At 36.0% G+C, this 102,240-nt stretch overlaps 10 protein-coding genes across 19 annotated transcripts; 3 read left to right on the forward strand and 7 right to left on the reverse strand.

Annotated features, from left to right (window-relative positions):
* Positions 1-15,722: 15,722 nt before the first annotated feature.
* On the reverse strand, positions 15,723-16,247 carry LOC136805840 (uncharacterized). Its single transcript, XM_067062406.1, has one exon. The coding sequence runs from the start codon at positions 16,245-16,247 to the stop codon at positions 15,723-15,725; it is 525 nt and encodes a 174-aa protein (XP_066918507.1).
* A 3,446-nt stretch (positions 16,248-19,693) lies between these two features.
* LOC136805841 (uncharacterized) lies at positions 19,694-21,519 on the reverse strand. The gene is made up of 2 exons (XM_067062407.1): positions 20,345-21,519; positions 19,694-20,026 (listed from the first exon to the last, which is right to left on the reverse strand). The coding sequence occupies exons 1-2, from the start codon at positions 21,517-21,519 to the stop codon at positions 19,774-19,776; spliced, it is 1,428 nt and encodes a 475-aa protein (XP_066918508.1). The 3' UTR covers positions 19,694-19,773.
* Positions 21,520-31,970: 10,451 nt separating this feature from the next.
* LOC136805800 (salivary glue protein Sgs-3-like) lies at positions 31,971-35,435 on the forward strand. The gene is made up of 4 exons (XM_067062360.1): positions 31,971-32,416; positions 33,735-34,036; positions 34,306-34,363; positions 34,641-35,435. The coding sequence occupies exons 1-4, from the start codon at positions 32,020-32,022 to the stop codon at positions 34,889-34,891; spliced, it is 1,008 nt and encodes a 335-aa protein (XP_066918461.1). The 5' UTR covers positions 31,971-32,019; the 3' UTR covers positions 34,892-35,435.
* Positions 35,436-37,174: 1,739 nt separating this feature from the next.
* On the forward strand, positions 37,175-39,787 carry LOC136805809 (bcl-2-like protein 1). The gene is made up of 2 exons (XM_067062370.1): positions 37,175-37,994; positions 39,585-39,787. The coding sequence occupies exons 1-2, from the start codon at positions 37,524-37,526 to the stop codon at positions 39,702-39,704; spliced, it is 591 nt and encodes a 196-aa protein (XP_066918471.1). The 5' UTR covers positions 37,175-37,523; the 3' UTR covers positions 39,705-39,787.
* A 3,199-nt stretch (positions 39,788-42,986) lies between these two features.
* LOC136805806 (uncharacterized) lies at positions 42,987-45,585 on the forward strand. The gene is made up of 5 exons (XM_067062367.1): positions 42,987-43,251; positions 43,645-43,749; positions 44,079-44,210; positions 44,963-45,097; positions 45,402-45,585. Exons 1-5 carry the CDS (start codon positions 43,029-43,031, stop codon positions 45,500-45,502), a joined length of 696 nt encoding a protein of 231 aa, XP_066918468.1. The 5' UTR covers positions 42,987-43,028; the 3' UTR covers positions 45,503-45,585.
* Positions 45,586-47,662: 2,077 nt separating this feature from the next.
* Positions 47,663-51,592, reverse strand: LOC136805807 (acyl-protein thioesterase 2-like). Its single transcript, XM_067062368.1, has 10 exons — positions 51,494-51,592; positions 51,066-51,097; positions 50,865-50,930; positions 50,311-50,358; positions 50,024-50,094; positions 49,733-49,792; positions 49,245-49,360; positions 48,704-48,749; positions 48,202-48,323; positions 47,663-48,031 (listed from the first exon to the last, which is right to left on the reverse strand). The coding sequence occupies exons 1-10, from the start codon at positions 51,560-51,562 to the stop codon at positions 47,981-47,983; spliced, it is 681 nt and encodes a 226-aa protein (XP_066918469.1). The 5' UTR covers positions 51,563-51,592; the 3' UTR covers positions 47,663-47,980.
* Positions 51,593-58,533: 6,941 nt separating this feature from the next.
* On the reverse strand, positions 58,534-60,992 carry LOC136805842 (matrilin-4-like). Its single transcript, XM_067062408.1, has 5 exons — positions 60,935-60,992; positions 60,356-60,745; positions 59,628-59,834; positions 59,303-59,401; positions 58,534-58,934 (listed from the first exon to the last, which is right to left on the reverse strand). Exons 1-5 carry the CDS (start codon positions 60,990-60,992, stop codon positions 58,645-58,647), a joined length of 1,044 nt encoding a protein of 347 aa, XP_066918509.1. The 3' UTR covers positions 58,534-58,644.
* Positions 60,993-62,373: 1,381 nt separating this feature from the next.
* On the reverse strand, positions 62,374-65,067 carry LOC136805819 (all trans-polyprenyl-diphosphate synthase PDSS2-like). Its single transcript, XM_067062377.1, has 3 exons — positions 64,621-65,067; positions 63,978-64,300; positions 62,374-62,764 (listed from the first exon to the last, which is right to left on the reverse strand). Exons 1-3 carry the CDS (start codon positions 65,039-65,041, stop codon positions 62,396-62,398), a joined length of 1,113 nt encoding a protein of 370 aa, XP_066918478.1. The 5' UTR covers positions 65,042-65,067; the 3' UTR covers positions 62,374-62,395.
* A 1,327-nt stretch (positions 65,068-66,394) lies between these two features.
* Positions 66,395-90,759, reverse strand: LOC136805821 (ADP-ribosyl cyclase/cyclic ADP-ribose hydrolase-like). Of its 10 annotated transcripts, none has more exons than XM_067062384.1 (10): positions 90,661-90,751; positions 73,840-73,900; positions 71,949-71,995; positions 71,146-71,550; positions 70,898-71,015; positions 70,607-70,689; positions 70,329-70,412; positions 69,620-69,709; positions 68,724-68,825; positions 67,718-68,355 (listed from the first exon to the last, which is right to left on the reverse strand). In XM_067062384.1, the coding sequence occupies exons 4-10, from the start codon at positions 71,523-71,525 to the stop codon at positions 68,136-68,138; spliced, it is 1,077 nt and encodes a 358-aa protein (XP_066918485.1). In that variant the 5' UTR covers positions 71,526-71,550; positions 71,949-71,995; positions 73,840-73,900; positions 90,661-90,751; the 3' UTR covers positions 67,718-68,135. The 10 variants fall into 10 exon arrangements, with proteins under 10 accessions (XP_066918488.1, XP_066918489.1, XP_066918482.1 ...); XM_067062385.1 differs by lacking the exon at positions 90,661-90,751 and adding an exon at positions 73,989-74,107; XM_067062381.1 differs by lacking the exons at positions 71,146-71,550; positions 71,949-71,995; positions 73,840-73,900 and adding exons at positions 76,508-76,898; positions 79,125-79,169 and having other exon boundaries at positions 67,706-68,355; positions 90,661-90,759.
* On the reverse strand, positions 74,205-76,373 carry LOC136805822 (ADP-ribosyl cyclase/cyclic ADP-ribose hydrolase-like). The gene is made up of 6 exons (XM_067062389.1): positions 76,260-76,373; positions 76,053-76,135; positions 75,711-75,794; positions 75,345-75,434; positions 75,036-75,158; positions 74,205-74,838 (listed from the first exon to the last, which is right to left on the reverse strand). The coding sequence occupies exons 1-6, from the start codon at positions 76,290-76,292 to the stop codon at positions 74,637-74,639; spliced, it is 615 nt and encodes a 204-aa protein (XP_066918490.1). The 5' UTR covers positions 76,293-76,373; the 3' UTR covers positions 74,205-74,636.
* Positions 90,760-102,240: the final 11,481 nt, after the last annotated feature.

A 102,240-nucleotide genomic window follows, 5' to 3' on the forward strand; every position in this document is an offset into this window, starting at 1 on the left:
TATTATCATATTCGATTTGTCCATCCGACAGATTTTTGAAATAATAAAAGTTTGAGAGGAAAGGTGTTCTGTTATTTAGTAGTTTTAAATAATTGAAATCTATCGAATTTGAGATCGCCTTAACAAATAAAAACGGGTGCAGTAGCTATAACTTGCACCATTTATTTACAAATTGCATCTTAAATTTTGTCCGTCCGACAGAAATATAGTCCTAAAACTTCAATTTAAATATAGCTGTCACCTTCTTTGTTAAATTACGACACGCTGCTGGCTTGTTGTTTTAATTGGAGTCAATACCTCACTGCACTGTATTATGAAGCTAGAACAGCTAAAGATTTATCGTAACCCTTTTCCTCGCCTTAGGAAAAAAGTAAAAGTCCATCCGACAGATTTATCTCACTGCAAATAAGCATGCTATTTTTGGTATTTATCTATCACTTTCAGATAGCAAATGACAAGTATATGGCAACTGAAGTATTACGCCGTGATTTATTCGAAAAAGTTGGCTATCCAATATAATTTTATCTCCATGTGTAGAGGGCTTTAACATCAAATGGGAGAGTCAATCGAATGCAAAACATTCGATCAATCGAATGCAAAACATTCGATCAAGCCAATGCAAAACATTCGAATTTTAAATCGAATGTTTTTTTACTTTCGAATGTTTTCTATATGTTTAAAACTAAGTAGTACTTTTTTAATTCATAGTCCTTCAACATTCGATCAATCGAATGCAAAACATTCGATCAAGCCAATGCAAAACATTCGAATTTTAAATCGAATGTTTTTTTTTTACTTTCGAATGTTTTCTACGTGTTTAAAAAACTAAGTTCAACTTTTTTGATTCATAATCCTTCAAACGTTATTTTGTTAATTCGTGCAAACTTGTGGTCAAATAGAGTGTCAATATGGGTCGACCAAAGTCAAACAAATCCAAATCCGAAATGAATAAGGAGTATTTGAAGCGCTATCGCGATAAGAATGCAGAAAAATATAAGAAAGGAGACAACGAACGAAAAAAACTAAAATTGCGTCACATGAAGTACATAGAGCCTGGAAAGTACAAGGAACATCTGGCAAAGGACAGACACAGGAAAAAGGAATATCGGGAGAAGAAAAAACGTGATGAACAAGCGCGTGAACAAGAGGAAGCACAGCAGCAGAATGATGAAGCTTCCTCATCTTCTAGCACTCCTCCTGCTTTTCGTACCAAGCAGTCACTGCAAAGAAGTGTCAAAAAAGTCGAGAGGCTTTTACCGAAAAGCCCTCGCAAAAAATCAGAAGTCATCAGAGGTCTCGCGAGCAAATACATGCGCATCCAGTTCTGCAAGAAAAGGGGACGGAAAGAAAAGGTCCTTAGTGACGAACAACTTAAGTACCTTGACGATTTTTTTGAAAGACCGGATATAACGTACACCAACCCTGGTCGGAAAGACCACGTCTATCTTGGCAAAGTAAACGGTGAGAAATTGTTTGCTCAAAAACGGTATCTACTTTGGACATTGAGAGAGGTCTTGGAGATTTTAAACGATGAAAAAAACCAACTGAAGTTCACCTTCAGACAGATGTATAAGTACATTAAAACGAAAAAACAAATTATCTTTCAAGGTGATATTCCAGATACCTCCTGCCTTTGTGAGGTGTGTGAGAATACCTGCCTCATTGCTAAAGCTTTGCTACGTATCAAAAAAGGTCATCCAACCGATCCCCACAGCATTATGGAAAAGTACTGTTGTGATGCGTCTGACATGACCTGTATTAACAGTACATGCGGAGAATGCAACGGAATCAAAATCCTGAATGGTTGGAATGAAAACGAGAAAAGCGATGAAAGCGAAGAAAGTGACGACAGCGAAGAAAATGACGACAGCGAAGAAAGTGAAAATGAAGAAGCTACATCTAAGAAAGGTGGTTCCAAACCAACATTCATATACAAAGCGTGGGTCAGAGAAAACCATAAAATAAAGAAAACAACTGTGACAAAGGAGACTCGTGATGAGCTGTTTAAAGACTGGGAAACGTCTCTAGCTACTCTAAAGAAACACATTCATCGCAAGCGAGAACAGGTGATTCTATTATGTTACTATAGTCATTTTATGCATTCGATATACATCTTGTGTCAAGTGCTTGTTTAAATCAATTAATCTCAATAGTACCAAAACAATCATTAGTTAAATATACGTATTCTTTGTAATTAAAGGCTAAAAGCTAGGGATTTTCATTAACAGGTCAGAACCTGTTCCCAGTGAAGTAGTAAAGACAATACTGTCAAAGGCTTCCTCGCAAAAATTACTTAAGATGTTGTATCAAATATTAAAATATTATTTTTAGCATGCTGTATACGTGGCCATGAAGGAGAATATAGAACCTGGAACGGCAATCATCCACATTGATTACAGTGAGAGTTATCGTAATAAGCAACAAGATGAAATCCAGAGTGCCTATTTTGGACAGACGTCTTTTAGCATTTTTACTGCATGCGCGTATTACAAGGCAGATAATTCAGACGATCCTTTGGTGAAACGATCATTGACAATCGTTAGTGAAAGCAGCGACCATTCAAGAGTCGCCTCGATGTCGTGCGTCAAGATGGTTATTGAGGAAATTGAGAAATCGATAGCTCTTACAAAGGTGATTGCATGGAGTGATGGCATGGGGGCACAATTTCGTTCCCGCTTTGTCTTCAAAATCCTTTCTGAATATAGGCCGGATTTAGATTTAGAATGGCATTTCAATGAAGCACATCACGGGAAAGGGCCAATGGACGGAATCGGAGGTACCATTAAAAACGTCGTGTACCGTAAAGTCAAAACAAATAAGGTGATTGTAAATTCTGCAAAGGAATTCCAAGAAGCAGCCAGTAAATTTGTTCCTTCGATAACATCACTTTTCCAAACAGAAGAAATGCTAATCAAAGAGCCAGAAAATATTGAAGCCGCACCGAAAATCCCTGACACGCTCAAAATTCACAAGTGGCACAGGAAAATCCTACAAAATGGAGCTTGTAAGATCAGTTTTTATTTTTTATCCAATGATCATCTCCCATATACAGAACAAATTTACGAAAAGTCGAAGCAACAAGACAAAAATTTGAAATGTCATCACGAGGAAAGGGAGTTTGAGTCGTTGGCATTATTGAAGAATACATGTGCCAAGTGTTTAGGTCTTTACAGCTACGAAGAGGAGAGTGAAGACTGGCTCAAATGTCCCTCCTGTATTCAGTGGTTCCATGAATCATGTTTTTGAAAGTTTAATTTATTATGACTTCATTTATGATGGCTTAAAGCCTAGAAAAATAACTATTTATTAATCTGTCGGATGGACTTCCCCAAATCTCTTCATGCATTTTTCGAACACCATGGAACACCTTTGATTTTAAAGAAATATCTTTAAAGCATCCTAAAAGTATTAATTTTTGTTATAACAACAAAAAGTCTGACTAGTTTTTATGAAGAGGGTTGAGTATGGTGAAATATGTGCACAACTTTTTCGAGGTTAATCTGTCGGATGGACAAATATTTTCATAGCACGATTATCAAAAATACAATCAATTCACATCAAAATAGTTTTAAGATATGAAAAAGCTCATAGTTATGATGATCTAGAACCATAAACGACTTACTGTAAAGAATCTTGAAATTTCTGAAAATGTTTGTCCATCCGACATTTCCTTCCGACAGATTTATTCCATTTCACATTTCATAGAAATTTTTCGATTAATATTTTCTTAAAGTAATTTTTCCTTTTTATTTTCAAAGATAAGTCATCAAGCAAATTAAAAAACTTGAAGTGATGGTGTTTTTGCATCCAAATTCGATAGAAGAATAAATTTACTGTCGAAAATAAAAAAACTAATATTTATCGAATCCTTCCGACAGAAAAAGTACGGTTTGTGTAATTTACGATGCGCGATCCAACGATTCACGATGCACGATGCACGATCCATGCATATATTATGTTAATTATTCTAATTATGCATTTACAGGTTTTAGTAATCACATATTTTAATTCCTTCTTTTGTATTCCTGGAAAATCAATGTAAAGTATGCGTGTATATATATTTTAACCTCAACAATCAAATCAAATTTCTTTCTCTTTTTCTATTCAATAATTCAGAGGGTACATACGTACAATTTCCTGAATGATCAAAACATAAACTTTTTTGCCCATGCTTTGAATTGAATATCTTGTAACCTTTTTATTTAAAAAAAAAACGTTTTTCCGATTAAACCAACCAAATGCATTGGATTGAGACAGGGTTATAAACAAAAATTTACAATGTTGTGGTAAAGTAGGGAAGACGTTTTTTAATGAAGAGCGCGTGCATAAACTCACCTTTTTTGAGAAAGATCAAATTAATTAACTTGATCATCAAACAAAGAAAAAGATCAAATAAATAAAAGCACCAGTTGCAATTCAGTTGGTGAAAGGCTTTTATAAGAACATGCCAAAAGTAATAATGTAGCCAATGATTCCTTATTTACATTATTCACTGTTCTTAAAAAAATAATGAACGTACAAAAATGAGTTTGTGTCTTAATAAATTTTTCGCGCCAAAACTTTTCTATGACGTCAAGGCTTTTTCTTTCATTTTAAAAACGAGTGAGGCATGCGGCGAACATTTTCTTTCTCTCGTTATATCAATTTTTGTTTTTTTCTACACAGAAGATATAAGTTATTTTAATCATTCTGATTATGATAAATTATTTCCCCTTCTTTTTTAAATTTTTTTTTCGTTATTGTTATATGATGTTTGTAGCTAGCATTATGAAAACTTATTCGTGCATAATTAGAATGATTAACATAATATATGCATGGATCGTGCATCGCGCATCGTGAATCGTTGGATCGCGCATCGTAAATTACACAAACCGGAAAAAGTATTTGATAAATTAAAAAATTTACATAGCTCGAATTTCTGTTCTGTTTGCCTGAATCAAATCTTGCCTTAGGTACATTTCTTTAAGCAATAGTCAGAAGGGCTTGAGGATATACAATTTTTATTAAATAAGCCTTAAACTATCGAAAGTCCATCCAACAGAAAAACGAATTTCGTAATAGGCCCTGCATATCGGATGGAAATATGTAGCATTTTAACAGAGATTTCATTTCCATAATGGTGGATGTAGACAAATCCCAGACTCAAATGATTTTGTTTTCCCAGGAGAATTCACAGAATACTAACACTTCAAAGAAATTTGGGTCCGTGTCTATTGCCATTATATAGCAGTTTTTAGTCAAAAATGGGGTTTTCGCTTGAAACGTTGCATTTAAGCAAATTTTAGGATATATTTCAATTCCATAATGGCGGATACCCTTATCTAAACCCAAAGGATTTTGATTTCCCTGGAGTATTTCCAGAAGGCTATCACTGCAAAAAGATTTTAGGTTCATGTTTATTGCCATTCCTAAGATTTTTTCAGTCAAAAATGGGATTTTTGCTTGAAATGTTGCGTTTTAGCAGGAATTTCAATTCCAAAATGGGGGATATACCCAAATGCCAAACCCAGATGACTTTGATTTTCCTGCAGTATTTCAAGAATACTATCACTGCAAGAAAATTCGGGCCCATGTCTATTGTCATTTTAGTGATTTTTTCAGTCCAAATTTGGGTTTTTGCCTGAAAAATGGCTCCTTAGCAGGGATTTTATTTCCAAAATGGCGGACATAGACGCATCCCAGACCCAAATGATTTTGATTTTCCTGGAGTATCTCCAAAATACTATCACTGTCAAAAAAATTTCAGCCAGCATTTAAACTCAGTTTGTAGAAGTTTTCATTAAAATATGCTATTTTTAGATAGATATAATTTTTTTTTACTAAAAAGAATTTTTGAAAACACCATTATGAATTTTTAAAAAAAGTGAAAAACTTGAAATTCATTTTGTTTAAAGACTTTATTGAAGACTTCCATCTCTGAAAATTTCAGACATGTGAATTAATCAGCTTAAAGTTTACTAACTTGCAAAATTGGCCTTAAAAAGCATTTTGCTACCCAAAATTGGCTTAACCCTTTCCGGACGCACGGGCCACTGGGTGGCCCATGAATCATGTTCCTATATGACGCACGGGCCACCGGGTGGCCCGTAGCTTTGTAAAAGATTTTAACAGTTTTCGCGCCAAAATACAATAACATGGTTTTGAATAATGATTTTGAGATAAATTTCCCGTAACCTGCAAAAAAACGCTTTTCGATATCTTGTTTAAAACAAGAATTATAAATTTTCAATGTTTGTTGCAAATTTACTCAGGCTAAATCTGTAAGGGAAAAATTGCTCAAAAATTTGAACAAAAAATCACTTTACTCAGATTCTTGGAAGGCTTATGACATGAAATTTTTTTTACCCGATCAGTAATTCAATTCTCTAAATCATATTCAAAGTTCAAGGCGTAAAGCAAATGCCTTTTACTCTATTTCTTTATTCAAAGTAAAAAATTTTGCCCTTCCGAAAAAAAATCTGCTGATTTTTCGGTCACGTGACCAGGTGTCAGCCATATTTAAAGTTTTTTTTTTGGTATTTCAAAACCCCTATTACATGTGAAAAAAATGAGGTATTACTTATAGTGATATCTTTTATCAATCACTTTCTATTGCAATTTTAGTGAAGCCAGTCAAAAATCGAATTTTTGTTTGCGTCATATAGCCGTGAAATCATGCGTCCGGAAAGGGTTAAAACGGCTCGTTTAGGGTTCCAATGGGCACAATTTTCAACCCAATATGATTATTTTGTTGTGTCTTCAAAAAATTTATTACAGCAATTGAAAAAAATAAGATTTGAAATAGTTTTGACAAATTTACAGGCCTGAAAAGGCCAGAAAATACCATTTTTTCCAATTTTAGCCTGTAGTGCGAATCAGTACCCCCAGGGGGGTTCGACCAATTTTTTACTTCTGACCTTAAAAATTGCGCAGAATGCCTTAAAATAGGTTAAATTTTCATAAAAAAACACTACATCTTGAATTTTCTGACTTTGACATTTGACGCCCCACCCTACTTCAATCAAACCAAAGGATTTCAATCAGATTGCCAAACGCAACTGCATCAAATACTATTTTACTCTTAACAAAATACCACCACTGACCCCCTCGATCAAACTTTCGCTGTATTACCCTGTACTGAAATGTAACCAGCCAAAATTTCAATTTTTCAATGTAATTCTGTTGTAACAAAATAGTCATCCTGCCTCAATTAGAATTTGATTATGATATATTGAAAAGATTGAAAAGATGTTCTGGTGACTCTCCGATGATTTCATAAGTTTGAAATTGATTGACAGGTGGTCAAATTCAGAAATTACAAGCAATCTTGTGAGGTTTTCTTTAAAAATTATTTTGCACTTTGAATGGAACTTAAAGCTTAAATATCCAATATTTTGGTTCGAAGGTTACGCAATTTTTGTGGTTAATCAAAAAAATAACCGCGCTTATAACTTTTAGCACCGGCTGTTTCAAAAAAAAGTGTACAACTTACAAGTTTGAAATGAAATTGTGAGAAAGCTAAAAGCAATGAATCTAATCTTTTTTCCATTTGGAAGGAAAAAGGCTGACTTTTGAGCTAACATAATTAGAAATTGCTTGACGTGTTTAAAAGTGAAAACAATTCGAAAAAAACCTCTTTTGAAAAACTGTGATTATTGAGAAAAAAGTATATGATCTTCAATGGAATCTGTTTTTATAACCAACAAGAGTCCCAAGGGCATGAATTGCAAGCGTTTACATGATAACAGACAGATCACGATTGTTTTCTAGCCCATTTTACTGCATTAAAGATCTATAGGTAGCGAATACAAAAGATGGGGCACCATTTAATTTAAAAAAAGAAAAAAAGAGATTACTTGTTTTCTTCACCTCATAAATTCACAATTATGCATCAAACTGCTTCATTCTTTTTTAAATCAAACCAGAATTTATTACAGAACGCTTTCTTTCTGACCAGAGGCAAGATTTGTAAACAAAAAAGCTACTGACACCATACAAAATTCCAACAGCCCATTTAATCGCTTCAATTGATAACGATTGCTATTTAGGGACAGAGTCCATATTCAAAGTTGCCACGCGTAACAGGAAAAGACCGTTAGTGGGTAGGTATATCCGAATGTTGAGAGTTAGCTGTGGCATTGATGACCAAAATGAAATCCCACTAAAAATTCCAAGGAAAAAATAAAAGACCGCTTACCGTAGCGCTCACTTCTTCGCTTTTTCCTTTAGCACGCTATCCAAAATCCTTCCTAGGGGTGGTTTCAGAGTATAACATTCTTGCCTCTGGAGTTTTAAAAACAAAGGCCGTTTAAAAATTGTGATGGAATTCGAAAATGGCATACTTTGTAGCGGGCCGTTTATTTTGATTTTAGGAGGAATGGAAGACCATGAAGACCGTTAAGGAGGTGGGTAGGTAGGTATGTTTTGAAAGTAACAGTCTTTTCCAGTTACGCGTGACGACTATGAATATGGACGTCACCCCTTAAAACGTACATGATAGTTGAGAAGTTTTTTCAAATTCTGGGACGGTTGATTTCTGGACTGTATTTTCATTTACTGTTTAAATCTCTTTGACAACAAGTTTGTTTTTATACTTAAACCAAGTTTAGATACAATGAAAAAAAAATATTCCAAGAATCTTTCATTATTTATTTATTTATTTATTTATTTATTTATTTATTTATTTATGTATTTTGTATTTATTTATTTATTTATTTATTTATTTAAGGATTGAGGTTCAAGGCGCGCCATGGGCCTCTAAGAACCTATCTTTTTACAAACGCTTGTTGTTACAATTTTCTTTAGGTATAATTTTGTTCTGGGGCTTCCCCTGACTTTAAATTGAATAGTTTTATCTTTCATTTGAGCATTGAGCTCGCGTGCTCTCTTGCTAAATTCTTTGATTGTCAATCGTTCAATAATTGTGAGGTCTTCTGTTGCTCGATAGGATGAAGGAGGGCCTTTGTATGTCGTGATGGTTCTTAAGACTTTGTTCTTGTCTTCTTCATTTTTGAAAACTACCTTGATTGGTCGATACCTTACTTCCTCCTCTTTCTCTTCCGTGAAAACTCCAATCCTCTGTGTGTTTACAATTTTTATGTCCTTGATACCCAGTTGTAATCCAAGGATTCTGTACTTAATAAATTTCTCGTCGTAGATTTTCGTTGTATTTTCGGGATCCTCAAAATTTTCTTTGATTCCATGGAAAATTAGATTGCATGCTGTGGATCGTTGTTTGCCGACTGTTTCACTTTGAGCCATTTTCTCCACCTTATTTGATTCTTGATTCATCTGTTTAGATACAACTTCAGCATAACTAACCTCTTTCAGACACAATTCCGCATTCTGTTTCTTCTCTAATAATGCATTTTGTTGGGGTGCAACAGCTGCAAACCTCATTTTCAAGCGGCAATTCTTTGTCATTTTCATCGATTTTTTCCTCCATTTTCCTTGCGAAGTTTATCAATCAAACTTTCACCATCTCATAATCACAACCAAATGTATTTTTAAAGCATTTTAAAAGTACATAATTTGAAGAAGTTATTAACAATTTAATCACACTCATGTTGCTCACATCTTTTCCCTTCGATCTTTAAGGCCTAGTTTATACGCTAAAGTAAAAACAATTCCGCACATGTAAATCGGTCAGTGTTTGAGGTCAGGCAAAATTTCCGGGAAATAGCCTATCCCGGCAGTGCGCAGATCTAGGTGGGCTCCGTCTCCTCCGTAGATCTTTTTCTTGGGAAGTTGATCTTCAAATTAGTTCTCAAGGTCACTCAAGGTTGGCTTGGATCAAATTATTTCATCTATGGCTCAAATTTTAGGCAATTTCTCATAGTTTTTGAGAACGTTAATTTCATTTAAAAGCGCCGGGTTATTTTTCCATGAATCCGTTTAGAAGTTTTGCGGCGCATTTATTGCTTGAGAGTCAAGTAAACGATATAGCGCTTTCGCAGCATTAATCTTTGATACGCATTCTGGTGGGACGCTAGTGTGACTAACTGCCAAAAAAGTGAGTTTTTTTCACATGGCAATCCATTTTTCTTATACTTTACCATTTCTCAAAAGTGACCCCTCATTATAGACCTTTTTTCAAAGAGGCCACCCTGTTGAATAATTATGTAGTCCAGCAGAAAATCAATTATAAAACCATGCATAATTATTACAATATGCATGATACAGTAATCAGAGTAATTAGAGGGGGTGCCCAGTGCACGAACGGCAAACTTATTTTTTACTTTTCTCACTTACTTTTGGTTTTTACATAAATCCTTTTTGACCATCTCGTAAATAAGCTTGAAGTCCTTCTTTCAGTTTGCTTTCACTTTATTTGAAAGCTTCTTCTTGGAATAATAAGTCGTTAAAGCGAGCGCTATTCGAACCCAGTCCGCAAACGAGGAACCAGTTCGCGAACGATCTTTTGAAAGAAAAATTAGAGCTCTGCTCGCAGGTAATACTTTAACTCTCTTCCGAGATGATACAGGGGTATTTGAACTTTTCAAAACCACGCGCTTTCTCACTAAAAAAGCGTCTGTTTTATAAGAACTTTAGTGTTTTACTAACCTGTTTATTTTTGTAAATATTTTCTTGTCGTCCATTTTTTTGTTTTCCTTTTTAAGTTTTGCTCATCGAAAAAAGCGCGGCAATGTAGTGTCTTCTTTTTTTAATTGAGATCGCCAGCGCTTTCGAATGTTTTGACGTTGCAATGTCTTCCTTTTGAATATGGTGTTCGGATCGTTCGCGGACTGGAACCTTTTTTATATCAACTACTGGTGATATGTTTCTATTGATTTTGAATTAATGAGCTAACATGTTTCAATGAAATTTTGTGTGATGGAAGATAAAAGGTTTTTAAAAGAGGAAAGTCATTTTCAGAACTCTTCTTGCGCAAATTTTCTTATAAAAAACATTTTCTCTCGCGATCAGCCATATTTACAAAAATCCCGAATTACTTGGCCTCGTTCGTTCAAAATCGGTTTGGTGTTGTTTTAGTGCTCCGTTTATTTTAATTTTTGGAGAGGTTGCAAGGAATGGTTTGAGGATTCTGCTGCACAAAGGAAGTTCTATAGAAGTTTGTTTTTGGTTGTTTTATTCAAGTTCAAAGACGCTCGTTCGTGCACTGGGGCCGTTTGTGCACTGGCGAACTGACTCTCTATGCATGATATGGCTCTATCATTGTTTTTATGGCTGGACTACATAATTATTCAACAGGACAGCCTCTTTGAAAAAAGGTCTATTATCTGAGACAGAAAAGTACTTTTTACACTGCATGTCATAATAACCCTAGAGTAAGAGGGGGAAATATAATGTAAAGTTTGAGAATTCTTACCAGACTGCCAGATTCTGCTGCTGTTTCCAAAATTTTAGTTCCAGGAATCTCGGCAAATTGTTTACCATGTTTCTAAGAGTAGGGAAGTAATTTACAGACCGTAATTATTTGAAAAACCATCTGTTTTTTTCGAAAAAGAATGCTTTTTAAGTTAAAATTTTCAATTATTTATTATTAAATCTAAATTTTAGTTATTTTGTTTAAGATCATTTAGTATTTTCATCACATTCAATTAAGTAAATAATGGTCTTGAGATTACAAAATCGAACATGACTTTGGGCGGAAGGGCGGGAAAGAAGGCGTTAGTACCTGCTATAGTTTTGAGAGCGGTTATTTTTCGTAGATCGCACTTCATAAACAGGGCGCCGATAATAACAAAATGGTTACCGAAAGTACCAAAAGAAATTTTTTGACACTTCACCAACTTCAGCCAACTTCTCCAACATTATCTTCTAAGACTGTACTGGTATTATTTCTTATTCTGAATGGATTTTTTTGTTGATTTTTTAATGATAATGTCAATGGTGCAAGCCATTGTGGTGAGACATGGGTATCTTCAAAAAGTTTTTCTTTTTATTTTAAACTTTTAGCAGCAGGACCTGCCCTAGACAGGAGACCAGTCGTGTGTTTTTTTATAATTTGATGTACACAAGACGGGTTCGAGCTGTGAGTCCAATATTGGACTCACATTTTTTACAGTGGGAAATTCGAATTTAGCGCTGTCCTCAGTTACTAAAATAAAAATCAAATTTCGAGATGTCGGATGTCCGGTGTCGGAGAAGGATATCTTTTCCCACCGGAAATCAAAACACGGGACATGACCAGTCTGGTGCGTCCGGTGTTTCTTAATTTTTTGTTTCATAAATGTCCGGCGTCCAAAATTCCCTGTATGCAACAAACACCGGACTGACACCGGACTTATTGCGTCCGGTGTAGCGAAAGGATACTTTTTGCCACTGGACAAACACACCGGACAGTCCGGTGCGTCGGCGCAGGGTCCTCTTTTAGCTGGAATCAGTGTTGTCCAGACGATCTCAATCGAACGGAATCGACGATCGAACCAGTTGAACCAAATCGAACGCAATCGACCAATTGAAATTCGATTGTCGAACGCAATCAAATCTCAATAGAATATTACCGCAATTTTCAGATTCGATTGATATTACGACCCACGGCATGGCCCGAACATGTTCGGGCCTGTTCGGACCATGCTCGGGCCACAAAAAAGTATTATTGAATCGGCCCGAACATTTTGTTCGGACCATGTTCGGGCCATCATAGGAATAGTAGAATTTAATTTTATTTACATCTTTCCTGGTTTATCATCATCCATTGTTAAATATTTTCATTAGACAAATTCAAAGTTCCAAATACCAGTTTGATTCACATAGTTGTATACTGTAACAGTACAAAAAACGATCCAGAAAAATTCTGCTTCGAATAGGAGAAGACCAAGAGAAAAGGGAACGGGATAATAAGAATAAAAGGAGACCATATATTATGTAAGATTCAAATAATTCTTTTTTAATAATTTTCCTAACTTAATTGGAAAATAGATGATTAACTTTCAGACTTTTATATTTGAACAATATATATATTTGAATAAAGATGAAGATTTTTAAATCTGTTTGCTAAAATAAGGAATTTAAAATATAAATATTGGGTCCTGAAATTACACGCGATCGTAGCAAGTTTTCGAAAATCAAGAATAAAAAAAAAAAGTAGAATTTAATTTTATTTATACATTTCCTGGTTTATCATCATCCATTGTTAAATATTTTCATTAGACAAATTCAAAGTTCCAAATACCAGTTTGATTCACAAAGTTGTATACTGTAACAGTACAAAAAACGATTCAGAAAAATTCTGCTTCGAATAGGAGAAGACCAAGAGAAAAGGGAATGGGATAAAGAATAAAAAGAAGACCATATTATGTAAGATTCAAATCATTCTTTTTAATAATTTTCCTAACTTAATTGGAAAATAGATGATTAACTTTCAGACTTTTATATTTGAACAATATATATATTTGAATAAAGATGAAGATTTTTAAATCTGTTTGCTAAAATAAGGAATTTAAAATATAAATATTGGGTCCTGAAATTACACGCGATCGTAGCAAGTTTTCGAAAATCTGGCAGGAACATGGTCCGAAACTGCGCGGGCCCGTGCGGGCCACGCGTGGCCATTTTTAAAAAGTATTAATCAAGAGGCCCGAACATGACCCATGCTGTGGGTCGTATTCGATTGCGTTCGATTAGGATTCAACTGCATTCGATTGTGTTTGCATGTGTTTGATTGGGTTCGTATATATGTTTAAGACTTTTCCTTATTTGGCACCGATGTAAAAATTTTCTTCCAAACATAAAAAATAAATAAAAAATAAAAAATTAGTATACAAAATTAAATCAAAACAAAAATGGTAGAGTAGAGCTGCGACTGGCTGCGAGCGGAGCTGCGTAGTTGTATTTTAATGACCAGCCAGGTCTTTCATTTGAGGGCTATGTATGTTAGCCTCCACTGATGCAAGTTACCCAATCTCACGGTACTCGTTAAAGCTCTAGTCTGATTCGTGGACCTATTCAAAACCAAAACATAGGTTGTATATATGGTTCGTTGTATTTTAAGGAAGACAATCGAATGCAGTCGAACACCAATCGAACCAGTCGAACAACAATCGAACCAATCGAATATTACCCAGAACTTTGTTGTTCGTTTGAGATTCAATTGCGTTCGACAATCGAATTTCAATCGGTTGATTGCGTTCGATTTGGTTCGACTGGTTCGATTGTCAATTCCGTTTGATTGAGATCGTCTGGTGTTGTGCACATCAGGCCAAATATATTTGGTGTATGAATTGATCTTGGGTCGGCGTGTCAGCATATGTAAAGACCATTAAAAGATGTAAAGTCAGCGTTGTTTATACAGTATTTTATAGGCAAACGAGGCACTCTTTAGACAGGAAAAGGGTGGGCACTGCGTGGGCTTAGTTAGGCAGTAGTATAGACTTAGGTTGGCAGATGATATAATCCACCAGGATGCAAGTGAAATTTTTCAATCTGCAGACCTAGACGGAGGTTCGATTATTATCAGTTATAGGGTTAGGGTTGGAGCTCGAGAGTCACAATATAAGGCTGAAGGCCTTCTTAGGGGCATATGTACCCTGAGACCTAACTTTAGTTGTAGGGGAACCGATATGGTTGGGAGCTTTCTTAATAAAGGTCTGTAAATTACACGCTCTAAGTATTTGTGAATGACACCTTTCTGCCGTGTCTCGTTGACGCAAGCGGTAAGGCATTGGGTTTGTAAACCAAGGTTGCTTGCAATTGGTGGTTCGAGCCGGGATCGGAGACCTATTTCACCGTAACGGGCAAATTTCAGAAAAATACTTAGAAAACAGTTAGAAACACTTAAGAAAGTAAGAAAATCAGGATAAAAGATAGGAAAGTAGAAAATAGGGGGGGAAATAAGAGAAGATGCATCCTGGTGGATGATATCGCTTGCCAACCATAGACTTAAATCTTACGGGAAACGCATATTTGTACCCTATGCTGCACGCAAGCACTTAAGCTAAAGTCCAGCAAAAGCAGGACAAAAACCAGTTTTTTAAAGTTTGCAAAAAAAACAGCACATAGATCTTTCAAATTCAGTATGTGAATAAGGCTGCAATCATAAATATCTTTGTTTCGCGACTCTCGAAAATTGAGTAGAATTGAGTCAGTGAGTCGGTAAATTTGTCTGACTTTTTCTTTCCTTCGTTCAAAAATTTTATTATTGCCGATATTTTGCGAGTGATTTCTAGCGCATTCGCGGTATTTTGACTTTGTTTATCATTACATGCGCCATTTTTGGTCGGAGGTCACAGTTTTCAAAGGTCATAATTTGAAACCACCCATAACATGCGGTTGTTTTGGCTGCTGGCTGGCTGGCAGTTTCCTTCAAGAATATACTCCAAAAATGGATGATGGAGGTAAGATAACCCAAACATTTTTACGACCGACTGTACTACCTGAGCAGCAGTACGAAGGGAATGAGACAGTGCTGGAGACGTCTCGACAGTATGTAGTCGTAGTATAAAGAGGATATTTGCCTCGCCAAGTATGAACTATGTACACTATATACATTACATCTCTCCCCCTTTTACAATAGTAATCCGCCCTGTTCCGGGTCTTTCAGTCTGTGCTTTATTACAGATTTACTTGTCGCTGTGTCATTCTTTGCGGTGACTTGACTCCCGTTGATGGTAGATGATGACATAAGGTTTCGGATCGTAGAGTGGTGTGATTTTGTTTTTTCGTTGTTGTCAACAAAGTACGTGATCTCCAACTTGTAGATCGCTGCTTTTCACGTACGCTTTCTTGTCTGCCTTCTCCTTTGCGATCTGCTTGTGTTTACGGTCATTTTCTTTAACGTGTTAGTGTTGATAGAGTTCTGTTTCTGTTTTTTCGTTCGGTAAGCATGTCTTGTAGTACTGTCGGTTGTTAAAGCAGCTGGGCTGGAGCGTAACCTGTTGTGCAGTGTGGTGTTGCTCTGTATGATCTGAGGAAGCTTTGCAAGGATGGTTTCCAGCTCTGATTTGAAATGTTGGAGGTCCTGAGGATCTTGCCAAGATTGCGCATAAAGTGTTCAACAGTGCCATTTGCCCATGGTGCATATGGTGTGACTTTAACGTGACGAAAACCCATGTGGTTGGCAAATTCTGTGAAGGCTCTGCTGTTAAAGGTCCGTTGTCACTTCCGAGTTTGTAAGGGATGCCAAAGTTGGTTAGGATCTTGTCATTTGCTGGGATGACGGCTGTTGCAGATGTGGACGATACTATCTCTACCGCTGGAAATCGAGAGTAGAGACATTGAATGACCAGTACGTATTCCCTGCTTGGTAACGGACCAAAAAGATCAGCTCGAAGATTCTCCCATGGTCCATTTGGTATCTTTGTCATTTTGTACGGTTCTTGTTGTCAGGTGTTAGTGACAGCTTGGCATGGTAGACACTCTTCAACTGTCGCGGTCAACATCTTGTCCATGCCTGGGAACCAAATTCTCTCCCTGGCATACTGTTTTGTCTTGACGAGTCCTTGGTGTCCTTCGTGTGCTATTTTGATCGCCTTGGCGTGTAAAGATGGTGGGATTAGGATTGTGTTGCGTCGTAGGATAATGTTGTCTGACATTGTGAGCTCGTTGAGGGTGTGTATGACGATAGGTTGTGCTGCTCATTTTTGTCGATGTAGCCTCTGTAGTCCAGTGGCTTAGTGGCTAGCAAGATTACATTCTAATACTATAATACTTCACGTTTGCAAATTGGTTCCTTCCAAACAACAACAAACACTTTTTGAGGCAATGCAATGTCTTTTAATCTGTTCTGTTCTACAGAAATGCAATGTTTTTCTAACATTTTAGCAACAAAGCAAGTAAAGATGCATTTAAAAGCATCCTCTTTCGTCTTTAAACGTCTATCAGTTTTGTACCCTAAATTTTTGCGCTTTTAACCATGTTACGAAACACACTCAATATCTTTTATTGGCTTTATTTTCATGAAAAACTGTGTGCAAAAAAGTTGTTCAAGATGAAATTTCCTTTCCAACGGTATATAATACTCGGTGGTTTGTAACTATAAATTTTTTGAAAATTTTTGATGTCACAAGTCAACTTCAGAGGCTTCTAACTTTTATTGACTTCGTTTTCAGCAAAGACTGTAAGCAAAAAAGTTCAGAATTGAATTTCCTTTCCAATGGTATATAATACTTGATGGTTTGGATACCTTTAAAAAATTTTAATGACGTCAGCAAAAAAGTGCTCACGTCAGCAATCACGTGGTTTTCAGACGTGTCTCTGTCAATTTTTTTGTTCAGAATATAATTGTGCATGTCTGTGCCAAGTTTCATGCTTTTTTCACAAACTGAAGTATTGTTATGATATTTTGGTCTAACAGACTAAACTACTGGATATCGCATTCGCAAGCATCTTCATTTGGTCGTCCTGCTGCATGGCTTGTTGTATTTCTTTGATGGTGAGTGCTGTTGGTAATGCCATGTTGAGGATTGAATCGATGTAGTTTTCGATCTCCTTCTCTAGGCTGTTGATCTCGATTTAGTTTGCTTTGACGTGTCTTGAGAGGTAGTCGGCTGCATTGGCTGCTCCACCTGGTTCGTATTGTATTTTGTAGTTGTAACCTTGTATTTTTAATCGATGCTTGAGAATTCTGTGTGGCGGTTCTGTTCGATAAGTGGAGTAGAGTGGAACCAGAGGTTTGTGATCGGTTAGAATGGTGAATTCGGGTAGTCCATAAAGATAGATGTAGTTTTTTGTTACTCCGAACTCGATTGCTGCACTCTCTATTTCGATCTGAGAAAATAGATTGTTGTTCTTGTGGTGTTGTCAAGCAGCTGTCATATCGAACAACTTGATACTGTTTGGTTTTTGGATCTATCTGTGTTAGGATGCTGGCTAGTCCGGTTTTCTTGGAGCCATCGACGATAAGTTTAGTTTTTCGGTCTGGGTCAAAGTAAGTTCTGGTACACAAGCTTTCCAATTAGCTAATGTGTTCGTCATGATTTTCGTGTAGAGTTCTCAAAGTTCAAGTTTTGTAACTGTGGTTTCGAATGGAAGTCTCGTGCGCGTGTTTTGTTTTTGTACTGTTGTTGGTGCGTTCCTTTTGTTGTCTCTATTGGATGTGGGTGCATGGAATGGGCGGTTTGTTGGGCGGTCTTTACTATCGGGACGGATGAGCATGCGTATTTGTGTTCTTTTTGCGTCTTGCTTGATTTGTTCGGTTGAGCGAGGCAAGTTGTTGATGCCGACTGTCAAAGTCTGTATTTCTTTGAAAACGTGGATTCTGGCAGTGTTCTGCTTTTGTGGAATCAGGTAGTTGTGGGAGATTGATTCTACGGTGCTCTTCTCGTGGATCTTTTACTTGTTCGTTGCCAAATGTACTACCTGAGCAGCAGGAGTACGAAGGGAATGAGACAGTGACTGGAGACGCCTCAACAGTATGTAGTCGTAGTATAAAGAGGATATTTGCCTCGTCTAGTATGAACTATACACATTACACCGACCGACTCACTTTTTAGACCCAACAACATTTCGCGAAATGAAGATATTTGTGATTGCCGCCTAAGCAGAGAATAAGCAGTAAATAATACGGGTGCATGTCACTTGTCCGACACTTTCTAGTCCGACAGTAAAATAGTCCGACTCTATAAAATAAATTTACAATTTACAAGTCTTTTTTTCCGACGTCACTTTTGTCCGAAAACGAAAGATTTTAGAGTGTCGAATGTTGAGTAAGGGTTTTTCACTGAGATAATATTAATAAAAAGTTCATTTTGGCATAATTACAGTAGAAATAAAGGACCAATCAAATTTGCGCAAAGACAATTTATAGCAAAATAAATGTACCGATTTAAGGGTCCCTTTTTGCATGTTCAGAATTAAGCTATAAGGGTTGTAAATCACAAACTTTAATTCCAAATCCCCTTCCAGAAAAAAAGAAGGGTCGTAAAAACAGCTCACATCCAATTTTTGACTCTTGAAAGTCAAAGCCAAATCCTAATAAGCTCCCCAAAATTTAAGAAAAGTCGTGTTTAGGGCCCGGGGGGCGGCACTCGATCTCGAAAAGACGGTATGTACCGCGCAAAATCAGCTTTTCAAAATCGTACCCTTACAGTGCAGTTCAATATGGCTGAAAAGGTACCCTTTCAGTGCATTTTCTCTTGATTTACCCAACCCTTATAGTGCACTATATTTCTCAGCTATAAATCTGCGTGAAAGAAGAAGCTTGGGAAATTTTCTGTTTCAAAGAAAAACTGAGAAATTTATTCTTGTCAGCTGTAATTATCAGACAATAGAAACTTTTTTAAATAAACGAGAAGTAAAAACCTTTCTTTTTAACAATTATTTTGAATTTGTTGCCTTGCAGTGCAATGTCACAGAAACTCACCCTTACAGTGCATTTTGGGATGCTGAAAAACCCCACCCTTAAGCACGGCACATGATGTAGGCCAGATCATATGAGTGCCCCCCCGGGTTTAGGGATCCAACCTCAAACTCGGCACATACCCGTCATATCATCTCGATAACCTCATCAGTAGAAAATTCGTCGGCAAAAAGTGACGAGATTATTGGCAAGTGACGGCGAATTTTCGTAACGACAAATTTTATACCGCTAAGGTATTCCCTCCCCCGGATTATATGCCTCAGTTTGTGGAAAAGTGGAAATAAATGCTCAATACAACTCTAACTTAAGAAGATGGGGAGTGATCTTAAAAAAAACATTTCAAGAGGATAAACGATATTTCGGTTATCAGTCTAGCTATACTAAAAGATAACAATACAACGTGTCAAAAATAAAAACCTCTACTACAATATAATTTGCCAAAATAAAACAAGACAATTACAAGTAGAGTTCTGTAGATTCCATTTAGTTAAGTTCGAACATAACGACTATGGCTCAAATCAGTAACAAGTTCATTAAATCGCAAAATCAATAATCACGTGTTTTATCGCGTCCCAGTACTCATTGATATTTCTTTGACCATTGTTTAGTTGGTGACGGAGACGGACAACTCTTTCCTCTAGGCGTCGCCATTTCAACCGACGTAGTGGTGGTGGGTCGCCATTCCACATCTCGGCCACTCGTTGTTCGTGATTTGTTTGATCTTCTTTGGCTCTTGTGATGAAAGTCCATAACGAGGGATGGTTCACGCCAACAAGTTGATTCCAGCTAAAAGAAAAAAAAGAGCGTTTTCACTGCTCTACCTCAACCTTTTTCTTTTAAAACATCTTTCCTTTCCTTTCAACCTTATATATTAAAATATTTTCTCAAAAACTAAAATGTTTAACCACGCCCATAACTCAATTGGTTTTGTTTACAAAACGGTAAAAATAAAAGACAATAAAAAAAATAATTAAAAAAGATAATTTTCCAAGAATGTTACAGAGGAAACCCCTGAAAAAAGAAAAAAGGGAGTAACGAGAAGTATCAAAGAAAAGGCTCATACTTTTAGTAATTTTGATTAAAGAGCAAAAGGGTTTTCCTTACCGATTGTGGAAGCTTTCCACGTGATTGTTAGTTCGGAACTCCATCGGTCTCTCGTGGACGTTCCATGTATTTGGGGGGAAAACGCCATCAGCTCGTAACCACTGGTTTTCAAAATACAAGACCAGGGCCGCCAAACCAGGATATTGGACGATCTTCTGAAGGGTAACGGGGTCTTGACGCAAGTTTTGGTATGATAATCGAACAAAATTGATTGGTACAAATGCCAATGCCATTATAGATCGAATAATCGTATGAATTTGTTGGTCATTTTGATAAGGTTGCTGTAAGCCTTCTTGTTGAACATGGCGCCAAATGGCTTTGCAAAAGTGAAAAAAACAGCCATAGATGATCGAGTTTGGTAGCTCCAACACAATCGCCTGTTTCAAAGCGGCTTCGAAATCAATCACAACTGCATTAGGATTCAAATCATTACCAGTAAGATTTCGATAGGCAATTTTGATTTGTTGAATGACGTACTGATAAGATTCTTGCGCTTTATTGATGAGCAAACTGCACGTGAATCGAAACACATAATTGTTTAACATACCATGTACCGTAAACATCTGAGTGTAGGGGTGTGGCGCGGTTTTGAAAGTCCCATCCATAAAAAGGGTGTTACATCTTCCCATCAACCTTATGTCACCATCAGTTGCAACGATCAAGATACCACGGTTGTTGTTTTGGTGGCGAACAAAATTTTCTCCGTTGAATGTTGTTGACCATTCCTGTGGTATGAGGACTTGCGCTACTGTTTGTGGTATCGGCGGGACGACTTGTGCACGGGTTCTGCCGAGTGCTCCTCTAATGGCTTCAAATCGGGGGAAACGGTCTCCCACCTCTCGAGGTTGAGGGTTACGACCACGCTGGACAAGTTCTTGCTCGTAGACACGTCTGGCAGGTAGGGTTGGATCAGCGCGTATTCTCTCTCGCATTCCGTTGACGTGCTGCTGATGGTGTATACGTCCGATCTCAGGTATATGATCATGTTCTGCTACACGAAGTACATTTATTGGGATATTCTGGCCATTGTCGAAATTATTTGTCGTCAGCGATGCTCGGCAATGAGTCAAACCACATCTCCAATAAATACGATCAAGTCGTGTTTTATTCCTGTGGTAACGGTAGCTTTCGTGAATGAGTATCTTCCCACGTCCCGAATCTATAAGATGAGGCATGGCTGCTTGCTGAATTGAACTGAACAATAGAATTTAATTTCTTCCTGTATTTATACCATTCTAACAGACGAGATTCGAACGTCGCGAGACACTTTGATCGAATGTAAATGTCGACATTTTATACTTCAAAAGAGCCGATTGGCGCGGTTGATTTTTTTAAATGGCGCTTTTTTTATCTGGGGGTAGGCAGGTAATAAAAAATTGGAATGTTGGAAGTCACGAGTGGTCACGAGGCTGGGTCAAACACAATATTATACAATTGTGTACTTTTATATCACACATCCTGGCTTTAAATTGCGTTTCCATCGGTTTTTCAAAGCGCTAAACTTTTCTAAGACACATTAGAGTACCCTTGAATTTTTACATGAAATTATCTTCCTATGGAGATAATTAACCAAAAAATCAATAATAAGGTACAGACTTCTTAAAATTTTAAACATGTCCATGTCTGTCCTCTTGTGAAGTGATAGCGAGTTTTACCACTGGACACCTTTCCTTGTCCCCTTTTCTTTCCAACAATTTTTATTCAGGTTTGTGCCTTTAATCTGACTGTTTTAACGTTTTAACCTCGCCTTTCACCCGGGGGGGGGGTACTACCCTTGCCGACTGACAGGGGTTCGAAAAGTTTCTGGCCTTAAAATCTTTTGGCCTTAAGTCTGGGACTGAGTATTAGACTCATGTTAGACGCATATACGCGTATCGCTCGGGTGTCATTCGCGAATATTATGACTTTTTTTTCAAAAAAATCTTCGATAAAGAAGGGTTTAAGCATTATAACCATAACATTGATGCAATGAGGGAGAAAGCCAAATATGCGAAAATATACCAGGAAGGGGAGTCAGTTTTATAGTTAAGCTAGCACCCAGCGAAAATAAAAAGGGACCTGAAATTATGACGTCACATGCAAAATAACTCGGAAAAATAACTCAAAATAAATAACTAGGGAATTACAGGCCCCAAATAACAGCATACCAGCTAATGCTTGAAAGTCTAAGTCTAAGGGTTAATAAAGGTGATTCGCGAAAGTTCATACTGGCGCAAATTATTTAAAAAAAAAGTTGAAAATCATAAGACTTTTTGGAACTAAAATAAAAACTAGCGATTATAAAAGGCCCCCAGCGGAGCCAAATTTCACGCATTCACGCAATTTATTTTCGTAATTCGCGCAAACCCAACTTTTTGGGAAATGAGGGAAATTTTGATAAAAAATCGGGGATATTGTCAAAAGTAGGGGAAATTTGCACAAATTTGGGTGAAAGAGAAAATTCACGTTTGTGCAAGCTTTTTCAATTCATGCAATCAAGCAATTTATTTTCGGTTTTAACGCATTCACGCAACCAAGAAAGCCCATTCACGCATTCAAGCAAACCACTGGGGGACATTAATGCATTTTGGTGGTTCAAAAGTCTTGGAATCCATTTTAAATCGCATTCAAGAAGTATACGTTTAACTTTTTCTGGACGGGTCTAGTCGAAATCGTTCCGTAAGGAACAATGATTTCAAAATTAATCAGTCCACTACACAGTTCCAGACTGGAAATGCACTTCAATCTCTACTTTCTTCAAGTTTTTACAATTTAACCCTAATAGAATCTCATGTAACCAACCGATTTATAAGTCGGCCGAAAAGACCGATTTTTTGTTGTAAAATACAGGCTAAGGCCTAGATAATGATATCGTCTGTTAAATGGATAGTAAGCGCGGGAAAATATATATGCGCGGAGTTTACAATCGTTACCTTGAGTATCAGAGACCGAGTTTTCAAATCAACCTCTGACGACCAATCGCGATTCTATAGAATTTCTACACTTCGTCGTCAGGGGCTAATATATCCTTTAAAAGCTCGGCCTCTGATACTCAGGGTATACAATTTTATTTGGCGGTATACGGAAAAAATAATGGCCGTCGACTTTGGTACAAACTGTTAACTCCGGTGGCGAGTTCTTCTCCATCCCGGACGGTAGGTATTCCCGTTTTCAAAATTATCTAACTTAATAAATGATTCCTTTACCGTGACCATGTCTAGACCCCAAGCAAAACAGCTATTTTCAAAGTGCTCAAAATTTAAAACCGATTGTTCCAAAATGATAGAGCGTTGAAAATGCCTTATCAGCCCTTGTTATACTGGCTTTAATTTAACGCTGGGCCTTATTTTGCCACAGCTAATTGTTTCTCATTTTTAGCTCTGCCCTAATTTAATTCCGATCCCTTACGCGGGTAAAAAGGGCCGATAAAGAAGAGCAAATTAAACATCAAGGTCGATGTATAAGAACCACTCCTTGAGGCACTATTATGGACTCAGGTAAGTTATGGCATGTGTCTCAAAAACTTGAAAATAACCATAATTTTTGGAAAGCATTAAGCAGGCGGAAAATGACAGAAGCAGCCACCGACCTAAACTTTGCAAATATCTGTTCTGATTTGCCAGCTGAAAGGATTTTCCCGAAATCAAGAACAGTTCCTCGTTTTCCAGGGGAGAAATTTTTACTTCAGAACAGTTATATTTTTCCAGCTAGGAGGTAAAAAAACTTTCGGAACAGATACGAAATTACCAGGCGATTGATTTTATGCGAATTAACTGTTCTTATCTACCAGGGCTGACAAAATCTTATAAGAACAGATCGCTAAATTCCAGCTCGACATTGAAGGACTATTAAGAACAGAAACTTAATTTCCAGCTAACAGTTTAAATATCCGTGCAAACAGATCAACAATAGCGCTCCGCAAAGCATACTTCATAATGATTACTTTTCACTTTTTTTTGACATTTCTACGAGTTGCAATCCCACAATTCAATGCAGCTCAATTAAAGATACGTGCAAGTTGTTATATATCTTTTGTCAAATGATGCAATTAACGTGCAAAAAAGATTAACGCAAGGTTGATGGGATTGGAACTTGTACAAACACATTGAGAGTAATGATTATATCAAAAATAAAATCTATTTTTAGATTCAGCGCGGTGCTCTATTTCCAGATGTTCTACATAGATGGAGAATTTTCAGCTGCCACTCCGGGCAACCACATTCAGTTGACTTTTTAGAAATTCCCTCAGAACATATAGGAAATTCTTATATATTAAACTATTTTTCATAAGAACAGATCTTGGAACAGATCATATTTTTCCAGCTGGTCCCAATCTTCAGTAGAACAGGCCACTTTCTTTCCAGCTGACTTTTTTCTTTAGTTCGCTAAAAACAGACCGCCATATCAGAGGAATGTAAAGAGATGGAAAAACAGCTTTTCTGATTACTCAAAGTTCAACGATCACTTCTATTGAAAATTCTATTGTAAAAACGTTGATTAGGTCATTAAATGAAAGTCCAGAAAAGACGGCTCGCCATACAAATTGGACGGTTTCTACATGATTTGACGATAAAAATGAAAATTTTTTTTTCCTTTTTTGCCGATTACTAGTTCAATTTTTCAGAATAAGGAGCAATGTTTTTACCAATGTATAGCAAAATAAATTCTTAACGCAATGATATTGAATTGGTCCTTGTAAAACTGTCAAAAGTCGAGTAAAATTAAGATTAAGTTATACTTTTCTCGAGCTCTAGCTTTCCATATTATGGTGCGGTCATGATGTGGTTATATCAGTAAAATCGCTAGGAAATTCTGAGCAAGAAGATATAGCTACCTTTTCGTATAGGAGAGGTGTACCCAAAATATAAGCCCTAAAAGTTTGCGCATAATCAGGCTTGAAACAAAAGAATTTTGTCACAACACGCTAATTATGCAATTTTTTTATAGCGACAACAAAAGAAACCTATTTACTCGACATAAACTCCCTTAAGGGCAAGAGACCTGGTATATGACGAGCCGTTTTTCCATTGTTTTCAAGAAGCTGTTTTTCCATCTCTTTACATTCCTTTGGCCATATCCAGCTGAAAGTGCCTTCAGAACAGATATTTTTAAGTCCCCCTTCGGTGGATGCTTTTTCGAAATGAACAAACCAATGACTGAATACGAAAGGTACCATGATGAAGTCTCCCTCTAGGGTGTTACCTAATTGTTTATGCCCTCATTTTCGCGAAAAACTGCAAAAACCAAAAAATGCTGACACGTCAGCAAAACTTGTTTTTTAAATGAAACTCCAGTTTCGCTAATGGTATATATGTGAAATTTTGACCAAAGTTGCACATTATTGAAAGGATCATTTTGAAAGGTCACCACACTGTTCAAACGTCTTGATAGAACATATACATCTATAAGACTACACTCTCAACTCTTACCATGAACCCTGACCAAGGAAAAGGTAAGAATTCAAACTCTTAAACACCATTTGAGGACGCTAATTTATCAACTAGCTTGGCCCACTACTATGAGAGGTTATTGAAGATATAGCAAATTACGCAACCATTTTAATTTGGTAATCACTTACCTTAAAAAACTCAGAATAATTATTTTGGAATTGCTTGATGACTATACTTTGAGTATTGTGAGACATACTCTCCACAAATTTTTAATAACAAATTTTGCTGACGTCAGCACTTTATTGCAAAATTTCGTATTTTGCTGATTTCTGCAAAATTTGAAAATAAATCTAATGCAAAGTGTTTTCAATTTTAATTTAGGAAGATACGGGAGAGTCAACATCGTGTTAAGCCCCATTGATAAAGGAAAATCGCTTTACTCGAGAGGATAGTCTCCATCATTGCTAGACTCCTTAATGCAGTTGTGACTCGATGGCCGAGTGGTTAAGGCGCTGGCGTTCTAATTATAGGTGCTTTGTATATAGTGGGTTCGAATCCCGTCAGCGGCAAAAGTTTGGAAATGTCGGGAAATGCATCAAAAGCTTTCAAAACTTAGCAATAGATAAGATAATTAGATAATAGAAGCTCAGAGTGGAGGATGGGAAGGAAATTTTTTTGCGTCACTTAAGGAACCCGGTACGAACGACATTCGGTTATTGCCACGTCAGCTGATCTTGTTATTGTTGGAAAGTACTTTCAAAGCTCTATCTTTTCAGCGTGCGAGATTTTTGAATTAGGTCCTGAATCAAAACTGCCTTCAGCCGAAAATATCGTTCATGAGAGCACGAAATTTTGCCGGTGGACCGTCAAAGGGTTAACAGCTTGAAACTTCCAGGAAAAATTCCGGAACCATGAGAAAGTCTACCTTAGGCGTACAAACTTTCGCGAGCAGACAGTTTCGCAAGGTCAAAAAATTGTGAAATTTACTTTCGCCAGTTTGAGGAAAAAATATTTTCCGTAAGCATAAAAGCGACTTGGGTGATAAAAGTTTTCACACGAAAATTGGCTTAAAAGTAACAAATAATTCTTGACCTCGATCATAACTGGGTGTTGGGCACTGGGGGAGAACGGGCTACGGAGATGTGCTTTAATTTTGCAGCCTGTGCATCATTGTATCAGGGTATCTTTTTTCAGCTCAACAAGTCCCAGTTAGAGTAAAAAACAAGTAAAAAAATTTAGAATTTTAGTTCTATTCAGGGCCACTTTTTTCACAAATTTTGAGTCCAACGTAGGGTCCATTTTTCAAATCTCAGCGGAACACCCCCATTGGTCGGCAAGGGTAGCACCTCCCAGAGTTTAAAGCTTCCAACTGTTATGTTTTAGAAGCCCTTCCCTACAACTCTCGATTCACATACTCACGTATTGACACGCGATAAATCCATTTTCACGTTCACGCAAAATTTCTTTTTTATTCTTTACTACAATCATGGAGAAAATATTTGAGACAAAGGGGATTTCCCGGCGAAAATTTAAACACCATACATGATTTTTAAGTGCGTTAAACCACAGTCGGAGAGTTTTAACATGAGACTTAAGACTTAGAACCGGGCTTAGAACTTTAGGGTCTCAGGATTTAAAAGCTCAAATTTGCTCAAATAAGGCTTGGAATATAGTCTAGAAGCCACTGAACCCCTCTAAAATCGAAATATTCAATGAAAGAAAGAAAGAGGAGATGCTAAAATAGCAATCCTCGCCTGAACTTTAAATTCTGAAAAACGTTAACATGTCAATATATTTCGACCATGATTGTAAGTTTATGTGGCCACTTTTTAAAACTACTTTTATTAAGGGGTGTTGTTTCATTAAACAGTTTTCTGCCCGTTTTATTCGAAATACGGATTAGTCACATCCCCCTGTTTGAAAGCGATAAATTCTCCTTTCCTTTTTGTGAGGGGGGGGGGTAAATGAGACACACCCAAAGGAACAGACATAAATAACGTCACCGGCGCCATAGGGCTGGTACATCACGGTCCGCTAAAAGTGTAAGAGAAAAAAATGATGTTTTGTTGTGTGTGCAGCGCCTCAGAGGAAACCCCCAAACAGCAAGCCAAGCTCACCATTTTTTCCCTCCCCTTTTATTACACTTTTTTATAAGCAACTCCTATTTTCGGGCTTGCTTGGACGTTGCTTAGCGTTCTAGTTCAATTTCTGAAAAATATGTTTTGACCACTACCTATATATGCTTATTGGATTAAGGCAAGGGCTATTGTTTGCCATGGTTAGATTATCTAAAAAGCTTTTACTTGTATGGTATAAAAAGTTGGCTAATTCGAGGCCTGGAACCTCTTCAACCTTCAACGTTGCTTATAAAAAATGTGCCTCCTCTTTGGATTCATTTTATATATTTTTTTTGATACTCGTTGTCGGACAAAATTGTTGTCGGAATACTGACGCATCCGTCAAATCTAATGTCGGACATTTTTACTGTCGGACTAGAAAGTGTCGGACTACTGACGACCTCCCAATAATACAACTTTTCTATTTTTCCTTTTTTTTTTGCAAAAGTTCTAGAAATGAAAATAAAAGGATTATGATAATTGAATACTATCCACCGATGTTCCGCGGCACTTATCGTAAACCTAGAATCGCTTGGCATACTCTTCGCTTGAGAAAATGATTGACAGATTAAAGTGTTCCACCCGCGCTGGAGCTCGCGAGCGTTCTGCAAGCATTGTCAGCTTAATCCTTGGACCACGCTAAAAATGGTAGACTTTTCGATGGAAATTGTTGGAATGTTTACAAGGCTCTGACAGAAAATCTTTTGTTTTTTTTTGTCAATGATGACAGTGCCGTTATTAATTTTGTTAGATCTAACAAATTAATGTTTGTATACTTTTGATTCCCATTGAAGAATAATATTCTGGTTTTCATGTTATTATGCTGTTTTAGAGCTTTAGAGCTAGCCTGTTACCAGACGGTACTAATTGAACGTTCGATTGTGATCTAAGTAATCAATAATGATCGATAACAATCAAAGGTGATCAGTGACCACTTATTGATTCTATTGGTGATCGAATACTCACTCAACTCCAAATCATGGCATTTTCTTCGACCATTTTCGAATCGTTTGATCGTTTCGATTGCTGTTCGATTACTTTCAATCCCTTTCAATCATATTGGATACCGTCGATTGTGTCGGATATGTTTCCTGTAGCAAAGCGACGGAATCTTGAACCGAGTTTATCTCGTCCAATAAAAACATATAATTTACGCGCGAAAACCACTTTCGCTTTCTCCGACCAATCAGAATCCGCGATATGGGTTATTTGAGGAAACCCAGGGCAAACACACTTAAAATGGCAGGAAAGTACTGAAGGTGATTCTTATGGCTTCTTTTGTGGTTTGGTTTTAGGTCAATGTTTTTGGTTTTTCCAAGGTATCTATGTAATCAACTGGTTTTCGAAGAAAACAATGGTTATCGAAGTTATCGAAAGTAATCAATATCGATCAAACTACTCAAACGGTTATCGAGTCTTCAAAGGGTTGTTAAGAAAGTGATCGAAGACTCACAATTTATTTGAAATTTGGGTACTCGAAATTCGGGCTCCGGGCTCTCTGCCCCCAAAACCCCATTGGAAATGCTTAGCTCAATTTTACACTTGTTTCGCTCGCACACCTTGTCCCGCATTCAGAATTTTGAAACTTGGCAACTTTACCGCAGCCTGCATGATTCTGCTGATTTTCCGGTGGGGAGACACAGAAAAAAATCCGGGAAAAGCAATTTGTTCTTTTAAAATACAGTTTTTTCTCAATCGCTCTGGTGGCCATCGAAAAACTGTTTTGTTTGCGTCAACACTCGTCCCCGATTTACTGGCACAATTTTCAAAAACCTGGAATTTTTCCAACCGCAGGACCGCCCACCCCGCCTGCCCCGCCCGCATGCATTTTTAACACCCGTTGCGACGTAAACAGAGCAAACAAAGCAGTTTTTCGATGTTCGTCTTGGCTTAGAGGGCGAATGCCCCTTCACACTCAAAACTGCTGCTGCATGTCATGCATCTTGGGAAAGACCATGTATTTCTATTTCAAGAAATGACGCAAGCAATCAACAAAAGAAACCAATAAAAGATCAAAGAGAAAAGCCATAAGTGGGAAAAAATAATTGTTCGCAAATCTAAAATTAAGTTTCATTTGCTTTCCTATGGTATATATTTAAAAAAGAAGTATCCAATCAAATAAAGGTAAAGCCCTTTCATCCAAGCAGAAAAGATTCTTAGAAAAAAATAATGCTTGCATCAAATTCCCGCTCTCGTTTGAGAACTAAAGATAAGAAAAAATTCAACCCTCAGAATCAACAATTAAAACAAATAAAGTTATATGGCTGCTTGTCATCCAAGGCGCCAAAAATTAGGGCAGGTCGTTAACCTTCATCATACCTGGCAATCTCATTTGTTGAAATTTAAAAAAGACTTTCCCATGGAGCAACTTACGGAATCCACTGAGAAGACCACTTTCGTTTTTATTGCAGATTTCAATATAAACATTGCATGGGGAATACTTCTAGTCAATGTGCAGTGAGGCTGGAACTTCGATATTTGAGGATTACTCTCGGGTACCTAATAGCCATCCCCCGCTAATTAATTTTTCGAAAATTTTCCACCCAGGACATTCTTATTCCAACCCCCCCTGCTTATTAATTTTTGGGAAAATGTTTTTGAAGGTTCCCTCTTTTGTCCTAATTCTGCTGTATTAGCCTCCTTTTCAAAAATCTTCCCCTCGCTTATTAAGTTTTGAGATTTTTTCCAACCCCCCCACGCTTATTCCAAACCCCCCGGCTATTAGGTACCCGAGAGTCAGTTTTACCAGCTTTTTAGCGATTTTTGCCTCGCTTACCCAAATCTCGCGACCTCTTTACCTCAAAGGAAAATTGAAATTAGAGTTTTTTCTAAAAAAACCGCATACCTTATTGGTATTGTATTTTGCGGGTTACAAAATTTTTGGGGTGCTTAATTTCGCAATTTTTTAGGTAAAATTTCGCGAAATTTAATACCCTTTAAATTTTTTCAAAAATACAAAATCGCAAAATTAAATACACGCAAAACATTTTCAAAACAGCCCTGCCTAAATCCGATGAGATCTTTCAAGGATACAAACTAAAATAAAAACAAACCTTTCGCTGTGACGCAATGAAGATACCTAAGTCTCAACTAAACTGAGAGATTTGATACACTGAACCAATTGAACCGAATAACAATAATTGCTTCTTAGTACAAAACATAATGTTCTATTACAAAATTGTTAATGTTTTAAACACGCGCAATCGATTCAGAATAATAATAATGGAGGTAATTATTTTTATAACTCACACTTTATGATCACATTAATAATTGAAATCTTGTTAGATGTTTTATTTCAAGAGTTATTGCAATAGTTTATTGTTCAACTTGGAGAGGGAAGGTTTGTAAACATTGAATTTTTTTTCATAGCAGTTCTTTGGGGGGTCGGATTTAGGCAGGACTGTCGGATTTGGGACCACTTACGGTACTTACTATTTAATTTTTTTTTCCGGCCGAAAATGCCGGAAATATGCCAGAAATCGCCGTTTTTGCAGATTTTAATTGGGCTTTTTGTTTTTCCTTATATTTCTTTGTTTTTTCACACAACATTTTTGATAACAATGCCACAATCAAGCACGTTTCAATTGTCAATAAAACTCATTTTTGCAACCGGAACTTTCTATTTCTTTTTTTCCCTTCTCCCCTTCCCTCTCCTCCAATCAACAATCAATGATGAAATTTAATTCAATTTCGCTAACTGCTATATTTTCTGATTGATTGTTTTTATGTTTCTCATTATTGCTATCTAATTTTCATCATTAGGTAGGCCATTCAGCATCTAGCTTGTTGTGATAGTGATACCAAGGGTAAAGTTATGCATTATCTGCACACAGAGCTATTTTCTATTTAACTTTGTCAGGCATGTGTTATAAATGTAAATCAAAAATAGCAACAGTCCTAGGACTTGCCCTGGCCGGTGAGGTACTACAGAAATGACTGGTGAGGATTTCAATGATTTCCTACGAAAAACAACATACTGAGAATGATTTGAAAATAATTTTGTTCTGCTTTTGAGTGGTTCATATTCCCCCTTTTGTATAGGGGAGTGATTGTTGCATCTTTCCAAATTTTTGATATTCCACCCTGTTTCAGTGACCTGCTTTCAATAATCATGTCTAATACCTTTAATTTCTTTGATGTTTTTTAGATTAAACAATTAAAAAAAACAATACTTAAGAATGTAGGGAAAATGGTATATCTAATAATCTTTGTAATCCTGGTGGCAGTTTATCCTTTTGAAACTGTTGGTCAGAAACAAGCATGGTCTAATGTTGTGGCAAGCACATGTAAATTCACTGTGAATCATGACCTGGATATTCGATTCGAACAAAACCCCTTGCTGTTCATCGATCGATTGACTGAACCTGATGTCAACAGTTGTCGAAAGCAATGTTGTGACCACAAAACTTGTAATAGCTATGTGTGGGATGCATATGATCGAGTGAATGGCAACTGCAAATTATTGAAGTGTTCAGATGAAGGGACAGATTGTAGGAATGCTTTGACACGAAGAACAAGTGTTGGAGAAGATAGAAGTCAACACGAAGTGGGCTTTATCACTGGCGTCACTGATAACACAACGCCCAGTAAGTCCACTGGTTTTCTCAGTAACTCATCAGGGGGGTTGGTACTAAGTTGTGGGGGCCAGTGACGGGTGGTGGTCTGATAAGGTAAGTAAAAAACAACTTAGTACATGGTACTAGGTGGTGGCCCTAATTAAGAAAAAAAATTTGCAACTTTGTATCAAGGGACTAAATGGTGGTCTCAATACCAAATATGAGGCATCAAGTTAGTATCTGGTACTCAAAATCCTGCAAAATCACAAAAAATGTTCTTTTACTGTTATTTTACTACCCTGGTAGTAAAAGTTTTTGGGACAATTTGTCATGGAGACCACCTATTTTTTAGTTGTTTTTCGGACTGATTTTACAAAAAAAGCTAAAAAATGATTATTTCTGTGACACATTTTTCACTTAGTGCAATCAATGTTTTTTCCTTAGAATTAAAGTTTTTTTTATATTGACAAAAGATTTCGAGAATTTTTGGTTTGCAGCAAACAACTTTCCAACAGAAAATTTTTTCAAATTATAAAAATTTTCACATTTTTTCAGAAAAGTCATCCAAAAAATTAAAAGAATTACAAAAATAGCTAAAATTTGCTAATTTTACCAGTTTTAACTACCCAGGTAGTAAAACTTTTTCAACATTTAACACATAGATACCACCCATTTTAGTATTTAACTACCCTGGGTAGTAAAATCTTTTTTCGATTTTTCATCACACCACCGTCATTATGTCTTAGATTTTACTACCGCTGCTTGAAAATGTTATTCGACTTGACATATCTTGACAGGAATTTTTCCTGAGTTATTTTAAAGGGTGTTACAGAGTGGTGTAGTATATTTTTTAATACAGTGTTGTAAAGTTTTTTAGAAAATTTAAAGGAGGTGTACCAGAAAGTACCAGAAACCAAAGACCAGAAAATAAATTACTAAGAATTAAAAGCTAAAGGGTGGTATACCTATTTTGAGGGGGAAAATCAATTTAGTACAGGGTACTTAACGGTGGTGTGTCATTTCTCAATGGTGATTTCAAGATTGTACTGGGTATTAAGGGGTGGTATACCTATTTTAAGGGGTAAATTCTACGTGGTCTCAGATAAATTTCAAAAAACAAGAAAGTACAACTTTTCGGCACTGGTCCAGTACCACAACTTGGTACCCCCCCCCTAATCCCATCTAAATTAATACTCTATTCGTTCATATGTTAACCATTCTAATTTCTCATTGCCTATTCACGCCTAAAAATTTGAGATTTAAATTCTCTTGCAAAAATCTCAGAAGGATCATTACTTAAATTTATATATCTTTTAAAGATTTAATTTTTAATGTATTTTTATTTCAGATCCTTTGGACGCTGTGTTAGGCCCTCAACCCACTCCGAAAACGACGACCTTAAAAACGAATTCTCCACACATGAATCCTTCATCTCAAGTAAAGCTGGATAATCTTGTTACAGATACACCTTTTTCAAGAAAGCCTCTCGCATCTTCAACAACTACGACCAAATATGTCCCTTCGATAAAAGACATGGCGCAAAGGCCATCTACAACGACCACTACATCAAGTACGACATTCATGAGATCAGCAATGAGCACTATCAAACCAACAACATCAACTAAAACTTCCACAGTAGTGACACCTGCTGTGAGTTTTTTTTTTCTAATTCACGATATACGTCTCGCATGATTACTCCTTTTTTCCTATCAGAACCATATAGACCAAAAAACTGGAATTGATTTCTATTAGAGGTGAAATTTTATGACTTTTATCTTTTGAAATCATCTGCAGATCGTCCAAAAACTGAAAGCCTTAGAAATCGCCAAAGTAGTTAAATATGTAAGTTGATGTATTCAAAGTCTTTTAATGTCTATTTTGATTAAATTTTAAAGTACACCTTTTCTTTTACTTTACAGCCAACAATAATGGAATTTTTACAAACGAACCAATCAACAACAGATTTACCATCGACCAGTATGTTTTCCTTCTCGTGCTCTCTTTTCTCCATTTACCTTTAAAACTTTCATGGGCTCCCTCTTGTTTGCGAATCAGTCAGGCTTGATTTATTGATGTTTCGGTTGGTTGAATATATTTTAAATAAGTTGATGTTTTCGTGATAAATTTTGTCTTCGTCAAGCATTAAAGTGAATTTCCAATGTCACGTGACTCGTCATTAGAGACTTCAAAGGCTAAAAATATGCTCAAGGTAAAAACAAACTCAAATATTCACGGCCAATGTTTTATGTTTTAGCTCCAAAGAAGACGCATATTCGTACGAAAACACCGAAGAACGTAACCAAGTCATCTTCAAAGGGGGTCATTGAGGCAGGAAGTGGGATTTCTCATTCTGATAACATCTCTTTAACTGGTGCAGTTTTCTTTGGACTTGCTTTTTCCTTTGTGACCATTTATTTAGTTGGTAAACGGTGGATAGAAGGACTTCGAGAATCTAAAGGCAGGCGTGGTTACACCCGTATTTCCTATCTTCTAAATGGAGTTTGAGTTTCGATATTCGTTTGAATATATTAGGTTTAATAAGTTAGGGTTTGTAGATTTCGATATTCGTTTTTGAGTATCTGTTTTTTGGATATTTATTGACGTTTGTAAATATAACTTATGTTGGAGTAAAATGCAATAAGTTCTCATCAAATTACATCACAAGTGTTTCAAGGAACAAAATTTTGACACCCTGACTTCTTTATTCGTTCTCAGTTAGGGGAGTTCTAAGTATATATAGTTAATACACTATTTTTGGAGACTCTAGAAAAAACTTTCCTGATTATTTGACTTAATTAGGTTTGCTTCTCCGTTCTAGGTGTTATATTTTGATGATTGTTATCTATAATCATTCTTAATATTTAATTTTTGGTTGTACATGTTTTCTTTTACCTTGCTTTATTTATTTTACTTGATTAAACGAGGGATAATTTCGTAATATTAGCGTCTTATATACATTATTCACATCATTTTTGAAATTATGCATTTAAGAATGGTATTTTGTACAACTTGATAAAAAATATGAAAGAGTTTGAATTTAAAAGAAGAATTTTTCCTTCTCATATTCATCTAATTGATCAATTTAACACAGTCCCTTGACTTCTTGAAAAGTGATCTTCAAGAATAACTTTTGATACAATTTGAAAAACATTTTTTCTTTCATTGAAAATATATTTTTACGATGACGACATTCTTAGATTGATGATTTACTCATGTGCAAATGGTAATTATAGCATGACACCCTACCAAGTTTACATTATTTTGATTTCAATCTTCATTTTTTCATTTTCTTATCTTTACTTTCCATTTTCGCTTTTGTTCAAATTATTTTCAGGTTATCATTTCTCACTCTGAAATATCTTTTCAACGCTCAAAAAATCGCAATCTAGTTCAAATTCAATTACTATTCAACATTTTCAAGGGATTTAAAGAAAAGATTTGGTCAAAAACATTCAACATTCTGGTGATTCATTTCTCTAAACACACATCTCTGCAAGAGACTACTGTTAAAAGGTTGAGAGGTGAAGAAATAAATTGGTCAGGACAGTCAGGAAAAGTAATCAGCGAAAAGTAATCAGCGAAAAGTAATCAGCGAAAATATTTCTTGAAATTTCCAGAATAGGATACCTCTTCGTATTACAACAGATGAAATTGTTTTTGATTATGGGTTTCACGAGTCTATGTTTTCGTTGAAATATGACTATAAAGTATGTTATCTTATTGGGTGGACCATCATAGTTCTATTTCATGTGGCAGGACTATGAGTTTTGTCAAGATTTATAAGAAAATTAAAACACTTGTGTTTTGATTTTCACTCCCGTCTCCCTTCTTTTATTTATTAGATAACTCAAAAGATTTAGGTCTTATCCCCCTTTTTTGATGTTGAGTATTTTCACTTCTTTGCAGCTGAGTCATTGTTCAAAAATAAATTTAGGAGAAACTCGGAAAACGAACTGTTTAATATATGAAACACGAATTGTAATTACGAAAACAGTAAATGAAAAAGAAGTTAGCTTTCAATAAGAGCAAAGAGACAAGGTCGCAAGGTACATACTACATTTTAGAACTTTTCAAAGGATGGCGGACAATTTGAACACTATTTTGTACAATATATTGTATGTATACTGTACATTTTGTCAACTCAAGGTTTCTTTTGTTGTCTTTTCTACAAAAAGACCACCCATGATCCATATATTCGTTTAGACATCTACCGTTATATTTTTTCTCGATAACGATATACCATACCAATAACCCTGTCCTGTTATCTCTCCCAAAAAAGACCCTATTTTTTTGTGAGGGCGGGGCGGGATAGTGGGGTGGAACCCGGGCAAAAAGTTGCGCGGGAATGTGCCGCTGTGACTAGGTTAGAGTACCTTTTTTCATCTCCATGAGTCCCAGGTAGGCTCACAAAAACACTAAAATAGAAAAATCAGCTCCTTGGTAGAATCTCGAAAGTAGAAATTCGGCAAAATTTTCAAAAATCGAGCACATGCAATTTGACGGGGCGGTTTTGTTTTCAAAAGACCGCCCCCGCCAGCAGCGATCGCGTGCATGGATCTTTCTTTTTCGTGCGCGTCAAAGCAGAACAAACCAAACCAGTCCAGTGGCAGAGAGGGGGAGGACACTAATTTTGTTTTCACCACTCCATACCAACTAAATCAGGAAGAATTTCAGGTGGAATCTGGTTATGAATCTACTAAACATGTTTGGCAGGAAGCTATATATTCAATTGAATTGGGGGTGTGAGTTATATACTTTTTTGAATTATTTATATCTTTTTACAGATGAATTTATGAATAGTGAAGAGAGCCTTCCAAGCACACCACTCTTGAAAAAGAAACGTTGCTTTGCTGGATGTATATTGCACAACACCAACATCAATATATAGGACCATCAATGTTTTTATATTGGCTTGCTTGGATTAAATATCATTTTAAACACTCTTTATCTGGTTTTGGCTCTAAATTGTCTGTTGTTATGATTGTAAACTTGATTGTGTTTGGGACTGTTTGTGAAGAAAATTCATCTCTGTAGTGGAGCTACGTTATATTTATTTAAAGTGAAAGCTTCAAGCTTAACAATTTAACCCAAGTTGCTTCTAGCTGTGAAGCTGGATTTATTAATAATTTATAAGAGCATGGCTGGTGCTCAACCACCAAACGAAAATGAAGAGGAGAAAATTCGTAGACTAATCCAAGATTTTGTTGGTGAAAGACTTCGGAGGAAAGGTATTTCTGTACCTGGCTATGATCAAGAAGAACTTATCAACGAAAATAGTAGCATTTCCGAAATTGCATTAACTTTACGAAGAGTTGGTGATGAATTTGAAATGGCAGCAGATACACAATTTGTTGCAAACATGTGTACGAGACTTTCAATTACTCCAAATACTGCTTATCCTATGTTCCAAGCAATATCAGATAAAATTTTTGCCTCAGGGAAAAACTGGGGGCGAGTTGTAGCTTTTCTGACATTTGGTAGTTCTTTGGCAGTTCATTGTGCTGAGAAACCTGACATGGGTGTTACATTTGTTGATACAATAGTCAGTTGGATCCATCAGTACGTTGTCTCGCGCTTGGGGGAATGGATCAAAGAACAAGGTGGATTGGTAAGCTTTTTTTATAAACTCAAGAATCTTTATCAGTTTGAACAGGTTTGAGCTAGTATATCGGGTTTGTTGTTCATTCATTTTGAATAAGTGTAAGCTGTACCATATCATCATTGAGGTTAATTTCATAAGTTTGGAGTAACTTTCTAACGTCTAAATCTTAGCCGCTAACAAGCACATATATACTACTTTTATTTGAAATAAGGTCTTGTCAATGATTTTTAGCAAAAAGATTGATTCTTTACTTACGTCAGTTGGTCTAATGCCAACATCCCTCATCTAATTCCGACACCTTTCTTTAGATATATGAAAAGGTCAGAATTGCTGATTGAAAAAAGATTTTTCCTCTCTGACCAGTATGGTAAGCAAAGAAATATAGTTTCAATCAGCGACTCTGACTTTCCTGTTATTCCCATCTCTAAAAAAGGATTTTGGAATTAGATGGGGGATCAGGAGGGATGTGGACAATAGACCAACTTACAGTAGACATTAAACTTTTGATCCTGACGGACAAAAATAAACCCTGACCAAAAGTGGACCTGTTTTTGAGATTTAGTAATTTTGTCATAATAATTTCAGGGCTTAAAATAAGGAGTGAGCATGTCAATACCTTTTCCCAAGTGACCCCTACCTTAGATATCATTTATGATAGTGATTTAAAAAAGTATTGGGTGTGGTCAAAAGCTTTTTGTGCAAGAAATAAAAATACCAGATTTCACGAGTTAAAAAGTGATAGTGACTGAAAAGAGTGTGAGTGTGAAGAAACATTTATCATGATTTTTTTAAAGAACAATCCCTCAATTATTATAGTTCAGTTAGACTGAGGTTATTGAAGATTATTTCTATACATAGATGAGATAGAAACATTCTTTTAGCAACACACATTTTGAATATAATTGGCTATGAATATTTTCTTAGCATGGGAGATGAATAATCGATGCTTTGCTATTTAAACTGATAATTGATTTCCTATTGAGCTTTTCAAAACTCTTTCAAAGATGACTTGAAAGTCTAAAGTACCTTTTGAAAATTGATGTCTCCTTCATTTGAGACATACAAAGTCACATGAGATAGTGGACCAACTTTATTCTTTCCTTGGGTGGTATTCATTTTAAAGTTTGTATTGTATGTATAAGACAAAATATCAAATAATGAAATCAACTCATATGACTTGACTACAACTAGGTCAGAGGAAACCCCATTGTAAGGGAGTGACATTGATAGGAATGCAATGATGAGCTTAATAATTTCTTTTATCACAGACTCTCCCCCATAGATGATTTCTTGTTTTTTTATAGGACAAAATAAGTATCGTCATTATGAAAATATTTTTATGTAATCCTTTATACTGTTTTCGTTGGCCTGCTAAAAATCATTAAAAAAAGACTGTCGCTTGTCAAAAACATATTTGAAATTCTTGATATATACAATTTCCTATCAAATGTTTTTTATAATTATAGACTTGCCCAGTTGAAAAAGCGCTGAAGTAAGGTTCCCATGAATTGACCCTCCATTGCACAATTATCGTTAATCAAAAACAAGTTTTCATTTCCTGTAAAATCTAATGTTTATTTTATTTCTCCTTTTTAGAAAGGATTCATGGACTTTTTCAAACGCGACCAAGCTCAAAATACGACTCAAAATGGATTCTTAATGTCCGCCCTAGCGGGTGTAGGATTGGGCGCTTTCCTAATGATGACCTTCAAATAGATCAAATTGCATGAAATTCAACATCTGTCGGGAGCGGCGACGAAAACGAACCGAAAAGAATCGGTCAGCGTGACCGAATGATACCGAAAAGTCGAGTTCCAAAAAAACGAAAATAAAAGTGGAATTTTGGGACCGTATCACCCGTATCACGAGGCGCGAGAGTTCTTCTGAATTGACGACGTTGTGTTAGTTTAATTGGAAATTGGTTATGACGTTTTTTGAATGTTTGATAGACACTGTGGACATCGGGATAATGAATGATTTACCAAGATGTTGAAAGTAGTATACATAGATAGGAAGTGATTTCTTACGAGATTTCAGAAAGTTTTCAAATTCATCCAGCACTCATGCTGCTTTTCGTTTTGATTGCGAAACAGTGCGAATCTTATGACTGGTAAACGATTGATTTAGCTCTATATTTTTGACGTAACTATTTGTAAAAAAATCTTATATACCCCCACATTTTTGTTTATTTTTATTGCTTATATCGATACTCCTATTGCATATTGACTTGCTTGGATCCTGATAATCTTCAAAGCACTACAAGTAATGCTAGTTCAGTTTAAACTGGGAAACCTGGGAAAACATGAAAGTATCTTAGTTCGCAAAAGGCTAGGGTCTTGAAGATGATAGGGTGCTAGCAAGTTTAGTGAAAATAGGTCTTTAAAACACCAACTCCTCTCGGGTACCTAATAAGCGTCCCCCCGCCAAATAATTTCTCGAAAATTTTCCATCAAAGACATTCTTATTCCAACCCCCCCGCTCATTAGTTTTCGCGAAAATGTTTTTGAAAATTCCCTCTTTTGCCCTAACTCTGCTGTATTAGCCTCCTTTTCAAAAATTTTCCACCCGGGGCATTTTCATTACACCCCCGCTTATTCCAAAGGCTATTAGGTACCCGAGAGTAGTATTTCCCTTTTTGTTATTTTATCAAGAGAATTAAAAAGTAATAGGATATTTAGATAATATTATATTGAAGACGAGTAGAACAATTTTTATCCTTATATTTCGTGCACGATCTTCAAGTCATGTTAATTTATTACATATTGCGTGCTTCGGAAGGATATCGTGATGGTGGTGTACCACACACAATGTGTATATGCGTTTGCATATTTTAGTAGAGAGTGTCTCTCTTACCTTTTAAACTTATGTAAAAGAATTTTTCTGATATAGAGTATTTCTATTTTATAGTTTCTTTATTTTTTAATCCCTTTCTTTCGTAACCGTTATCTTGAGTGAGAGGTCAATGATAGCCTTCAAAAGTTATACAAGTGCTTTAAACCAAAGCTTTTTCTTCGATTAAAATTGTCGAATCAGCAAAATGCCATTATTTCACAACTGGTTTTCCAAATGTTCCTTTTTCGGTAGCGTAGGAGTAATGAAAAAGTTCATTGTGTTTGACTAAATCTTTTTGTGTGCTAGGTAGAATTTCGTAATGTTTGTATGCGATAAACGAGCTTTATTGCTAGGAAACCAAAAATAATAATTTCTTGTCGTGTAGATAACAGAGGCGAGAATTATTGAAGGCTTTCGTCACTTGAACTAGTGGAACAACGAAAAACGAACGAAAACATCCTTGAAACTCTCTCTCGTTAAAATGCAACCTGAAATTAGTTAATCATGATGAGAACTGGATCTAAAATTCAATATCTGATATGCAATTAAACTGTTCGTAATAGAATGTGAACTCCAGTTTAGTTTTATCGATGCATTAGCAATCCACTTAAAAGGACTAAACTAACAAGTGTGGGGTATTGGAATTCTATGGAATTTCAAGATGACGTGGATAATAATAATTTGTACCCATCTCTTAAAATTTAGAGGGGAGTAATTATAGACTGAGTTCCAAAAAAAAAACATATTTACTATTGACCGAATTTTCTCATGCTTTTTTTTCGAAAAAAGGAGGAGAGAGGTTTAATTCTCTAGAGACGTGATAACATGCTTGGCATGCTTAAAAATTAGAGATTGGCACGATTGATTTCTCGCATTCCAAACCCATGTCCACTTTAAGAGGAAGCACTTGAGTAAATGATGTCATTCTGTCGCTTTCGTTATCGGAATAAACAGAAATATAATGAAAAATTGGATAAACAATGATATCCTAGACCATACAATGCTTAGACTGAGCAGAATTTTCTCTCGCTATGCTATCCTCTCAATCTTGGGACTCATTTACTCACATCAAACTTCAAGGAATTTTTCCGACTTTTTCAGTGTCCACAATATGAAAAGGATAAATGTGAAAAAGTAAAACTTAAGCAAGTATCTACTGACTTTCCCTACCTTTGCCGAAATTCCAAAAAACGACCCTACCCTACTAGTATTGATTTTCTATTGGTGTTTTTTTAGTCTGAACACAGACCTCTACAAAGTTGCAGGTAGTATAGGAGTACGTATTCGTCAGCGGATGCCAGCAGCCCAGTATTTTTTTTCGACCCTACATGGAATATTCCGTACTCCCTGGATTTTGAATTTTTCCACCGATACTGTTACCTGCAGATAAAGGTTCTCTCCCCTTGTTCAGGTTTTTGTACTACTTCATGTTTATGCCTAATCCTTTGATTTGTTTTCACCGGGTTGAATGCTTTTTAAACAGGTGGTATGTATGGATAAGCATACTTGTTTTAGCTTTATTATTCCATAAGTCTCGTGTTGGTGACTTGTAAAGGAGTAACTTTATTACATCTTGCTACTTTTAGAATGATTCTATTTCATATACTTGCTAGGATTGTTGAATTTTCTTTTTCGTTAACAGTTGTTCAAATACGAGGTTGATTTCACTTGAAGCCGTTCTGAGACAGGTGCCAATAGTTTTCTTCTGAAGCTTATATTCAATCATTGATATGTTATGTCAAGTTCGAGTTTGCCGTCTAGCAGCAAACTAGAAACGAAATTGAATAGTTGGAAATGTATGTAAATGAAACACTTTCGTACCCAATTCTTTGGTTACAGATTCTTCATGAAGGTGTGAAAAATAAAGATTTAAAGTTGAAATTAAAGAATATTTCCTGTTCATTTGAAATGCAAGTGCCATCACATCAGCTGCTCTCAAATGTTTTTTTCTTGATAACTTTGGATAAATATCATCGATATATATTCTTTACTTTTCTAAAATTGATGCTTCAAACCTTTATCGGTGGAGCAGACTGCTACAAACATTTTGTAGTTAGGAGGGGGTAGGATCTTTGCGACTTGTGTATCTAAAATATCTACATAGTGTTTAATACTGCTGACAGAGGGTGGGTTACGTTCATCTTTCTTCCAAATACAACACTTTGTGATGACTTTTCCCATTTCCATTTTAGCATCAAAGGATAGGCGATGATGCTGCGTTTGATTTGCTTGACCTGGTGTCTAGTGTTGACATCGGGTAAGCCAGCAACAAAATATCACCAGGAGGACCTCTTGGATATGGTGAAACGTGCGTTAGAAGGTGGTCTACACCAATCTCTTGATGTTGCAAAACAGTTGGTCTCCTCTGACTTGGATGCCTTGGAAGGTGATATCAAGAAAAATGGATTCAAGTCAGGAAATGTCATGAAAAGTTGGTTTTAATTCTTTATTATATATATGGTTGGTAAGTCTGGCAATATGAGTCTAGAGTATAGAGAATTACGGCATTGTTGACACCTGCATGTCCGGGGGGGGGCGCACTCGATTTTGAAAACTCCGTACGTTCGGCCAAAAATCAGGTCTCTAAAATCGGACCCTTACAGTGCAGGAAAAATTTTACACCCTTACAGTGCACTTTTTCCCACATGCTCACAAATCAACCCTTACAATGCACTTTCCAAAGTCCAAAAAACCTACCCTTAAGGGCCGCACGTCCGGTAGGTCACTTACCTCCCTCCCCCCGGGCTGCATGTGAAATAACATTCCTCAAAAGTTTATTTGATATTTACATTCAACGCGACATTTATTACGCTTATCTTTTCAGCCCCCAACGCTGTACAAATCAAGAAGAACTTACACAGCGACATCAAAGTCGGAAAATACGAACAAAAAATTTTCAAATCAGTCAAAGCTGCCGTATGTTCTAAAGGTACTGATTATTTCAGCTGAGATAAAATTCTGAACACAATTTACAACCGATCTTCTTTAATAATTTAACGCTCAACTATTGTATTAGCTCTTTATCTCGATTAGGAAAAGTCATCTACCTTCAATACCAGGACTGACAGAAGCTTAACTTTGATCTTAGCAAGGATCTAGCTCTGGCATCTCTTTTTGAACGACTAACGAACGGAGAGGGAAGATTCATGGAACTATCGTTAAACAAATTTAAAAGTGTCAAGCAAATGGTTTGTTCTAGTAGATGAAGAATTACTTTCATTGCTCAGTTGAGTTTTTATACAGCTGTTTTTTGTTTAGGTGAAGGTCATCTTGAAGAGGCAGTTGATTCCTTCATGGACTTCTTGGCTACCATTCGAAACAACATCTTGACCAAAGCCGCTGGCAAATACTTGGATTCCGTTGAGGATTTTGTTGGAACAACTAGTATTGGTATGTGTTGTAATCTGTAATTTGCCAAGACGATATTTTTTCCGGAAATGGAAAGCTACGATACTGTAGACTCTCGCTTATCCGAGCTTTTATGTCTTCTATAAACCTTTTCATAAATACGTCACCAACATGATCGCTTGCCTCGTATTCAAACAATTACCATGGTGATATGTCCCTTGAGAAATCAAATTATTTTTTTTATGAATAGAAAGTAATTTTATTAAAATCCGCTGGTAGTTAATCATCATGGCAATATTTTCAAAACGAGGCAAGTAATGTTCATAACGTAATTTATGAAAAGGTCTATTATTCGAATCTTTCAATAATTCGAACTAATTCCCAGTCTCCGTCAAGGAGGAGTCCCCTTTGAGCCTACTATAATTCGAATCTCTCTGTTATTAGAAGAAATAACATTTCCCGCTCGGGTTCGAATAAGCGTCAACAACTGTACTTTCAATTCGTGTTGGCTTAAAATTGATAAAATACTGGTGAAAGATTTTCATGTAATTTCAACTTGACTACTACTTTTTATACGTTGTTTAAGAGAATGGGCTAATTTTTTATGAGCTGCAAATATCGCTAATATGTATACATGCTTATAATGAAATCAGGGTAAATTGCACCTAACCATGTCATTCGCTGAAATTGCGTTACTCGCCAAAATAAAAAAAATTACGTTACTCACTACAGTAAAACTGTTTTATTGAATTTCTCTTTCAAAACGGAAATCCTCTCATCCTCTGTTTTTTCAGATTTTGATGATGAAGAACGAAAGATCGTGAAAGAGATGGATTTGGATGGAGATGTGACAATCGAAAATTTCCATGACGAAATCAAAAATGCTGTCGCTATCTGCAAAAAAGATTATGTAGGATGCAAGGACGATGGTAAGAAATCATATTTTACACCCCTGTCTCAATAACCTGGTTAATAGCCACTGAAATAAAATGAAGAAGCTATTTTCCTTGTTTCATACTCATATAACCCTGTCTCAAAAATCATCAAAAGTTTGATGAAAAAATTCAACGTGAAAAGATGTTGGTAGTATTTGTTTCCCTCTTGAAATCTTTGGTTAAGATTGCCTCTGATTGTTGAAGGTTATAATACTGTGTTCTGTTGTAATGTTGTAAATAGAAGTTACATACCCGATCAAGAAAATAACACTTTAACAATAACTCTTTCTTTCTTTAGATTCAGACGTTGGAGAATACGTCGATGTTAAAGATCAAGTCGATGACATTATTGATACCCTTCAAAAGAAATTGGAAAATGTTCGAAAGGCTGCCAGCTAAATATTTTCTTCTTTGTATAGTTATTGTGTTAAAAAACATTTTTTTTATAAAAATCTGTAAATATATTTAATTCAAAGGCTTCTAAAAAACCATCGCTTATTCTTTCGTTTGATTTTAACCAGAGCTTGCCAGGCTAAGACACATTATAGTCGCTTCTAAACATGCTCTAAATCATTAATTTTGGTGAGAACAAAAATTCTGAAAATTTTCAATTCGGGAGAGTGGTCCGTTTTGTATCTTACTTCGAACAAAATTTGCTAGGGTTACTTCGTTATATAAAAATCTGGTAAATCAATTAATTGAATCTTTTTCATTCACCAATCTTGTTCTAAATTCTAAATTTCAAAGGAGAAAGCAGACAAAAACGTTGACACACTTAGAAATCTCTCGGTCCCAACATTATCGTACGAATTTTCAGAGCGTATTTAGACGTATTCCAATACCTATAAACCTATAAAAACTTTACATTTGAAGTCTTCCATGGTTTGTGGCGAGGGAAGAAAATTTTTACTTCAACCCTCTCATATGGCTGAAAATACCCTGTTGGAGCAGGGATTTTCTACAAAAGTAAGAGCCTCAAGTCTTACTATGTGAGGAGGCTTTGGTAAGGATGAGGGGAGGTTATAAAAATCCGGGCGATAGGGATAGGCAATTAGTTTAGTTTTTACTGGTTTTATGCAGATTTAAATGTCATAAATAGTTGAACATGCGCAACGCACTGGGCTCAACTTCAGTAGCTTCAAATTATTCAAAGTCCCGATTGTAGCAACAGACAATCTCAGATTCTAGCTCAACTGACGTTGAGAACAGCGAGCCAAGGCTCCTTATTAAGATTATCTTCCTTTCTGATATTAGAATGGCAACAGAAACAGGGAAAACCATTTTGTCTGTATCCCCAAATTTGAAAACAGTTTAAAGTGCCACAGGAGTTTTTTTTTAAATATCCATGTAAAACACTCTCGGAAGAGTTGAAATTTGCCGAAATACCTTAGAGTATGAAGTAAATATCGAACGAATCTCAGTCAATTCACCCTAACCAGCAGTTAGTTTTGTTAGTTGGGGTTGCGGATTTCGGGTGTCATCCGGGAAATTAAGTCCCAATGGAAATTTGGAAGGGCCTTATCCGCGAAATTAAGTACTCTCAGGTACCTAATAGCCGTCCCCCCCGCTAATTAATTTTTCGAAAATTTTCCACCCAGGACATTCTTATTCCAACCCCCCCGCTTATTGATTTTTGCGGGAAAATGTTTTTGAAAGCTCCCTCTTTTGTCCTAATTCTGCTGTATTAGCCTCCTTTTCAAAAGTTTTCCACCCAGGACATTTTTATTCCAACCCCCCCCCCGCCTATTAAGTTTTGAGATTTTTTCCAACCCCCCCCCTGCTTATTCCAAACCCCCGGCTATTAGGTACCCGAGAGTACCCGCGAAAAATTGAAATCCTTCTTCGATCCGCGAAAATTTTAAATTTCTATCGTCGGTTTTTCGTCCCGCAAATCAGACTACTCAAACCCCGCTTTGAAGAAAATCTCTTCGTTATTCTTCGAATTTTCGAACACTACCATATCAAAATATTGAGAGAAGTTCTGTTTGACACCCCGATTTTGCAAAATTTGGAATCACTTTAGAAAAATTAGATTTAATCCTAATTCGCGAAATTACGCGAAAAATCAGGGGACTCTTCATCCGCGAAATTATGTCCCCACGAAAGTTTATCCCATTAAAGTACCATACGATTTTCCCCGAATACAGAATTACTGAACAGAAAAAGGGCAATACCATGTCACAAAAAACCTTGAAACCTTATAATGTATAAATGATATCTAGATAAAGAAGATTAGGCTATTCACTTCAAAAATTTTGCATTTGAAAAGTTCTTCCAGGTTTCTAAATTTCAAAAAAAAAATTCAAAGCTCAAGGGTCTACCAAAAATCATCATATTTTCAAGGGTTTCAAGGAAATTTTTAAGGGTAGAAAAAAATTCAAGGGTTTCTATTAAAGGGTTTTAAGGATTTCAAGGGTCGCTGGCCACCATGGCAATGTTTTACTTATGACAGCTATGCCCGTAGGTAAAGCCTACATCAATTCTTACTGGAACAGCCCAAACTTAGTAAATATGACAAAACTTTTTGAGGCTTTAAAATAGAAGAAAAAATAAGCGAAATTAATTGTAAAAGTATTCTCTATTCGTCGAGAGGTTCATATATCAAACAAAAAATTGATTCGTATAATTTATATATCTTACAAAAAATGAAATGATATTTGCATCCATTTCAATTAAAACGAAAAATTGATATTTCAAAATCTATCCCTGATGAAATGAAAAGTTCCATAAATCTGTTTGAAAGCAGATACAGTATGTTCAAGTTGTATTTCGAATTTCCAGTTGCTAAATTTAACCGTCTTAAACAGAGTCTATACTGCCATGCAGCACCGTTTGAAGTGTGTTCGTGCGTAACAATGTCATTGCAAAAATCATTCTTTAAATTTTGGGTAAACATTTTTCGATGAAGTCTTGAACGTCGCTCATTTCCTAAAGAAACAAACCAAAAAAATCAATAATCTAACATGAACTCAACAAGACATACAAGAGTTGGACGATTTGAGAAAATATTTAACCATCTATTAAATCTGTCAAAAAACTCAAAATTAAGCTCTTCGTTCAGTACGTACAAATGTATTCGAATCGAATCTTATACTGACCTGTGGTGAAGAACTATGCCCCAGTCCGCCGTAAGTTTGAAATTTGGTTTTTGTATAATATTTCTTGAGTACACCTTCCGTCATTTGGCCGTACGTATATTTCACCACCGGATCAGCGTTTCCTGAGAGGACATAAGAAGGTCGAGAAAGTCGAGAAGATAAACGGTGAAGAAGAGATTGACTCGTGTCAAGAACAAGTGGTTTTCTCTTGGTATTTCGAAAATCAGTCAAATTTTTTCTGAATGTCTGATAAAATGCGAGCCCCCTCGGCTACTGAAGAATGAATTGAATGGGGGGATAAGAAGTTAGAATGACACCACAAGAACTTGGCACAAAATCATTAACACACAAGACATTTAATGATGTACAATTAAAAAAAACACCAACCAAACTCTAGTTGAGTTTAAGAACTAAATAATTACTGACGATGATATAAAATATCGAGAATTGATATGCTTTGGTCAAGTACCCCGACTATGCTAAACTATTGACAATATATTACCGTGTCCTTGAAATACAGGTGTATCTTTGTTGACCGGTTTTGTTATCTGAAAATAATAGTAAAGTACCGTCTAACTTCGTCGAATGAACGCGGGAAAAAAAGAGATATGTTAACGATTGCATTTTTTCGACATTTAAACTAATTTTGACAAATTTCTTATCTTGACTAGTGACACTTCTTAGACACCCGGGGGCAAAGTGATACGGTATTTGAAGATCTAAAAATTTGGTCCATGTTTAATTTTAAAATAAGTTCAATTTGAGATACTTTTGTATAGTAAGAGTCACTGAGCCTTAGTGATATGCTATTTGTCCTGTTCAGAGGCAATTTCCCAAAATATTTCTATGCATCCGAATTTTCAAAGGAAAATATTCTTTTGTATTTCAGTTCCTGTATTTTTGAAGAAAATTGGGTTTTTATTATGATATACACTTTTGATAAGAACCTTAAGTTAGCTCATAGCCTGGATATTCCTTATTTTTTCAGAGAATTTCAGCAGCGAAATTCCTTTTTAATAATCTTACTGAAAAAACCCATTAACCTTTTCAAATTTATCATGCATAGACATCCAGGTGCTAAGACCAATGCATCCTGCCAGTTTATGTTCTGATGTTTGTAATGTATGAAAGGCTACCGATCCTCCTTGACTGAATCCACCTTTAAATAAAATTTGGAGAAAGTTTCGTGCAAATAAAAATGATAAAACACGTGGTTTGAACAGCTCAACCAAACGTCAAAAAGACCTTAATTGTTCTTCATTTTTTTTCTTCTGTTTGGTAGTAAATTTTCGAAAAAGGTTTCAAATCAAAGAAGGATCTTATTGGAGTATTTGATTTTTCTAAAAAAGCGATGCATTGTGGGATCGTTTCGGGAGAATTACAATAGAATTCCCTCGAGAAATTCCTAAGAGATTTCTACTGTAATACTCCCGAAACAATCAAAAATTCCGATAAAATCTATTAGATGGCCATGGAAAATCGCTAGAAAATTCCGCAATAAACTTAATCTCGTTAGGAATGGAGTTCTTACCAACTATGATTCGATCACTTGAAATTCCACTCTTCATTTCTTCATTGATTAAAGTGAGCACTGAAAGAAAATATAGCGCAAGTTAGTCACCCTTCTTGGATATTGAGGTAAAGAAGGAACTAATTTCGCTTATAAATACATGACGTTTCCATCGATTTTCATTTTTCAGCCATGACGCAGATTTTAAGTAATATGGGAAGGTGAAGCAAGGCATTTCAATCTATAGCTGGTAACTTTTTAACATCTTTTAACATTTTTTATTTACATTCAATTGTATTTTCGATTGCCCACCTATATCAGTAGATTTCTTTAGCCCTGGCTCATCTTCTTCCCCTTTGAAATCCAAACTTTTGATATCAAACCTAGAAGTCAAATTAAAACAGATTTTTTTAATTGGAAAAACAAAGGGACGAGAGTTTACTGAAGAAAAACTGTAAAGAAATGAAAAGCAAACATTGCACTTTCTCTATCTAAATAAAATCTGAATTTTTTAATGAGACCTTAATGGTCGTTTAAAAACTTCTGATGTTCCACTTTTACCAGATATCTGGACAGTTCCCATGCATGACAGCTCTTACCATGATGGCATTTGCATTCCAAAATTCAGTGAAACTTTGTTGATGGGTCTAAATATGGAAAAAGAAAATTCTTTTTTCGATTTCAAATAAAATATATTAAAAAAACTCAGACTTCTTTGATAGGATAAAATCTTGCGGGGATTACATTTTACAATTAAGCTCGTTTCGCAGAATTTTGGGTGCTATTGTTTTATATCAAAAGATTTGACCAAACTTTACACGTTGAATGTTGAAATAAGCATCATTTTAGCACTTCTTTGAAGCCTAACTGACATTTAAAAAACAGTTTTTAACATTATTTGGAGCTTTGTTTACAATATTTTGCAGAAAAAGCTTTTCAAATTTTCATTCATATTTAATCTTGTGGAAGACAACCAACCTCGTCACAATGCCTAATCTCCTTTTTGTATTGATGAGGAGATTAGCACTGGATGCCTCTTATTTTCATTTTTGGATGTGAAAATTACTATCAGGTGCAGTCATGTGGCTAAAATTCCACCTTTTAAGGAAATGTCTGTAAAAATAACAAAATATTAAAAAAAAAGTCATCTTACGCATTTGGACAGATATACTTGACATAGGGGAGTTTTATTTCATCTAACCCTGCAAGCCAACCATGACTGAAAAGAAATAAAATGCCAATGATAATGAATCGCCTGCAATTCTAAATTTTGTAACACATAATTCATGAAACCTCAACATTTCACATTTATCCTAGACTGTAGCTAAAACTTCTTAAGAATCGCATGGCTTACCCTGTATCACCCAATCCATGCAGAAAGATTACCTGAAAAATATTGAAACTTTTATAAATCATAGAAACCAACTCTCATCAAAAATAAAAGCATAGTGTAAAAACTGTTTACAATAAAAACAATGATTTCAATTTACCCAGTAATGACCCTTAGTGATTTACTATTTGTCTTGTTCAGAGGCAATTTCCTAAAATATTTCTATTCATCCGTATTTTCAAAGGAAAATATTCTTTTATATTCAGAGAAAACTCAGTTCCTGTATTTTTGAAGGAAAATGGGTTTTTATTATGATATACACGTTTTCTTTTTATAAGAAACTTAACTTGGCTCAAAGCCTAGATATTTCTTTTACTTTTATCAGGTTGAATTTTGAATTGCAAGGATGTTCTCATTAGATACCAAAAATTAGATACAGAAAATTTACTTACAGTGGCAGTATGTTTTGCTGTAGGAAGTACTGTTGGAACAGCCATTGCACCTCGTAACAACCAGGACATACAATTTATATCTTTCTCTTATTAGTTACTAGTACTACATTAGAAAGTGGATATTTACAATTGTGGCTCGACTGCTCCAAAGTATGAATCCTTTAAAGATTTATTTGCCCCTTGACCTGACCTGAAAAAGCTGCCAAACAATGTCTTGACCCTAAAATATTAGTTTTTAGTAGTCTAATGTCTGTTAGTCTAGAAGCTGGAGCTTTAACTACTTTTTGCCTTTAAGAATTCTGATGGGGGAAAAAGTAGAGTAAAACTATCGCAGCGCCATCACTTAAATCAGAAAGCGAAGATAGTATATATGACAGATTTTATGACTAGATGTCTGTATTCTTGTATTCCTGCACACTTAGGACCTGGTTTCCCAGTCCCTATTACTTATTGTTAGGACATGCTCTAGACGCCAAGAGACCATGTGCACATAAGACTCATTATTTTCAATTCGACCGCCAAGTTGTCTGGGCAGAGTTGTTAGCGGTAAGGCGGTAACATTAAATCAAAAACGAAATCGGGTTCTTTTTATTATCTTCGATTCACAGTAAAAAGGCCTAATAAAAAATTCCTTGCATGCAAAATGTTGTTTTGATTTGGATATTTTCATGGAAAGTATGCTAATTATTTTTTTAGTGACAAACTGACTAGTCGAAAATGCCCCGCCAAACCGAAGACACGCTCACAAACTCTCACCAAACTTTGCGAATGACGGCTTCAACGGACCACACAAACCAAATCCTTTTACCGGGTGTGTCAAAAAAACGCCCCTATTTTACAATCTATGACGTACATTTTTCTATTCAGTTGAACAGCTTGAATTTTTTTGTGAGTATTGTACGTTTTATTTCCAAACATTTGCTATCATTTGCTAGCTTTCCTATCAGCTGTAAAAACCGTTTTAAAGTGAAATTGAAGTTTAAGCTAGATGTAGAAGGGAATATTCCTACTAAACCAAAAATTTTTAATGTCAAACTTATCTTGTTTTCAAATTAAAGGGGTTTTGGGAATCTTTTCGCAGTGTTATCGTAACTTCTCAAGGGTGTTCAAGGCAATGTAAAGCATTTCATAGCAAAACAAATTTTCATCAATTCGTTTCATTTCCATTATTTAATTGATCATGTTATATTATACAAGCTGTTCTGCTTCTTTAACATTTTGCAAAACAGTTAAACTGAAAACCTAAGGTTTTGGAGGAAAAAAGGTAATAACATCGGTTCATTTCTGCACCATTGATGATTTGAAAGTATTTTTTTGTCGTCGCAATTGACGTTAAAAAAATGGCTTGGTTGGCACTTTAAATTAACATACAAATGTATAATTTTCACCAAGTAAAAAATTAAATCCTAAATCTTCCCTAAAAATTTCATTTGTCTTTGTTCAATAGAAATTTGTACGCCAAAAATCGAAAAATAGGCGCATTTTTTTTACACACCAGGTACTACAGGTGTGTACCAATCTGCTGGAACAAGCTACCAAGTACAATTCGCGTGACAAGTTACACATTTGGTATTTATTAATCCCATCAGTTAGGTAGTGGGCGTTCTCTAATTCTCCAATCAGCGTCCAGTCATTTTGAATGAAAACAAAAAAGTTAAAAAGCAAAAGGGCGTGCTATCAGTACAGTGACATGTTATGACACAGAAAGTATGAATGATAAACTTGGTGGAGTTATCAAAACAAATTTGTTGTCAAAGTTGGCGAAAATTGGGAAGAATGACCTCCTTTGGGTACCACCGTGGACGGCCCCTGGGGGTCCCGGCCTGGGTTCCGGGGAGTTTGATCGGTGCCCACTGGTCAGGGCAGGGAGGGTGTGAGGGTACACGCCTGCACCAGCGGGGGTGCTTCAAAGTTCCTCAAAGTGTCGTCAAAGGCCGGCAAAAAGTGCGATCGAATTAGTTGCTCGGGTTTTCTCAAATTTTTGTTCGATTAGCGAACTGTCAAGGTCTCTTTAAAAAAAGTTCCATTATAAGTTCGATTTCAGTAATTTAACTTACTGTAATCGAACTTTGTATTTTGAGAAATTTGTGAGTATTTGATTAAAGTTCGACAACCGAACTTAGTCGAACATTAATCGGCCAACAAATTTCGATTAAGTTCGACAAAGTTCGATTAAAAATACCGTTCGATTGGTTCGATTAATTACGTCTGGGTTTTAGAGCAGTTGTGAGTTGACAGTACACTTTGTCACTTTATATGAAATGCCAATTATTATGCATGTATATAAGTTAATGCTTTCTTTTTGCATATTTTAAATGCAGTCTCATCACGGCAATTTGGCCACCATAATCTTTGCATAAAATTCAATATGGCAGACAGTGTAGACCTAACTCTTCACACAAAAATTACGGGAAACGCATGTTTGGACTTTGTACCCTATGCTGCACTCAAGCACTTAAGCCAAAGTCCCGCAAAGACAGGACAAAAATCAGTTTTTTGAAGTTTGCAAAAAAACGCCACATAGAAGATCTTTCAAATTCAGTATGTGAATAGTGCAGTAAAAAATACAACTTAATTCTATTTTTCCTTTTTTTTGCAAAAGTTCTAGGAATGAAAATAAAGGGATAATGATAATTGAATACTATCCATTGATGACCCGCAGCACTATCATAAAGCTAGAATCGCTTCGCATACTCTTCGCTTGAGAAAATGATTGACAGATTGAAGTTTTTCATCCGCGCAGGAGTTCGCAGAGAGTTCTCGGCTCAATCCTCGGACCGCGCTAAAAATGGTAGACTGAGCTGTGATAGATCATTTCGATGGAAGTTGTTGGAATGTTGACAGAAATTGACAGAAAATTGTTTGTTTTATTGTCAATGATGACAGTGCGGTTATTAATTTTGTTAGATCAGTTAGGGAAACCATCCAGGATCCTGCCATTCTATAAGCCAGCAAAAACTAAATGACACTTGTAAACTTAAGTTTCTTACCATTTTCCATCGAAAACAACCAAAAACATTGCTACTTCCCAAAGCCGGAGATCAAAACAAATTATCTTCCAAGATTATGGCGCCCTTTTGGATCTATTGTTAAGGCCATCTAAAATGGTGGAAAGAGTTGCGGAAAGACAAAGGCGCTCGCTGCGTCGAGGGTGGTAACGCCAAAACGCCCAATATGAGCTCCCAACAGAAGGAGAGTTAGTTGCCGCGCGAGTTACGTCATGCACTCTACCGCAGCGCATAACGAAGCGTGTTTAAATGAATATCATTAATTATAAGAATATCTTATGTGCTTACTTTCAGTAAACTTTGAGTTCTTCATTGAAGATGAAGAAGGTAAGAAGATAAAAAATGCGCTGGATAATTTTTGATTGCGGCTGCGTACAGGAACTCGCCAAATGTTCCTAACTGTAGATCTGACAAATTGATGTTTGTAAGTGCACTTTATAGTTTTGATTCCCATTGAAGAATCATATTCTGGTTTTCATGTTATTAGATGCTGGTTTAGAGCTTTAGGTCTACACTGGCAGATGGAAAGGCGAAAAGGTCTATTGGTGGTGCCACTAGATAGCTGCTCTGCTTGTATAGCTAAACTTTTGTTCTCATTATTCTTTTTAAACGACCAACAGCATGGCCCGAACATGTTCGGGCCTCTTGATTAATACTTTTTAAAAATGGCCCGCGTAGTTTCGGACCATGTTCTGTCGGGCCAGATTTTCGAAAACTTGCTACGATCGCGCGTGTAATTTCAGGACCCAATATTTATATTTTAAATTCCTTATTTTAGCAAACAAATTTAAAAATCTTCATCTTTATTCAAATATATATTGTTCAAATATAAAAGTTAATCATCTATTTTCCAATTAAGTTAGGAAAATTATTAAAAAGAATGATTTGAATGTTACATAATATGGTCTTCTTTTTATTCTTTATCCCGTTCCCTTTTCTCGTCGTCTTCTCCTATTCGAAGGAGAATTTTTCTGGATCGTTTTTTGTACTGTTATACAACTTTGTGAATCAAACTGGTATTTGGAACTTTGAATTTGTCTAATGAAAATATTTAACAATGGATGATGATAAACCAGGAAAGGTAAATAAAATAAAATTTTACTATTCATGGCCCGAACATGGTCCGAACAAAATGTTCGGGTCGATTCAATAATACTTTTTTGTGGCCCGAGCATGGTCCGAACAGGCCTGAACATGTTCGGGCCATGTCGTGGGTCGTCTTTTTCCAGACGATCTCAATCGAACGGAATCGATGATCCAGTCGAGGATTATGCCCTAAATAAGAGATATACTCTATTTAAGAGAAGGTCTCTTATATAGGAGATTTCTTTCTCTTAACTAGGAGACTTTTCTTTCTTCGCTAATTTTTGGCCTTCTCATCATTTTGCGCAAGTTTTGAACTTCATAGATCGACTCAGTACGTTTTTTTCTCCCTTCTAGCAAAATTTGGTTGAGTTCTGCTTTTGTTTCGTGGACCTAGGATGGTTAGGGTCTATCAATCTAAAGGCCGATCTACATCATGAGAATTTCGTGAAAAGTAATAATATAGATCGGGCCATATTTAAGAAACGCGTTTAAGCGCGGTCAAAACGCGGAAGGGTTGTCGAAAGTGAGTCGCTCTTGTCTCTCCTAAATAAGGGAGTTTGAGAAAAAACGCGTTTCGAAGGTCGAGGGTGTTTCTTCATTATTAAAAATTTACGTCAACACATGCAAATGAGGCTATTTATGGTTTTTCGAAGTTTGAAAAAGAATGAAAAGGTATTTTATTTTGGTTTTTGGGTCATCGGAATCACGGAAACGTGATCTTTCACGTGATCTTATTTTCACATTGCGCAAATAGTCTGCTCTGAAGTAAACTTGTGAAACGTGCAGAATTCTCCTAGTTTAGGTAACGTTCTCTTAAATAAGAGACTGAAAATCTCCCGGCTTGTGATGTTTGAGAGCTTGGATGTTGGGAAGCTGCAAGAATAAAGCCAGACGATCTCAATCGAACGGAATCGACGATCGAACCAGTCGCACAACAAACGAACCAATCGACCGATTGAAATTCGATTGTCAAACGCAATCGAATCTCAATTGAATATTACCGCAATTTTCAGATTCGATTGATATATTGATATTCGATTGCGTTCGATTGATGTTCGATTGCGTTCGATCGTCGATTCATTGACCCCCGGATTGTTCATCGCATAATTTATACGGGAAGTAATTTCATTCGGCTTGTGATGTTTGAGAGCTTGGATGTTGGGAAGCTGCAAGAATAAAGCCAGACGATCTCAATCGAACGGAATCGACGATATCGAACCAGTCGAACAACAATCAAACCAATTGAATATTACCCAGAATTTTGACGTTCGATTGAGATTCGATTGCGTTCGACAATCGAATTTCAATCGGTCGATTGCGTTCAATTGGTTAGATCGTCGATTCCGTGCGATTGAGATTGTCTGGCTTTTTAAAAAAGGCTCTTCTTATTTTAAAACTCCGTTTTAAATTATTCAACTTGACTGAACTTGATTCAACTCGAAATCTTGATTAGAGTCTATTCAAAACGCTTTATAAAGATGTTTTCTTTTAAAGTTGCTATATGACAAAATAAGACACAAAATAATATATACTTACTAGAAAAGAAAAATCAGAACCTACAAAAAAGCTTTAAAGCCAAAGAGCGATCAATTCAGTGGGTTTCAACAAAGACATACTACTACAGCTATAACTGTAACATAACATGCTGTAATTTTAAGGTTTCATTACTGTAATACGACCTCATCGTGGGAGTTGTCTTTCTGTTAACGGCGACTGACTTACCTTTGACCACCCGCCCCCTTTTACCTTTACCGGGTAGAAGAAAAACCGGATATCACCTAAAAACAAGAGCCGCAAATAGCAACGAGGCCCAAATAAAATGCCAAAAAAAGAACAACCTAAGAACAATGCTGAGTCTGGAATAAAACCTCTAAGAAATCGTTACCAAAGTCTATCTCAAAAGTAAGTGAACACTTTATTTTTTGACAATTTCTGACGTCTCTCCAATAGGGTCACTCTTTCATTAAAATTTGGTCTCTGTAAGGGTCGGTATTTCAGAAGCAGCCAACGAGCCCATTTCCCCGAAATATCTGTTTCCCTTTTCCAGGAGGGAGCTTTTTTTGAAAAATGAGGAAACAGATCCGACTTTCTAGGAGAGACCTTTTCCTTAAAACTATCTGTTTCCCCGCTCCAGCTGATGACGTTATCAGAGAGAAACAGATCAATATTTCTAGGACTGTGTAGGAGATGACATAATAAATTGGAAACAGATATCTGTTTCAAAAAAGATGATATTGCATTGGAAACAGATTGAACTTTCTGGGGAGAAACAGATATCAATCACAAAGACAAAAAGCAAGGGAAACAGATGAAAATGTTCAGGAGCAGAAAAAGATATCCTATTCCTTATAAGATTAGGAGAACAGATCAAAATTTCAATTCTGAAAGTTGTGGAAACAGATCAAATTTTCTAGGGAAGATATTTTGAGATTATATGCCTGGGAAACAGATGTTTAAAAAAAGGTCCTCGCTGGATGCTTTCGGTATTTGAGAGACCTCCAAACCTAGTAACCCCGAACCCCGTTTGATTTAGCCAATATTATTACTAGTATTTCAAAGAATAAAAATTCGAACGTAGTAGAGCAGATTTCCACATGTATTAAGCTCTCAAAATTGAGGAATAATTTATGATAAGTAAAAATGATTATTATACATTATTATATAATTATAATAAACACAATAAATAATACACAATTGTGAAAATGTAACTTTTAGGGATGCCAAAAAGACTCAGCATCACTTGTAGAAAGCGTGTCCCGAATACTGACAAAGTTTTGTAAGTTATAAAGGAATACCAGGCTGTTTCTGGGTCTGTTGTACCTTTTCTCAAGCGGACCTGGGTTTAGATAACCTCATACTTCATCCCAATGGAGACGCGAATGGATACAATAATAAAGACATGGTAAAATGCAAAGTGACAACAGAAAAAAGTAAAGCAGTAGCAACTATAGCAGTTCAGTCCAATTCACAAAGAATAAAGACAAGCTTCGTTTTACGTTTCATTTCAAAAACGAAAATGGTTACAAGGCGCCATTCTCATTTAATCTTAATAAGAATCTAGGGTGTTTTCTTGATAAAATCATCACAAGAGGCTGTTTCGCTCTTCAGGAAGGTTTTTCGTTGGTTGATGATCTCTTCGACAGTCTTCATTCGACAATCCATATGAGCACACGTCTCAAAACTTGCCAACAATGTTTCTAATTCTTCTTTATTTCCCTGCCCTTTGAGAATCATTTCTTTCAGACTTTTCATGCACTCTTCATTTTTGATTTTTTGTGCTCGATGCTTTTCGTACAACACTTGTGTTTCTTTGGAAGCGTTCGCTACCTTCTCCAAATAGCATGAGCCTACAAATAAAAACAATATAACGTAAGTGAAATCTTAACTTTCAGATCAAGTATGGGATTGAACTGCTCTCTGGTCAAAAAGGAGCCCCACTAGTCTGAATCGCAGAACTCTACAAAACCCCAGGTAGTATAAGAGCACAAATTTGTTTTTTCTAATTTTCCCAAATATCTTAATATGTCGAGATTAAAGTTTTAAATCTTATGCCCCAAGGAAAAGTCCCTATTATTTTTGCAAATAACCTGATTTTAGCATATTTTATATTTACCATTTTTGATATTTTCAGCTCGGTAATATGTATTTTGATTCCTACCTGGACGAGCAGAATTCTCAATTTTAAGTGATACGAAATGAGAGAAATAGTAGTTACCTTTGTTGGAAGAAGCAATGGTCGATTGATCGAAAGACGGAAAAGATGAAATCGTTTTCACCACCTCTGGTACTTCACATCGACATTGTTTTGTTTTGACTGAACGATAAAGATAGAGAAGAGATTCTCGTTTAGAGCTTGAGGAAGGGTTGAGAGGAATTTCCTAGGTGATACTGTTTTAACTTCTTTTCTCTCGTCGGTTTGTACAAACAGACAAGAATTAATACCAGACCATCCTTTGTCCAGATAAAGAAAATTTTAGGGTAGTAAAACGTGGTTTTCCATATCTTATTAGCTATATGTGAGGAAGAAATTTTGCACTTACTATCAGATCCGCATTTTTCTTTCTTCAAGATTTGCAAAGCATTGTTGATGAAGGTTTCATCGAAGTGAATACTTGTCGTGACACGCTCTTCACTTGCAGTGATGTTCTTCAACAAATCGATCTTGATACGTTCTCCAACACCCAATGCAACAATGGTTACCCCTTGATCACGAATCGATTTCGCTTCTTCTCGGATGCCATCAAAACCTTAGAACAGAAAAATAATATGACCTCAAGGAAAACATAGTGATATAATGACTGTCAGAATTCTATCGAGTTTGGCATTTGAGACCTTAACAATAAATCAAGTTTCAAAGCGGAGCCGTCGTTGTTCATTTGGAAGAATCCATCCTTATTGCTAAAACAACAGTCTATATGTGTCTGTTTTGTCAGTTTAGGGTTATACCTAATATACCCCCTTCTCACAGACACACTGGACCCCTTCCCACTGAAAATATTGGTAAAAATATTGTCCCCAGTGGAAAATTATCATACTCTAATTTTTGTCCCTGCTAAAAATAATCAGATAAGCAAATCCTCACTGCGAAATATTGGTGCTATTATTCCAACACCGCTGAATTTTCTGGCTCGAAAACAATGGAATTCAAATCCCCAGCCATAAAACACGATTTGGTCGGTCCATTATTTTTACCCCCACTGGCTGAATGAAGGGGTGTCCTAGTTTGCCCTCTAACATTCCCATTTGACTTTTGAGAAAGAGTAAGTACCTCCTTCTCCACGATTAGCACGCCCATCACTGATTAAAACCATAATTTGTTTGGCGTTCAACCGACCACAACCACGCCCTGTCAAAACTTGCTGACCCTTAACCAGTCCATCTCGAAGGTTAGTGAATATATCACCAGGACCAGTGTAGGTGTATGGTAATCCTATGATTGATTTCTCCAAAGTCTCGCTTGAAGAGTGTTGATCACAAAAGAATCTGACGTCAGCTTTGGTGGCGAACGTGGTCACACCAGCAAGTGAGCTTTCTGGTGAAATATTGATGATGGAAAGAATTCGGTTGACGAAATTCAATGATTGTTTGTAATGTGTTGGATAAACGGTTCCAGAGACATCCAGAACAATACTGACTTCTGTGTAATGACATCCTTTGCCTGCATATGCAAAAAATTAGAAAGGGTGGCTAAAAATGATCTAAAATAGCAAAGATTGTCCTACTTCAAAGAGCTGATTAGTATTCTAATGAATAACGGAGAAAAAACAAACGACAAAAAAAGTTCGCTGGAAAGTTTCTAAAACAGAATCTGAAATCAAAAGCATGTTATCTAAAAACGCTTGTTTACCTTGACATAAGAGAGATAGTAAGGCTAGGGTGATAATTTTGACGTAGGATGCCATCATCTTGAACATGTTATAATTGTGTATCTTCACTATTCCAATCTTTATGATGAGTGTGTCTTGACTTTCCAACGACTCAAACCATCCTTTTATACCATTTTAATGACAAATGAAGCAAAGAACAATCTCGAACATTTGGCAAAATTCGAAAAGTGACCAACTTCGACATTTCCTTTTACATAAAGTCTGTATATTTAGACAAAAGCACGACAGGAATTTTTCATTTCTTGTCTTGTCACAGTCAGACAAATGATGGTTTACGTCCACAGCATCAACTTTTATGTAATGATCTAAATCGATATCAATCAACTAAACTCAACCCATCTTTTTTAGCCCAGAAAATTGCAACAATCTTCACAAATTAATTATACATTCTGTGTTGGATAGGATTAAAAGCGCAAACACCCTGACATATTTCGCAAGAAGATTATCATGTTGAATTTGCTGTTATCAACAATGCCAATAAAATTAACTGTATCCATATGGCTTGAACTTAATCTCAACAGTATACAACTACTCGATTGTAGGAAAAGTATGCGAAAAAGTGATGCGAAAAATGCTTTAAAAATTTTACTTAACGAATTATACAAGAATTTATGAAGTAGTCATTCAGCGATGCAAACTATTTCCCATTCAAACTTTCTTCAATGGAACTCAATATAGGATTTATAACTTGTATGGAAGTTGAAACGGGGATTCACCACAAACTAACAAATGTTTCCAAATTTCCTAGTTCTAAGGAAGATGTAAATGACGTCATCATAAGTAATTAGTATGGCATCCTCTTTCCAATATACAGTTTTTTAGTGTTTGTCCGAAAACTAAAGTTTGGACAATTTGGACGTTAAGTGGATGAGGGTACTAATTTTGCGAGGTGACAGAAATTCGCCCCTTTTTAGACGTTTTTACGACCTTTTGAGAGATTATCTTCCTAATTTTCAGCCAAAATTTAATCCAAATTGCGAGAATTTTGACCCTTTGAGGGAGTCATAATTTATATTTCGTAATTTTGGGACCCTTTTAGAGACTCGATTGTTAATCTATAATTTTTAACCCTTCAAGAGACTTTTGAGGGTGTAAAAAAAGAACCGACCAAGTTTCATGTTGCGGAAAAAACCTTTTCGAAGGTGAATAGAATCAGTATCAATAGTGAATAAAACTATTTAACCAAAGTTTGGCTGGTTGTATAATGCATACCGTCATTTTAGGCATTCTATTTTGTGAAGAGACGATCTATTTAGAGTTACGTAAATACCTCTTTTGAATGATTTGGGGTCTCCACCTCCTTTGGGTGTTGATAGATTGACGTCATTGTTTAAATAAAGGACTTGACAGAAAACTAATAAGCCGATGACAGGAAGAGAGGAAAGGTTTGACATACGAATAATACCTGATGCTTTTCACTGTTATTCTTGTGACAACGTGCTGAGAATATCATTTATAGCTTGTACAGAATTCGCATTTGGAAAATACTCGATACTTGATCGACACCGAGATAAATAATGTTCTTCGTAGTGTAATCGAGTCTTGTTTACAATGTCTGGCATGTCTTGTTCTATCGTGTTCTTAAGTGTTTTGGTTGAGTTTATATCAGGCTCTTGGTGGTCTATAGCCTTACAATTCTCATTGATTTCCTTTGACGTATTTCGAGCCAGCATTAATACGAAATTTGAGTTCGTAAGAATTTTCTTATTATTTTGGTAAACCTCTATATCTTCCACACACCTTTGAGCCAGAGCCAAATTCATTCCAAAGTTGTAAGCATCTTCACATACCTGCACAATGAAAGAATAGAAATATAATAAAATTCAACAACCCTCTAGTAAAAACTTATTCTCGCATAAAAATCTCTTGATAACAAGACAGTGGTGAATGATAATATAGAACGAATACCGTGAAAAGCACAGCTCAAAATCATATATTTACGCTGTGCCGACGAATCGAGATTCTATTCATCGCGCAATCAGTGAAGACAAAAGTAACCATGACGACCATCCAAGATCTTGGATGAGCGTCATAGGCTGCGTTTAGACCAACTGGCATTTGTAATTTGGCATTTGCTCATGAGGGATTCGATTTTAATAGCTTTTCTATTGTATTTTCTGTCATGGCATTTAAGGAATCGTCTTTTTAGAGTCATTACTGAAAAGGTGATTCCCTCAAGTTCAACTTTGACAGATCAAACAATGAAAAGCATGGAATTTCTCAAAAACTGCAGTCATTAAGACTGAAACTTTTTGCCGTAGGGCTAGGCTATGGCAAATCTTGCAAATTTTACAATCTATAGAAAGAACTGAATAAAAAACGTGCAAATACTTTAAAAAATCAAAAATGTCATTTTTTCTCTTTGTTTTGGTTCCTTTGTTTGATTTGAAATGCCAGAAAAGGGGATTCCTTTGCTCAAAATGGCATTTTAAATGCCAACGAAATGCCAACACGTTGGCATCATTAGGCATTTGACAAACCGAACAATTGCGCGGAACAATAGAATTCAAAAGAATACTGCAAGCAATGACAAATGCCAGGCTGGTCTAAACGCAGCCATAGTCGATATTTTTATTCCCGTCGTTGAAAACACAACTTACAAAAAGTCATCAATGCTTTGTAAAAAGAGTCAGTGATAGAGAATCATAACACAAAGTCTGTCTATTATTTCGATTCAATTAAAGTGACATTTCCATAATTAAAAGTTTAGTAATTACTGTTATACATTTGGGGATCATGTAAAAGATTTCTTTCGAAATAAACTCATTTCAACTACACTTGGAGGTTTCTGGGGAATTCGTAAATAGTAAACTGCATACTGATACAGTCTGCTAGACATTAATATGGTAATATTTGCTCTTCATCTTTGATTTTTTCTACATTGATTAGATTGACACATGCGCGATAAAATTTCTATTATTTGTCTTCAGAGGTTACTATTTTCTTTGAAAACTTAACCTCTGATACTCAGGGTATAGAACGAAAGGTTCTTCTTTCACTTACATTTTCAGGATGTCCGACCACCTGAACAGCAGAGCGGCAACTGTGCGCCAGCAAACTCCCTCTCAACAAGAAAATGAAATCCTCCCAACTTTTCAAATCATCAAAAGAGGAGTGCGTTCGTTCGATGGTTGCTCCCTCGGAGAGGTGACCAATCGCTTGTGACACCATCTCCACCACCTTCGTGTTTTCAAGTTTACCGAGTTCGAGAGATGCTTTGGCTAACAAGAAGTCACCGCCGAGTACTGATAGTTTGTTCCCAAGGTTCAAAGTTTGATTGGATTGTGATTGAACAATATCGACCATGCTTCGATGCACCAGAAAAGCTACGAGTAAAATAGTGATAAGTAAAATTGGCCAAAGGATCGTCTACGATGGGACAAAAATACACTGAAAATTCTTCCCCATTAAATCCCAGCACAGGAAAGCATCAATAATATTGAGAATTTCTACCGGATTCTAACCCCTGTAAACGATTGTCTTCCGCATTTGTTCAAGCCAAATATTATCCCATTTGGTTCCTTCAATTTTTTCTCACTGGCTAAAACTATTACCGAGACAACGAGACAGAGGTGCTTAAAAATGAGTTCCTACAATAGAAAACCTTCGAGTTGAGTAAATGACTTATGCTGGGACTTGGAAATACCTGTATTGATCAATTCTGTAGTATCGGCAATAGCTCGTTGTTTTTGGTGTATACCATTCACTAATTCACTTTGCAGAACATCTAGATTGTCACCACTACCAGCAGCTTTGGAGAGAAGCAGTACCCATAATCCACCAAGATGGTGCCCGATGTGAGGGTCTTGCGAGAGCAAGTCACGGGCTGTTGATAGAAGAGGATGACCACTCCCAACGAGCTTCTTCGCCAAGCCAAGAAAGTTCGCAGGCTCCTCTTCAGCTAAGTATTTCAAGCTACTGTAAGAGGTTGGATAACCGACCAGTTTTTCAGCATTGGTGATGGCTTTTTGTACACCATTCCCATTGCTAGTGAACCATAAGGAGTACAGACGATTTGCTCTTCGTTGTTGTTCTTTATAAAGAGATCTCAAGATGCGATGAAACATAAGTTTTTATTTTTATTTGACTGAAAAGATAAAGAGATGAAGTCTAGTAATCAACGTCATAATCGTGATCATAATCGCACAGTGTTTCAAAATACGATTTTTGGATACTTTGAATTCTCCGGATTCTAAATATCTACTCTCGGGTGTCTAATAAACGGCCCCCTCCGATAATTAATTTATTTCATTTTTTGTAAATATTTTCAGCTGTCAAAATAAGAGCCCCTTATTTTGCTCTAAGAAGTCAGGCATCAGCATTTTTTTCATGTGAATTTAAAGGTATAATTTCCAACCCACGTTTATTAGGCACCTGAGAGTATGTTTTTCATAGCTTCAAGAAGATGGATATGGGAGTTGAAAAACAGTGTTTTGACATTTTTTTCTCTCAATGAATAGTAGTTTAGTTGTAATCTTTAATACAGCTGAAATACACTATTATTTCGAATAACCGCCCCTCCTTAAAGTAATAATTTTCAATATGCACACAACAGATTCGTACTCGTAGAATTGCAATAAGGGACAAAAAAGGGTGCCATTCACTTTATTGAAGTAACTTTCGTAAAAAATATCCAATAAACGACTCAATCCTCAATGTTTTTCATCTTTGATTCATTTTCAATGGAAATTTAATTTGTAGTAAACGATATTTCTTGCGAATCTATCCTTTCCAAATTGTGTTGGGCTTTTCCATAGGGGGTGGAAGATATTGTCCAGAGGTATCAAAGTTCTGGGATAGGTTTTATTGTCGAAGGGGGGGGATACGTTTGGACACGTTTTAGATTGAATTAGGCAAAAAATCAGCTGTTTACCCTCAACTAAAAATTTGGGATAAAAACAAAAAAGACAACCGGGTCGCAATAGTTTTTCTCTCAAAATATTTTGAAAAACTTGATTCGCGAAAATTAATTCCTGAGACAAAAGCTCTCTTCATAAAAAGAGGTCGTGATATACATCCTAGCCCATAAAGAGAAGTGATTAAAACGATATAATAGTAAAACACATATCAGAAGTCGTTTCATCTCAACCTATCGACCTTATTGTAACAATGTCAAGGACGTCCTTCATTGCAGTCCGAAAGGTCAAGAGGAGGGTAAGGTAGCGGAAAAGCATTTTCACTCATCTATTTCCCTTGAAGTTGAACAATGGAGACAAAAGAACAATAGAAAATTTGCTTCCTCGTGCATAGTCCCCTTAATTGTATAAAATGAGCAGTGTTAAAGAGTTGGAACGTTAGAAGAAGAGAGGCCGCCACTGTGAGAGGGTCTTTCGTAGATACCTCTCCAAGAGTTTGAAGCGGCAGAGAGAGTTTTTCACCAAGCAGATCAGTGGTCAGAACGGAACGAGCGAAGAGTAACATCAATATCAATAAACATATTTCAAGCATAAATCTTCATTAATATTTCTACCTTAATAAATCGTACATCTAATTTTACAATACTTTAAAGAAGCTTGAATAAACTGAAATCCCGGATATTTAAAATATCTTTATGCACAGTTTCTTCTTTTGTCAGAAAAATTGTGAATCAAATTATAATTAACATTGCATAACTTGAATGTCTCTTGGTAAAGTGTTCGTTCCGTCATATAATACAGAGCACTTGTTCTCTTAGATATCTTTTGACGGCTGGTGAATACAGCGGTGGGCTTAGTGACGCGAAGTAGAACCCTCCATCCTCCACCTGTCATCTCCTGCCAAAAACTAACCATAACTTCAGGTTAATATACTGTTGCAGTTTTCCTTTTTATGACAAAGCAGGTCTCACACCACACGTTCAATATCGTTATTATTTTCTACCTCATCGTCCTGCAGCATGGGTTTCTTTGAGAAAGACCAGCTATGTGAATATTTGTAATCACCCGGTTTGTAACACACTGCACGGTGCACGAGACTGATCGTGATGTAAACGATTAGAACAGCCACCACGGCTACCAAAATCAAACAAACGGTTTTCCACAACCTGTGTGAGAAATTAGTCCCAAAAAGTTTATGTTAGTCGATCATAAGTACTCAATTAACTTTGAATATGCACACAGGGTTTAATGATTAGGAATTAATTCAATATGCCTTCCTTGACCAAGCCCCGATTGTTTTTTCTCTCCCTCCCTTACCAATATTTGGAAAAGACTCTTTTTGAAAGCTATCAGGCTTGATGATTGTTGATAAGCTCAACAATGACATCATTTTTTGAACAACAATAAAAGTGCAGGAGTCAACTTTTTGGCTTCATTAAACTCGATGTTTTAAAGCAAAAATTTGTCTAATTTCTGATGTTCACGATATTGAGTGAACGAATGGAAGATATTAGCTAACGACTCGAAATTCGAAAGGATGAAAATATAATTTGATAGACTTACACCAAACACCATTTTATTATCAAAATATAAAAAAACCTTGTAAAAAATCAAACCCTCCCATACAAAATCATTATAAAAATTACACCAAAATGAATATTATGAGTGTGAGTAAGTAGTTAGGGGTAGGGAATTAGACATTGTTGTTAATGGTTTGAGGGTTAGCGATGACTTCACCACTTTTGGTCATTTGGACAGCAGTTCGATGTTTGGATTGTTTATGTTTGAGGATCCATGCAATGAGTGCAGTGAGAGAGAAGACAACAAACAGTGTGCAAAACACAATACCAACTATCATCCACTTCCTATACATAACAATGAATGAAAATGAATGCATTAACAATTAAAAAAAGGGCTTCACAGCCCGATTCATGCACTCGTCATTACGTTGACACCCATGCCCCATAGACCATGTTTTTACCCAGAAAGGGTTGAGAAATAAAGGGCATGATTAAACGGAAGGAAAGTCTTTCATTAGCTTCAGATTTCGAAATCAATATCTTTCAACTTCAAAAAATCCAGTGCGAGTTGATTCAAAAATTGAAATTAAAGAAATAGCGAAGGGGATTCTTCCTCTCCCAGTTAGCACGGGACTTTGAAACGCTATCTCACATCATTTTCAAACAGAACATGCTAAAAAGGGCAGACAGGGTAGGTTCGAACAATCGAGTGTAAACTACAAGGTGCATGGAGGTTAGGGAAGGTTAAGACACAGGTTGTGAGGAGGACATGCATAACCTCAGCGTCATGAACACCACATGAAACTATAACCACATTGTTTTTCCATTTGGTTCATTTGATAAAAGTTCATTTGAATTGTTATTTCTGTGGTCTTATTATTATGTTTCTGATTTAGTGCTCTTTTGCGAATAGTTTTACGATGATGGAAGGCTAACAACAGTACACAGCCCAGGAAGGTAACGAAGAGAGTGATTGATAAAATGATGGTCACCAATTTCAATGTCCTGAGTTGAATCGTTTATAAGATGATGAAATTGCATGACATATAGATAAGCGAGATCAAAAATGGGATAGATTCATGTAATGGACCATAATAAGGTATATATTCTTTCATATTATCAATGATTGCTTTTAAATTCCGTGGATTGTCAAGAGGTACACGTTTAAACAAGGACAAAACTTGTTTAACAATACTCTTGAAATTCCTCTTTTAATTGTTGTAATATGAATACCAGTCCAAGTCAGGCACTTTAAAAACACTTCAAATATGTGCAGCTAGTCCAAGTTGGGAGTGAGAGCGGTTTCAATTACTAAATTGATGATGTATGCAAGGGCCCTTAGAAGTCAATCCCGTAAAAGGTTTACTGCTTACCTAGCTTCTTCTTTATCGGCGTTTGAATCGCTTCGAAAGTTATCCTTGTTGACACATTCTTTGGCTTTTGGGTACTTCAAACAATAAACATTGAGTACCAGGCTGAAAGTGGATAGGATAAGGGCATTTGAGTGCAGTTAGCTTTAAAATGTTGATCTGAGAGGTATGCGAGAGTGGCATGGGTATTTTTGGATATGCAAATCCGATTAAATGTGGCCCTCAGTGATTTTCTCATGAAATCATTTCATAGAATTTCCAGGTAGACTTAAACGTTAATGTCCCTTTCAATTTTAGGCGTTAGGAGAATTACTACTAAAGTTTGCTTTCCAATCAGCTTTTTTAGTGGTTGAACAACGTGCGATGCTTAATTATTTAGTAGAAGAAAGCTTTAAGCAGAGTGGGAAGCGATCTTAACAGATATTCAAAAACTTAGTAGGATTTTCACAAGCTCTTGTAGGACAACCATCGAAAGTGAATGTGATAGTTAAAACCGACTTCCTGAAGTTCAGTATCAATAAAGTCGGTGTTATTATGTGCTATAGAAATTTTTTTGTTGCTTTGAAAACTATAAATACATTAAAGATTTCGATTGAGAAGTTGCAAATCTTGGCAAGGAAATCTGCGATTAAAGACATGATGTATGGGCAGTCAGAAGAAGGAAAGAAGTGAAAAAATGTCGAAAATGTTCTTTATTAATTACTAACATTTCCTGGCCAAAGAATAAAGATAGAAGTCTTTTCGAATGAAAGTTTTTTAAGAAAGCAAGAGATGATATTTGTAATGGAATGAAATTTACCAAGGAACACCTTTCAAAGTACTTAAGGTTAGAGAGGGTGTTAAATTGAGGAAAGGTATTTGCTTTCAACACTCAAGAAAGAGGTTCGTCAGACATTTACCTTGGTTGATCAATACATTCCACTTGGATATTCTTAGCTTCCGCATCAGCCCGTATATTTTCCATCGAAATCGAATCCGCACATCTTTCCCTGGAGAGAAAGAATTCAAACTTTTATTATGTCATATACTGTAAGATGTGACTTCAAGTATTGAAGAGAAAATGAACAGTTCTACCCTCAAAAGTTGTATTGTTTTTTATTCTGGAAGACAGGAAGTTGTAGGATTCAGCGACAGAATCTCAAACGAACATGGGATTAAGGATTTCGCAATAACACAAAGCCCTCCCCCTTACAACGTAAGCCAAAAGAGGCTTAATCTTAATAAAATCGATTTTTTCATTTTTTTCAATAATTGAATTAACATTATATACAAAACAGGAAGCAGTTTAGCATCGCAAAAATTCATTCAGAAATTGACGTCGATTGGTCATTTGATTAAGCCTGATCATTATATAACCTTACAACAGATGGCAAAATTTAGAAATAAAGGCTTTTCATAATTTGTTTTTTGAATGTTCATGAAGGGTTTTAATGAGAGGTCAATTTCCTTTTGTGGGTAGCAAAAACTAATTTTCCAATAATTAAAGTGTAATGATATCTATGCTATGGAGACAAAACAAAGAATTCTAAAAATCCTTCCCTTCCCTTTACAACCAACTCCTGGATATATTCCAAGAAAGTCAAAATTCAATAAATTAAGAATACGTACCTGACCTCTTTACCAATACTGGAAGCTAAATATACAACAAGTTTATCCACTTGCAGTTCTGGCATTTCAACGGTTCGGAAGAAACTGAAACAAGAATCGAAAGTGAAAAATAATGAAAGTTTAATCTCTTTGGCAAAAAGCCTCGTCATATAGAGCTGTCTACGTAGAAACCGATAATCAGGGTTAATAGGATTGAGGAGGTCAGAGACTGTCTGTTGCGATGGTAGTAAGCAAAATCAAATATTTCTGCGGATAAAGAACAAGAAAAACGGACAAACCTGCCATCAGCATACGCGTCTTTGTTGTTAGCACGTGTCGCGTTCAAGAGAACTTTGGCTGTTTCAGTTGATCGTTTAGCGAACTGAAAAAAGGATTAATAAAAATAAAACCAATTAACAATATGTCGGTTTTCAATGTAAGCGAACATCCAGAGTCTAAAAAAATCCGAAGACAATTTACTGGCTGAAAACTTTTTGACGTAATTTCCTTTTCATGTACCAATCGTACTGAGCACTATTCTATTTAGACTACAAAGAAAAGGTTTACGATGGTAAAAACATACCTCGTACCTCTGAAGATGCCAATGTCCAAGCAGGTGTCATAACGTTGCACGTTTTCGAACAAGATGTTGAATTTAGTCCATCTGCGTCCGTTCCACCGCACCAGTTAAGATTGTTTAGCAGGTACCTGAAAGTTTCACATAAAAAATAACAGAAAAATGGGCGATGCTGTACGAGCTAATTGGGAAGGGACAGTTTTTAACAAAATAAATCTTTCTTTGAAAGTGATGTTCAAATGGTACATATGGAGAACTTACCCTGTAAGTGTATCTTCCAGTACAATGTAATCATCATTTATGAAGGTGAAGTCAGTTACCAAGTCATGCAAACCAGACCAAAACAAAGCATTCTTGATTTTTCGAGAGGTATGTAACATATCAAAGAACGTCTTGTAATCATCTACCCCAACAGTACAAGGATCTTTGAAAGCGAACGAATCGTAAAAAGCCAGCCATAATTTTGTACAGTTTATGTTCACTTTTAATTCAGGTAGTTTGTTATGTTCAGAGATGCTTTGATATTGCCAACATCTTCCGATAAAGACTTCTTTAATACCAGGTGTAGTACCAGCTGAGTGTGTGCTTCGGTAGAGAGAAGCCAGAACGAGCAAAATGTAGACAACCAAATGACGGCACATGATGACTTCCACTATGATAATCAGCCTAGAGAAACAAAGTGTAGAATGACATCTGTTCTTTTTAAACTGATACTTTTGATCGAGATATAAGTCTTATTTGATGACGGCAAAAAATAGTATATTCTTGATTATAATGACAGATTATGATTGGAGCTTTCTTTACTTAAAGAGAAATGATCGATCTCTTATTTCATTTGTGGAACTTGATCCATTTTACACTTGTCTTTTGATACATCAACAAACTAACCCAAAGATTTTTTTTAACTTTTCACAAAGTCTTAGTGATAATGATTGTAAGAAAAAGACTTATGACAAAAGTTTTCAAAGAAACCAACTTTCCTATATAATTAGAAGTGATCCGTGACAACTTCAAAATATCGGGATGTCATGTTGTACTATCTATAAGAACAAAAATCAACATACCTGTTTCCAAAATAGCTTGTCTATGGATTCTGCTTGTAATCTATTCGCTTTAAAGAGAAATAGACAAAAATTAAAAGGAAGTCAGATGATAATAATTCAGCATAAAATTTCCGGACTGACCTTCTGTGATTTTCTCGTGAACTGACTGATGTATGCTTTTAAAACCGTGTCGAGTAGGTTTTTAAAAACTGATGTTTAGAGAGACAAAATTGTTTGAAGTGACAATAAAAACAGATCTGAGAAAAATGACGAAATGAACAAAAACATCAGGAACCAGAAGAAAATAATTCAATGTCATCAATTTAAATTTCACAGTATCCTTCCATTGTAAAGCACAGTTTGAGAGTGCAAATTCCAAAGAGATCATAGGTCGTTAGAGTACCAAACAATCTTATTAACAGAGTAAAATCGCAGTGAGGTACCTCTTACTAAGCACACGTCGGGGTGTCATTACATAATGTACACCAGTCAAACAGACAACAGCAAGAGAACCCCAACCAAAATCTTAATATCAATAAATGAAAAGATTCCCCTGAGTCTTATTGTTGACAAAGTACATTTCAAATAGGCAAAGGGAAAGCTATCATCGCAAATAAATATGAAATGCAAATCACACCATCATTGAAAGACTGTTATCACAACACAAGAATCCTTCATGCAAACAGAACGAAAACTATGTATGTACAACAATCGAAGATAGAGCACTGCATCCAGCCGACCATGCGAGAGAATATGATCTAAATGAGATCTACTTCCTGCACCTGACCGTATTTTGTTCCCATAATATCACAACAAGGGATCTTCATTCAAAAGCAATGGGTATCAATTAACCAACTTAATTATCTGTCAATTAACTATGTATTTGAAGAGCTCATTAATAACATACGGTGAAACATGACAAGGTATTAATCAGAAGAAAATACTACACTGTTCTTTAATGAGATGTACATGAAACGACTTGATAGTATATCACGGAATAATCTTTCTCCATTTGTAACAACGCTACATTGTTTTGAAATTTGTAAGATGTCTCTGGGTTTGACCAGCTGCTTTATTATGTTCTGAGGGATATACGATTATTAAAAAATGAAGAAACAATGGATGGAAAAAGTAATTCGTTGAGGTTTTCTCTTCTCCTGAGAAAAGAGGGTGACCAGAAGCAGTTAAAGTAGTTTTCATCCCCGGCAAAACAAAGGAGCGACTTTACTGTCAGGAATTATGAGCAGCAATCCTCTTTAGTTAAGGTGATGAACAAAATAATAAAACATTCGACAATCAAATGAACAAGACAATAAAATAAAAATATTGACATGAGAGAGAAAAATGAAGAAGAAATTGAACAAAAATTAGAATGGTAGATCATAAGGTGGTGTCGATGAAAACAAGATTTTTAAGGAAGGAAGAGTCTTCTCTGACTGGTTCTCATACAAAATTGATGATTAAAGAAATTGGTTCATAATATACATAGCAGGTGCAACGAATAGGGAGCTCTCTTGTGGATTTTTCTTATTGATTATATTCGACCATCAATGTGCGAGATCACGCAGTGAGAAAATGAAAACAAAAAGGACGCCTTTTTATGATGGCTTTAACTGTTAAAAAATTCTTCTTTTTTCCCCTTTTGATCTCACCATGAGAGAGTTAGGGTAAGCACCCTCAGATCTTCCCCTTGATTAGAACAAGATAAGAATTGGAGTTTTTTTGAAGAGCTTATCCCATATCAACTACATAGTAAATGAACAATGCAAAAGTTTTCCGTACTTAAATGATAGCATGAAATTGCGAAAGTGATAAACCGCAAAAACTTTTAAAATTCAACAAAAACAATAACAATTTCGCGCTACATTAAAGAAATGCCAATTTCCTTTGTTAAGTGTTTATCTAAACTCACCTAATATGAATATGCCTTATTTTGTCTCGATCACTATCCGGTCAAATTTGATAACGGATATCTGAAATGAAAAACAAATACCATCAATGGTGTATATTGCTGCCAGACGTTTGTCGAAAATTGGTAAAATAGAGTTCGAAAGTACTCACCTTTGAATTTCGATGTTCCAGTTTCACTTTTCCCAGTCACTAGTAACAGGTTGACAGCAATCTTGTTCCAATTCAATGTCATCGAACAGGATGATTTAAAGACTTTTTATATGGAAAACATTATATTGAATAAATCCCACTTAACCGTTTGACCTTGCTACGTAGCAAAATCATCATACAAGCCAGGAACTATTAAATCCAAATGATATGAAGCAATACAGTTAGAAATCATAGTTTTTCTATCGCCAACTACTTCCGAAATACATATATCTCTTACATACAATTCTTTAAATTATTTACAGAAAGAAAAGTAAAATCATCAAATAACAACATTCTTGCGAACTTACATACAAACTTCGAAATCGCTATCTACAAATTGTCTTTTTTATCATCCTTATTATTTATTTCGTCTGTTTTTCAATTAATCACAGCCCTGTCCGGCAGAAGCCTAATGCATATTAGCGAAACCACTTTTGAGTTGATTTTGAGAATCGATTCGATACCATGGCTTGGTGAATCTCATTCTTCAATTGCTAACTTTGAAGCCGATTTCTTTGACCTTTCGAACTCGCAACAACCATGTTTCAATGGCGTGCGTAATCATTTCAGCGCCATCTTATAATACTTCCTTTTGATTGCGAACAAATTTCACACTACGCGTTCCAAGTCATTATTGTTGTCAATCTCATCATTGGAGAGCATCGGTTTCTTGGACATGGACCAAGTATGAGGATACTTGAAGTTCGAAGTTTTACCAACACACACGGATCGATGAACAAGGGTCATCACAATATACATCAAAAGCACTCCACATACTCCGATCAAAACGATGCAAACAGTCTTCCAAAGCCTGCAAAAGCATACGAACTATAGTTAAATAAAAGCACCTTTTTCAGTTTTACGGAGCAATTTGAAAAATATCAATAGATTGACTGACAACTCCTTAAAGGAAATCTCTACCATCTGCAAATCTCAATGCCGGACAGTGTAATGCGCGTAAATAATACAAAGAAATTCTTAAGATCGTTTTGAATTCACACAACTTACTTGACTTCATCTTCAGGAGTTGATATTTGTTTGGCGTGATGAATATCCTTGCTCAACAGCGTATTTCTTCTCACACACTCCTTTGCCGCTGGATACTTCAAACAAAATACGTTCAATACCAAGCTTGCGAAATAAGAAAAAGTGGAAAATATAGATTGAAAATCTTTGTTTTTGTCGAGAGCAATCGATATCTATGCTCAACAAGATAAAAACTCATTAAATTTAAAATAAATTATATGCTCCAGCCAGTTAGATCATTGAAGCTTTAAAAATAAAACATAAACAAAAGGATTTCTTAATATTGGTCACCTTGGTTGATCTAAACATTCAATAGCAATATTTCGTGATTCTGCGTCTTTCCGTATATTTTCCATTGATATTGAGTCATTGCACGTTTCCCTGTAGTTAGAGAAAATGGGAAAATTACAATTTCCTTATCAAATTCCGAGATCTAAGGTGCCTTGTAACGACCCTACCCTCGCTTGTCAATTCTGTCAATTATTATATTTTATACAACTCGCCAATCCTTTCAAACTCAAATTTATCAGATACCTGAGAGTAAAATGCAATAGCAGGCAGAAGAATGCAAAGAATAAAGGATGAAGGGACATCAACATTATAAACATAATTCTAATCGCTATATATTTTCATATTGTAGCATGGTAATTTACGTACCTGACCTCTTTACCAATACTGGAAGCTAAATATACAACAAGTTTATCCACTTGCAGTTCTGGCATTTCAACGGTTCGGAAGAAACTGAAACAAGAATCGAAAGTGAAAGCGACTAATCAAATTATTATTTTTGAAAGATACTGAATATTTATCCTCTAGCATGAAATAAATCAGGACTAATTGGTACATTGTAATAAGATTAACGGATACGATCACGTTTCGACTACGTGCTTCACGTGGGCGTAGTGGGCTTACTGGGCGTAACTTTTGAGCCCTAATCGAATAAAATCAAAAACAATTTGGAAAACAGAGAACCACAACTGACAGAAGTGTGTAACAAACCTGCCATCAGCATACGCGTCCTTATTGTTAGCACGTGTCGCATTCAAGAGAACTTTCGATACACCAGTTGCTTGTTTAGCAAACTATGAAGCGAAGAAAAAGTTTAAACAAGATCAGTTTAAAATACTTTTAATAAAAAATAAAAATATATAGAATAATATCAGGAACTTTTGAAAAGGTTTACGATGGTAAAAACATACCTCGTACCTCTGAAGATGCCAATGTCCAAGCAGGTGTCATCACGTTACACGTTTTCGGAACAAGATGTTGAATTTAGTCCATCTGCGTCCGTTCCACCGCACCAGTTAAGATTGTTTAGTAGGTACCTGGAGATCAATCACAAAAAAAATTTCTTATATGAAAAATTAAAATCGAACTCGAGAAAAAAGCACAATTGGGTTATTTTGGACTAAGGTATATTAGAAATTCTCGATCAGGTTCAACAAAGATCTTACCCTGTAAGCGTATCACCGATAACAATGTAATCGTCATTTATGAAGGTGAAGTCAGTTACCAAGTCATGCATACCAGACCAAAACAAAGCATTCTTGATTTTTCGAGAGGTATGTAACATATAAAAGAACGTCTTGTAATCATCTACCCCAACGGTACAAGGATCCTTGAAAGCGAACGAATCGTAAAAAGCCAGCCATAATTTTGTACAGTTTATGTTCACTTTTAACTCAGGTAGTTTGTTATGTTCAGAGATGCTTTGATATTGCCAACATCTTCCAATAAAGACTTCTTTAAGACCAGGTGTAGTACCAGCTGAGTGTGTGCTTCGGTAGAGCGAAGCCAGAAGGAGCAAAACGTAGACAACCAAATGAGCGCGACACATGATGACTTCTACTATGATAGAAGGAAAGAAGGAGAATATTCATGTTTCTCCGATACACTTCAAAAACCACTACAAGTGAACTGACTATAAAAACAAGATTTTTTTAATGCGGAGAAAAAAGAAACGGTCGACCCTGTTGAACAGATAACACGACCTAAATTCCATCGTCTCATATTTCCCTCTGGTTTGGAATATGATCTTTTGTTTTTGAAAAATTCATCAAAATAAAAATCCAAAAATGAAATGATTGTCATTGCGCCTGTCAGGATGGTCAGTACTAATGAAAGCCCATTGATAAAAATGTAGATCAAAATAACAAATGCAGTACCAACTAATAGATTGGAAATAAGTTATGAAATTCAAACAGTTCAAAATTCTTAATTTCCAAAATTTTTAATTCAAGTAGGTAAAACAGGTAAAAAAAGGATGAAATATCCGTTTGTTATGTCACGTTTTGGCAAAAAGTCCAAAAGTTAAGTTTTTTGTATTTACAGCCATCGACTGTTGTAGAGAAATGAAGAAGAGAGGATGAGGAGCAGACTTTAAATGTCAGAGGGCAAACCAAGATATATCATTATGTAAAAAAGAGGATCATTATTTTCATACTAGATCTGTATTGGGATCTGAGAAAATATTATCCCATTCTGTTTTGAATTTGTTAACCTTGTCTCACCTCTAGGAGAGAACATTATCAAGTCGACAACAAAACCACAGTAACAGCCAATAACAAATTCCTAAACTCTCCTTTTTATCACTGAATCATAACCAGCCTAGCTAGTCACACTTGACAACAAAAGTGATTAATCAATGAGAAAGGAGAATGAAAAAGTAACAATTCGATGCAAAACTTGCTTTTTGTCGGATCAGGTCAATTGCTATATTTGAATGAATAGAGTCTGATCAAAACCGAGTGAAATTAAGGATTGCCTTCAAAAGATATATCCCTTGAAAAATGACCCAGGGAATTTGTACTTTGAATTAATAAAGAAATTCTTTACTTTCAGTAAGAATATAATATGCTCTTGGTGTAAAACCATTGTCAAAAAGAATTACTGATTTTAATCTTTTTCGATTGTTTTTGTCTAGGCACATAAATTTGTTTTACTACGTGTCTACAATATTTCACAATTTTTCCCTTCTTGCAAAAAGTCCAAAATTTCAATACTCTCAAAGTAAAACAAAAACATTATTATTATTATTAATGAAGAACATCAAAGTGGAAAAGAAAAGCGACCAAAATGTAACTTGATCAAGTTGGAAAGCACTCAGGTGGATTCAATTGACATCCCTATACCGTTCCAATACTCTCAGAAGATCAAATGAAAAAAAAAACACGATAAAATTAGAAATGACTAAAAAGAGAACCATAGCAGGCTAGTGGACGTCGCCAATGGCAAATAGCAAACTTTTAATTCCTAACCCGAGGCAAAAAAACAAAACAAACTTTCCTGGATGTAAGCGTCTGGCCGAATAAACCAGCAAAAACTATTGGGAACTTCATTTTAAGCTTGAAAGATATTTCTTAGTGGCTAATCAGTTCTTATTTCAGATCATAGTAAAAATTGAATTTGTCACAATCTATAAAGGCTACATAAATAGCAATTGCACAACGACTAAAAGTTGAAACGAAGTAAAAACGAATAACTCCAATCCCTGATAATTCGACCAACATTGACTAGTGTTTCCTCATTTTTTTAATCTTGAGACACACGGCATCTAAAAAGGTTTGAAAACTCGATATGAGAAACCAAATTTGTAATTTTATTTGGAATCTAGTAGGAATTTAGACTTTGATAAGAATATCGCAAGACATCAGAGAAAATTAAAGTATGGACTCGAGTCTTAATCGGGAGATAATCTTAAGTAAACGATCTTTTATAGCATCGTTGAGATTTACTCTAAAGAAACCGCTTGAGAGTAATTTTATGAAAGAACGTTTTTTGAGAGTAAAAGAGACGATTGAAATAATCCAAAATTATACAACAAGTGTGATATAAAAGAGTTTGAATACAAGCCATGAAAAGGACAACTTCACCAAAACAGATATCAGAAGCTAGATAGAAAGAAAAACACGAGAAGAAAGGGCACTTGCATGCTCAAACGAACACAATCCAGTTTTGAAATTGATTTTTTGATACAAAAGACTGAAATTGATCAGTTTGAACCCCTTCCTTCTTTTATTCATTGAAAAGATTTTCAATCGAACATATCAATGACAAAAACAAATCACTCACCGTTTTACTGGGTAAATTGATGCTGAGATTCTTCTTTGATGACCCCTAAGAATAAAATTACGAAGAAAAAATAGAGAAAATCGGCAAGGATTTCAAGCTAGGTGAAAATGGGCAGACAAAATGATCTCTACTAGACCTTGGTTGGTGGTAAACATGCCACAGATGAGAATTAATGAACGAGGGAAGAAAAAGAAATATTTTTTATAATTTGGCCACTTTTTCAATTCAATAAAAAAAGAAAAGAAACTGAAAAAGAAAGAAAGACTTACCATAACATTTCCACTTTATCAAAAAAGCAATCTTCTGAAAATTGTGTTCTGTTACGTGTAGAGAACTATTTCTAGCTTTTCTTTTACATACCGAGTACAACAAAAAACATCATACCCATTTTCAGCAAGGAAAAGCTAGTAAGCTGGCTGATTGTTCAATAAATATTTGCAGCTACCAATTAGCAGGGGTCTTATTTAGGCCCGGCGAACGGCGAATTTCGCCAGGTAAAAGGCATAAGGCATAAAAGAATTACAATTCGCCGTTCGAAAAGTTCAGTTCGCCGCTGACGTTCCAACTGCGCTTGCTAAGAATTCGCCGGCCTAAAATCTAGAAATCGCCAGAGTTAATTTTTCATTCGCCAGCCTACCAAAAACAAAGCAAAACCCCTGAATTAGACTGTATATTGTCTGTTTTCATATAAAGAAATTTCCCCACAGTTTCTTCGAAAAACTCACTAAAACAGACTATTACAAGAGACCTTGCAGGTATAAGGTCAGTTCCAGTGCATGTAAAGATATCCATGAGGCACAAGGTTGCTCTTTGTTGACATTAAATTTAAAGATAACAATAAAATAACTTTTAATTTTACTGAAACTTAATTAAAAAATTACAACTTTACTATAATGGTTATATGTAAAAATGTGAAGATTTATGGTTGATGTAAGATTTAATAAACGCCCCCTTCTTTCCCGCTGGGGATGATATTTGGCCAGTTTTTTTCACTGGGAAGGGGTCTCATTGGGTTTGTTAGAAGGGGGTGTAGTTGTTTAAGTTTTAATTTTCGAATGTGTTATTATTTGTAGTTCTATACTCGTTGTTAAATTTTACGTGCGTTGAAACAAATATAATATGGAATCTGATGGAATTCGACTTGATGACGATTTGGATTGTTTTTTCGACTTTGAGGAGAATGAAGACTTTATTACAGATGAAGATCTCGCAGTTTATGGAAAAAAGAGAAGGCCCGGTAGACCAAGCCTTCATTCTAAACATCCAACTCTTGTTCCATGCATCAAGTTGTTTATTGAACAAAACACTCCTGCAGCCCACTTGTGACAAAGAAACGACACAATGTACATCAACGGTTGTATCCCTGGAAGACATTGTCAGACACGTTGGACGAACTTTAGGAATAAGTAGAGATTCCGTTCTCCCACGCAGATCAACAATCAATAGATGCAGGTAAATATGAAATAAAATATCACCCATGGCATTAGCTCAATTTTGTTACTAAAGCGAGACTCCAATCTTTTTATAAAAGCTTTCTATCATAAAAGTATAGGCCCATCATTTGTTATTTTGGAATAAAATATGTGACATTATTTACCATTGAAAATGGAATTTAACCTTATAATTTATTCATTCTTTGTTTCAAACTACCCTGTCTCAGTGACCCGATGAGAATTTATTAGCAAGTGGGATAAAATGAAGTTTAAAGTCAAAAGAACAGAAAATTTTTGCTAATAATAGGTGGGCATTTGAAATTCTATTGTTTATGACTCAAAATCTATGACCAAAATTTCAGTGTTTTTCTATTGGGGATGAGAGTTCAGTGTAGATTTCCTACTGGTTCGTCTTTTCAATCAAGTTTTTTTAGTAAACCCAGGGTAAGATTAGGCTACAATCTATCACATGCTGCTTTATTTGAAAATCTATAGGTCATCTGGAATTTCAAAAAATAGAAGAAATTGCGATTTTTCGACAAGATTGCGAATTTTTTCATGTAAGCAGCACACGCCATCTGAAAGCTCCGGGAATACGCATACGGGAGACACGATTTCCACATTCAACAGAACTCAAACAAAATTAAAGATGGTAGACAGCGAGTGAAAAAAGAGAAGCGAGAAAAAAAGCTGTTTTTGTTTAGGATACATTCCTTTATAAAAAGGTGATAGATAAATAAAAATATTATTGTGTACTTACATCTGCTTACATTACAATATGAAAAACGATGTACATTGTTTGCATTGGATGCATGCACATTTCGCTATCATCCACGAGATCTATTTGAAAATCTTTTTTATGAGATGCTTGGAATCAACGTAAACAAAGCCGTTCTAAATGACTTATACCAAGATCCCGTTCCTTAGTTCTGAAAATCCAAGAAAACTAATCTTCGAATGTGTTTAGGGAGTCCATTTACAGTGGTGTAGAGAAAAGATATTTCCTTTATCCTTAATTAGCAGATAACAGATTAAAGATCACACAACTTTTTATAAAGTGCAACTTTAAACACCCATGAGATTAAAGGGGAACTCAACAAATTTGACATTTTTATTTTTTTACTGATTTTTGGTAATATTAAGTATAAAAATGAGAAAGAAAGTATATAAGTCCAATCTCTCAAATAAAAATCATGAAAAATCTCTCTTAACTTCAGTTAAAAATATGTTCAAAAAATCATCCCCTTTCTTTAAAAAAAAGATCGACTTCTCTTTGGATTATGACGTCACTGCATTCAGAAAACAGAACAAATTCAGTTATGACTACAGTATGTTTTCAGAGTTCTGTTTTAAATAAGAAATAAACCAGCCGAGGCTGGAAGGTCAGCCAATAGAGCTTAGCTAGATAGCTTTAATAAGTGGGTTAACAGATGTAAGAGATGTACTGAAACAGAGTAGACTAAAAATGTTGAATAATGTACAAAATGTGAAACATTTGATAACTTGATTTAAAATTATTTAAAACAAGCCTAAAAGCTCCTCCAACCCCCCCCCCCCCCCGAGAAAGTCAAAGTATACTTCTCTTTAGCATTGTAGGACTGTTTCTATGGCATCAAACAATTAAGCTATAGTTCATTACTATAAAATAAAAGAGAAACATTTTTTTTTTGGAAAATGAACTAAATCATAGTTTGAACAATGTTATTCTACATCTCTGTACAAAAAATCAGGAAAATCTAATGAATGGACTTTTCACAAAGTCCAAAAGACCCTTTTTTTGGGCATTTTTGGGCCCAAATTGGTCCAAAAATTTTTTTTCTTCGAAAATCGGGCTCCATCACATTTTGGCCACTACCATTTTGCACCTTTGTACCAAAAATCAAAAAATTCCTATGATTGAATCCCGAGAAAAGTTGGTAACAGACGAACGGACGGACGGACGAACGAACACAGGTTAATTTATAGTTTATAGGAGCTCCAGGTAGGTCCAAAAATGTGACTGATCATTGTCCTACTTTGCACTTGAAGCAAAATCACAAAATCTTGAAAAACACAATTTGCATCCAGTCTGCGTAAATAAATTTGTTAGTTTAGTACCGTCAAGTTACACAACATGCACACAACCATCTTGAAGACTTTGCTGGTCGCAAATGATAATCGAAAGCAAAACTTAAAACTCATAACTATGCGGGGAAGCTCATTTTTCCCCCGTTTTGCTTTAAACTTGTTTTTGATTGGTCTATGAATTTGCTTTACTGCCTTGGCGGAATAAACACACGACCATAATAAATAAATTCGACAGGGCAGCGGAGTAGCAATTAATTTCAACTGGGAGTCCTCTCTTCTGTGCCAAGCACTGGCAGTGTTTTTTAAACTTTAAAACAATGTTAAATGAAGACCAGATGGATCTGTTTGTTATGGCTGTGCAAGTTGTGACGAGAGTGTGCATGTTGTGTAACTTGACGGAATAATTCACATGGCTTCACCCCCCCTGCTCGCAGGGGGGGGTTAAAAGGTCTCAGGGCAACTGGTACCTACAAATAGTCTTTGGCCAGGGGCCACCTACTGAGCTAGAGGGGACCTAATTTACAAAACCTTGAAACCTCTCGCAAACCTTTTTCCATAAAAAACTTTAGTGATAAACTTTATTTTCTTTTGTTTGCCTTTAAGTAGCTATTTTTAAAACTGTTGTATTTAATTACACTTGACAAAAAAGAAAGTTTTTCTAAAAGTATATCTACGATTTCAATTTTTAGCTTTTTTCGATTTTTGAACTTTTAGGGGCCACCTAGAATATTTTTCCAATAGGGGCCACCTAAATCCTAGGGGGCACCTAAATTCTTAGGGGGGACCTAGGACCTGCTTATAAGCCATGATTCATTAAATTCTAGAAACCATTTTTCATAACTTTCTGCAGTCTGCTTTCTGCAAGTCTGATAAGAGATATGTATAAACTGTTATCGCCATTCATTCCATTCCATCATCCAGTCAAAACGTGCGCCAAGGTTAGAACAATTTCAACAAGAACTGTATATATTAATATTAATATAATTGATCAAATTCCAAAGACAATTTGTCTAATTTTGCAAGTCCAATAATAGGAGATGTGATGTCATCATTTGGTTCCCATCATCTGACCGACCCTGATTTACGGTCAGCAGGTAGAGTTGGAGAGTCGGAAAGCTTTTCCGCTGCTTTGCTGGATTTCCACTGTCGACCTCTGCACGCTCTGTGTTTACAAGTTTTCAAATCGAAGTAGCGAGCCGCATGCTAATGGAGAGTAAACCGAAAACTAGTTTATCCACGGTTTCTCAATTTTTTAATTCGGATCAGTCCACACGGATTCCCTTTCAACAAGATGTAGCTGCTTCTTAACAGAAAAATATTTTCGACCGACCGACCAAACGACCCCCACTTTTTAAAGTAGAAAAAACGGGAACCAAACAATCTTTTGCGATTCGTCTTATCAAACACGTCCAAGTCCAAAAAAGCACGATTGTATCCAGTCTTTATCAAATTTAGACAGTAGTTGTACTGTAAACTTTATCAAATTCCAATAACATTATAACACCATCAATCCCCCCTAGAGGCAAACAAGAAAATGTTTTTATTGCAAAAACTAATAAAAAGCAGCAATAAAAAGTATCAGAAAATTCAACATAAACAAAAACTTGAGCAAACGGCTTTAAACTTTCAAAATATGTAGAAAAAGAATCCCCTTGATGAAAATCATGTGTTTGATTTGCCGAGTTAAAAAAATAAATGACAGAAATTGAAGCTTGCAACAGATTTACACTGGAAGTACTTTGGTACAACACTGACTTATCACATCTGACTTATCGCTTGAGCCGCCATCTTGAAACACCACATTATGATCTGTAAAAACAACGCACGCTAAAAGTACCCAAAAGTTAACCGATCGGAAGAAAGTTAACAAATCAAAGTGAGATCGGGAAATCGGATTTTTTTTTTTGCCGTCTTATGGAAGAAGAAGAAGAACCAAATTTTACCTATTTGAATGCTCAGCTTAGGCTGACCAATAAATACATATAAAAGTATTCCTGGTAAATTGTGGGTGATTTAGCTGAATAACAATAAAAAATCCAACAAGAAACACAAAAATTTAGTCACAAACTCTCTACTGAAGGGCCTGTCTTCACTGATTTTTAGCCTGAGAAGATGAGCATCTTCCTCTTTCTGAATACAGCTGCGTCATAAAACAGCTGAAAGTGTGTCTTTTCTATTTGATAAACAATTTCATTTTAGTAGAGGGGAGCCTCTTTTTAAAAGCTCATTAAACAAATTTTTAGAGTGAAAGAAGAGTTGCAATCTTGAAATTTTGAAATTAATCGTTGAAACAAACCATTTTAGGATAGAAACCAAACAAAATTTGTTGAGTTTTGAGTTCCCCTTTAAGAAACCTTAATATTATTGTTTTCTTAGCAGCGAAACATGATTAAGAAAAGAATAATGAACCCCCATCCCAGAGTAATATGAGAAATTTGGGGCAGAAATATTGATCCAATCATATATTGCGAGCAAAAAAGCAAAATACAGCGACACAGTTAGGTAAAATCTGTGTGTTTTGCTTTTGATACAAATAAGCTCTCACATTCTTTTAGGCCCCCTGACAGCTGAAAATTAGGCTAGGCTAGACTTACCTCTTTTCTCTTTTCTATTCCTATTCCAACAATAAAATGCTTACATAGTTGACACATAATACACATTGACAGAAGTATTCCTCGTGCAATTTTTATATTGAAATATCTGTAATAAAAACGAAAGTGGTCTCTTCTTCTCAATCGCTTCTGTAATTTGCTCCATCAGAGTGTCTTTTTTAAATTCAACCAATGAGATTACCGTATATGATGAAGGTTAATAGATGGCCCTACTTTTGGCGCTAATGGCTTTTCGGCGCCTTGGATAACGAGTAGTCATTTAACTTTATTTGTTTTAACCGTTTATTCTAAGGAATGAATTTTTTCTTATCTTTAGTTCTTAAATGAAAGTGGGAATTTGATACAAGCGTTATTTTTTCAAAGAATCCTTTCTGATTGGATGAAGCACTTTACTTTCATTTGATTGCATACTTCTTTTTAAACAACCGTACAGCAATATTTTGATTGGACAAAATAAAACAGTCTAACTATTTTCCAGGGGGTGAATTTTATCTTTTTCTTCTATTTCTTCATGTTCGCCAATCTGGCACGTGAGTTTGCGTAGGGTAAAATGGCGAAATGCGAAAATCGATTTTGGCAAAATCTTTTTGAAAAATGACCCTACAAGATTTGACTATATCTTTTTATTCCATGAAGAGATTACTTTCAAATAAAAAACTTATTGACAATGAATGGGTAAGCTTTCTAGAAATCCAAACATAAATTGCATAGCTTTTACCAAAAAATAGCACTTCAGGATCAGAAACAGTCAAAAACCAGCTTTTTCCAATTTTCATCGAGTTACAGTGATTAATTCCTTGTTTGTTTTGATCTGAAATTTTCAGTAGGGGTGGCCAACATGGTTCCCTTGATTAGACAGTAGTTGTACTGTAAACTTTATCAAATTCCAATAACATTATAACACCATCAATCCCCCCTAGAGGCAAACAAGAAAATGTTTTTATTGCAAAAACTAATAAAAAGCAGCAATAAAAAGTATCAGAAAATTCAACATAAACAAAAACTTGAGCAAACGGCTTTAAACTTTCAAAATATGTAGAAAAAGAATCCCCTTGATGAAAATCATGTGTTTGATTTGCCGAGTTAAAAAAATAAATGACAGAAATTGAAGCTTGCAACAGATTTACACTGGAAGTACTTTGGTACAACACTGACTTATCACATCTGACTTATCGCTTGAGCCGCCATCTTGAAACACCACATTATGATCTGTAAAAACAACGCACGCTAAAAGTACCCAAAAAGTTAACCCGATCGGAAGAAAGTTAACAAATCAAAGTGAGATCGGGAAATCGGATTTTTTTTTTTGCCGTCTTATGGAAGAAGAAGAAGAACCAAATTTTACCTATTTGAATGCTCAGCTTAGGCTGACCAATAAATACATATAAAAGTATTCCTGGTAAATTGTGGGTGATTTAGCTGAATAACAATAAAAAATCCAACAAGAAACACAAAAATTTAGTCACAAACTCTCTACTGAAGGGCCTGTCTTCACTGATTTTTAGCCTGAGAAGATGAGCATCTTCCTCTTTCTGAATACAGCTGCGTCATAAAACAGCTGAAAGTGTGTCTTTTCTATTTGATAAACAATTTCATTTTAGTAGAGGGGAGCCTCTTTTTAAAAGCTCATTAAACAAATTTTTAGAGTGAAAGAAGAGTTGCAATCTTGAAATTTTGAAATTAATCGTTGAAACAAACCATTTTAGGATAGAAACAAAACAAAATTTGTTGAGTTTTGAGTTCCCCTTTAAGAAACCTTAATATTATTGTTTTCTTAGCAGCGAAACATGATTAAGAAAAGAATAATGAACCCCCATCCCAGAGTAATATGAGAAATTTGGGGCAGAAATATTGATCCAATCATATATATTGCGAGCAAAAAAGCAAAATACAGCGACACAGTTAGGTAAAATCTGTGTGTTTTGCTTTTGATACAAATAAGCTCTCACATTCTTTTTAGGCCCCCTGACAGCTGAAAATTAGGCTAGGCTAGACTTACCTCTTTTCTCTTTTCTATTCCTATTCCAACAATAAAATGCTTACATAGTTGACACATAATACACATTGACAGAAGTATTCCTCGTGCAATTTTTATATTGAAATATCTGTAATAAAAACGAAAGTGGTCTCTTCTTCTCAATCGCTTCTGTAATTTGCTCCATCAGAGTGTCTTTTTTAAATTTCAACCAATGAGATTACCGTATATGATGAAGGTTAATAGACTGGCCCTACTTTTTGGCGCTAATGGCTTTTCGGCACCTTGGATAACGAGTAGTCATTTAACTTTATTTGTTTTAACCGTTTATTCTAAGGAATGAATTTTTTCTTATCTTTAGTTCTTAAATGAAAGTGGGAATTTGATACAAGCGTTATTTTTTCAAAGAATCCTTTCTGATTGGATGAAAGCACTTTACTTTCATTTGATTGCATACTTCTTTTTAAACAACCGTACAGCAATATTTTGATTGGACAAAATAAAACAGTCTAACTATTTTCCAGGGGGTGAATTTTATCTTTTTCTTCTATTTCTTCATGTTCGCCAATCTGGCACGTGAGTTTGCGTAGGGTAAAATGGCGAAATGCGAAAATCGATTTTGGCAAAATCTTTTTGAAAAATGACCCTACAAGATTTGACTATATCTTTTTATTCCATGAAGAGATTACTTTCAAATAAAAAACTTATTGACAATGAATGGGTAAGCTTTCTAGAAATCCAAACATAAATTGCATAGCTTTTACCAAAAAATAGCACTTCAGGATCAGAAACAGTCAAAAACCAGCTTTTTCCAATTTTCATCGAGTTACAGTGATTAATTCCTTGTTTGTTTTGATCTGAAATTTTCAGTAGGGGTGGCCAACATGGTTCCCTTGCTCATATCAGAGGGGCCCGGGACGGGGGTAAGAGAAGTAAAGTTTCTAAGTAAAATCGATAAAAAGTGCCTTTTTTGTCCATATCTTGTAAATAGATAGTCCCAGCCTTATCCCTCCTTCAGTAAAGCTTCCTATACTTTTGTCCTTCAGAAAAACCAAATATATTGGCCTTAATTGTTTGCTTTCAGTTCCTGTAGCCAATAGTGTGACCCTCTGTATTTCTATTTTATTCAGCGCGGGTTTTTCAATAGAGATGTCACATGACTCAAATCCCGAAGTCTTATTGGACTAGAGAAAGCGAAAGTTAAATTGTGCGATCTGATTGGATGAAAAAAAGACCGTGGGAACTGGAACCGAAAATAATTCTCATTCTAAAACAAGATGGCGGCGAGAAAAGCATGTCTTTTGCTTTGGACGAAAGGTTTTAAATTCTGGTTGATTTTAAGGTTTTATCTTATCTTATCTCATTTACTTTAATTTAGAAGAGGCTTCTTCAATGTTTGGGGAAGGTAAGTCTATAAAAGTTAATTGTTTTTTGGTTGAAAAAAGTGTTTAAAAAAGCATTTTTTGTGCTCAAGGTTTATTTTTCTTCGCAAATTTTTGTCTTCAATCTTAAATAGATAAACGAGTATTTGACTGATGGTTATGATTTTTTCACAGAACATAGTAAAACTATTCAGGAACTTGGAACCTTTTACAGAATTTCCAAAAATCTGTTAGTTCTGGAGATATATTGAAAAGTTTAGACATGGGTAGTTCGTGTTCGTCCTTCGCGTTCACAAACCAAAGGCACATGCCGGGAAGTCTTCATATATACCGGGTGACCCACGAAAAAGTATAAGAGTTTGGAGGGTAACTGTGTCCGAAAAAAATTGAATTTTAACTAAATTCTCTTTTCGTAGTAAAGAAGAAAGGCAAACTTAAATTTTGATGTATCATTTTTTAATTCAGTTTAATTTTGGAAAAGTAGTTATCGAGATATGGAAGTATAAAGTCAAAAGTCATTATAAAAAACAGTTAAAAAACGTCAAAAAAGACAGTATAAAAATTTTCAGGGTAAGCAGACGACTCTTTGGAAAGGTGATTTTTTGTGTTTTGAATATGGAATAACTTTGGAAATACACCCTCATTTTTCTCACAAAGGTAGCTAAGGACTTTAAAATAAAACGATTATTTTGGTTTTCAAAAATTGAGGGGAAAATTTTGCCCTGTCCACCTACCTAAAGCAAAGCTAGCCAGCCAAGCTAGCAGAATAGTCAAACGTGCGCAACGCACTGGGTTCAACTTCAGTGGCTTCAAATCATTCATAGGCCCAATTGTAGACCCCCAGATATTCACCCAATGAACAAGTGTGCAAAATTTCAGCCAAATCGGACCATTTTTGAAGTCTCCAGCCTGCCCCAAAGTTTTAGCCTCGTTTTGGTGAAAAACTCGTCCCCAGGCCCCAAAAATCAAAATTTTGAAAAAATGAAAAAAACACCCCTAGGGATTCGCCTAAGGATCAAGTGTGCAAAATTTCAGCCAAATCGGACCATTTTTGAAGTCTCCAGCCTGCCCCAAAGTTTTGGTGACACACAGACACACAACAGACACACATAGACAGGCAGCTGAGGTCACAAAAAAATTGGACGGGGTGCGAACAATCCCAAACCACTTTTAATTGAAAATATACAACCTAAATATCTAGAAACGATCAACCGGAGTTGTTGAAATTACTTACCGGACGTGTCCGGTAATATTTTAGTACCTGATGACGTCATGCGTGCCCATAGGCTAACTGAAAAAAATTTGAGAACCAACATAGACATATTATATACCGATCGAAGCGTTTTTTAACGTAGATTAAGAAAATGGTCAGTAACCATATCTGAAAATTTTGCTATAAAAAGTTAGAGCACTTTTCCTTTATGTCCGTAACGTCAATTTTACCTGTCCCAGACAAAAAAAAAATAAAAAATTCAAACTTATCAAAATTGAAATCTAAGACCGCCATTGGAAAGCTCTCAAAAATTGACGTAGAAGACTTTTAAGTGGATATATATGATTTCTCAACCTAACTCGAGAAAATCGATCCTAAAGAAAGTGTAAATAATATGACGTCATCATCAAAACTTCGGAAGCTTGTAACTTTTTATTATCAAATTTTCAGACATAGTTACTGACCTTTTTCTTAATCTACGTCAAAAAACGCGTCGATTGGTATATAATATGTCTATGCTTTTGTTCATAAAAATTTTCATTTTGCTTGTGACGTCATCAAATACGAAAATATTTTCGGACGCGTCCGGTAATTATTTTCAAACTGTCTGGTTGATGATTTTGTGTTCAGAAAGGTTGTATCTATTGAAAACAACTGTTTAAAGTTTGTTCGCAAACTTTGTAGCTACTGCACTTTTTGATGTGACCTCAGCTGCCTGACTAACAACAGAAACAGACAGACATTCTCAGATTCTAGCTCAACTGAAGTTGAGAATAGAATTAAATTAACTAGCAAGAAAGGATTGAATCATCTGTAGAAACAATATGTATATTTCAAACAAGAATGGTTGATACCTGCCATTCATCATCATTGCACATTGGTGTTGTCTGGTTGTGGTGAAGCACATGTTGTTCTCCTGAAATCTGTAAAATCCACATGGTAAAATTCTAAATTTATCTGCTGGATAACAACCTTTTAAAGAACTTTAGCCTTGTTCCTATTAACAATCAATAAGATTCCATTAAGGCTTACTCTTTGGTTTAACTAAGCAAAGATTTCTCGGCTAATGTAAGCTAGTGTACTTTTGGGATACGCTATTTAAATATAAAACTTCAAATAAGCAGTCGGGTTCAACTTTATTCTGTAATCCCGGAAATGTAACAAGAAATTAAAGCTTTTTAGTTGGAGCTAAACCTTAGCTCAGGTTAATTCCAAGTCGAATGAAGTACATCCCACCACCGCACCGAGGCGGCTATGAAATAGTATATTTCGGCTGCCGGTTATTCTTTCCTTCGTCTATATATATCCTACCGTCAAACCCCTTTCAGCACAGTTCAGCTCAGTCTCAATTGATCACAACTTCAATCTTTCCCTCCCACCCTCTCCTCAACCCCTGTATTTTTGGTTCTGCTTTCCGCTTCTTCCTTTTCTTTCTTTTTAGTTACCAACTGCGTTCTCATCCAAGCGTGGTGATTGCTGCTGCGACGGATCCTGATCTCATGGTTTCTCCTGGGCAAGGCTGTTAACCAGAGATTAGGTCATTTGGGATGCATCATGATACGTTTAGTTCTAGTGTAGGGTTACTCCGTAACCGTTGCATGTCAGTAGTCAGTTACTTAGATTCATCCCCTAAGGTCAAGGATCCAGTTAGATCTGGATAAGGTTCGCACACTGTAGTCCCAACGGTGTTAAGGTTCGCCAGGGCAACCTCCCTGTTTATTTTTTAGCCTCCGTCTTATACGGGGCGTATAAGTCTCCGTCATCAAAACGGGGCTTATCAACCTCCGTCATCAAAACGGGGCTAGGCGACACCTGTCATCAAAACAGGCTAAGTAAGACCCCCGTCATATATAAATACGGGTTACACAGGACACCCGTCGTCAAAACGGGTTAGGCTCTCAGTTATATATATATATATCTTGATGCATCCCCAATGTCATCCCAAGTTCTATTATACATTTTCGGCATTCTTGTTTACGTTTCGAAATATACTGTTTCCATTACTGCACACTTATGTCTCTATTCTATTTCCTCTGTTGCTCATATTCTTTGGTACCTAGATCAGTGTATTTCGACCACTTTCAAAAACTTCTCATCTTGCCTCCTTAGTCTGCCTTTTTTGTGTTTTTATTCCTAGGGCCTTATACTTTAATTGCATCTGAGACGTGGGAATTAAAGGAAAGACATATATTATTCTATTTCCCGCTAGAAAGAACGACCCGACTGTACAGAACGTCCTTAGGATTTTTCAGGTTTGTGGTTTGTGTTAAAGTCTTTTTTATTTGATTCTTGTTCATATTCATAGCTTCAGCCAGGTTTCTAGCTCCCCCCAACAAAGTAACCCCCCCCCCCAAAAAAAAAAAAAAAACATCACAGGCTTTCTTGGGTCATCCAGTGGTGAGTACTGAGAGGCTTCTGATTGGTTAGTCAGCAGTGGAAACCCCTAAAACAAGCAATCGAATTTTGAGCCATGAAATATAGTTGGTTTACAGAGATGGCAGGTTCCCAAGATTCTGAAGGTTCCGAAGGTTCCCAGATATATAGAAACACAAATATCACACACAGATAGATATAAATGGCAGGTTCCCAAGGTTCCCAGATACATAGAACACAAATATCCAGCTGGAATGTGCCTTCAGAACAGATATTTTAAGGTCCCCCTCCGGTGGATGCTTTCAAATATCATACACAGATAGAGATAAATGGCAGGTTCCGAAGGTTCCCAGATATAGACAGAACACAAATATCATACACAGATAGATATAAATGGCAGGTTCCCCAAGGTTCGGAAGGTGCGGCAGGAGTTGGTAATTCTGGTGAATGCAATGGTGGAGTTGGTGATTCTGGTGAACTATCAACTACTGCTGCACATTCACAAAACCACTAACTCCTGATGCACATTCACCAAAATCACCAGAATTACCAACTCCTGATGCAGCACCTCCAGAACCACCAATCTTTGATTCACATTCACCAGAACCATCAATTCCAGCATTTCATTCGCCAAAACAACCAGCTTTACCATCACATTTGCCTAAATCACCAATCCATACTGCACATTCACTAGATCTGCCAGATCCTGCTGCAGAACCTCAAGAGCCATCAGCATCTGTTGCAAAAACACCAGAATCGAGAAATTCAAATTTGGAGTAGGGCCACCGTTTTCAACTGGTTACCACTCGTTACCTCTTTTAGTAACAACGTAATTGCACTATCACATGTGTCAAATATTTAGCTCTATTCCTTTCCTATCTTGGAACCTTGGGAACCTGCCATTTATCTGTATCTGTGTATGATATTTGTGTTTATCTATCTGGGAACCTTCGGAACCTGCCATCTCTGTAAATCAACTACATTTCATGGCTCAAAATTCGATTGCTTGTTTTAGGGGTTTCCACTGACTAATGAACCAATCAGAAGCCTCTCAGTACTCACCACTCACCACTGGATGAAGGGTACCATTTATAAAAGTAGAAATATGACGTAATTTTAAGCCGTGTGAACCAATCAAATAGCTTCATGGAAGGGGTTTCCACTGTCAGAACGGCATTCGTAATAACCAATCAAAATCGTCTCAGAAACAGGAACAGGTATACTGACTTTCTTTTAGTAAAAACCGGAACGCTTTAGCATACATAGAAAAAAAGTTCAAAGCACGAAGGGTTCAAAGTTCCCATGTAGTCCCACTGCCACTGGTAGGGTGGACAGTACCTACCTTGAGCTTGTTTCGTAATATCTTTACGCATCCATCCTGTGAGGACCGATGTAAATTTTCATATTGATGATGCTGTTTGTTTCAGCTCGTCTCATCATAGTGTAGCCAGTCACGAGTGGCTCGTCGGGAACTGTAAAAATATATTTATCCAGCTCAGTTTTGAATTTCAATTTCTTGCACCCAGTGAGATCCCTCAGACGTTTTGGCAGCGAGTTGAAAAGCCTTGGTCCTTGGACTTTAAAACTTGAGTATATGACTTTTTGCCAGGGCCCCCTTTTCACTAGTGGTATTTTCTTCCTTGTCTGGGATTGGCATAGAACGTGATTGTCCCAGGATTTGGGACAAGCTTCTCAATAATACACCAAGTGTATATGATAATATATCTTTCACGCCTTCTCTGCAGTGAAAACAGTTTTAATGTTTGTAGTCTTTCCCAATAGTTTTGGTTGTGTAGGTTTTTAATCCTCCTTGTGAATGATTTTTGGAGATCTTCGATCTGCTGGATCAGATTAACTTCATTGGGTGACCATAGTTGAGAACAGTTGTCTATTTCTATTTCTATCCATTTATTTGCATAAGCCTAAAAAAGCTAACATCGCAAATATTTAACAAAAACTTGTTTATGAAAATAAAAAAGTATAAAAAGGAAGAAGAATATTATACAATAATAAATAGTTATACAATAATGAATAGTAATAAATAGTAAGACAGTAAAAATAATAAAAAATGTTAAAATATATTGAATAAATAGTTTATTAGTTTAAAATTCTAAAAAAAATTAAAAAGGCGCAATTCGAAAAAGTTGGTGATCATCAAAATACCAAAAACTTAACAAAAGAAAATTTAATGGGGAAAAAGAAAACGAGGGTATTGAGGAGTGTAAATGCTCAAACCTGAAGGTAAGGATAACAGAAAGGCGGGAACTTAAGAATCTTGAAGTATAGGTGTTCTTAGTCATAATAAATTAGGTTTCATATGATTTTTCTACTTCTGCTATAAATTTATTTCTATCTAATATATTTGATATCTTTGATGGTAATTTGTTCCATAAGTCAATGGTGAAGGGAAAGTACGAGTTCTCATAAACTTTCAGTCGGGCATGTTGTCGCTTGTATCTAATATTTACACAGCGTTGACGTGCTGGTTTTAATTGATCGTCCACAAATTTTGAATTATTGTTGATGTCAAATAGTAACTTCAGACATGCTATTTGTCTTCTAGTTTCCAATGACTCCAGTTTAAGTGATTTGATCATTCGAGTTGGACTGAAGACATATTGCCACTTGTTTTCCACCCAACGAGCCGCCTTTCTTTGTACCATTTCTAAGTTGTTGATGAGTAGCTGTGTACTATTTGGACTCCAAACAGAGCTAGCATATTCCAAGATTGGTCGCACAAATACTTTGTAACATAGGAGTTTAGATTCTTTGTCAAAGTGGTGAAGATTTCTTTGGAGGTAAAGACGAACATTAGTTGCTTTTGATATGATGTTGCTAATGTGTTTTTTCCAATTTAGATTTTTCGTTATGGTTACGCCGAGGTACATTGCTTGGTCAACATTCTCAAGTTGGACACCATGGATGGAATAAGAAGCTTCGATCATCTTTCTTTTGTTTGTGATACGGATAAGTTTGCATTTATCGGGATGAAATTCCATTGACCAGTTATTTTCCCAGTGAACTAAGTTGTTTAAGTCATTTTGGAGCACATGACTGTCTGCTAGCTGTTTTATAATTCTGTACAGTAGAGAATCATCTGCAAAGAGTGGAAGTGACGACTCTACCGTTAGAGGCATGTCATTGATGTAAACGAGAAACAACAGGGGCCCTAAAACAGTTCCTTGGGGAACCCCTGATGTAACTGGGGAGCTTTCAGAAATTGTGCCTCTTACAACAACGTTCTGTGATCTTCCTGACAGAAAATCTTTAATCCAAGCAAGGATTTTTCCATTGACTCCGTAATGTTGAAGTTTTAGTAGTAATTTACGATGACATACTTTGTCAAATGCTTTGCTGAAGTCGAGAAGTATTGCATCTACCTGTTCACCATTGTTTAAGGCCTTAGCAAAGTCGTTTACAGTGGTTAGGAGTTGGGTTTCGCATGAGCGGTTCTTACGGAAACCATGCTGATTGTTGGATAGTATTTTCTGTTCCTCCAGGTGATTTATAATATGACTATGTAGAACATGCTCTAGGAGTTTACACGAAATGGAAGTGAGACTCACTGGTCGGTAGTTTTCTGCTTTTGATTTAGATTTGTTGTTACCTTTGTGTATGGGTGTTATACGAGCCTGTTTCCAGTCGTTTGGTACTGATGATTGTTTCAATGATGCATTAAACAGCAGAACGTAAGCATCTGCAACTTGTTCCGAGCATTCTTTTAGTAGTCGTGATGCAACATTGTCTGGTCCGCTTGCTTTTGTTGGGCCAAGATTGTTGAGGAGTTTTACAATACCGTTCCTTGTTATGATGATTTGGTTGATTTGGCAACCTTCTTTGTCGTTGATGGTGGGTGATTTGCCATCATCTTTTGAAAAAACGCTACAGTATTGTTTATTCAGTATCTCAGCTATGACTTTATCGCCCGATTGAAGATGGCCGTTCTCGTCGACTAATGGTGCGACTCCGACAATGTCTCTACGCTTTGATTTTATATATTTAAAAAGCTTTTTCTTGTCTCCACCAACAGAATTCTTGATAAAGATACTTTTTGCTTTGTTGTATAGTTTACTTGCCATACGTGAACATTCTTGAAACCTCTTCCAATCTTTTGGGTCTTTAGTAGATTTATAACGTCTGTACCTACGTTTTTTCATTCGAGCTGCTCTTTTACATTCGTGGGTGAACGAAGGTTGAGAAAAGCGTTGCGAGGTTATTTTGGTAGGTACATGTTCTTTTTGAGTGTTCAGCATTACTGTCTTAATATCATTCCAGAGGTCGCTGTCAATTGTGTGGTTTTGGCAGGCAGTAGTCAAGTTCTTTTTCATGTCTGATTTCAAGGCTTCAATATCTGCTCTGTTCCAACAATTGATAATTCGTTTCACTGGTTTATGACGTTTAGGGCAGCAGAATGTGTCAGCAAGGATTCCAGTGTCGTGGTCTCCAAAACCCATAGTAGGTGTACATGTGTTGAGAAGACCATGTCGATTTGTTAGTAGTAGGTCAAGTGTGTTTTCTAAGCGTGTAGGAAAATCTACCAGCTGCTTCAATGCACATGTCTCAAAAGTTTCTAGAAATTTTTGTTCAGTGCTTTTGGATATTGATGGCTTGTGATGCTGCTATTCAACCAATCAATATCTGGAAGGTTAAAGTCTCCTCCTATCCATATGGGATTGTTCTTGTATTTTTTACATATTTGAAGGAAAGATAATCCAAACCAAATCTTCAACAAGGGATCTTGGTGTTACCATGTCAGACGATGCGAAATTCAACCAACATATTCTAACCACATCGACATGTGTGGTATGACTAAAGACTTCCAAAGAGTGAGCATGACATCATGTTCTCTTGAGCTGAATGTTCTCAGAATCCAACCAATGAGTATCTGTACTTTTTCTACAATGGTTAGAATATGTTGGTTGAATTTCGCATCGTCTGACATGGTAACACCAAGATCCCTTGTTGAAGATTTGGTTTGGATTATCTTTCCTTCACCTGTGAAATAACTGGTGGCTGGTCCGTTTCCATAATGGAGATGCTCAAACTTTTTTCCATTTAACATCATTTTGTTTATGGTCGACCATTGATAAACATTGTTAAGGTCGTTTTGTAGGTGAAACTGGTCAATGATGTTTTGGATTCCTTTCTTTACTCGTGTGTCATCAGCAAAACTTGCAAGTTCTGCTTTGGTTGTCCCTTCATCAATGTCTGATATCATGATGATGAAGAATAATGGCCCTGATTGACTTTTTGCCTGGTACGACTTGTGACCGTCTACAAATACTACTTGGTTTCTGTCTTGAAGAAATGACTTAATCCATTTAAGTAGTTTGTCTGTTATTCCAATAGATTTCAGTTTTGATAGCAGTATCCTGTGGTCGACTTTATCAAATGCTTTTGAAAAATCGAGATATACAACATCTACATCCAATCCTTCTTCTAGTTTTGATAGGATACTGTCATAGTGGCTGAGTAATTGACTAAGGCATGATCACCCTTCCCGGAAACCATGCTGTGTTGGGTTGAACAAGTCATTGTTGTTGATAAATTCGACTATCTTCTTTCGAACTATTTTTTCAAACACCTTGGTGGGATGGGACGTAAGTGATACTGGCCTGTAGTTAGATGGCTCTCCTTGATCTCCACCCTTTGATATTGGTGTGATATGATTTCTTTTGTGAATCTCCTCTGTTACTCCATGGTTCAGACAGTTCCTCCAGAATATTGCGAGTGGCTTACCAAGTTCTTCTTTGCAATTTTTCAGCAAAATCGCAGGAAATCCATCAGGACCTGGAGCAGAGTTTGGTGACAATGTTGAGATTGCTTCAATGAAATCTTTTTCGTCAAAGGTATGTCTTTTAGCACGTTTGGACATATTGTTGGATGAGTGACGTCATTTTCCGATGGTACACTGAAAACCGATGTGTATTGGTCTTGGAGTATATTAGCAATACGGTCAGCATCATATATCAAAGAATTATTTTTGTCACGCAGTGGTCCAACTTTGGATTTTGATTTACTATGCTTTTTTGCATATGCATAAAAAAACAGGCCAAAATTTTCCCCTCAATTTTTAGAAACCAAACTAATTTTATTTGAAAGTCCTTACCTTTGTGAGAAAAAATGAGGGGTCATTTATTAGAATTGGTTAAGTATTCCCAAAGTTATTCCATTTTCAAAACACAAAAACATCACCTTTTCAAAGAATTGCCTCCTTACACCACGCCAGCAAGAAATAATTTTCGGAAGCACCAAAATCGCGCCAAAAATGGTGGATGAAATCTAGTCTTCCGTGTGAGTTTTGCCAGTGCGGTCTGAAAATCGGCCCGATGACTGTTAAACTTTAGCTTATCGCTATTGAGCTGGACACAAGTGTTTCAACCGGTATTCCAACGAAGCCATATTTTGATTTGTACAGAAATTTCGCCCGCTCAAATCAAAATAACAAAATGGTCAATCTCACTAAAGCAAAACATTGCCGTCACGGCATTTCCCTGGATAAAAATTCTGGTCATGTGACCATCCATGATTTTAGACCAATGAAAACGCTTCAATTCCCCGGATTAAAGTTGTGTCTACACTAATATGCGGGAACCAGCTAGAAAAAGAAAGAAAAAACCGGGGGTCAAATTAAATTTTTCTCCCTTCTTGCGGCAAACATAAAAGACTTTAAAGAGGCCATTTATTTAAGAAAGGGGTGTTATATCATAAATAAATTATGTAAGTAAGTGATATTTTAAGTAACAAGTTCATTAACAATTTTATTTATTTGTTTTTAAAAACAAAACCCCCTGCTATATGATAATTTCATTTTCTGAACTTATGGACCCATTTGGAAGTATTTGTAATACAGATCATTTGGTAGTGTAGTTGCAGCCTATACAAGAATTGGAATCTAAAGTCTGAAGTTGTAACTCCTTGCCAGTGACCCCGCAGAGAAATTTTTAGTTGGCAGACACTGACTTTAGGTTGGTTTGGAAATCGTTTTATTTTGAAATGTAATCTTCACTTTAGATGAATACTTTTATTTATTTGGATTCCTGAAAGGTTCAAGGTTTGTTTACTTTTTATTTCGAATTATTTCATTGATTTATTGAGCTGCAATAGCTGATTGAAAAACAAAGATTTTTGATAGTTATCAGCGTGGGCTTGGCCGCCATTTTGAATTTCGATTTTTTTTCTTCTGTACTCGACAATTTAGAGGCTGTTTTGTAATACGCGATTTGGCTTACGTGTAACACTTGTGTGGAAATGATAGCTAAAAACAAATTTCACCACTAGAAAGCTGAAATCCTCAGCTTTCAGATGGTGTATGGTGCTTAAATGAAAAATTTCTTCTTATTTTTCTAAATTCCAGATGGCCTGTAGATTTTCAAATAAAGCACTTTGTGATAGATTGTAGCCTAATCTTACCCTGGGTTTACTAAAAAAAACGCAACTGAAAAGATGAACCAGCTCAATAGCGACAGCCATTTGTTTCAATGTGGGTCGAGAATTTTCTGGTGCTGTGGTCAGCGCTAAATCGCGTTTTCACCTTGACATCGAAAAACATGAATATCTTTGGAAAGAAAATAGATACCTGGATGCAGTTTTTTTTACTTGTTTCCCTGATAATTCCTGATTGATTTAAAAAAAAAAGAATGAACAGGTTTGGATGATTTAAAGGTAAGTACTAATGCATTGAAGTTCATTTTTGTAAATTCTTCCTCGTTCCACGCAAAAAATCCCAACGAGTGCGCACCCTACCACTGGCACTGCTGAGGTTGATAAATGTTTCATTTCGTGATACACATCTTAGAACTAACTTTTTTTGGTGGAAACTCGCGAATTAGTATATGTAGATTCCAAAATAAAAAAGTTTCCACAATATTATCGTGCAAGTAACGAGTAATTGGCGATTTTTTGCGTTTCCAGGCAAAATGGCAAGGCCTGGAAATTCATGACTTTTGGGGGGTCTTCAAATTAAAAAAATACCTATATCACATGATAGAGCTCTTCAAAATGAGCAAAAAAGTGTATTACACTAAAGTCCCAACTTCTCTAGATCAAAATTTATTGGCCTATTTATGGTAAAAAACTTATGGAAAACAGGGAATTTCCCCACAATCTGCATTAATTTATGCAAAATTAAACACCTTTTCTAATGTCCTTATGTTGAGAAGATGACTTATTTTTACAAAATAATGATCAGATGGTCAAATATGAAGCTTCTTTGATCAATCAAAATGCTTTCCCACCATTTTCGAAGGGGTCCATATTGGGGTCCATATAGGGGGGTCCAAGTTATGTCTTCTCCCGATAGAAAGGTTGAAACTGTTTTTCTTTGCTTAGTGGTCAGAGAGGAATAATCCTTTTTCAATCAGTGATTCAAGCTTTCATATTATTCCTGTCTCTGTCTAAAGAAGGGTGTCAGAATTAGACGAGGGATGTCAATATATTAGACCAACTTACGGTATGATTTTGGAGTTGTTGTGTATAGGTTCCAGTACCTAGTAGCCAAGGTTCTAAAAAAGCAAGCGCTAAATACATAGTGCAGAAAGGGGTCTGACCCCCCCTTCTTAAATGATCCTCTCTTCTTAAATGATCCCCTCTTCTTAGTGTATCCCCCTAACCTTTAAAAATGTCTATCCCCCAAAGATTGTGGATAAAAATAGCTAACAAATATTTGTGAAATATCTTTATAAGAGAGAGAGAAGAAAGCAAAATAATAAATTTCTTTCTTCTTTTTGACTCTGACTACTCAGAAACAGAAAACTTTCTTTTATGAAGACCAACAAATTTCATACCGTAGGACTTGGTCTAATGTCAACATCCCTTTTCTAAAATTGACATCCTTCTTTAGAAAAAAGGATAATAGGAAGGTCAGAATCACTGGTAGACAAAAGATTTATTCTTCTCTGATAGCTAAGCAAAGAAAATTTGTTTCAATCAGTGATTCCGACCTCCCCATTATTTCTATCTCTAAAGAAGGGTGTCGAAATTAGAAGAGGGATGTCGACATTAGACCAACTTAAGGTAACAGTGATTGAAAGTAATCTACAATATATATGTAAGCCCCCCTTCTTAAAACTATTCCCCTTCCTTGCTATCCCCCCTCCTTTTCCAGGAAAATTTTCTGATTCCCCCTTCTTCATTTTTTCTAAAGGTGTCACCCTTTCTTAAGGGGGGGGGGGACGAATTATGTAATAGTACTAGGTCAGCGTGTTTCAAACACACTGTTGGGGACCACTTCAAAAAAAAGGAGAGAGAAGTTTCTGTAGTATTCTTCTGAAAAGAATTTTCATTTCATCCACTTTTTCCTAATTCAGGGTTATTAAATCTTTATCATAGACAATACACCACCTTTCCAACGACGCACCGGACAGTCCGGTGTGTTTGTCTAGTGCCAAAAAGTATCCCTCAGCCACACCGGAAACCTTTTGTCCGGTGTTAGTTAACACCGATAATTTTTTGAACTTCTGGACACCGAACAAAGTTTGTTTGAAAAATAATGCACACTGGACACAAGTCCGATGTTGAAATTGTCCGGTGTTAAAAAGTATCCTCATCCAACACAGGACTTTGCGTGTCCAGTGTTCTTTAAAGTTTGTATTTCTTCAGTTTTCAAATGTTTCTTTGATGGAAAATGTTTTAAGTGCCCCCAGACCTTTCTCTTGACATCAAAGTTTTCAGAATTATCGAGAACTACGGCAAATGTAAAATAAGCAAAGCATGAATCTACCGTGGCTTGTTAGTGCCATGTATAAACTACTTATACTTACGGGTTCTAAGTCAACTTACAAGCACTAAGTCAACTTAGTAGTTGTAAGTCAACTTAGGAGTGCTAAGTAGACTTAGGAGTGCTAAGTCAACTTAGGAGTGCTAAGTCAACTTAGGAGTGCCAAGTCAACTTAGGAGTGGAGCGCTAAGTCAACTTAACTTAAGAGCGCTAAGTCAACTTAGAAGTGCTAAGTCGACTTAGAAGTGCTAAGTTGATTTAGAAGTGCTAAGTCGATTTAGAAGCACAAAGGATAAGTATAGGGAAGAAGCAGCAGGTCCTCTGTTGTTGTGTATATAGAATG

The sequence above is a fragment of the Clytia hemisphaerica genome, unplaced genomic scaffold (assembly GCF_902728285.1).
Source record: "Clytia hemisphaerica strain Z4C2 unplaced genomic scaffold, Clytia hemisphaerica genome assembly, whole genome shotgun sequence".
NCBI lineage: Eukaryota > Metazoa > Cnidaria > Hydrozoa > Leptothecata > Clytiidae > Clytia > Clytia hemisphaerica.

Bases quoted from the DNA above. Each gene is read 5' to 3' on its own strand.
- LOC136805840 (XM_067062406.1), bottom strand. From the start codon at position 16,247: ATGACAAAGATACCAAATGGACCATGGGAGAATCTTCGAGCTGATCTT.
- LOC136805841 (XM_067062407.1), bottom strand. From the start codon at position 21,519: ATGCCTCATCTTATAGATTCGGGACGTGGGAAGATACTCATTCACGAA. The intron at 20,027-20,344 runs GTAAGGAAAACC...TTTTTCTTTTAG, and splicing joins GTGGAAAGCTTCCACAATCG to CTGGAATCAACTTGTTGGCG.
- LOC136805800 (XM_067062360.1), top strand. From the start codon at position 32,020: ATGGTATATCTAATAATCTTTGTAATCCTGGTGGCAGTTTATCCTTTT. The intron at 32,417-33,734 runs GTAAGTCCACTG...TTTTTATTTCAG, and splicing joins CACTGATAACACAACGCCCA to ATCCTTTGGACGCTGTGTTA. The intron at 34,037-34,305 runs GTGAGTTTTTTT...TTTACTTTACAG, and splicing joins CCACAGTAGTGACACCTGCT to CCAACAATAATGGAATTTTT.
- LOC136805809 (XM_067062370.1), top strand. From the start codon at position 37,524: ATGGCTGGTGCTCAACCACCAAACGAAAATGAAGAGGAGAAAATTCGT. The intron at 37,995-39,584 runs GTAAGCTTTTTT...TCTCCTTTTTAG, and splicing joins TCAAAGAACAAGGTGGATTG to AAAGGATTCATGGACTTTTT.
- LOC136805806 (XM_067062367.1), top strand. From the start codon at position 43,029: ATGATGCTGCGTTTGATTTGCTTGACCTGGTGTCTAGTGTTGACATCG. The intron at 43,750-44,078 runs GTACTGATTATT...TTTTTTGTTTAG, and splicing joins AGCTGCCGTATGTTCTAAAG to GTGAAGGTCATCTTGAAGAG. The intron at 44,211-44,962 runs GTATGTGTTGTA...CTGTTTTTTCAG, and splicing joins TGTTGGAACAACTAGTATTG to ATTTTGATGATGAAGAACGA.
- LOC136805807 (XM_067062368.1), bottom strand. From the start codon at position 51,562: ATGTCCTGGTTGTTACGAGGTGCAATGGCTGTTCCAACAGTACTTCCT. The intron at 51,098-51,493 runs GTAAGTAAATTT...AATATTTTTCAG, and splicing joins CAGCAAAACATACTGCCACT to GTAATCTTTCTGCATGGATT. The intron at 49,361-49,732 runs GTAAGAACTCCA...TTTTATTTAAAG, and splicing joins AAGTGATCGAATCATAGTTG to GTGGATTCAGTCAAGGAGGA.
- LOC136805842 (XM_067062408.1), bottom strand. From the start codon at position 60,992: ATGATGGCATCCTACGTCAAAATTATCACCCTAGCCTTACTATCTCTC. The intron at 59,835-60,355 runs GTACTTACTCTT...TTCTGTTCTAAG, and splicing joins TGCTAATCGTGGAGAAGGAG to GTTTTGATGGCATCCGAGAA. The intron at 59,402-59,627 runs GTAAGTGCAAAA...TTTATCGTTCAG, and splicing joins AGAAAAATGCGGATCTGATA to TCAAAACAAAACAATGTCGA.
- LOC136805819 (XM_067062377.1), bottom strand. From the start codon at position 65,041: ATGTTTCATCGCATCTTGAGATCTCTTTATAAAGAACAACAACGAAGA. The intron at 64,301-64,620 runs GTATTTCCAAGT...TTTTACTCGTAG, and splicing joins TACAGAATTGATCAATACAG to CTTTTCTGGTGCATCGAAGC. The intron at 62,765-63,977 runs GTAAGTGAAAGA...TTCATTGTGCAG, and splicing joins TGGTCGGACATCCTGAAAAT to GTATGTGAAGATGCTTACAA.
- LOC136805822 (XM_067062389.1), bottom strand. From the start codon at position 76,292: ATGACACCTGCTTGGACATTGGCATCTTCAGAG. The intron at 75,795-76,052 runs GTTTGTTACACA...TTCTTGTTTCAG, and splicing joins GACGCGTATGCTGATGGCAG to TTTCTTCCGAACCGTTGAAA. The intron at 75,435-75,710 runs GTACGTAAATTA...CTCTAACTACAG, and splicing joins AGTATTGGTAAAGAGGTCAG to GGAAACGTGCAATGACTCAA.
- LOC136805821 (XM_067062381.1), bottom strand. From the start codon at position 76,890: ATGTGTCGCGCTCATTTGGTTGTCTACGTTTTGCTCCTTCTGGCTTCG. The intron at 70,413-70,606 runs GTTTGTCCGTTT...TTCTTGTTTCAG, and splicing joins GACGCGTATGCTGATGGCAG to TTTCTTCCGAACCGTTGAAA. The intron at 68,826-69,619 runs GTAAATGTCTGA...ATCCACTTTCAG, and splicing joins GAATGTATTGATCAACCAAG to CCTGGTACTCAATGTTTATT.